The sequence below is a fragment of the Lithobates pipiens genome, unplaced genomic scaffold, assembly GCF_037356315.1.
Source record: "Lithobates pipiens isolate NorthernLeopardFrog02 unplaced genomic scaffold, aLitPip1_a1.2 Scaffold_16, whole genome shotgun sequence".
NCBI classification, from domain to species: Eukaryota; Metazoa; Chordata; class Amphibia; order Anura; family Ranidae; genus Lithobates; species Lithobates pipiens.
Genome location: NW_027507748.1, coordinates 403,259,983 through 403,404,161, shown reverse-complemented (window position 1 = coordinate 403,404,161; position 144,179 = coordinate 403,259,983). Strand labels below are relative to the sequence as shown.

The window sequence follows — 144,179 nt, the reverse complement described above, 5'->3', positions numbered from 1 at the left end:
TCCCTGACCTTCCCTCTCCTCCATTGCCTTCATTAGCTCCATAGTCCTGAATTGTTAGAACAATTTCCCAAATAAAATAAAAATGCTTGTAGTTATCGATCCCAAATTCACCTCATACATGTATTATGTCATTGTCCAGATGGTGGGACTACGTTTTACCCCCTAATAATTACCACGTGGCCGCAAATTCGACATGAAGGTTTGCAAAGTTCGCCTCCCATTGAAGTCAATGGGGCCCGTGGCGAACGTTCGGTTTCGCGAACGTTTGGGTCCGTTCGCATTTCGCTTTCGCGAAACGTCCCGTCGGAAGTTCGTCCATCACTAAGTAGGAGTCATTTGTAAGTCAGATGTTTGAAAATAGGGGACCACCTGTATATACTATACGGCCTGCCCTATATGCTATGCGGAAAATTGGTGGGACCAGAACACTGTAAGCCCTAACAATTACTCTTGGTGGACGCTGGAACGGGCCCTGCTGTGAAATATTATATCAAGAATTGTAATTCCATGCCCCTGTTAAACAGAGGCAGAAAAATTGGGCCTTTGGTGGTGGTGGTGCCACAACACTGTAAGCCCTCACAGATTCTCTTGTTGAGCACAGGAACAAGCCTTGCTGTAAAAAATTTGATCAAAAATTGTAATTACAGGGGTAGAAAAATTGGGCCTTAGGCAGTGGTGGTGATGGTGCTACAACACTGTAACGCCTCACAGATTCTCTTGAGCTCAGGAACAAGCCCTGCTGTGAAATATTACAGCAAAAATTGTAATCACATGTTAAACAGGGGCAGAAAAATTGGGCCTTAGGCGGTGGTGATGGAGGTGGCACAGTACTGTAAACCTCACAGATACTCTTTTTGAGCGCAGGAATAGGCCCTGCTGTGAAATATTAGATCAAAAATTTTAATTACGTTCCCCTTTTAAACAGGAGCAGAAAAATTGGGCCTTGCGAGGTGGTAGTGGTGCCTCAACACTGTAACCCCTCACAGATTCTCTTGTTGATAGCAGGAACAAGCCTGCTGTGAAATACTAGAGTAAAAATTGTAATTACATGCCCCCGGTGGTGATGGTGGCACAACACTGTAAAGCCTCACAGATACTCTAGTTGAGCACAGGAACGGGCCCTGCTGTGAAATATTAGATCAAAAATTGTAACTCCATAGGGAGCCTGTCACATTCCCCTGCTATGCGAATTGGATGCGGGGAAACCCACTGCATATGCGTGAGCCACGCCTCGCGCCGTGACTGGCCGGGCAATCATTTGTGACCTATGATATGCCCCAGATGATTGCCGAGAGGGAGGGGGGAGAGGTGATTTCTTACGTTCGATTCAAACATCAAGCTCATCCCTAGTAAGAGGCTGCAATTAGTGCTGGTGGGGAAATGTTAAGGCTAATTATAGTCCTTGCCCATGGAAAACACAAGACACGATTTAAAAAGATGGTGGAATCCTCCTACACTTAAATACTAAATTTAGGCATAATTTATGTAAGGACCTGAGTCAGTAGTTATGTTTAACAACATAAGAAGAAATAACAAACTCTCTACATGAAGTGACACGTTTGGGATTCAAACCAAGAACCTCAGTGCTGGTAGGCAAAAAGTGCTAACCTGTTAGCCACTGTGCTGCCACATGTGAAACCCTCCTACACATAAATACTACATTTCTTTGGACATATAGGTGGTGGAATGACATTAGTCAGGAGTCATTCTTCTTGATTTACTCTGTAATATTTGGTGGTTCTTGGTGTGAGTGGAGAATAGTGATGTTACCCTCTGATTTTTGGGAATGACATTTTGATGTTGGTACACATATCACATTTTGTGGGCTCTAATTATGATCATTTGGAAATAATACAAAACACATAAAATTGTGACTCATTTTAAATTTGCATCAGCAATGGTATTGTTTGTAAAGACATCTGTGTGAGTTTGGGTAAATATTTTTGTGAAATGGACAGCAACAAGTGAGAGATACAGAGAAAAATTTATTTTACAAAAACATGAAAACATTCCACATTCTAGCATTCTTAAAAAGAAAATAGATGAAGAAGAAGCAACACTGTTGCAAGGACAATTTCTTTGAGAGAAAGAAACATTTAATTTAAACATGAAAAGTATTTATTTGGGGAAGTTACCATTAGAATCAATGGCTGAAAACTTGCACTGGGCTACATAACTCTTATTTTCACTCTTTAACCCAGTGCTCATTTTGATATTTACTATAACTCTTGGTAAAAAAGGCATGAGTTAAAATGAGAGTAATTTGCATGTCTGAGCATGCTCAGTTGTGCTGGCACCTAGTTGTAAAGAGACGGGGAATTTATCTCTTCTCATACTTTTAAAGATATTTCACTGTAATATAACACTTTTTAACAAAGTTTAAAAGCAGATTATCTTTAAACAATATACCACATATCTCAGTACAATTTAGGCGATCATATCATGCTCTAAACATTATTTCCATGTGCAATTCTCCAGGTCCAGCAAGAGTAAGGGTTTGGGCACTATCTGTTGTCTGGGAGCTACAGTAAATTCGTTTTTGTGAGTATTTTTGCCCCAGCACTATTGTGAATTCCATTTGGGCAATAATTACCATGATTGCGGTAATTTGATAGATAATTAGCGTGTTGCGCTATAGTAGATGACCTCCTGTGTCTTGTGCCATGTAGTAAGTAAGGATAGTTAGGTTAATGTACTAGGAGCTGCTACAGTGTCTTGAAAACGTATTCATACCGTGAAATTTTCCACATTTTGTCATGTTACAACCAAAAACGTAAATGTATTTTATTGGGATTTTTTTGTGCTAGAATAACACAAAGTGGCACATAATTGTGAAGTGGAAGGAAGATGATAAATGGTTTTCAAACTTTTTTCCAAATAAATATCTGAAAAGTGTGGCGTGCATATGTATTCAGCCCCTTTTACTCTGAAACCTCTAACTAAAATCTAGTGGAACCAATTGTCTTCAGAAGTCACCTAATTAGTAAATAGAGTCCACCTGTGTGTAATTTAATCTTGGTATAAATACAGCTGTTCTGTGAAGCCCTCTGAGGTTTCTTAGAGAACCTTAGTGAGCAAACAGCATCATAAAGGCCATTGAACACACCAGACAGGTCAGGGATAAAGTTGTAGAAAAGATCCCATACTTTGAACATCTCACGGAGCACTGTTCAATCCATAATCAGAAAATAGAGTATGGCACAACTGCAAACCTACCAACACATGGCCGTCCACCCAAACTGACAGACCGGACGGGGAGAGCATTTATTAGAGAATCAGCCAAGAGGTCTAGGGTAAATATGGAGGAGCTGCAGAGATCCACAACTCAGGTAGGAGAATCTGTCTGGAGGACAACTATTAGTTGTGGATTCCACAAATCTGTCCTTTATGGAAGAGTGGCAAGAAGAAAGCCATTGTTGAAAGAAAGCCATAAGAAGTCCCATTTCCAGTTTGCGAGAAACCATGTGAGGGACACAGCAAGCATGTGGAAGAAGGCACTCTGGTCAGATGAGAACAAAATTTTACTTTGTGGATTAAAAGCAAAACGGAGGAAAACTAACACTGGACATCACCCTGAGCACACCATCCCCACCCTGTGCAACATGGTGGTGGCGGCATCACGTTGTGGGGATGTTTTTCTTCGGCAAGGACAGGGAAGCTGGTCAGAGTTCATGGGAAGATGGAAGGAGCCAAATACAGGGTAATCTTATAAGAAAACCTGTTAGAGTCTGCAAAAGACTTCAGCTTCTTTTACCACCATTCAACCTAGAAGAAGCATGATGTCGCTGCTGCTCCTCCTTCTGAAGCACCTTATGGATCATACGGTCTCCAGTCTCATTCCACATCCCTTGTTGTTTGTGCACATTTGATAGAGCAAGCCACTCACAGAGGCTCTAATCACACGCTGACTCCATCCATGACATAGTCTAACTCTGGTCCTACTGGTCCTCCATCATAGGCGTACCTGGTCCAATATTACCATCTCTGATTCAGACTCAGGGCACCCACTATCTTGTCCTGAAGAAACTGTATTTTTGCAAACTGACTTACAATCTAGTCCTCACGAGACTGTATTATAGCAAATTTACTAATTTATTTGCAAGGAGCTGTTTCTAAAGTGATTGATGCAGTACATTCTTCCATGCGGTTTAAAGATCAGCCTGCTGTTCCATGCATAGGGTCTGTTGATGCTCTTACACCTGCCTGGGACATTGAGAATATGCTAAAGGAATAGCTGATTATATTGCCCTTTAACCACTTTCAGACCGGACCATTTTGCTGGTCAATGACCAGAGGTCTTTTTACAATTTGGCACTGCGCTGCTTTAACTGGTAATTGCGCGATCATGCAATGTTGTACCCAAATAAAATTTGCGTCCTTTTTTTCCCACAAATAGAGCTTTCTTTTAAAGGTATTTGACTGACTCTGCGATTTTTATTTTTTGCGATATAAACGTAAAAAGACCGCAAATTTTGAAAAAAAATGATATTTTCTACTTTTTGTTATTAGAAAAATCCAATAAACTCAATTTTAGTCATACATTTAGGCCAAAATGTATTCAGCCACATGTCTTTGGTAAAAAAAAAAGTCAATAACTGTATATTTATTGGTTTGCGCAAAAGTTGTCACATCTACAAACTAAGGTACGTTTTCTGGAATTTACGCAGCTTTTAGTTTATGACTGCCTATCTCATTTCTTGAGGTGCTAAAATGGCAGGGCAGTACAAAACCCCCCCAAGTGACCCCATTTTGGAAAGTAGACACCCTAAGGAAATTGATAAGAGGCATGTTGAGCCCATTGAATATTTTATTTTTTTGCCTCAAGCGATTGAATAATGACAAAAAACAATGTATTTATTTTTTTTACACAAAGTTGTCACTAAATAATATATTGCTCACACATGTCATGGTTATATGTGCAATTGTACCCCAAAATACATTCTGCTGCTTCTCCTGAGTACGGGGATACCACATGTGGTCGACTTTTTGGAAGCCTAGCCGCGTACGGGGCCCCGAAAACCAAGCACCACCTTCAGGATTTCTAAGGGCATACATTTGTAATTTCACTCCTCACTACCTATCACAGTTTTGAAGGCCATAAAATGCCAAGATGGCACAAAACACCCACAAATTACCTCATTTTAGAAAGTAGACACCCCAAGCTATTTGCTGAGAGGCATGTTGAGTCCATGGAATATTTTATATTTTGCCACAAGTTGCGGGAAAATTACAAACTTTTATTTATTTTTTCTTTTTTTTCCCAAAGTTGTCACTAAATGATATATTGCTCACACATGCTATGGGCATATGTGAAATGACACCCCAAAATAAATTCTGCTGCTTCTCCTGAGTACGGGGATACCACATATGTGGGACTTTTTGGGAGCCTAGCCGCGTACGGGGCCCCGAAAACCAAGCACCGCCTTCAGGCTTTCTAAGGGCGTAAATTTTTGACTTCACTCCTCACTACCTATTACAGTTTTGAAGGCCATAAAATGCCAAGATGGCACAAAACCCCCACAAATGACCCCATTTTAGAAAGTAGACACCCCAAGCTATTTGCTGAGAGGCATGTTGAGTCCATGGATTATTTTATATTTTGCCACAAGTTGCGGGAATATTACAAACTTTTTTTTTTTTTCACAAAGTTGTCATTAAATGATATATTGCTCACACATGCCATGGGCATATGTGAAATGACACCCCAAAATAAATTCTGCTGCTTCTCCTGAGTACGGGGATACCACATATGTGGGACTGTTTGGGAGCCTAGCCGCGTACGGGGCCCCGAAAACCAAGCACTGCCTTCAGGCTTTCTAAGGGCGTAAATTTTTGACTTTACTCCTCACTACCTATTACAGTTTTGAAGGCCATAAAATGCCAAGATGGCACAAACCCCCCCCAAATGACCCCATTTTGGAAAGCAGACACCCCTAAATTTAGGGGTACACTAGTGAGACTCACAGGTAAAAAAGCACCTAGGCTGTCAGCGACTGTATCAAAACGCTACAAAAAAAAACTGTTAGCGATCGCAGGGATCAGGCCTGACTCTGCGAACGCTGCAGTTATGTGTGTTGTGTTTTGTAAGTGACAGTGATCGATCGATACTGCACTTGGGTGGGCTGGGCTGGGCTTGGCGGAGGGGCTAAACGCAGGTGCTAGCAAGTATCTGGGCTGATCCCGCTAACAATGCATTTTGGGAAACCTAAACTGCTGGCGACGCTAATATAGATCTGATCAGATACTATATTACTAAGGGAGGTGTATGCTTTGCGCTTGGGTGTTAGCGGTACTGGCACTAACCTGACGCTGCCTGGGGCGACGCAGACCTTATCTGACCCTCAAACTTATATCACCCGCCGGGTGATCAGGGGGTTAAACCTTTATTAGTTAATAAATGGCGGGTGCCCTGAAACTATAAAAAAATAACTAACCAACCAGCGTCACCTGTAACAGTTATATGGTGATCACTGGTGAAAGGGTTAACTAGGGGGCAATCAGGGGGCTTGATGCGATAGTATATGGGGGTCCCTGGCGCTATAAAAAGCTGCGGCGAACCTAAATACCTACCTGCCTAACTAGCGTCACCTGTGACACTAATACAGCGATCAGAAAAACGATCGCTTATTAGGCTGGGTTCACACTGGAGCGATGCGGGAACGCCACGAATCCGTGGCGGGTTCCCGCATCACACTGCCCTATGCGAACTGCTGGGAGTGTCAGTGAAATGTTAATGACACCCCGAGATCAGTTCGCATATCGCAGTGCGATCTGCAAACTCGGACAGGAATCGGATCGCATGGTGAGAACACCCATGCGATCCGATTCTGCTGCGGCGGTTGCGATGCGAATTCAGCCATACTATCTGTATGGCTGAACTCGAATCGCACAGAGATCGGATGTGATTTGCACTGCAGTTATTACAGTCAGAAATGACACCAATGCAAAAAAAAAAATGCAATTGGTGTCACTGTGACTGGGGGTGCAGGGGTGATTGGGGGGGTGATCGGGGGGTGAAGGGGGGGTGAGAGTGTGCCTGGCATGTTCTACTGTAAGTGTAGTGTGTTGGTGCAACTCACCGATCCTCTCTCCTCGGTGCCGGAACGAAAAATACCGACACGGAGGAGAGATTACATCACTTCCTCTGCCTGTGTTTACATTACAGTAGAGGAAGTGATGTCACGCCTCACTTCCATTCGTCAGGAGCGATCGCGAGGGGGTGGCCATGAACGAATGGCCGCCCCCTCATCCCGGATCGCTGCTGAACGGATACCGACCGCCGCCGGGCCCCCCACCCGCGGGAAGGCAGGGACGTACATGTACGCCCATATGCCTGCCCGTGCCATTCTGTCGACGTACATCGTCGTGCGGCGGTCGGCAAGTGGTTAAGGCTGGATTCACACCTATGCATTTTTAATGCTTTTTGCAGATTTGCACTACAGTCCATTAAACACGGTTTCCTATGGAAGACGATCTGTAGTGCAAATCTGCAAAATGTAAAAAGCAATAAAACTGCATAGGTGTGAATCCAGCCTTAGGGAAGGAATTGGTGCCATTCCCAATACTATTGGTGGTCGCATTGCACACATACTTTACTGCAGGACCCCGACTTTTGTTTATTACTGCAAGAGTAATGCCGTGTACACACGAGCGGAATGTCTGACAGAAAAAGTCTGACGGGAGCTTTTCATCATATATTCCGATCGTGTGTATGCCCCATTGGACTTTTCACATCGAAAATTCTGACGGACCTAGAAAGAGAACATGTTCTAAATTTTTCAGACGGAACCAATTCCTATCGGGAAAACCGCTCGTCTGTATGCTGGCCCGACGTACCAAAAACGACACATGCTCTGTAGCAAATACGAGACGGAAGCTATTGGCTACTGGCTATTGAACTTACTTTTTCTAGTCCCGTCGTACGTGTTGTACATCACAGCGTTCTTGAGGGTCGGACTTTGGTGTGATTGTGTGTACGCAAGACAGTTTCAGTGGAATTCCTTCAGAATTCTGTCAGAAAAACCTTCAGAGTTTATTCCAGGAAAACCAGTCGTGGGTACACGGCATAACACATGCTGAAGCCACAGATCCCAAACCCAGAAGCTCTCTGCCTAATCTGCTTCTGCATGAAGGTGCACCCATACTTTTACAAAAGGGACATGTTTGTTAATTTTACCCTTGCTAATTTACCTCCTTGCAGTTTCAATACTCAGGCTTCATTTTGCAGCTTCCACTCTAAATCTACTAATTTGGTACCTCCTTCATCCTTTTGACATTACTGAATCCCATTGTACATTTTACCAATGTTGTTTGGGTTTTCAGCATATTGAGACCTCTGATTCCTACTGTAGTAGGAAACTATCCTTGAGTATCCCTCTCAAACTCTCCATTCTCCAGAGGAGTCTTTTTCCATCATGAATGATTGTACCCCTTGTAGTGCTTAATGTTTCTCAACCTTATCCCTCTCCTGAGGGACCCCTTGATCTAGAAGTTCCAGTTCTTACTTTTTCTTCCCTAATAAAGACTTAACTTTTCATTGTCCTCCAGTATTTCTGGACCCTGCCAACAGCACTGACTCCTAGTGCCATTTCCTAAGAACCCAATTGTGGAAAACCCAGGAGACCTTGAAGAGTGTCAGTTTCCCATACTTTTGCAGTTCATGCAAAGCTTAGGATCCTATTGTGTAAAATCCTTGCCTAGATATGAATTAACAAATATCTCAAGAAATTCAAGATGCTATTCCCTGGACTGGGGGAGGGGGGGGGGGGGGCGGAATCCTCCTACAATCTTGTGAGAACTCCCCTAATGGATCTATGTTTACTTCAGTCTGATTCTCCAGAACAGACCGTATTCAAGTCAATGTCGCATTCCTTTCTTAGTATGTCTGATCTGACCTCCACTGAACTTCATCTAAAGACAACAGGCTCTTCACCTCCAGAAAGTTTTGAGAACTTCCTCCACAACAGACCGGGTGCCCTACCCTCTACTCTGGACAGTGTCTCTTCTCGCTAAGTCACCTAAGATGCTTTGCCTTATGTCTTGCTTCTCTTGAACCTTGAACTCTTTGCTCCGCCGTGAACTTCCTGATTTAAGCCACGCCTATGCACTTCCTGTTTACCAGATTATTGTGGTCTCTTCAGCCAATATCTCCCTCTTGTCACTCCTGCTGCTATCCTTATTTTTTCTAGCGTTCGTTACTGACCTTTGTCTTGTTCCTCGACTATGTTTCTGCTTGATCCCAACCTGCAACCACGTGTGACTGACCAGTGGCTTGTTTACTACATACACTTCTACTTAATCCCTACCTGCTATATCTGCTACTAGTCCCCAGCTTCCTTACCTCCTGGTGGGGAAATCCTGGGGACAGCTACAGCAAAACCCATCTCCACCAGCAGGAGCTCTTAGTTAGTACTTAGACTCCACACATCGGGCGAGCTCCACATCATCTGCCAGGGTGACTTGCTTGTTCACTTATCCAGCTGATCGGTGGGAGCCTCTCTACTGCTATAGCTACTAGACATGTGCGATTAGTTTCGTATGAATTTCCCTAAATTCGTACGTTCAGGAGGATCCGAAATATGAATTGTCATGCGTCCGAATTTTGTACGAAATACACTCATTATGAGGGGCTTCCACCATTTCTGTGCTGTGCTTATACTGAGCACAGCAGGGGTACAGCCCCAGGAGGAAGTCAGCACAGCACAGGGATGGTGGAAGCCCCTCATAATGAGCACATGGCTGCCATGCACAGCTGCTCCAGTTTTTGCCTGCTCCAGTTTTGATCCCCTGCACTGTACGGGGTCACCGGGGATGTGCGGGGTCACTGGAAATTGTTTGGTGTTACCACGCATGTGCTCTCTGCACATCCCCAGTGACCCCAAACAGTGTGGGGGATCGATCGAAACTGGAGCAGGCGAAAACTGGACCAGTGGTGCATGGCAGACAATCCGCTTCTCTCTTTCGTTTTCAAATCTTAACAGAACGAACTAAAGAGAAGCTGATTGGTTGCCATGGGCAACTGCTCCAGATTCTGTTTGCTTCAATTTTGATCAATTTCTCTAAATGTCTTTTTATCTGTTCTAGCAGTCATATGTGTAAACGAGAAGAATGGTGGGGGCACATCAGGGCACATTAAGGCACATCAGGGCACATTGGAGCACATCAGGGCACATTGGGGCACATTGGGGCACATCAGGGCATATTGGAGCACATCAGGGCACATTGGGTCACATCAGGGCATATTGGAGCACATTGAGGCACATCAGGGCACATTGGGACACATTGGGGAACATCAGAGCACATTGGGGCACATCAGGGCATATTGGAGCACATTGGGGTACATCAGGGCACAAACCATACTTCCATCAGCATCGCCTGTCATATCGAGGTATATATTTTTGCCTTTAAATTCATCGTAAAGAACGTTCGTACAAGTTAACGACAATTCGTATTTTGTATGAATTGAAGTTGAATTTCGGACACAAATTACGAAGTACGAATTAATTCTAATACGAACCGTAACAGAATGAAACAAAACAAATTTATTGACGGCACCCATGTCTAATAGCTACTGGTCTCCAAGCCTGACCCCTGGCCTGTTACAGATTTCCCCTAAGAGGGTTAGAGTAATGCCGCGTACACACGATCGGAATTCCGGCCAGAAAAAGACAGATGAGAGCTTTTTTAATCGGAAAATGCGACCGTGTGTATGCTCCACCGGAATTTAGCTGTCGAATTTCCGCCAGCCAAAAATTGATAGCATGTTCTCAATTTTCCTGATGGAAAAACCTTCTATCGGAAATTCCAATCGTGTGTATGCAATTCTGACACGCCAAAAATCACACATGCTTAGATTCAACTACGAGATAGAAGCTATTGGCTACTGGCTATTGAACTTCCTTTTTCTAGTCACGTTGTACATGTTGTACGTCACCGCCTTATAAATGATCGGAATTTGATGTGACCATGTGTAGGCAAGACAGCTTGAGCTGAATTCCATCGGAATTCTGTCTGGAAAACCATCAGAGCTTTTTCCGACGAGAATTCCAATCGTGTGTTCTAATACTAAAATTCCTATCTCTCACCTTTAAGTAGCGGTATCTGTTACAGAGTTAGGTTGGATGAGTTCTAAATTCATACATTTTCTTACTGGTTAGGCAGGTTTTTTTAGTGTGGCTACCACACCCCTAAAACACCTATGGGTGTTGGTTAGAAGGATTCATTTTCATCCTCTCAGTTCTGATGTTCTTGTACACCAGTCTGTGCTTCTTCTCTGCTTACCCTTACATACAAGTGTTCCCAATCAACATACCTTAAGAAGGATTTGTAGTTAGCGCTTTAAACGTCTGTCAGAGTTCTTTTTCTTCTATCAATTATAATGTTATGCTGTAAGGGCTCTCATATCCATGGATATCTCTTTAAGTTGTCTATTAGATAACATGCTTTCTTATTGTGGATCTCTTTGAAATTAAGGGTTAGGAGTATTCAACTTCTACTGTCTGTCCAAGTTTCCTTTCCCTGAAGAGAAGGGTCAGGTATGTTAGGCTTAAAGCTGAATGCTGGGATAAGCAAACATTTTCTAAATACAAGAGTCATGTATTCTTACTAACATCTCGGTGCATTTTGTGTATTTCCTCTAGATCTGTGCAGTAATCCAGTGTAAAACTTTGCCTCTGTGTAGAACAGGGGTGCCCAACCAGTGGCCCGGGGGCCACATGTGGTCCACAGAGCCCTCTGATGTGGCCTGTGACCTCCTGCTCTGGGATAGAACTGAAAGAATACTGTTATTAAAGGTCAGTTTATTTCTAAAATCACAGTACATATATGGGCATATCTTTTCTGCAGTGGTTACTGGGCTGCTTTCAAACTGATCCGCAGGTGCACTGAGCCATAGACTTCTATTATTACCTGCGAGTTTGGTGAGCTTTCTGAAAGTGCACCAAACCTGCATAATATAATAGAAGTCTATTGCAAACTGCAGGAAAGCCAAAGGTATATTGCGTTGCACAAGTGCAAACCGCAGCGCATCAGTGTGAAAGCAGCCTTGGACCCCTTTCACACGGACAGTCTGACAGTCCGACCAACTGGACACTCCACTCACCGCTAAGTAGTGGCAGACATAAACCGACTTGTGTTCTACCTCCAATACGATCTGCTAAAAAGTATCGTAGGCTGTGTCCGTGTCCACTCTGCAAATGCAGAGCGGACATGGACATGCCATCCACCCGCTCCGCTCATTGTGGCCCGCGACCATTTACCATGTCCCTCAAGTGGCCCTTGCTCTTCAAAAGGTTGGGCACCCCTGGTGTAGGACCTTCCTCTAATACAGACCGGTCATTGATGCTCTCTCTCCTTGTGCAGAGGGACTGATCTTGTCTCTGCCCCCTCCCGTAGTTTTCTGCAGGCAGTCAATAGTAGGTTGAGTCTGCTGGGCCCCTCCAACGGCTCTGCTCTCTCCATAGGCTATGTACAGCACCATCATGGTGTCACTGCTACTTTTACAAAGCAATATCAAAGGCAGTTAGTGCACACAAAGTAGATTTATATCCTTAGTGGTTATTGAGGAACCAAGATTTAAGTCTTTCCTGCTGTTGTTAGAGTTTTTTTTTTATATTGGACACAGTGGGGGTCATTTATTATAGCGCTGGGAAGTACTGGGCGCTATTACATGTAATAGCACCCATTTTAGGCGATTAAGATTTCAGCAGGCGAATGTGCGAATGAAAAAAAGCGCTATTAGCTGCGAACATACGTTAGTAAATTCAGAAATCATCGCTAATTAGCGATTCCACAGATATGCAAATGCAAGTTTCTTTTTTTTTTTATCAAGAGACAAACAGTTTGTATTGGCAAACCAAAGTAGCAAAGACGAGACCGCCATGCCCTTCTTAGGACCAGCCACCGAAACAAACAATGAGTCTGACTTCCGAAAGTAAGCTGTGGCAGACAAGTACACATTCAGAGCCCTAACCACATCTAGAGCGTGAAGGGCCACCTCCTTGGGGTGCTTCGGCTTAGGACACAATGATGGCAATACAATGTCCTCATTGATATGAAAGGCCGAAACCACCTTCGGTAGAAAGGACGGTTGCAGACGCAACACCACCTTATCCCTGTGGATGACCAGATAATACTTGCAGGACAAGGCCGCCAGTTCCAAAACCCTCCTGGCCGATGTGATGACCACTAGAAAGACCACCTTCTGTGAAATGGTCAGCAGAGGAATCTCCCTGATGTTCTCAAACGGTGGCTTTTGCAGCGCCGACAACACCAGGTTGAAATCCCACGGAGGTAACGGAGGACGCACCGGAGGGACTACATGTCGCACTCCCTGCACAAAGGTACTCACTAACGAGTGAGACGCCAGGGGTCTTTGAAAAAAGACAGCCAGAGCTGAAATCTGCCCCTTGATGGTGCTCAACGCCAACCTCTGGTCTACACCTTGCTGAAGAAACAGCAGGATTCTGGATATAGAGAAGGAGTGTGGATGCCACCTTTTCTCCTCACACATGGAGGTGTAGGCCTTCCAAGTATGATGGTATATCTTCCTGGAAGAAGATTTTAGCGTCCTCAGCATAGTTGGAATCACAGAGTCCGACAGACCCCGGTTCCTCAATACCTGGCTTTCAATAGCCAGGCCGTTAAAGCCAGCGGTGGTAAAGCAGGGTGAAGGATTGGACCTTGATATAGAAGGTCCTCTCTCAACGGCAGTCGTCAGGGAGCGTCTGCCACCAGGCGCACCAGGTCTGCATACCAGGCCCGCTGAGGCCAATCTGGGGCAATCAGGATTACTGGAATCCCCTCGGCTTCCACTCTGCGAAGCAGACGTGGCAACAGTTTCAGCGGAGGAAAGGCCTAGATCAGCTGGTACTGATCCCACGGAGCCACCAGCACGTCTGACGCATCTGCCTATGGATCTCTTGTCCTGGAAACGAATCTCGGCACCTTCCGATTGAGCCAGGAGGCCAATAGATCCACATCTGGTGTGCCCCATTTCAGGCACAGCAGCCTGAATATCTCCTGATGCAATGCCCATTCTCCTGGGTCCAGCATCTGTCAACTCAGATAGTCCGCCTGCCAATTTTCCACCCCTGGGGATGTAAATGGCCGACAGGGCCGGAACGTGTCGCTCTGTCCACCGAAGTATGTGAGCAACCTCCTGAGCAGTGGCTGAGCTTCTTGTTCCCCCTTGGTGATTTATGTATGCCACAGCCGTGGCATTGTCTGACTGTATCCTGGTCGGACGCCCTTGAAGACACGTCGACCACGTGTGGAGGCACAGCCTGATCGCTCTCAATTCGAGCAGATTGATCGGCAACTTGGATTCTTCCGTCGACCAGAGGCCCTGAGCGACTGAATCCCTATCACTCCACCCCAGTTGGACAGACTGCCGTCTGTAGTGACCACTGCCAATTTCAGAGGAAGGAACGATTTTCCGCCCTGAAATCACCGGGGACCTCAACCACCAGATCAGACTGGCTGGCTTACCTGGATCTGCCAATCCAGGGACAACAGAGATTTGTCCCATTTTGTCAAGATCTCCTTCTGCAGGACTCTGGTGTGGAACTGGGCATAAGGTACTGCCTCGAAGGAGGCTACCATGAGCCCCAGCACCCGCATGCAAAAGTGGAGTGATGACCACTTGCAGTTCATCAGTAGTTTGACCGCAGATCTGAGAGTCAGCAATTTGTCTGAGGGGAGAAAAACCCTTGCTTCCCTGGAGTCCAATAGTAACCCCAGGTACTCCAGACGCTGAGTCGGTACCACCACCGACTTCTTTAAGTTCAACAGCCACCCAAATGCTTGCAGGAACTGCAAGGTGATCGCCATATCCTCCTCTAATTCTGAGGCGGAAGAAGCTCTTAGGAGGAGATTGTCTAGGTAACCCACGATCGCGATCCTGCGTTGTCTCAACAACGCCAATACTGGAGCCAGTACTTTGGTAAAGACTCGAGGGGCTGATGCCAGGCCAAAAGGAAGAGCCACAAACTGGTAGTAGGCTTCCCCGACTGCCAAACGCCAAAACTTTTGATGCCAAAGGCAGATGGGTATGTGCAGGTAGGCATCCCGAATGTCCAAGGACGCCAGGAAGTCCCCTTGATGGAGTGCAGTGACTACTGAGCGAACTGATTCTATTCTGAACCTCTGCACTTTTACAAAGTGATTTAGGGCTTTTAGGTTCAATATTGGACATACCCCTTCCTTCTTGGGAACCACAAACAGATTTGAGTAGAACTCCTGGAAGCGTGCCAAGTCCAGAACTGGTACAATCACCCCCTGATTCAGCAAGCCCCTCACCACCCCTAACAGGGCCTCCCGGCGAGCCGGGGACACGGGTATGCTGGAGGGAAAGAATCTGTCTGGCGGCCAAGAGAGAAACTCTATCTTGTAACCTGTGGAAATCAGATCTCAGACCCACTGGTCTGATAACCGGGAGGTCCAACGGGCTGCAAACTCCCAAAGACGACCCCCCCCACCCGAGACATGGGTGGGGGCCCTCCTTTTCACTTTTGTTCGCAGGCTTGTTAGGCTTGCGGTTCCAGGGACGCTTCTGACCGTCCGTGGGCATCCTGTCGGGCTGGGGTCGTTTTGCCGAAGCACCGGAGCGGACGAAAAAGCCGCTTGTGGGCAGAAAAGGAGGGCCCTTGCCTGCGGCGTGGCTCCTTAGCCTTCCTGGTCTGTGGGAGTAGTGCACTCTTACCACCCGGGGCATTTTTAATAATGTCATCCAACGAGGCTCCAAAGAGTCGTTCTTGGATGCCTGGTTCAGCAGACCAACATTTCAGCCAAATGAGGCGCCTCAGCACCACGGCTGACACTGAGGCCCTGGATAGCAGAGGGAGAATATCCAGGGTCGCGTCATAAATGTACTTAAGGCCATGCACTAGTTGGTCTGCTAATTCCACGCAGACAGGGGAGGCATTCTGCTCTCCCAATTCGCGGTGCAAAAGTTTTGCCCACTCAGTCATTGTCTGCGACACCAGTGCGGGTCGCACGGCTGAGCCCACAACCGTAAACAAGGAACGAGCCACTGCTTCGGCCTTCCTGTCCGTGGGATCCTTGAATGCAGGAGTCCCCTCAACCGGGATCATGGTTACCTTATTTAACCTAGATGCTGAGGGGTCCACGACCGGAGGAGCCGACTACTTTTTGAGAAGGCTTTCCTCAAAGGGGTAACGCACTGCCAAATTTTTGGGGACCGAAAAGGTCCGTTGCAGGCGACCCCATTCCCCGTAGATTAATTTGTCAAAATAACTCAAATATGGGAACACCTTAGGTGAATGTGCTGGCTTGCGGGACCCAAAAGGGACTGGTACATCAGCAGAGGAAACTGCTGGCTTCTGAATCTTCAGGGTATTACGCACAGCTGTGATAAGTGCTCCAACAAGCGCCTTGTCGCACCCGGACAGGGAATCATCCTCACTGTCTGAACGGTCCTGGTCAGCCACGTCTGATAGGTCAGAACAGGGGTCTCCAGCTGCAGCAGGGCCCGAGTCTGCATCAGAGCTCTCCCCAGAGGGCGGGGGGGCAGGGGCCTCTTACGTGTACCTTTCCTGCCATGTGCCGCCTCTATCTTAGCAACATAGGAGTCAAGGACCGCCGTCAGGGTGTCCATGCGCACCGCGTTAACTGCAGGTGATCCGGTTGCTATAGCCTGGATTTCGGGGGAAGAAACACCAGTTTCTGAAGCCATGCTGACCTTAGCCTGTCTGTCACCTGCAACGGGACTTAGGACAGTGAAGGTCCCACCCTCCTGCTGCCGCCGCGTGGGGGGTTACTTAGCGCTAGACTCCCCACCCTGGGGTGTTCTGTGATAGCCACAGCAGTGCCTGTAGTCCCTAGGAGGTTCCCAGTTGCAGAGAGGAGAAAACAGTGTCAGCAGCAGCAGCTCCCACCAGCGGTGCAACGATCTGCAGAGCAGCTTCAGCGTTCAGCAAAGAGCCATCCAGCATCCTGCACACACACACAGTGGATACGGGAAGCAGCAAGAGAAAGCACATGTAATGCTGCCACAAGAGGCCAGCAGGGAAAAAAGCGCTTAGGCTTTAAGAAAATGTCCGCCAATGTAATCAATAGGAATCCTAAAGAAAATGGCTGCTGAAGCTCACCAGAGGAATTCATAGCTTTCCCAAATTCAAGATGGCCACCGGAACTGCGCCATGCGGTGACAGAGCAAAAAATTAAAATGTGCTGCCTGCAATCAGTCAGAACAACCTCCATAAACATGTTTTGGGACCCCCAGACCTGGACCAGGACCAACGCCAGCCGCACAGACCCCACAGGTGAGAAACAGCGACCCACACACAAACACACCGCCTGCATCGCATGCAGCCACCCCCCTCAGAGGTGATAGGGACTTGAGAGAGAAGATAGGGAGGTGAAGTGGCCCCCGAATCGACTCCCCAGGGAATGCCCAGCTGCTCACCCCACCGAAGCAGGGAGAGCCGTACTTACCAGTCCTGAAGAGCTGGAAGACATTCCATCACAGACCCACTCCTGCGCAGTTACAGGGTGGCTGTTGGCCTTGGTATACTGTGATCCAGACATCAGTAGCCCGGTCATATGTATACCCCGGAGCATTGAAGCTCACGACCACCTCTGGAGCTGAGGCATGTCATGGCCTGCCGATCCGTAGCTGCGGCCTGCTCACGCTCGATGGCCGGACTGGAGAGACTACAAGGATATCATTAAACAGCCTGTCACCCAGCCGGCAGTTGATAGAAGATCTCAGGATCTTTCATCTTGCGCAAAAAGCAGCAAACCTGCAGCAAAAATATGGACCGAGAGGCCGCAGGGTTTCCTAGGTCATTCTCCTTGCTAGGCAAATTAAAAACTGAAGCTGCTAGAAGCAGTGGGAAGGGTTGATAGCACGGGGCCCGCCCCCCTGGTGCGGGATTAAAGTTCTGTATATTGTGTAACAATTTTGCCTAGTTTCTCCTAATGGCAAGCTATACAACCCATTTAGTTACAGAGAGGAGCTGTGTCAGTCGGTGAATATAAGAGAAAGCAGTATTTTTAGTAAAGTTGTTGTTTTCTGTGACAATGGGTGTTATTTACTAAAGGCAAATCCACAAGTGAGGTTTCAGGTGCACTTTTGCAGTGCACTTGTAGTGCATAGTGGATGTGCCTTTAGTAAATAACACCCACAGTGATGTTTAAATTTCCCCAATCACGCCATTTTCATGACCCCACATATTTCTGCCATGGTGCTGAAAATGATCAATATTTTTTTCAGTAATGCACTACATACATTATCAACAAAAACAAGGTGTGTGCGTAGCAGACCCACAACATAGTGTAGTAAGATTATCTGAAGAAGAGACTGTCATCTCATCTCGCTCTGAAATTGAGTTTGCACTGTTGTAGAAAAAGGCCCAAAAAAAAACAAATAAAACCTAGGAGACACCTAAAACCTAATGCAAACATTGTCTGGCATATCAATGGCCCCCCCTACCCACAAAGTACTCCACATATCTGGATCTGACCCGACGGGCAATTTGGGGGGGGGGGGAGCCAGGACGAGCAGCTTCAAGGGCCATGAGGTTGACATTTTCCGGCAAGTCTGCATCAGTCCCAACTGAGGCCACATAGTTTGCTCAGTGTTTTTTCAAAAACATTTGCAGAACGCAGCAGGCAAGCACAATATGATTTCGTTTATATTCCGCCATGTGTATTGGAGTCAAAAATAGGTGGAACCGGATGGCTATTATCCCGAAAGTGTTCTCCACTACTCTTCTGGCTCTGGCCAGCCGCACATTAAAGATCCTCTGATCTGGGGTGAGGGCCCTCATCGGAAAAGGCTGCATAAGATGATTTGCCAGAGAAAACGCCTCATCCATGACGAAAACGAAGGGGAGTCCTTCGACATTCTCCTCTGGAGGTGGCAAGCCCAGACTGCCACTCTGGAGATGCCAGTAGAACTCCGTCCACGCGAACACTCCACCAATCCAACATACGGCAATTTTTCCCCACGTCCACATACAAAAAGTCATACGTCGCTGACACTACCGCCAACATCACGATACTATTATACTCCTTGTAATTATAATAGTAGGACCCCAAGTTGGGGGGTGGGATGATGCGGATGTGTTTCCCATCAATTGTACCTCCACAATTGGGAAAGTCCCAACGGCTGGCAAAGTGGGAGGCCACAGTCTGCCATTCCTGTGGCGTTGAAGGAAACTGTGGAGTCAAACAAGAAAAAAAAAGTAGTCATTTTGCACATCAACATTGCAAGTATATTAGACACAAACATTTTTGGCCAATATCAGTATAACATTTTTGGAAAGGAGTATTTAAAGCCAAAAGTATAAGGTCCCCTTATCAGCTTCCAGCATGCATGAGGACAAAGGGGCATAGCATATCAATTGCAGCATATTGCAATCATGGTAATTAGGGAATGAGGAAAGAAATCCAATACATTAGCAAACATTAAATACATAGAATGTGATGTTAAAGGAGAAAACTTATCTTAATATAGTCCTTCTGCAGGACCTGTATGATGGCAGAACAGGTCTCTGGAATAATGATTCCCAGAGCCTGGGGGGAGATGCTTGTCGAGAACTTGAGGTCCTGTAGACTTCTCCCTGTTGCCAAGTAGTGCAATGTGGCGATGTGCCTCTGCTCCGGAGTGATGGCTTGCCACATGCAAGTATCCTGCCTGCTCATATAAGGGGACAGCAAAGCCAGCAGACGGTGAAAAACAGGGTCCGTCATCCGGAGATAATGCCTGAAATCATCAGGATTATTCTCCCGGATCTCACGAAGCAAAGGCATGTGCGAGAATTGGTCACGCTGGAGCAACCAATTCTTGGTCCACGAACTCCTCCTCGCCCTGTTCATGGACTGGGTGGCAGAAGCCATGAATCAGACTGAGAAAAGAAGTACAATTAAATCACACTTGTTTATTAATAAAAATAAAAAGGTAAATAGAAAAAGCGTAGTCAAGCAAAACCAGCGTCCAGTAACCAGATCGGGTAGTCAGCCAGGCCAGAAGTCAGGGATCCAAGTAGAGCAACAGCAAGCAGGATAAGGAGCCAGATGGGATGTCAGCAAGCCAGTCTTTAAGCAAACAGCAGGAGATGGTTTCTAGTGATGTGACCAAGGCGAAGGCAGAGGTGAAGTGAGCTGGAAGGCTTTAAGTAGCCAGGTCAGACGAGCATCATTAGGAACAGCTGGTAACTGTGGAGAGAGAAGAGAGCTGGCAATTAGCCGACAGCTGAGCGGCCAGCCCAGAGAAGGAAGGGCTAAGCCAGCCCTGACACCGGGCACGGGCATACGACGAGTATGTACACGAAACATAGCTTAAAAGGGTCGGCTGGTTAGAACGGACAACAGAAGGCACAGATAAACAGCAAGGCCTGAAAAAACAAACTGAAAACCAGAAACAAGCGGACAATAAGCACTGAAAATCAAAGCATACTATATACCAAGATATAGTCCACAATGACCAACAAATGCTAACTGACTACACGCACTGATAAGCAGATACGCACCGACAAGCACAAACTGAAGAGCAGTAACGATCTGAAGCACAAATCTGAAAAGCGCAAATAGTCTCTAGCCAAACTTCTAATAACACGCGATAAACACGAGATCAGCAGAAGGTGTCCAAAGTGTTGCCGTGATGCTGAACTTCCCTTTTCTAGCCCCGTCGTACGCGGCTTACGTCCCCGCGTTCTTGGCAACCGGAAATTCCGACAACTTTGTCCAACCATGTGTATGCAACACCACTTCCGGACTAAATCCGTCGGAATTTATCCGACGGATTTTGTTGTCGGAATGTCCGACTGTGTGTACAAGGGCATACAGATGACTGATGACCATCTGGTCACCGGAAATCTCTACCGTCCTCATCCGGCGCCAGCCGATACTTTCTCTGGGCCCCCGATGGCACGGGAGAGCCCAGAGAAGCATCGGATGGCGGCGGGGTGGGGGGGAAACGTCCCCTCCCGTCACCTATAAGAACGATCAAGCGGCAGAACTACCGCTATAATCATTCGTATTGTGGACAGAATCGCCGGCTTGAAAGAATGATATCTGAATGATGCCTGTAGCTGCAGGCATAATTCAGATATCCCCACTCAATGTCAAGGACATCATATGACGTCCTAAGTATTGAAGTGGTTAAAATGTCTATGATCTCTCAGAAAGTTTAACTCGAACCCTATCTCAAACTCAAAACCTTGTAGCAGGAATTTGTAGCAGATACAAATTGGTCTGCTTATCTTCTCTGGCAAATTATTGCTGAATACAGAATTGATGTCATAGCTGTTACAATGCTTATCTTTGTAGCTACAAAACATGAATTTTGCCATAGCCTCAGCAGCTGCACTGTATAACAAAAGTAACTACTGAAGCTTTTCTAGCTCTAAATGCTACAAAAAGTCAAGTAGAGCAAAGTTGCTCATTGATTTAGCTACAGATAACTTGGAATTTCAGTGGCATAGACCCTTCGCTGACTGCAATTTAGTTTTTGTAGCAACAAAAATGCTATGGAGAGAGAGATTCACTAATACACACCAAGCAGCATGGATGGAGGAATCTGCACTGCCAGCTACTGTATTGAAACCTCCACCATTGACTATTATTATGATATAGGATTTATATAGAGCCAACAGTTTGCACAGAGCTTTACAATATAAAGGGGATAGTACAATTACAATAGAGTTCAATACAGAAGGAATAGGAGTGCCCTGCTCATGGAACTTACAATCTAAAGGAATGAGTTTTCTGATAGGATGCAACATTTCCCACCTGGCACAGTAAATTATTATGATTAAGTCTCGGATGTGTGAATTGCATAAAGCCCCATACACACTATCAGTTTTTCTGCTGAGTTTTTCCTTCAGATTTACTAAAAACCATGTAATGCAAGGGCCTGCCTGGTTGCATACACATTGAAACTCCTAAGGTTTGCCCTCATATTATATGGTTTTGGTAAATCTGAAGGAAAAACTCAGCAGAAAAACTGATAGTGTGTATGGGGCTTTAGAGAGCAGACCTAAGTTGGAAGGATGCAGTGTGTGAATGAATGAATGATTGATTTGTATAGCGCTGCAATGCTAACTGAATCGCCAGGCGCTGTATTCGTCCTGTGTTGTCCAGCTTCTTAGAAGAGGTAGGTCTTGAGTTTTTTCCTGAAGGCCTGATGGTTTTCTTCCATGTGGATGTAAGTCATGTGTGTGTGTGCTAGCAATCATTAAACTTGTTGGATTCTTAAATTTGGTGCCAAAGAAACTTGTTTGTTGCAAAATCATTGGTATGCGGCCCATTGTTTTTAAAGACTTACGTGTCCAGCACTGTCCTAACCCAAGCCGATTCTTCAATTGGCTTTGTGTTCAAGAGCCAGCATGTTAACTAAGGGAAACCAGTAGTGAAGTTCTGCTTTGATAGATACCGTATTTATCGGGGTATAACACGCACCGGCGTATAACACGCACCCCAAGTTTAGGAGGGCATTTTAAGGAAAAAAGTTTTAGGAGGGAAGTTTAAGGAAAAAAAAAACTTACATTTAAATGCCCGTCAATGCAGCCTTATCAGTGTGCATCTGCAGCCTTGTCCATCATTGCAGAATAATCAGTGTCATTTGCAGCTTGCCCACCATCATTTACAGCTTGCCCAGCGCTGTTTGCAGCCTTGCAGAGTGTCATTTGCAGCTTGCCAGTGTCATTTGCAGCTTGCCCAGCGCCGTTTGCAGCCTTGCCAGTGTCATTTGCAGCTTGCCCAGCGCCGTTTGCAGCCTTGCCAGTGTCATCTGCAGCTTGCCCAGCGCCGTTTGCAGCCTTGCAGAGTGTCATTTGCAGCTTGCCAGTGTCATTTGCAGCCTTGCCCATGTTTAAATTTCCCGGCGCCAAGACAGACCGAGCGCCGCCGAAAAAGACCGAGCGCCGCCGAAAAAAACAGAGCGCCGCCGAAAAAGACAGAGCCGACTGCTCGGCTCCGCTCGTAGTTCCGCCTCCCTGCTGTCCAGTATGGGCGGGACTGCAAGCCGAGCCGAGCCGAATACACAGTACAGCCGGGCTTGGTCTTTTTCGGCAGCGCTCTCTCCAGAAACAGCAGGGAGGCGGGACTACGAGCAGAGCCAAGCAGTGGGCTCGGTCTTTTTCGGCGGAGCTCTGTCTTTTTCGGCGGCGCTCAGTATTTTGGACTCACAGACAGTGGGGATCAGCGTATAACATGCACCCATGACTTTCCCCTGATTTTAAGGGGGGAAAAGTCCGTGTTATACACCGATAAATACGGTAAATCTTCTCTGATAGTCCAACTGCATAGGCAACATGGCTTTACCATTTAATAATTTCATCTAATTTGTCACACTGTGAGTTTACTAAAGCTGTAACATAAGGCTGTATTGAAACATTAATCACTTCAGCCCCGGAAGATTTGGCTGCTCAACGACCAGGCCATTTTTTGCGATATGGCACTGTGTCTCTGCTTTGGCACTGCGTTTAACTGACAATTGCACGGCCGTGCGACGTTGTACCCAAGCTAAATTGATTTTCTTTTTTTCCCACAAATAGAGCTTTCTTTTGGTGGTATTTGATCATCTCTGCAGTTTTTATTTTTTGAGCTATAAACAAAAAAAAGAGCGACAATTTTGAAAAAAAAACACAGTGAGGTTTATTTACTAAAGGCAAATCCACTTTGCACTACAAGTGTACTTGAAAGTGCACTTGCAAGTGCAGTCGCTGTAGATCGCTGCAGATCTGAGGAGAAGCTCTGAAATGAGGGGAAGCTCTGCTGATTTTATCCTCCAATCATGTGCAAGCAAAAATGCTGTTTTTTATTTTCCTTGCATGACCCCCTCAGATCTACAGCGACTGCACTTCCAAGTGCACTTGTAGTGCAAAGTGGATTTGCCTTTAGTAAATAACCCACAATATTTTGTACTTTTTGCTATAATAAATATCCCTAATTTTTATTTTATTTTTAAAAGCAACTGTTTTCCTCAGTTTAGGCTGATATGTATTCTTCTACATATTGTTGGTAATCGAAATGACAATAAACGCATATTGATTGGTTTGCGCAAAAGTTAAAGCATTTACAACATAAGGTAAAGATTTTTATAATTATTTTTTTTTTTTTTTAACTAGTAATGGCGGAGATCAGCAATTTTTATTGGGACTGTGACATTACGGCAGACAGATCAGACACTTTTGACACAGTTTTGGGACTATTGGCATTTATACAGCAATCAGTGCTATAAAAATTCACTAATTACTGTGTAAATGTCACTGGCAGGGAAGGGGTTAACGCTAGGGGGTGATCAAGGGGTTAGCTGTGTTCCCTAGGGAGTGATTCTAACTGTGGGGGGAGGGAACAGATTGGGTGAGGAGACCAATCGTTGTTCATACTTAGTATGAACAATAGATCGCTCTCCTCACCCCTGACAGCACGGAGATCTGTATGTTTACATTGACAGATCTCCTTTCTGTCTCTGTGTGGAGCAATCACGGGTGCCTGGTGGTCATCACGACCGCTGGGCATGCACATTGGCTCTGGCATCGTGGCATGCACGCGCCTCCTAGTGGTCAAAAGGGGGAGCCAACCTGCCGCAGTTCAACTGTGGCGGCTGATCGGGAAGGGGTCGTAAAGTCTAATTTTAAAAAAAATAACAAACATGTCATGTTTTTTCACAGAGTGGCCCCCGATCCTGCTCTTCTGGGGCCCCCCAGCAGCGCTCCTGGCTTCTTCCCGCATTGGGTGCCCCGACGGAGAAGCGCTTTTCCCTGAGGGCACTCGTGAGGGTGAGCTCCCGTGTCCTGCTGCTGGGTCCATTTACACAGATAGCAGGACTCGGCCCCATCCTCGGCATCATTGGATATGATTGACAGCAGCGAGAGCCAATGGCTGCGCTGCTATAAATCTATCCAGTCAGGACCTGAGACACTGGCTGGAGTTAGTGTGCTTGTCCCCAGTGCTGGAAAGACCAGGTTGAGGTCAGTAAAAGGGGGGCTCCTGCATCACAGGAGGTTTTTCACCTTGATGCAAAGAATTCATTAAGGTGAAAAACCTTGAGGGTTTACAACCCCTTAAACCACCTGCCGTTCAGCTGCTGTACAACAGCAAAAACAGTGCAGCTATGCAGGCAGGGGAGCCCTTTTAAAGTGCCATAGTTTTGGATCGTTTCTGATCACAGCTAGTACACAGCAAAAAATAATAAAAGTATAACCACTACCAGAAACACTGACGACATACACCCCTCTATTGTCATTGCCCCTCTACAGTATATGTCAGCCTCATCCTGCCACCTGCCTTATCCTACACATCTATACAGAAACCCCTTCATCTCCATCCTCCCATTCTATATGACCTGCACATTAACCCCTTACCCTCTGATCCCTCCATGTATGACCTGTAAATGTATATAATGACTCTAATGATGTTTATCCGTTTCTTCAGTCAGTAACAGACAGGATCACTGGGTAAAAATAAAGGAAAAAAGCTTAAATAAAATGTAGCCACAACATCTAAGAAATAGTAAGATGCCATATATTACATTTTTGCTTTTTGGTTTAATACTGCATCATTTTAAGGGGGTTCACAGTACATTTTATTTTAAAGTAGGCTAATGGTAGAAAGACTTTAAAATGGAACAAGTTAATAAAAATTATGTAAACTCAGCTCAGTGTACTCCTGGTGTTATTTGCTTTGGCTCTCACTGAACCAGCTTGTTCATAGCATACTATTTAGATACTTTTAATCTCAGAAAGGGTAGACAAGATCTGCTCTTCTCTTTATCTTAGGCTCTCCAATATTGATACCTCTAGGGCACATGTGTCAAACACGAGGTTCATGGGTCAAAACTGGCTCGCCAGGCCATTTCATGTGGCCCTTGCACCTCTCCTGCAGCTGCAGCACCTCCCAGTCTCTGCCCCCACCTTGTCTCAGCATAACTCCTCCACCATATCCTGTGCTTCTCTGTGCAGCTGGGAGAGTCTCGTCGCTCCCCACCCTGGTCTCAGCAGTTGACAGCAGAGAGGAGGGCAGAACTCCTCCACAAGATCCTGTACCTCTTTGTGCAGCGGCAGCACCTCCTTGTCTCTGCCTCCCCTGGTCTCAGTATTCAGCAAACTCCAGCAGCTGACTCCAGCCCTCCTCTGCTCCTCATCTTCTTACTGGAAACACAACAGGGTAAGGGGGGTACACTGTGATGTAAGGGAGGGTGGGGGACTCTTGACTCCTGCTTACAGTTATTATGAGAATAATACAATTCTATGCCAGTTGAAAAGGAGGGTCGTATACTGTTGGTATCATACATAAGAAATTTTATTGGAGACTGAACAGACAGAACACCATGGCAGATACAACCGGCAAGGGGCAACCATAATGCTGATGTGGCCCGGGATGAAATTTTATTTGATACCTGCTCTAAAGTTTCTCTGATTTTCAGAAGCCGGTGTGGTTTCCAATACTGTCCCCTATCGGATAGTGTCCACCCTGTACTGCGCTTGCGCAGTACGGAAGACAAGCAGATGCCAAAAGTCTCGGCAGATGAATGGCGCCTGTGAGTCCAGGTTCAAGCCCCACCATCCAAGTGGACATAGAGTTAGAATAAAAAATTGCTGAGCGAAGCAAGGCCATGCCCGGAGCGTGGCGAGCAAAGCGAGCCCACGAGGGGCCGTCTTACTAACTGCTGCCGTATATACACTTGGATGGTGGGGCTTCAACCTGGACTCAGTGGGCAGGCGCCGTTCATCTTTGGAGACTTTCGGAGTCTCCTTGTCCTCCGTACTGCACAAGTGCTGCGCCTGCGCAGTATGGGGCGGACTCTATCCAATGGGGGGACAGTTTTTGGCAGAACACCGGCAATAGGCTGGATACACTAGCCTTGACAGATGACGACTGGGATGAGAGAATACAATACCTCCCCCTTATGATATCTGCCAGAGATAGATTTAAAGCGGGACTGTACTGGGGAAAAAAATATTAAAAGCCAGCAGCTATAAATACTACAGCTGCTGACTATTAATAAATGGACACTCACCTGTCCCGGGGTCCAACGATGCCGGCAGCCGAGGCCGATTGATCGCTCGGCTCTCGGCTGCTGCCACCACCATTCTAGGTGAGGGAATCAGGAAGTGAAGCGAATCGGCTTCACTTCCCGGTTCCCTACTGCGCATGCGCGAGTCGCGCAGCGCAATAGGAATTGTCTGTGCTGTCTCTGGGACCCGTGTGTGTCTCAGCAGACAGCGCGGCAGGACAGGAAGAGGCATAGACTCCCACGGGAGTCTATGCCCGGAAGTGGGTGTAAATACCTGTCTTTGACAGGTATCTCCACCCCCCTCCCCCCTGTAAGGTACCAATTGTGACACCGGAGGGGGGGAGGGTTCCGATCAGCGGAAGTTCCACTTTAGGGTGGAACCCCGCTTTTTAATGACAATACTAAAAATCACCTGTGCTATAAGTGTAAATTGAATACAAATAAAACGTATGTGCTCTGTGAAACCCTGTTTAAATATCTGATGCTCCAAACCATGCACAATATGATATACTATATGATATAACTATGACATAAATTCTAAAGAGAGCAGCTCTGTTATCGTGACTAATTTCATACTTGTATGGCTATACAAGTCTAACAGTGGGAGGAATTGGATATTGGCACATTCTGACCTACTTATGAAAAAAATAAGGGTCAATATCTGCTGGTAAATGAGAACCCCGGTGGGGGGTTTGTGGAGGAGTACTGACAGTGGCCAGAGGAACACATAAGAGCACCTGACACTTTATGGACTGTTCAGCATTTTGTAAGCCACTTTTTTTGGGTAGCACTGTTTTAACACAATGTGTTACTAGACCTACTAATTATTAACAATACAGACCTGATCACGAATAAAACGATTCACGATCACGATCTAGAAAAAGAGCCAACTTCCCTAAACTCTGCTCTTTTGCTAGATGACATTAAATGGGATGAAATCCTAAGAACAAAGAACACAGCGGAAAAATGGGAGTGCTTTAACCACTTCAGCCCCGGAAGAATTTACCCCCTTCCTGACTGGGCCATTTTTTGCGATACAGCACTGCGTCGCTTTAACTGACAATTGCACGGTTGTGCGATGCTGTACCCAAACAAAATTTATGTCCCTTTTTTCCAATAAATAGAGCTTTTCTTTGGTGGTATTTGATCGCCTCTTTTTTTTTTTTTGCGCTATAAACAAAAAAAGGCCGACAATTTAAAATACAAAAGACTATTTTTTACTTTTTGCTATAATAAATATCCCCAAATTTAAAAAAAATATATAATTTCCTCCTCAGTTTAGGCCAATATATATTCTTCTACATATTTTTGGCAAAAAAAAAAAAATTGCAATATGCGTATATTGATTGGTTTGCGCAAAAGTTATAGCATCTACAAAAGAGGGGATAGATTTATGGCATTTTCATTATTATTATTATTTTTTTACTAGTACGCGGTCACCGTACAGCAACGGGGATTTGTGCAGGGCAGCCATTCTGCGGCGGGCAGTCGGCAAGAGGTTAAGTGGTAAATAAAGGTATTTGCCAGTGCATTTCAATGGGAAATAAATTTTAAAAAGCTAAAAAAAATCCTGGGTGGCTAAACTCCAACGTAATTCTTTAAGTATATAAATAGTAAGAAAGCAAGGCCAGAATATATTGGCCCCATAAAGGATGATGAAGGGAATTTTGCTACAAAGGACAGAGAGAAGGTGAAGGTTTTGAATATATTCTTCTCCTCAGTCTTCACAAAGGAAATGGGGGATACAGTAAACAAGACTGTAATGTTAATTTTTATAACATGTCACACCAAGCACCATCATGGGTAACAGAAGACAGAATCAGAAATAGACTTGAAAAACGTAACATAAATAAGTCCCCGGGACTAGATTGCTTACACCAGAGGGTCCTTAAGAAACTCAGCCAGGTGATAGCCAGACCATTGTTCCTAATTTTTATGGACAGTTTACTGACTGAAATGGTGCCAGCCGATTGGAGAAAAGCCAACGTTGCACCAATATTTAAAAAAGGGCTGACACATATCCCTGGGAACTACAGCCAATTAGCCTAACATCAATAGCTATTGGAGGGGATAATAAGGGACAATATACAAGATATTAGTAATATACAATATACAAGATTTTAGTAATGAAAACATTATTATTAGCAATAATCAGCATGGATTCACGAAGAATCATTCTTGCCAGACCAATCTACTAACCTTTTATGAAGAAGTGAGCTGCCATCTAGATAAAGGAAGGCTTGTAGATGTGGTGTATCTGGATTTTGCAAAGGCATTTAATACAGTTGCCCACAAGCGTTTACTATACAAACTGAGGTCTGTCAGCATGGACCATAGGGTGAGTACCTGGATTGAAAACTGGCTACAGAGTCCAAAGGGTGGTGATAAATGATGAGTACCTGAAATGGTCAGGTGTGGAAAGTGAGGTCCCCAGGGATCTGTCCTGGGACCAATACTGTTTAATTTACTCATAAACGATCTAGAGCAGGGGTGTCCAAACTTTTTTCAAAGAGGGCCAGATTTGATGAAGTGAACATGCACAAGGGCCGACCATTTTGCCTGACATTCTTTGAACCATTAATTTGGTCTAAGTGTGTTCATTTGAACACTAATACACGGCCCAACAAGAATTCTCTTGCCTTTGTAGCTGTGTGTGTTAAAGAGATGAGCTCGGGCGTGTTATTTGGATATACCGTATTTATTGGCGAATAAGAGGGAAGTTTCAGGAAAAAAACTTAAAATTTTAAATAAAAAAACGTGAAGCAAAATAAGGGTCAGTGCCCATCTGCGCGCCCACCATTCCTGGGAATGCAGCCCCCACCATTGCCAGGAATGCACTCACCATTGCCAGGAATGCAGCCACCATTAGCCAGGAATGCAGCCAACATTAGCCAGGAATGCAGCCACCATTGCCAGGATTTCACTCACTATTGCCAGGAATGCACCCACCATTGCCAGGAATGCAGCCACCATTAGCCAGGAATGCAGCCAACATTAGCTAGGATTTCACTCACTATTAGCCAGGAATGCACCCACCATTGCCAGGAATGCAGCCACCATTAGCCAGGAATGCAGCCACCATTGCCAGGATTTCACTCACTATTGCCAGGAATGCAGCCACCATTGCCACGAATGCACCCACCATTGCCAGGAATGCACCCACCATTGCCAGGAATGCAGCCACCATTAGCCAGGATTTCACTCACTATTAGCCAGGAATGCACCCACCATTGCCAGGAATGCACCCACCATTAGCCAGGAATGCAGCCACCATTGCCAGGATTTCACTCACTATTAGCCTGGAATGCAGCCACCATTGCCAGGATTTCACATACTATTGCCAGGAATGCAGCCACCATTAGCCAGGATTTCACTCACTATTAGCCAGGAATGCAGCCACCATTAGCCAGGAATGTACTTACCATTGCCATCAGTGCAGCCTTGGAGGGGACATGGAGGGGGCTGGACGAGCGCCAAAGAACAGGAGAATCTCCTGTTTACACAGCGGCCTCTTTAAGAGAAAGTCCCGCCTCCTTTGATGGACAGAACAGTCGTCCAATGGCGGAGATGGGACTTCCTATTACAGAGGCTGCCGTGTAAACAGGAAATACTCCTATGTGCACGGCGCTCGTACAGCCTCCTATCTCCAATGCAGCCAGACTATATATCTTTTGTGGCCCCGGCGCTGGGAGATCGTCGGGAGCCACAAAAGATATATATGTTTAGATTACCAGGCGGGCCGTTCTAAACCGGACCGCGGGCTGTGATTGGCCACAGGCAGGACTTTGGACATGCCTGATCTAGAGGATGGGATAAATAGCTCAATCTCAGTATTTTTTCCTTCTATGCAGGATGTGGAAACCTTGCAAGAAGACCTAAGCAAAATAATGGGGTGGGCAACTACATGGCAAATTAAGTTTAATGTTGAAAAATATAAGTTAATGCATTTGGGTGCCAAAAATTCAAACACAAGTTACTGGATAGAGTGGAGAACCTCTGGGGGAATCCAGGATGGAAAAGGACCTGGGGGTCCAAGTAGATGACAGGTTCACCAATGGCATGCAATGCCAGGCTGCTGCAAGCAAAGCCAGCAGAATATTGGCATGCATTAAAAAGGGGATTCACTAAAGAGATAAAACAATCATTTTTCCTCTCTACAAGTCTCTGGTCCAGCCGCATCTTGAATATGCCGTCCAGTTCTGGGCACCATTCCTCTTTAAGGATATGCTCTGGAACTGGGGAGAGTCCAGAGAAGGGCAACAAAACTAATTAAGGAAATAGAGAACCTCAGCTATGGGGAATGACTACAAGCATTGAATTTATTCTCTCTGGTGAGGAGACGCTTGAGAGGGGATATGATATCAATGTACAAATACAATACGGGTGACCTTAGCATAGGAAAAAAACAATTTAGTGAAAGGGAATTTAAAAAAACATGCGACCATTCACTAAAGTTGGAAGAGTAGCGGTTTAACCATAAACTGCGTAGAGGGTTCTTTACTGTCAGAGTGATAAGGATGTGGAATTCTCTTCCACAAGCAGTGTAAAAAAACTATTAGATGGACACCTCAATGACCACAACATACAGCAGTATACAATGTACCATTGACATAAACACATACACACATCATAGGTTGAACTGGATGGACTGATGTCTTTGAACCTCACCAACTAAGTAACCATGTAACACTTAAGCCCCATACACACTATCAGATTTTCTGCTGATTTTTTCCTTCAGATTTACCAAAACCATATAATATGAGGTCAAAACTTAGGAGTTTAAATTTGTATGCAATCAGGCATGCCCTTGCACTACATGGTTTTGGTAAATCTGAAGACAAAAATCAGCAGAAAATCTGATAGTGTGTATGGGGCTTTAAAGTCCTTTATTTCTAAGCACAAATTTTCATGTGAATTCACTTTTGTGTACTTATGATATTTAACGTAAGTATAAGTAAGTCGTATACTAGTCATAACAGCACTGCTCTCTTTTAAATTTATGTCACTGAAATAGATTTATCTAACTTAAATTTCTACATCAGATGTATTATACCCCCCCCCCCTCCCCCCGAGACTCTCTACTATATACCGCAATGTTGATGAGAAATGGCCTAGGTGAGGCTTAGAAATAGGACCATTCCTACATGTAGTCTGGACTTGCCCCAACCCCCCCCCCCCCCCCCCCATGTGTAGACATTCTGGCATGAGGTGGAAGATAAATGTTAATACAGTGGTGGAGGCCCGTTTAGGAGATATTCATTTTACCTACATGTGGTAAGCCTTATTATAGGCTTACCTGTGGGTAAATATCACAAAGCAGGCTTTACTACCACTTTAATTGGCCCTAGTATGTGTATGTATGAATGTGAGTTTGGGGCCTTATATTGAAAGCTCCTTTTGGGCAAGGACTGATGTGAACGTATAATAAATATGTAAAGTGCTGCGTAAATTGATGGTGCTATATAAGTACTTGTAAACAAAGGAAAAATAACTTTACCAGTTAGTAAAAAGAAAAAAATGCAGGCGTAGGGGAACCCCAATTTTAAAGGAGTGTGGACAAGGACATGCCGCAAGTGAGGAAAATCAGGTTGACCCCATCAGGTTGCACTTGGTGGGGCACGGCAATAAGGCTGGAGTGTATGAATTGGACACTCCGTCCTCACCGCAGCTCGATATACACAGAGCAGCATTACTGAGCTGGTTTCTAGCCGCCTGTGCCATAACAACGAATGACGCTATACAGCCCAGCTGCTTGTGCAATAGCAATCAAATAATGCAGAGTAATTGGTTGCTATAACACTGGCAGCTGGGCCGCATGGCATTGGTTGCTGTATCTGCATCCTAGCAACTGAAGTGGAGGGGGCGAAAAAATTGGGTGTGGAATTTGGAGTGTTGGCACCTGCCCCACAACAACAAATGGCAATGTACAGAGCAGCTGCCTGTATCCTAGCAACCAATAATGTATAGTGTCAGTGGTTGCTAGGACAATGGCAGCTGGGCTGTATAGCATTGGTTGCTGTGTGAGCATCCCAGCAACTAAAGTGGGGGGGGCACAAAAATTGGGTGTGGAATCTGGAGTGTTGCCACCTGCCCCATAACAACCTATGACATTGCAGAGGGTAGCTGACTGCAGACAGAAGTACAGTTATATCGCTCAAAAAATAAAAAGTAAATAGAACACACATAGTCAAAACATAGCCAGAGTTTAGGAACCGGTAGGATAATTAGACAAGCCAAATGTCCGGGAGCCAGAGATGAGCATAGTAAAACAGCAAGCAGGATCTGGAGCCAGAAGGGATGTCAGCCAAGCAAGTCTTTTAACAGGAATGCAGGAGAGCATCTCTGTGATGTTGACTAAGGTGAAGACAGAGATTCTCTGGGCTGGACGGCTTAAGTAGGCAGGACTGACGAGCAGCATATCATCAACAGCTGAGTAACTGTGGAGAGATAGGAACTGGCAATTAGCCGACAGATGAGTGGCCAGCTCAGAGAAGGAAGAGCTGAGCCCAGCCCTGACAGTTCCCCCTCCTCAATGATCCTCCCCCTCGGAGGACCACCAGACTTGAGGTGAAAACATCTATAGAAATCACGGAGGAGGACAGGGGCATGTATGTCCAAAGATGAGACCCAAGAGCAGTCCTCCGGACTGTACTCCTTCCAATGCACCAGGTACTGTATGTGCCTACGGGAGTCAACAATGGACTGTACTTCATACTCCTCATGGTTCTCAATCTGTACAGGGTGAGGACGTGGCACTGAGATGGTAAAGCGGTTGCAGACCGGAGACATGAAATACATTCCAAATATGCATGTTAGAAGTAAGGTCTAATGCGTAAGCCACTGGGTTAATCCTGTCAAGAATACTGAAAGGCCCAATAAACCGAGGTGCGAACTTCAGTGAGGGGACACGAAGTTGCAGGTTGTGAGATGACAGCCAGACCCTGTCCCCAACTTGGTAGGAACATGCGGACAGGCCTCTGCGGTCAGCATGGAGTCTGTACCCATCATTAGCATGTCGTAATAGGTCTGACCAGTTGTTATGATGGTCAGAATTATAGCAACATAGGAATTGCTCCAAGAAATTATTGGCTCGTTCTGTGGCCCCATTAGACTGCGGGTGATACGCAGAGGAAATAGCAAGCTGAATTCCCAACTGTGCACAAAAGGTTCGACAGAACTGTGACACAAACTGACTACCCCTGTCCGAGACAATCACCTTGGATAGCCCATGTAAGTGTAAGGCCGCGTACACACGGGCGGATTGTCTGCCCAACTAAGTTCGTCAGACATTCCGACAGACAGTCCGTCCAACATTTCAATGAACGGACTTGACCACACACGATGAACAGACAGTCCGCTGAAAGCTTGCGCGATTACATGTAGAGCAGGTACGACGGGACTAGAAAAACGACGTCCAATACACTGCAATGGAACCTTCGGCCGTGTAAATCCTTTCTGAGCATGCGCCATACTTAGTCCGTCCAACTAGCCTACACACGAGCGGACTGTCCGCTGAAACCAAGTTTGGACGGACAAAACCAAGTTTGGACGGACAAAATTACGGAAATTACGAAAGACTTAGTCCGTCAGACTGTCCGCTGAAAAAGTCAGCTGAAGCCCACACACGAGCGGATTGTCCGCTGAAACACAGTTCAGCGGACTAAGTTGGGCAGACAATCCGCCCTTGTGTACGCGGCCTTAGATCTCCCAAGCAAAAATGGAAGACAGTTCCTTAGAAGTGGACAACTTCTGGAAGTGGAATACAATGAGACATTTTTGAGAACCGATCAACCACCATAAGGATAACTGTGTTGCCCTGGGGGTTGGGTAACACCACAATGAAATCCATAGACAGGTGGGTCCAGGGCCTCTCTCCATTGAGTATGGGTTGTAGGAGGCCCACTGGAAGATGTCGTGGAGTCTTACTCTGAGCACACATGGAACAGGCAGCTACGAAGTTTACATCAGAACGTAGACTAGGCCACCAGAATTGTTGGGAAATGGCCCAAAATAGCAGATTCTTCCCAGGATGGCCAGCAGTCATGGTAAGTCTGGAGCATGGCAGTACGGAGACTCTCTGGGACAAAGCAACAGTCACAAGGTTTCCAGAAGGAGGATGGACGTGAGCAGCAAGAATTTTGTCACCCAAAGGAGAAGTGTGACTGGTGCAAACCATAGCCAGAATACAATCAGGAGGAATCACAGGAACTGAAACCGACTCCAACTTGGAAGTGCAGGAAAATTGTTGTGACAAGGCACCAGCCCTTACATTCTTAGTACCAGGTAAAAATGAGACAATGTAATTGAAACTTGACAAGAAAAGAGCCATTGTGCCATTCTGGCGTTTACCCTCAGACAAGAATGTGAGATTCTTATGGTCAGTAAGAAAGAGAACTGGGACAGTGGTTCCTTCGAGGAGATGTCTCCATTCTTTGAGGGCTAAAATGATCGCCAACAGCTCTCTGTCACCAATATCGTAATTGTACTCCGCAAGTAGGGGTGCAACGGATCAAAAAACTCACGGATCGGATCGTTCCTCGGATCAGAGTCACGGATCGGATCATTTTTCGGATCAGCAAATAATAATTTAATTTGCAAAAACCTGTGAAAATTCCACCACCATATAGTCCCCACTGTAATATCCACAATCTCCCCCACTGTAATATTGGCTGAGTATGGCTGGGTACGGCTGAGCATAGCTGGGTACGGTTGAGTATGGCTGGGTACGGCTGAGCATAGCTGGGTACGGTTGAGTATGGCTGGGTACGGCTGAGTATGGCTGGGTATCGCAGAGTATGGCTGGGTATCGCAGAGTATGGCTGGGTATTGCTAGAGTATTGGCAGGCAGGGTATCGCTGAGTATTGGCAGGCAGGGTATCGCTGAGTATTGGCAGGCAGGGTATTGGCTGAGTATTGGCAGGCAGGATATTGGCTGAGTATTGGCAGGCAGGGTATTGGCTGAGTATTGGCAGGCAGGGTATTGGCAGGGTATTGCAGAGTATTGCTAGAGTATTGGCAGGGTATTGCAGAGTATTGCTAGAGTATAGCCAGGGTATTGCAGAGTATTGCAAGAGTATAAGCAGGGTATTGCAAGAGTATTGGCAGGGTATTGCAGAGTATTGCTAGAGTATAGGCAGGGTATTGCAGAGTATTGCTAGAGTATAGGCAGGGTATTGCAGAGTATTGGCAGGGATGGCTGCTTCCATCTCAGGATCTCCCCCCTCCACTGTACAGATTAGTGCAGAGAGGGGAGAGAGGAACCGGCGTCATGACATGACGCCAGTTTGTTTACAAGTGATCGCTCCGTCGGATCGATCACAGTGTAAACAGCCTGGGTGTAGAAAGATGGCCGCCGCTTCGGAGCTAGGCCGAAGCCGCGGCCTTTCCTAAGGCCGAGACCGCGGAGCGCGGCATGCGGTGATCCGAGCGGGGTGACCCGTTCAGATCACGGATCGGTGACGATCCGTTGCACCCCTATCCGCAAGTGACAATTTCTTCAAAAAGTAGCCACAAGGATGCAAAGCTCTCTCACTCTCAGAGGTAGGGCGTTGAGACAGAAGGGAGCCTACTCCAGTCTCAGAAGCATCAACCTCAAGGATAAAAGGTAACGTAGGATCAGGATGTGCAAACACAGGAGCAGAAACAAAGTCAGCCTTGAGACTCTCAAAGGCCTTATTGGACTCCAGAGACCAACTCTGTGGGTTACCGTCCTTTCTAGTAATATCAGTCAGGGGCTTGACCAGAGATGAGACGTTATGAATAAACCTCCGATAATAGTTGGCAAAGCCCAGGAAACACTGCAGAGGGCATAAACCCACGGGTCGGGGCCAACTGTATGACTTCTGAAAGTTTCTCTGGGTCCAACAAAAAACCAGCAGTGGAAATGACATAACCCAGGAATTTAACCAGTTCACAATAGAACTCGCACTTCTCCAATTATGAATAAACCTCCGATATTTAATTATGAATAAACCTCCGATAATAGTTGGCAAAGCCCAGGAAACACTGCAGAGGGCATAAACCCACGGGTCGGGGCCAACTGTATGACTTCTGAAAGTTTCTCTGGGTCCAACAAAAAACCAGCAGTGGAAATGACATAACCCAGGAATTTAACCAGTTCACAATAGAACTCGCACTTCTCCAATTTACAATAGAGATTGTTCTCTACGTTTCTGAAGCACACGACAGACATCTGTGTGGTGGCTGTCCAGGGACTTGGAAAATATGAGGATATCATCGAGATAAACCACCACACATAACTGCAACAAATCTCAGAGGACATTGTTAACCTCTAGGGATCCTCGTTATAGCCGAATGGCGGCTACAGTGCGGACCTGCATTTCCGGGGCTCTGTGATCAGTAAGTCTATGAGACTCGCTGGATCACAGATCGGAGTAAGGGGTCGATCCCGAACCCTTACCACGTGATCAGCTGTCAGCCAATGACAGCTGATCACGTGATGCCAACACAGCCGGTGATCGCCTATTTTTTTCTTCTCGGGCTGACAGCGCAAGGAGAAAAAAAAAGCTGATCACTGGCGGCAGTAAGCGGGACATCAGTCCCGCTCACTGCGATGTGCCCAGATCCTCGGTGCCCACTAAAAGTGCCACCTACCAGTGCCACCTGTAAGTGCCCACAGTGCCACCTGTCAGTGCCCACAATCAGTGCCTGGACAGTGCTGCACATCAGTGCCACCTATCAGTGCCATCTATCAGTGCCCATCAGTGGTACCTATCAGTGCCCATCTGTGCCACCCATCAGTGAGGAAAAGATGATCCGCACTCCAGTGATTGCTCTTAAAAAATGTAGTATTTATTAACAAACCACAGTGACCAAACACAAATAAGAAAGGTTGACGTGTTTCAGCCTAAAAGGCCTTAGTCATTATGACTAAGGCCTTATAGGCTCAAACACGTCAACCTTTCTTATTTGCATTTGGTCACTGTGGCTTGTTTATAAATACTACATTTTTTAAGAGCAATCACCGGAGTGCGGATCATCTTTTCCTCATTTCCCTACTCAGCCAACGGCTGTGTGTCAGAAACCATGAATCAGACTGAGACAGAAGTACAATTAAATCACACCTGTTTATTAATAAAAAATAAAAAGGTAAATAGAAAAAGCGTAGTCAAGGCATAGCCAGAGTCCAGTAACCAGATAGGGTAGTCAGCCAGGCCAGAGTTCAATAACCAGATCGGGTAGTCAGCCAGACCAGAAGTCAGGGATCCAAGTAAAGCAACAGCAAGCAGGATAAGGAGCCAGAAGGGATGCCAGCAAACCAGTCTTAAAACAGAACTGCAGGAGATGGTTTCTATTGATGTGACCAAGGTGAAGGCAGAGGTGAAGTAAGCTGGATGGCTTTAAGTAGGCAGGTCAGACGAGCATGATCAGGAACAGCTGTTAACTGTGGAGAGAGAGATGAGAGCTGGCAATTAGCCGACAGCTGAGCAGCCAGCCCAGAGAAGGAAGGGCTAAGCCAGCCCTGACACTGTGGATCGAGCACCTGGGAGCTCTGCTATCTATGTGATGTATGGGTAGTAGTACTGACTTTTTTGTTTATATCCAGGGCCCATCAGTGCCATCTTATCAGTGGCCATCAGTGCCATTTTATATGTCCCCATCAGTACCGACTTATCTGTCCCCATCAGTGCCACCTTATCTGTGCCTATCAATGCCACCTTAACTGTGCCTATTAGTGCAGCCTATCAGTGCCCACCAGTGCAGCCTACCAATGCCCACCAGTGCCGCCTCATCAGTGCATATCAATAAAGCAGAAAAATTACCTGTTTGCAAAATTTTATAGCAAACTATTAAAGATGATTTTTTTATTTTTCAAAATTTTCCATCTTTTTTTATTTGTTTAGCAAAAAATAAAAACCCCAGCTGTGATCAAATACCACCAAAAGAAAAATCTATTTGTGGGGAAAAATGTTATTTGGGTACAGTGTTGTATGACCGCGCAATTGTCATTCAAAATGTGTCAGCACCGAAAACTGAAAATTGGTCTGGGCAGGAGGGGGGTTAAGTGCCCAGTAAGCAAGTGGTTAATGACTTTCTGGAAAACTCCTGGGGCATTAAAAAGGCCAAAAGGCATTACGAGTTACTCATAATGGCATGTTCTGGTATTAAACGCAATTTTCCACTTGTCGCACTTCTTAATTCTCACGAGATTGTATGCCCCTCTCAAATGCTGCATGAAAACTGTTGCTCCCTTGAGGCGGTCCAATAACTCTGTAATCAACAGAATCGGACAGGCATTCTTAATCGTGAAATGATTGAGACCCCTATAATCAATACAAGGTCTCAGTTCACCACTCTTCGGGCCCTTTCACATGTGTGGACTGTTCAGATCCGCCTGTCAGTTTTTTCAGTGGATCTGAACAGTCGCTCCATACATCTCTATGGAGTGACGGATGTCAGCGGTGACATGTCCACTGACACCCGATCCACCCCGGAAAATACAGACCGATGGATGTCCTATTTTGCATCTGTCTGGTGGATCAGATCGGATGAGAAAACGGACAGGCGGTCCATAATCATCCAATCCCCCCATAGAGGAGAGAGGTCTCTCTGACAGGTCCGTCCCTGCACAGTGTGCAGAGATGGACTTGTCATCCGCCAGCTCAGTGGAGATCAGCGGAGCGATCCCTGCTGAGCAAGTGGATGGCTGGATACTGATCTGAATGTCTGAAAGAGCCCTTCTTCATGAAGAAGAAACCAGCACCAGCAGGGGACGAGGATTTGCAGATGAAACCTTGAGAAAGTGCGTCTGCAACATACTCCTCCATGGCCTTATCCTCCAAGACCGACAAAGGGAAAACGTTGCCACGAGGGGGAATGGCACCAGGTTGAAGGTCAATTGTGCAATCATAAGGCCGGTGTGGAGGCAAACTACCAGCTTGACCTTTGTCAAAGACATCGCTAAAATCGCGGTACTCCTCCAGCAGGGAGGAGAGTGAAGAGGTGCACAGTACCTTGGCTACCTTCTGGAAGAATGTCTTATTGCATTGTGGCAACCAGGAGAGAACCTCAGCATAGAGCCAATCAGAAGAGGGGTTGTCCCTCTTTAACCAATGATAACCCATAACCAGCAGAAACTCAGGTGAGAAAATAGCTTGGAATTGGATTATCTAATGGCGAAGAGCCCCTACGGCCATGGACTAAGGAACCGTCTCATGAGTCACATGGGCAGGCTGTAGGGGTCTGCCGTCAAGAGCCTCAATGGCAAGTGGAGTGTCACGCAGCTGCAGTGGAATTGAGTGCTTTGATACAAAGGCAGCATCAATGAACAGGCCTGCAGCCCCAGAGTCGATTAGGGTCTGTATCTTGAGGGACGACTCAGCCCCAAGAAAGGGTGACTGAAACCAGGGGCTTATCCTTATGGATAACTGGGGACGAAACAATGCCACCTCAGGTCTGTCCTTGACAGGACCTCAAGTTTCGGGCATTCCCTGGACGGGAAGGAAAAGACTTCAAAAAGTGCCCTGCCTGGCCACAATAAAGGCACAATCTCCTCATAAAGGTGCTTTCGTTCACAGAGAGATGCGTGAAGCCCAAGTGCATGGGTTCATCTTCAATGACTGACTCGGTACCAGGAGGCATGGGAGGTGAAGGAGCCACAGATGGGACTACAAAGCTCAGAGGCAAATGTACAGGAGGTTTCCCCAAGCGCTCCTTAAAAGAGAGTCTTTTGCTGAGTCTGGAGTCAATGAGGATGGCAAACGTGATCAACTTCTCCAGCTAAGTGCGTATATCTCAGGCTGCTATCTCATCATTGATGGAATCCGAGAGACCATGAGAAAAAGCAGCCACGAGGGCCTATTTGTTCCAAGCAACCTCTGCTGCCAGAGTACGGAATTCAATGGTGTAGTCGGCAACAGTTCTCATACTCTGTTTGATGGACATGAGGCACTTTACAGCAGAAGCGGAGCATGCGGGAATGACAGATACCCTTTTAAAGGAGGCCCCAAAAAATTAGGGTAACTCAAGATAATAGATTTTTGCGTCTCCCAAAGAGGGTTTGCTCAGGCCAAGGCTCTCTCAGAAAGCAAAGATATTAGGGGACCTACTTTGCTTCTGTCCATGGGAAACACCTGGGGCAGCATCTCAAAGTATATCTCAACCTGGTTGAGAAACCCTCTGCATTGGACTGGATCACCCCAAATCGCTGGGGAAGCGGAGCGGAATAGAACATACCACTTATAGTGATAATACTCAAGGCAGGTGCCTGCACAGAGACTGGCACAGCAGCAGGGACGGCCTGCAACTCAGGTTATACTGGAGCAGCAACAGTGGGAGATTCCAGGTGAGCTGTGCGACTCAGGAGCGTTTGTAATGCCATGGCAAACTGATCCATGCAGTGATCTTGCTCATCCAATCTGGAAAAAATATTACCAACAAGTGAATTGACTGTATCTTCCATCAGGAACCATGAAATCAGACCGAGACAGAAGTACAGTTAAATCACACTTGTTTAATGATAAAAGTAAATAGAACAAACTTAGTCAAAACAGAGTTCAGGAACCGGAACGGATAATTAGACAAGGCAAATGTCAGGGAGCCGGAGATGAACGTAGTAAAACAGCAAGCAGGATCTGGAGCCAGAAGTCATGTCAGCCAAGCAAGTCTTTTAACAGGAATGCAGTCGAGCGTCTCTGTGATGTTGACTAAGGCAAAGGCAGAGATCCTCTGGGCTGGACGGCTTAAGTAGGCAGGGCTGACGAGCAGGATATCATCAACAGCTGAGTAACTGTGGAGAGATAGGAGCTGGTAATTAGCCGACAGCTGAGTGGCTAGCTCAGAGAAGGAAGGGCTGCGCGCAGCCCTGATAGACACTGGCAGCTGGGCTGCACAACATTGGTTGCTGTATCAGCATTCTAGCACTTGAAGTGGGGAGCACCAAAATTGGGTGTGGAATCTGGAGTGTTGCCATCTGTCCCATAACAACCAATGGCACTGTACAGGGCAGCTGCCTGCATCCTAGCAACCAATAATGTATAGTTTCATTGGTTTCCAGGACAATGGCAGCTGGACCGCACAGCAATGGTTGCTGTGACTGCATCCTAGCAACTGAAGTGGGGGGCACAAAAATTGGGTGTGGCATCTGGAGTGTTGGCATCTGCCCCATAACAAACAATGGCATTATACAGGGCATCTGCCTGCATCCTAGCAACCAATATTGTATAGTGTCATTGGTTGCTAGGACACTGGCAGCTGGGCTGCACAACATTAGTTGCTGTGTCAGCATCCTAGCACCTGAAGGAGAGCACAAAAATTGGGTGTGGTATCTGGAGTGTTTCCATCTGTCCCATAACAATGAATGGCACTGCACAGGGCAGCTGCCTGCATTCTAACAAGCAATAATGTATAGTGTCATTGGTCGCTAGGACATTGGCAGCTGGGTGTGGAATCTGGAGTGTTGCCATCTGTCCCATAACAACCAATGATAGTGTACAGGATAGCTGCCTGAATCCTAGTAACCAATAATGTATAGTTTCATTGGTTACCAGGACAGTGGCAGCTGGACCGCACAACAATGGTTGCTGTGTCAGCATCCTAGCAACTGAAGTGGGGGGCACAAAAATTGGGTGTGGAATCTGAAGTGTTGCCATCTGCCCCATAACAACCTATGGCATTGTACAGGGCAGCTCCTTGCATCCTAGCAACCAATAATGTATAGTGTCATTGGTTGCTAGGACACTGGCAGCTGGGCCACATGCATTGGTTGTTGTGCCTTCATCTTAGTAACTGAAGTGGGGGGAGTCACAAAAACTGGGTGTAGCATCTGGAGTGTTGCCACCTGCCCCGTGACAGCTAATGAAACTGTACAGGGCAGCTGCCTGCATCCTAGCAACCAATAATGTATAGTGTCATTGGCTGCTAGGAATCTGGGCCGCATGCATTATTTGCTGTGTTTGCATCCTAGCAACTGAAGTGGGGGACACAAAAACTAGGTGTGGTAACTGGAGTGTTTCCACTTGCCCCATAACACTGTACAGGTCCACTGTCTGCTTCCTAGCAACCAATAATGTAGGGTGACCAGACATCCCTGGTTTCCAGGGACAGTCCCCGGATTGAGGACACTGTCCCTGGACCAAGTCTGTCCCCGAATTGGATTTGAACAGATGCTGGGGCAATTTCAAAATCTTAAAAAAAATTGAAATAAAAATTCTGAATTACACACCCCCCCGCTCCGCCATTCCTACGAGTTTAGGGGGATGTCACGTTTACCTTACCATCCGATCTAAGACACGATCATGTTACAAAATATTGTGGCACCCCTGGTCTCCCTTTTTTCAAATTTTTCTCATTGCAATCTACTGGCCCTGGCCTCTGGACTTGGGCCATTTTTGGTCAGCCATTCAAGGAAAACCCAGTGCCCGTCCTTCCATTCCAGTCATCATTGGCTTTTCATCAGTGCGCATTTACACATCCATTTTGTCTTTCAACAAATATCCCCGAGGAAGCCCCAGCGGGCGAAACATGTCGGGACACAATTGCTGAAAAACTTCAATACATCTATACTTTACGATGTGTAATTGTACTGCACAATGTTTGGTATAGCCATCTTTATTGGTTTTGAATGTCTGTGTTATTGTTGAATAAAATTTGTTATATCTTTATAAGTTATATGGTTTCTTTATCTGTGTATTTGGCACCCGGAAAGTCCCATTAAACTACCTCCTGAAATCCTTAGGGGGATATATTTTTTCCATTATCTGTGCCTCTTTCTAATGATCTTGTGCTGGTCGGAGCAGAGGGAATATTTTTTCCATTATCGGGTCCACGTTCTTCTGCCTTGGCTCAAGCCGTGGCCAGCCGCCTACCTCCTTCCCTTCCCTGGTGGAGTGATCTTCCTCCGCTACCAACCCAGTAGTAGCCGGGGTCCGGAGAGTAAGACTTGACAGGCTGTGAGGCAGGCATCGGCGGCGACGGGCAGAGAGTCGCCGATTGCTGCTATTATTAGTGAAAAAAATAAAAATAAAATATGTCCCCGGATTTCATTTTAAAAATGTGGTCACCTTACAATAATGTATAGTGTCATCGGTTGCTAGGACACTGGTTACCAGACCATAAACTCATTGGTTTTCGATCAAAGCGTGGGGGGCACAAAAATGGTGTGCCACCCGTGGGAATCAGTATAACATTAGTTTGCGGACAATAACTGAGTGTGCCTAGCTGTGGCATTTGATAAGATCTTGTGTAGATTGTACAGCACCCCTGATAATGTATATACTGATCACTCCAATCACAGTCTCCTCATTCCTACAGAACTGCATGCCCTCACCAGCACTGCACAGCCCAGGCACGAGCCATACCCACGTTCCCCTGACCTTCCTAAAATGTCTACCGTAATCCGACCTCCCCAAGATGGCGCCACGTGATCTCCTTCCCCCCATCGCCCGGTGTATAGGTCACGGTGTTGTGGGGGGGGAGGGCTATATCCGCGCATGCGCGAAGGGTGCTCCGAGCGCAGAGTGAGAGGGACAGAGAGAGTGAAGAGCCGGGGAGGGGGAAAGAGGTGACGGCTCGGACCAGCTGCCTGCTCCCTCCTCTTCTGGGTCGTCCGTGTGTGTTGTCAGCCAGTACTGATCACGTCGGGAGACAGCATGACGGAGCCGCAGTCGGCGCTCCTGCTGCGGAGGCAGCTAGCAGGTAACGTGCCCCCTCCCTGGGTAACAAGGGAAGGAAGGAGGGAGGGTGAGGGGGACAGCGCCGGCGTGTGTGAGGGGAGCCCGGGCACACGGCTGTGCTGTATAGAGAGTGGAGAAGGAGGGGGGGTGTTAGAGGCAGCTGCCTGCCTACCGGCTGTGCGTGAGAGAGCAGCAGGAAGGGCTGACAGGCTCCGGGGGGGGTCACCAGGAGGGGGAATCCGGACGCGGAAAATACGCAGTCGTCATGCGTTAGACCCAGGGAATCCCCTTTGTAATGTACTCCCGTCTATAGGACCGGTCCGTCTTTGTGTTCCTGTCAGGACAGAGGGGAGCGCACCCCCGGGGGGGAAACTTTGTGCCTTCCCTGGCCGGGGCTGCTGTGTTGTGTTCAGCCTGCCTCCCCTCCTCCTCCCCCTTTGTGTGGCAGCCCTCGGCTGCTGCTGTGTGGCCCGGGGCTCCGACTACTGCCAGTGACACACCGCTCTGCGCCTGCGCACTGACCCCCTCACGCCGGGGTCCTCACTCTCTACACTCACATGTGCGAGGAGCTTTAAAGAGACACGAGCCTGTCACTTCTCTGGGGGAAGGGTACTTCTCTCTTGCCTGCTGACAGTCACTGACAACGGCTCGGGTCATAATGGAATTGGCATGGTCAGCAAGGATTCATTTGTAAATATTTATTTTTAATTTTAAAGCGAGGTTCCACCCATAATATCTTTTTACATCTTTGAGCATGAACAACATTTGGGCAACGATTTTTTTTTTTTTTTTTTACTTTGTCTTCATTGTTGCTATGGGGTCCCTTCTAATCTGCCAAGTCTGGGCTGCAGCGATTTATGTCATATCCCACAACGCCTTCGCTCCTGGGAGATGTGCGTCCTGGTTTTCCCAGGAGTCAGTGGGCAGCACCGAAGGTTAGCATCGCATTGTTTTTAAGCTCTCAGCGCTACGCCCGACTTGCAATGCGTGAGATCGGGAGGTGCATGCTGGGTAACCAGCATGCTCTTACTTACCCCGGAAAAGAGTTCTAGTGGGCTTCACATGCCCACAATCAAGATGGAATCGCTCAGTAACACAAACATAAGGTTAAGTAAATTCTAAAAAAAAAAATACACTGGGAATAGGATTTAAATATATACATGTGTTAATATATATTAACACATAGAAGCGGAGGGAAAGCCTAAAGGAGAAAAAAAAAATGTGGGCCAAACTCCGCTTTCTACAAGAAGGGGAGGTAGGATTTCACTATGGGTAATTAGTGAATATTTAATTAAAGGTAAGAGCTGCCTCTACCATATATTTGCAGCCAAAATGGATGGAATAGAGTAATGAGAAAAATGTGGGTAGATGTGGCGCTATACCTCAGTTGATACAGAAAAAAGGGAAATGTAAAACCTAGGAGAGCCTCTCCTTAAATTTATCTAAATATATCTGCTTGTATTGAACTTAAAAGAAACCTTAAAAGCAAGGATGGTACTATGGTGTTTGAACTCTGTTTTAACCAGGTCACCCCGGAAAGATTCACAACCACGCGATAAAGCACTGCATTATTTTAACTGACACTTGTGTGGTCGATCAATGCTGTATCCAAACACAATTTTACAATTCCCGTGCGATGAGTTCATCTGTACATTTGCCGATGTTTTTGGCGCATGCCCACTTTAGAAGGGGGATGCTGTGCCGTTTCTAGCTGGGCTCACGCCGTGACCGGCGGCTCCCAAGCGCGGGAGTGATGTCACGCTGCTCTGGCCAGTCACAGAGTCTGAGTTTCCTGTCAACAGTCAGTGGGTCCCAGCAGACATCATGTCCCCCGGACCTGCTGATTGGGCACAGTGGGAGCCAATCACAACAGGAGCATGTGGCCAGCGCACACACCCCAGACCAGGAAGAAACGGCAACATACATGTACGTTGTTTTGCACAGAAGCAGTTAATATATAAAAATTTTTTTTTTTTTTTTTATATATAAAATGCCTTTATTTCTGGAGATGCTATAGAATTTTTATAGACCTATTCAGAATGCTTTAGTTGAGCTGTGTCGTTCAGCATAGATTGTTTTGGCTGAGCCCAGGCACCAATTTTCTATATTCCTCCTTGGTATCATTACAGTGCCTTGCATAAAAATACAGACCTGCTACCTTTTTTTTATACAACACAGTGCACCTCAATGTCACTGCATCATGGCTCATCTATGTTGCATAGAAATGAATGATATACCATTATGTGATTGGTACGTGTTTGAAATACTTGTGTGCTGCTATGTATATAAATAAAAATTCCCACTATCCTTAACAGCTGCGACCATTAATTAGTGACCGCACACTGAATTATAAATGATAATAGTAAATGGTGTGCTCATTCTAATTTTGTCCTCCATGACTCTTTGACCATAATCAGTGTACCATGCTAAACATAAAATCCTAAAAGAAATTTTATTAATATTCAGAGAAAAAAAATAAATACATGTCCATATAGTGGTGAATAATCCAACCGTGAAAGCAGGTAAACCGGTGTTTCAGCTGCATACAGTTCATCCATGTTCCAATCCATGCCCAAATTTGTGATCTGTTCGTGGAGATATCTCTATCTCTATCCTCCACCTTAATGTGAATTGGCGCCTCATCTTAGGGAGTGACCAGACTTGGTCAAACAGCGCCTTTTTTGTTATAAATGATGTAATCAGTTTCACCACCAATCTCCTGGTAAGGTACGCACTAGATGCACTTCCCATTTTCTTGCAGAGAAACACTGGCAGAATTTTATTCCCTTTCTCCCGTTGTTGATTTCATGTAATAAAAAGGCAAGGTGGCCATGCCAGGTTCAAGTTAGAGCAACTTCAAAGGGAAAAAGAGAGGGGGGGGGGGGTTGGGCTAGCTTTCCACAACCCATGGCTCTACTACTATGGGGGGGGGGGGGGGGGCTATGGCTTCGGACACATGCTGTGAAGAGGCGATTAAGCACTCCATGTTGATTCGTTATGATGCACTTTTGTAGGGCCAGAACATTGGCTGGGGGACTGGAAGAACAACTTTTTTTTTCTAAGTTTTTAATAGGCAATATCCTGCGTACAGGCTTATACACAAAATTTGGCTGAAGGTTAAGCAAATGCAACAGGTTTTGGGATACACCCGTTCTAGTCCCATTTGGAATAATCAGATGTACCCTGAACTGGCAAAAGTAAAAAGTACAGCTCGGAGTGCAGTAGGTTTTGCATCTCAGACACATATTGGAGAATGGCAAATTTATGGCCTTTGCTCCAGCTTCAGACTAGGTATGGGGTTCCACAAAATATGCATTTCAATTACAACAAGCTATTTGGGCTGAACATTCACTGGAGAATATGGTAATGTCCTCAATATTTCATATGATGCATTCCTCAACCAAAGGTTTAATATCAAGATGTTACGCTATGCTCCTGCCTGACTACCTGGAACATTGTCCCAATTCTGTTAAACTAAGATGGGTCATAGGGGATATTTCGAGTGACCACTGGGAGGAAACCGAGGCGGTGCGCTTATGCCGTATGAACATGTCCCAATAGACTGTCAACTATATATTTTACTGAGATTACACTATAACGATACTGGGAGTCAGTATTGAGAACGCTTTATAGCGCTTTTTCCACTGATATACCTTGAGACCCTAAGCCATGCCTTTTTAGGCATTTTAGACCCCTTTCACACTGAGCCACTACAGACCTCGGCGGTAAAGCGGTGCTATTTTTAGCGTCGCTAGCAGGGCGGTTTTAATCCCTTCTAGCGACCGAAAAAGGGTTAAATCTGCCCGCAGAACACTGCTGCGGTGGCTCTTTGCTGGCGGTATGGTGGCGCTGCCCCATTGTTTTAAATGCAAAGAAGGTGCTGGCAGGACTTTTTGTGATGCCCTGCCAGCGCAGTGCCCTAGTGTGAAAGCACTCTCTTTCACACTGGGTTTTCAGAGAAGGCTTTTTTCAGGTGCTATTTTTAGCGCTGTAGTGCCTGAAAAACGCCTGCAGTGTGAAAGGGGTCTTGGAGGTGGTGCTGGATATTTTCCTTAGGGAGGCAGCTGGCAGAGCTCTGTTTCAGGCTTGCAGACTCATTCTACTACATTGGATCTCCCAAAGGTTCCAATGCAGCAGATGTGGATAGACACATGGGTACTGTGCTTGGGTATGAAAAATTGATCTATGCACGTAGAGGTAACCTGCATACGTCTGAAAAAGTATGGGGCAACTGGACGTCAGTGCCGGGCTTGGCACCAGTAGACCCTGATCATAGACAGATTGTTAATGTAAAACACCAGCAGCTAGTGTGGGTAAAGTTAATACCATCAGGAAACTATCTCACAGGGTGATGGAGGGGCAATTGACATGAAAACTCTTTGTAAGTTTCTTTATAGGTGCAGTGCATGTGAGGTAAAAGAATAGAACTACCCTGTCCTAAGTGTGTTAAAGCGGGAGTCCACCGGGACTCCGCGTTTTTTTTTTTTTTTTTTTTTTTTTTTTAAAAGCCAGCAGCTACAAATACTGCAGCTGCTGACTTTCAAAATAGTGACACTTACCTGTCCAGTGCGCCCGCGATGTCGGCACCCGAAGCCGATCTCTAGGTCGACACTCGAGTGCTGCCGCCGCCATCTTGGGTATGGGAATCAGGAAATGGAGCCTTTCGGCTTCATTTCCCGGTTCCCTACTGCGCATGCGCGAGCCGCGCTGCGCAATGAGGACGGTCCCCGCTGCCTCTGGGATCTGTGTGTTTCCCAGCAGGCAGCGGGGCACTTGCGGGAAGGGGCGGGCACTTGCGGAAAGGGGCGTAAGTTATGCCCCTTTCCGCAGAGAGCTATCCCGGAAGTGGGTGCAGTTACCTGGATTATCCAGGTAACTGCACCCCCCTCCCCCCTGAAAGGTGCCGATTGTGGCACCGGAGGAGGGGAGGAATCTGATGAGCGGAAGGTCCACTTTAGGGTGGACCTCCGCTATGGCTATGTACTTTATTTTGGTTGACTCAATGTACATGGACTGTCTGGAACGTTCATTGTTATTGATAGATGGCTTGTTGACGTTATCAAATAAAGTTCTACCGAATTCAAAAAACAGGCAAAGTAGCTTGTCCTCGCTGAATAACTTACTGTGCAGGTTGTGACCTCCTGCCTTTGTGGAGTACTATTGTGCTGAAATAGTATACCTATTTAGCTAGTGAATCAATTTGTGATTATTTTAATAAACCTGGGGTTGTAATAACACAAGGCACCGTCCCTCACTGCTGCTACACAATGGACACGAATCCACAGATGTTAGCATGCAGGCTGGTGTGAACAACCTCCATACCAGTGCAGAAGCAGCAAGTAGATATAAAGCACAATAACTTGATAAACATTTTGATAAAAAAAATGTTCTTTAGCAAGGAACATACATTCCATATTGATGATTATGCTACCAAAATGAGTGTGTGCTGTAAATTGCCTCCAGCATTGCTCCTGTTTGTTCTTGCTGGAGTCTGCCATTTTGCTGAGGCCCAGAGCTCCTCAATAGAAATAAACTTGGGCTGTCAGCAGATCAGCCTCTACATTTTGGCACAGTGCCGAATAATAGAGCAACTGAGCAGGGTGAGAAAATGTATTAGGCCTCATGCACACGAGACACAGGTGAAAACTCTGCTAAAAAAAAGCTGAAATGCGTGTTTAGCTGTGTTTAGCCGCGTTTTGCGTTTATAAGCGTTTATAAAGATAACATCATGTAGACCCTCCCCAAGCTCTCAAAGCATGTATTTTTAACTATTTCTGCTATTTTGATCAGAGTGAGCAGCAGCAGCAGCATAGAGAGCAGTTGTACACTTGCATTTGCCTCTTTCTGTGGTATATATTTTGAAATGGATCCCATATTGAATATATGTCAGGAAATGCTCCTGATGTTGCTCTTGATGAGACAGCAACGTCGTCGCAAATTTCGTTAGAGGTCCAGAGTCAGAGCTCGTCGATATTGGACCCATCTGTTGATGGGACAGCGAATGTCTGTTGGATATTTCACAAACATGACAAGTCGGGTTACAAAATGTCATTCTCTGATGCAGAAAAGTGCATGACATTTTGGGGCCCCCTATCTCAGGGTCACTTGGTGATAGAAACCTCAAATTTGGATATGTTGTAGTGCTAGTTCCAGTGTCTGCATACAGAATTTGGGGTTCCTGGCAATAAGTGGCCCCAAGATATGGGCCCCCAAATTTGGGTCGCAAAATGTCATTCTCAGATCATATTTGAGTTTTCAGGTCCAAAAAATTGTGTTCCCTTAAAAACGCTTATAAATGCAAACGCGGCTAAACGCGGGTGCCGCGTTTGTCTGAAACGTGGAAATTTTTGCGTCTGAACCCATTTTTTTGCTTCTGGAAAAACTAGGTTAAACGCAACTGCATAAAAATGGCAAAAAAAAACGAGACTGTGTGCATGGACACAGGATAACATTGAATGAGTTCAGGGGCAGTTGAAAAAAGTGTCCACCTGCATCTGAACACGCGTTTAACTGCGTCTCGTGTGCATGAAGCCTTACTTGATTTTAAACAGTATAGGCATTCATTTATAACGTTTTACTATAACTGCTAAAGGGGCCCGCTTAAAGTAATTTGGCAGGACTTGCAGGAGCTCCAGCCGTTTTTGGGTTTTATTAAAAGTAGCAGCTACAAAAAGTTTAGTTGCTGACTTTTAACAAACGCTCACCTATCCAGGCATCCAGTGATGTGCTCCCCCAAGTCTTCGCTTCTCTTCCTGGTGCCTGCATTTCAATTGTGGGCACCTGGCTGTGACAGCTTGCGGCTTTATAGCTGGGTGCGCATGCACGAGTCGCGCTGCGCCTGCTGAATGGTCCGGCAATCTTCTGGGACCTGTGACATGTTCCAAAAGACTGCAGGGAGGGGGGAGAGAAGAACTTCTGCTGTCTAGGCAATTCGAGCAGAAGTGGGAGCAGGTACTTGTTAAAACATTGTACCTACTTTAAAGTGGAACTTTTAGTCAGAAAATCCTGCTAGATCACTTTAGGTTGGCCCTCTTTGCAGGTTTAGCTATGTAAAACATTAAAAATGTGTACCATTTAAAATCCAGTAATGCTGTCTCACCCTGTTCTGCTCATACACAGTTGCTCTTAAAGTTTTGGCACTGTGCTGAATTTGTAGAGGCCGATCTACTTGACATCCTTGAAGTGGAATTAAACCCTCCTATCCTTTAGACTGCTTTCACAGCGAGCCATGGGGGGTGTCAGCGGTAATGTTTTTAGCGCTGTTTTAGCGATGCTATTCGGGCGCTAGTGAGGCGGTTATAACCCCCCCGCTAGTGGCCAAAAAACGGGTTAAATCCGCCCATAAAATGCGGTGCGGCGGTTTGCCGGCGGTATCGCAGTGCTGCCCCATTGATTTCAATGTGGAGGAGCAGTGAGTTCACTCCAAAGAAGCTGCTGGCAGGACTTTCACACTGGAGTGAATGGAGCTGCTGTTTTTAGCGCTGTAGCTCGTGAAACACTGGCAGTGTGAGGGGGTCTTACAGCCAAGGAAGCTGCTTCTGTTTTGAACTGCAACTGCCATGGTACTGCACTTGTGATCAGTTAAGACACCAAACTTTTGATGATTTGACAGTTTGGTTGAGGTCACAATCAAATGTGACCATTTGTATTTCCAACATTCCAGGAATGTAACTGTTTTTTTTAAACCGGTAAATAAATTGGGTTTAGTTCTGCTTTATGATTTACTTCTATTCAGGGGCTCATGGCATCAGCAAAATGGCAGTCTCCAGCAAGAATAAACCAGAGCAATGCTGGAGGCAATTTACAACGCACACTAATTTTGATGGCATAATTAACCTGGAATGTATGTTCCTTGCTAAAGAATATTTTTTTTAATCAAGTTGTTATGGGTAAGGTTCCACTTTAACCACTTCAGCCCTGGAAGGATTTACCCCCTTCCTGACCAGAGCACGTTTTACAATTTGGCACTGTGCTGCTTTTAACTGGTAATTGAGCGGTCGTGCAATTCTGTACCCATACAAAATTTGAATTTTTTTTTTACCCACAAATGAGGCTTTCTTTTGGCGGAATTTGATCACCTCAAAAAAATACAATAAACTCAATTTTAGTCATACATTTAGGCCCAAAAGCATTCAGCCACATGTCTCGGGTAAAAAAAAAAAAATTCAATAAGCGTATATTTGTGCAAAAGTTATAGCGTCTATAAACCAGGGTACATTTTCTGGAATTTACGCAGCTTTTAGTATGAATCTCATTTCTTGAGGTGCTAAAATGGCAGGGCAGTACAATACTCCCCCCAAATTACCTAATTTTGGAAAGTACACGCCAAAGAATTTGCTGAAAGGCATGTTGATCACATTGAATATTAGATTTTTTTTTTTTTTTTTTTGCCCCAGGTGAAGTAAAAATGTGTTGGGGGGGGGGGGGGGGGGGGGGGTGTTTGTAATTTTTCAACAAAGTTGTCACTAAATGATTTATTGCTCAAACATGCCACTGGCATATGTGAAATTAAACTCCGAAATACATTCTGCTGCTTCTCCTGAGTACGGGGATACCACATGTGTGGGACTTTTGCAGTCTACCCGCATGCAGGACCCCGAAAACCAATCACCGCCTTCAGGATTTCTAAGGGTGTAAATTCTACATTTCACTCACTACCTATCACACTTTCGGAGGCCATGAAATGCCCAGATGGCACATCCCCCCCCCCCCACCATGACCCCATTGTGGAAAGTAGACACCCCAAGCTATTTGCTGAGGCATGTTGAGTATTTTGCAGATCTTGCCTTTTGTCACAAATTTTGAAAATGTAACCACTTCCCGACCGGCGTACGATGATGTACGTTGGCAGAATGGTGAACAGGTACGTCCATTTGTATTTGCCGCCCTGCCATCGCGTGCACGCGCCGGTCCCCTGTGAGTCTGGTAGCGGGTCCCGCGAACCCGATTGCTGTGGGGATACCCGCGATCGTCTCACGGGGGGATGCCAATATAAACAGCATCTCCCCATTCTGCCTAGCAACAAGTGACACTGATCTCTGCTCCATGTGATTGGAGCAGAGATCAGTGCTCGCTAAGACACAGCCCAGTCCCCCCCTCAGTTAGTAACACGCCCCTAGGACACACTTAACCCCTACATTGCCACCCCCTGGTTAACCCCGTGCTGGTCGGTATCCCCGTGAGTTCGATCGCGGGTCCCACGGACTCGATACCCGCGATTGTCTCACAGGGAGGCTGCACAGGAAGATGCGGAAGTAAATCTCCCCGTTCTGCCTAGCAATGAGTGACGCTGATCTCTGCTCCCTGTGATTGGAGCAGAGATCAGTGTTCACCAACACACAGCCACGCCCCCCACAGTTAGAAAAAAAAAAAAAAACCCTAGGACACACTTAACCCCTACACTTCCACCCCCTGGTTAACCCCTTCACTGCCAGTGTCATTTACACAGGAATCTGCATTTGCATAGCACTGATTGCTGTATAAATGACAATGGTCCCAAAAAATGTGTCAAATATCCAATGTGTCCGCCATATTGTCGCACTCACAATAAAAATCGCTGATTGTCGCCATTACTAGTAAAAAAAAAATAAAAATAATAAAAATGCCATAAAACGATCCCCTATTTTATAAACGCTATAAATTTTGCCAATCAATAATAGCTTATTGTGATATTTTTTGGGGAAAAAAAAAATGTAGAATACGTATCGGTCTAAACTGAGGAGGAAACTTTTTTTTTTTTTTTTTTTTTTTTTTTATATCTTTTTGGGGGATATTTATTATAGCAAAAATTGTCGCTCTATATTTGTTTATAGCGCAAAAAATAAAAACTGCAGGGGTGATCAAATACCACCAATAGAAAGCTCTATTTGTGGGGAAAAAAAGATGTCAATTTTTGTTTGGGAGCCACGTCGCACAACCACACAATTGTCGGAGACGCTGTGCCGAATCGCAAAATGGTCCGTTCTGAAAGTGGTTAAAAAAGAAAAATATTTTTCTTTTCAAAAACAAATGAGAGCATCAGAATACTCACCATGCCTCTTAGCAAATACCTTGGGTGTCTACTTTCAAAATTGAGGTCATATGGGGGGGGTTTGACCTGTCCTGGTATTTTATGCACCACATTAGAAGCTTATGCCACACATCACCCTCTCTTCTTAACCACTTGAAGACCAAGCCCTTTATGACACTTCCCTCCCGCTGCTTATAAATGCAGTCTAATTAGCCACTACTGTTGGCTGAAAACGATACTAAGATGATGCCAAAACCTGCAGGCATCATTCTGGTATAACCACTCAAATTTCAGCAACATACCAGTACGTTACTAGTCCTTGTTTGACATACATTGTTTGTTCGTTCTTGATCATGTAGGCTGAACAAAAAACAAAAAAATGGATCGGTGGGTATGCCCACCATTAGAATACAGCCCTGCATCCACCCATTTCTAATGATGGGCATACATGCACCTTTTTTTTTATTTTATTTTTTATAACTGTGGTGGTGAAATCACGACCTACAGCGCTGGAGTCGCTGATTTACATATCATGAGAGCAAACGCTGTTGCTGTCAAGATAGATAAATCAGTGCTGCAACTGAATGGCATACGTGAAAAGAAAATAATGGTTGATGACAAAACACAGTAAACGGTAAATTACAAAAGAATTGCATACCTGAAAAGCAAACGTGATAAAACAGTAAAAAGAGCAGAGCAATAGAACTATGCAACCATGGCCTTTTATATTTTACCAGAAAATTGCATAATTTTTTTTTTCTTTTTTATGGAACTGAAACATGATGTATTTGCACGTGGAGTTCTTTCCACCAGCTTAAAGAGTAACTCCACTTTTGAGAAATAGATCACCCAGTGTACATTGCAATGATTTAACCAATTCATCTTTGGGTGTACAATGTACATCCAAAGAGTGAAACTTTAATCACAAGCTGATTGCTCCATAGCTGCAGATTTTTGCTATCACTCAGGCAGGAAATTAAATTTCTGGGGGTGTATGCTACACCAACAGTGTACACAACGCCTCCAGGTTGTCATATTACATAGAATTTTACAGAAAATTACAGTACTGCATATTGAAAAGAGTTTTTAATAACCTTCAATTACAATATGACATGGTACCAATTACTGTGTATACAATTTTTTTTTATTTTTTTTCCCCCCTACAAAAAAAATTATATAGTCCTTAAGCAACAAAATTGATGAGCAGCTGGGACAATTACTGAGGAAAATCTTTTCTCTGTTCAAATAGTTTTAGGCTGGGTTCACACTGCTGTGGCTACGAGAACCGGATGTGATTCGCACTGCAGTGCAAATCTCATCCGATCTCTGTGCGATTCGAGTTCAGCCATACAGATAGTATGGCTGAATTCGCATCGCACCCGCCCCAAACTTGCACAGGACCCTTTTTTTGGTCCGCAACAGAATCGGATCGCATGGGTGTTCACACCATGCGATCCTATTCCTGTCCGAGTTTGCAGATCGCACTGCGATATGCGAACTGATCTGGGGGTGTCATTAACGTTTCACTGACACTCCCAGCAGTTCGCAGAGGGCAGTGTGAACTGCCGCCGGGAGGTATGCGATGCGGGAACCCGCCGTGGATTCGTGGCGTTCCCGCATCGCTGTAGTGTGAACTCAGCCTTATAGTGTATGTGGGTCAGTGGGAATATTTTGACTGCCACGCATGCATTTTATAGTCGTATGAGGGAACACTGACAACTCTGTTCCCCAGACAATCTTTAGTTGAGTCCTTATGACGTGGTTTGAAAAAGATAAGCCTAAAGTTGATCCTATATGTTGCAATATGTCCTTTTCGATTTTTTCCAAAAACTTACAGGGTGGAGCCCTCCTGATTAAAGAAGAACTGTTGTCTTCTCACATAATTCCTAATAAAATATTAAAACATCTTTCCAATTCTGATGCTCCTCTCCAACCACTTTGAGATAAAAAATGTACACACACACACACACACACACACACACACACACACACACCCCCCCATCCTAATCGGTGGGATGCTGTATTTGCGGCACCTCGCTGATTTCAAAAAGTTGAAATTTCAATTGACATCTGTGCAGAAACCCACACGGATGTCTGAAATTGGGACTGACATGCAGGAGTGAAATTGTGCAAATTCAGCTTCAGTTCTGTCTGATACTAGTAAAACTACCCTCCACCACAGACTGACAATGCTGCGCCTCCTATGGACAATCCGCTGAGGTTGTCTCACTAATACAGGTGGTGTAGTTGACTGCATCTAGAGACAATGCTTGCTACAGTATACAGCAGGGATATGCAATTATTGGACCTCCCAGCTGTTCCATAATTATGAGTCATAGCAAGACTCTGACAGCCACAAGCATGACACCCAGAGGCATGATGGGACCTGTAGTTTTGCATCAGCTGGAGGTACGCTAATTGCATATCCCTGATATACAGGGTACTCCTATATTTATAAGCTTAAATGATCCCCTATGATAATGAGTGGTGCTCCGCAAAGGGTAGTAGTGACTGGGGCAGATTTCAAACCTTCCTGCAGTTGCCTGCCTTTGCAGGAGTGAGTTGCAGTAGTAAAATGCACATTAAAAACTGAAATCAAAAAGTTGCACTGCGGCTTCAATACAAAATGTAATTGAAAATCAGATCAAAATTATACTACACATATGGGAACCTAGCAGGGGCACTTGCTGTCAGCACTGTATGTAGCAGCAGTTATGTAAAAGTTCAGTCAAAGTTGGAGTTGGGCTTAGGGACTTGTTCGCTCTGCCAGAGTGTGTAACGCATAGCATGGAATGTGTACGATGTGAGCATGCACTATGATTAATTAGGGTTGCACTGATATTGGTGTTGGTACTTGTGCAAATGTTCTGATACCTGAAACGGATACTTTCAGGCTCAGTTCTTTTAGCTGTTGGTGGGATTTCCCCTGCTGACAACTGAAATGTGTTTTAAAAAAAAATAAAAAATGATCGGTTAAAGTGGTTGTAAACCCTTACAAACCACTTTGACCTACAGGTAAGCCTAGATTAAGGCTTACCTGTAGGTCCAAGAAATATCTCCTAAACCTATATGGTTTAGGAGATATTTGCCTGAAAACAGGCACTGCTGTCTACGGCGCATGCGCCATAGACAGCGGCGCACTGAGCGCGGCATTCTCAATGACGGAGCTGCCGCGCGTGTCGGCTCCCGTGCGCGGGAGTGATGTAATCGCGGCTTTGCCAAATGACAGCGGCGGAGCTGCGAGACCCCACCAAGAAGATGGATGCGGCGGACTACAGGGGACAGCGGTGACTTCGCTGGCTCCTGTGTCAGGTAAGTGACACATAATGGGCTACTATGCGATGCATAGTAGTCCATTATGCTTTGCCTTTGCAGGGAATGAAAGAGGAAGTAAACCCATCAGGGTTTACTTCCTCTTGAATGTATCTTAAGTAGAAAACCCATCTTTTAGATATATTTTTACTCCAAAATCATTTTATTATAAAGAAAATAAAAAAAATTTTTTTTAGACCCAAGTACAGGAAAATAACATGGTAGGCTGCAACCTTTAAAACAAAAACCTGCGAGACAATGGCCTAATGTGCTAGTATGCATTGCACACTAGCACATTATGAAATGCTTAACTTGAAATGAAGCCCTCCAGCAGAAAACGGTCACCGCTGACAGGGCTTCTGTCCTTGTAGGTACAAGTTAAAAAAAAGTACTTTTGCTTCCACTTTAAAGTTCCTGTAGTGTGCTGACAAAACAAAGCTTTTTGTAGACTGGAATTACAAGACGTTTTGTCAGCCATCCTCTGATGTACTCTGTGCAGATATCCAAAAGCCCTGAGTCTGCTTGCTGGGCCCAACATTCTGAGGGTGCTGACAGCAGACTCAAAACATTTAATTGACACTATAGAAATTGTGGCCAATTTGAAAATTGTAGAGGGCCTCAAATGCAGCCCCCAATATTTCAAAGGGCCTACCACAGTGGCAAAAAGTTTTGGCCCTGCTGTGCTATTGCGCACACCAAAGAGAAAGTGGCAGTGAAACAAAGCACTTATATTGATGATGGTATTGCCAACACCCAGCATTGGTGTGTCCATGACCACAAAAATACCTCCCCCCCCCCCCCCCCCCCCGCATTATTGGTGTGTGCCACTGACTGCAATACCCCCCCCCCAGCATTGGTGTCACCGACTGTATTATTTACTCCCCAGCAATGGTGCTAGTGACCACAAAAATAAGCCACACCATTGGCGTCAGTGACTGCTATAATAATCCCTCACTTGCCGGTCAGTGGCTCTCATGTTGCACATCCTTTCCTCGTGCTGATAGTGGCATCCTGCAGGCTTATGAGGTGCAGTTCACCATTGCTGGCATATATACAATGTGGTTATGTTAGTTTCCTAGTGTCTATAAGAAGTGTGTTTTTGATTTTTACAGCTTCGTTAGAGATTCATAAAGTCATGCTGTCTTTTCCCTTGTGGTGAGATTTGTACATTACGTGCAATGTAATAAACAACCAGGTTGTACATGGTGAATGGCATCTGATTTCACAGCAGGTTTGTGAATAAATTGGCTTTTATATCAGCAGAGTTCTTACAACGGACAGTTCTGCTTCCGTGATGAGGTATGTGCTGCTGTTTGTACCTTGGAGGGAACTTTTAGACCTTGAGCTTACGAATGTTAAAACAGATGGTGGTACAGTGTGTACATATAATGTGTACATTGAAACAGGGCAACGTTTTTCTTAACAATTGCACAACAGCCCATGTTCTATACACCTCTGTGAGTGTATCGAAACACCATTTCCTTCTGTTAAAGAAAATGAATTCTGTAGTTTTTAATAGCCATTTTCACTGGTTGCCACACTGTATATTGGGGTCTTTTAAGTCCTTTGTTATGTAAGGTCTCCTTCACATGGGGTATCCTATTGTGTTTACCTGCATGGGGAAGCACTGGTGTTAGTGCATCACTGTACTGACAGTCCCATTGACAATTGGGACACACAGGTTCAACGGACACAGCTGCTGCTCCCAATTTGTCATTGTGTGGCTGAGGGTGCGTGTCCTGAATTCAGTGTCTGTGTTCAGAGCTGTGTACCCGTACGGATGTCAAATTAGAGACAGTGGCTGTGTCTCAATTTACATTACACTGCCTACATGGGATGTACAGAACACCTGCACACCTTTGTGCAGGTACACAGACTCACGTGTGTACGTATTAGGATGCACAATTCCTAGTTCCACATAAGTCCCAATTTCTGTCCCTGCTACTGTATAACTGATGCAAAAATTGGTATGTTTTTTTTTTTTATTTTATTGTTTTTTTTTTAAATGGACTTGTCCCTGGCTATAGGTATTTGATGTTGTTGTGTTTTTTTTATTATTTTTTTGTTTTTTTTTAATTTATTTTTTTCACCGGTCATAATTTAATGGGAGGTTGCCTATTTCTTTTCATACTACCACTGTATTTTTTTGTTCTTTTTTGTTTACTATGCTAAACAGTTTGGTAACATTAGTGGTGCCTGCATGCATACATACATTGAAAGTCAGAACTTTCTACCGGGTAGGGTCACACTTGCTCTGGGGCACAATAAGTTGTCACAGGAGGTGAGGGGAAATTGTACAATTGAGTAATCCTGTTCAAGAAAATACTGTCTGAGAGGGAATACTTTTGGGTGTTAAAGAATAATTGTGCCCCCCCCCCCCCATTCACTTCTGGTGCCGTGCTGCCTGGCTTGATGCATTGTGAACAGGGTTGGCAACTTTCAGTTATTTTACAAACAGTTTGTAAATACCATCATTTTTGCATCTCCCGGGTATGGGCAGTCATGGAGAGATGCAAACATTATGGATTTTACATGCTGTTCATAAATGTACTGAAAGTTGGCAACCCTGACTGTGAACACAGTATATTGGCTGATCAGCACAGGTGCCATTCAGAGATTGCTTTGCATTTTCTGAATGAATGCAATGTGTTCTCTGATTAGATGAGGTGATGTCTCTGCCCCGCCTCTCAGCTTTGTCCAATCAGAGCACAAATTTACACCTAGCCCTACTTGCAGTTTCTGGAGTGACAGCATTGCCTCTGTTGCTAAAACTTTCCCACTGTGATCTGCAGTGTCAAGGAGAGGGGGGGTATATGGAATATGAAAATCAAGGAGGATTTGATTCAGTCAGTGAAGGTATTGTTTGTACTTTGAGACTTGTTCATCATAGTACCTGCCATTTTGGACTTGTTTAGACTTTTAAAGAAACTTCTACTCATTAATTATTTAATCAAATTTGTTCAGAGGGGTGTGTGTGTGTGTGTGTGTGTGTGGTGTTTTTTTATTTATTTTTCACATTCAAGGCATGCCTATGGTGATACCTGTCACTCTTGCCAGTGTGCACATGTCAGCTTTCAAGACCTCAAATCGCTGATCAGACATGCAGCTCCATGGCAAATGCAGATTAACTAGACGCTGCAAAAGGAAAGGAGGGTTTACATATGCTTTAAGGATAAGTTCACCTTTGAAAAAAAAGTGCTCATCAGCTCCCATGCAGTTCATTAATAACTACAAACTGCCAACTGCATTGGCCGACTGTACTTGTAGGCATCCGTTCACAGGAAACTGAATGATGCAGCTGTGTGGATGAAGCGTCGTACCCACTGTCAGATTTTAAAAACCATGCAGTGCACTTATCCTTTAGTGATATTAACCACTTCCGGACCGCCTTCCACACATTTTGCTGTGGCAAGGCAGCCTGGCTGTGCGAAACGACCTACCTGTACATCGCTTCATACAGTAGCCTCTGGACACACACACACACACACACACACACACACACACACACACACACACACACACACACACACACACACACACACACGACAGGAGGAGACAATCAGCGGGTCCAGCAGAGGTCATGTCTGCCAGCCACCCACGATTGTTCCCCCAGAGAGGCAGAACGGCAATCTTCCTATGTAAACAAGGCAGATTGTCGTCCTCACAGGGGAGAACATAGAGATCTTGTGTTCCTGCTAAACAGGAACACGGATCTGTGTTCTCCCAGTCAGGGCAATCCCCACACAGTAAGCACCCCCGGTGTTAACCCCTTAACTTGCCACTGTCATTAGTACAGTAACAATGCATATTTTTGGCCCTTTACAACAAGGGGGCAGACAGAAATGTGCTTGCGTCACAAACCAGTACCCAACATGGCAACTCTTCAAATTACGTGCGTCTGTGATATCGCGCAAAAAAAAAATGTATGGTGCTCAAAAATTGCCATAGGCAATGTAAAGCATTGTACCCACAATCGGTAGATCATGGGTGTAATGCCACAATTCTGCAGACTGTGTACCTATTTGCTCATAGCTGTGATACGGGCAGTTACTCTGACAGGAAGTTCAATTAAGTACCTAGAGTACCTATGTCACGTGTGGGGCGACCTCGCTTTGTATATGCGAGCACACCCCGAGCATGCGTTTGCACGTGTGCAAGACAATGGGGGCTACAGCAATTTCATTTTTTTTATTAATTTTCACTTGATTGCCACGCTCCCCCCCCCCCCCCCCCATGTGATGGCATCGGACAGATGACAGGTACTCTTTATGGAGCTATTGGGGGTCTGACGGACCTAGTTTCCCCTGTCTTTAAAGTAGAACTGCAGTGTGCTCACATTTTGTAAAAAAAAATCTTTGCCATTCTGAAGCTTCCCTCCAACCACTTTGCATAATATTTTGTGTGTGTGTACATACATACGTGCATGCATGCATGCATAGTGATTCTGTACTTTCCAAATATGCTGCACAAATCTCCCCCCATTAAATCTGGCTGCATCCATTTTAACTGTGGGCAGCTGAAGCTGCTGCCTTTTCACTTCCTGGATTTGGAGACAGAGGCACACCTCCAGCTCTCATTGGCCTTCTTATGATTCACCCCCTTCCCTTCCTGGCAAACTCTCACCAGAGTGAGAGAGCTGTGCATGATGTCATAAGCCTAGGCTTTTTTCCCAGACAAACAGGAAGTGGGCTGTATTTACTGGCAGAAAAAAAAAGTTTTGCTATCCAAAGTTAAAACAAGAATACAAGGAAAGTTTTAAAAAAATGACTGAAGGTCCGCTTTAACACCATCTAACCAAGCACAGATTGGCTTGCTTAGATCTGTACCGGCCAGGAAATGGTGACTCTGAAACCGGAAGAGACTAAATAATCATCGCTTGCGGTTTCAATGGTTAAATGTGAGATTGAGGCATGGATTTGCCTGCCTCGCATCGCTGTCACCACAGAAGCTGGTGGTTGTGGTCCCAGGCTCCCTTGGATGGTGGGGGGCTGCTGACTCTGAAATTGATCGGCAGCTAAGGAAGGACCATATTACTTTCAGACTGGGAGGCTGCTAAAGAAAATCCATGCAAGCTGGTACTGCTGCCATCTGCTTGCTAATAAAAGTTCACTTTTTGCTCATACATTGTACAAGCAAACATTAAAAGCACTTTAAAATGCCCTCATCCACATCTGTAGCTGCAAGCATTGTGGAGAAATTAACTTTTTAAGTGGTCCATGTCGACAAATTTCTAGGCATTTTATATTCCTAGTGTAAACTTTCTGTTGATGCTTTGGATCAATGATTGCCTGTGAAAAACTTGAAACTTTGTAAAGCACAATACATAAACACATGCTTGGGTAAATGGCTGCCAGGCCTTTTGAAACTTCTTGCAAGTCCCACACACTTCTTGAATTCTGTGCCATTCACTACACCCTATGAATTTGCACTACTGTTGTGGCATGTTTCACAGAGCCTGCCTTCTGAACTACGGAAATGCAAAGAGGAGGAATTTTAGAAGGCACAATCAGTATAAAAATCACTGCATGCAAACCATATAGGATATGTAGTCCTTGGAAATTAAACACAAACCAAAGCAGGGCATCCAGGCGGTTGTTGAAAGTGATGGCCAACAGAGAGATGGTAATCAAAGCCTGAAAGATTTTTCAAGTAAGCTTATTTTGTATTGTTAAAAGTAAGCTTTTATCCTTTCTCTAGGGCAGATTGTTGCTGAGCACAGAAAAATGAAGTCTTTTGGTTCTCTTAGAATGAAGCCCTTTCAACTTCTTGTTCTTTGTTTACATTTTTGTTCCTTTTTTACTTTTATTTATTTATTTTTTATTACTACCAGTAGTCTAGTATTGTGTTGAAGCTATGCATTTTGCTCTATATAGCTTTTTATTTAAATGTATGTATTTTTTCCCCCTTTTCTGTGCTATATACTTGACATTTTGAGATTTGACCTGTTTACTTTCTTGCTTTATGTAACTGGTGTTCCTTTGCAGTATGTTATAACGCTAGTCCATTACTTTGAGCTATGTACTGGCATATGTACAGTATGTAACGTTCTAAAATAGAAATGGCTACTCGTCTATACTCATATTTATAAATGTTGAGCTTTAGTTTCAAGAACCTGCTTTTCAGCGATGAACATTTGTGAGCTGTGCTTATAGGCGGGTGTAGTACTAGGGGTCTGCAGTTAGGAAGTTCCTTTTCCTGTTAGAAATAACTAATCCATGTGGGAAGTAACGCAAGCATAGAGGGGTGACTCAGTGCATCAAAGACACCAGTGTGCTGTGGTTGATAACCTTACTGCTACTAAAGCTTTCAGGGGGAAAAAAAGTGATTTCTTTTGGAAAGTTGTATCAGTTTTCAAACTTTTTTTCCATTTGGCAAACCTGGTAACTTCAATTTTTTTGGCATCTCTCTTAGGTGGTTATCAAATGGCATGTTATTAATTAGACATGGGGAAACAAGGTCAGCCTGTTTGCCACTTTTTAGTCTGACCTCCTTTTTTCTTTCTTTAACCACTTAAGCCCCGGATCAATTTGCAGCTAAAGGACCAGGCCCCTTTTTGCGATTCGGCACTGCGTCGCTTTAACTGACAATTGAGATGTGGCTCTCAAACAAAATTGATGTCCTTTTATTCCCACAAATAGAGCTTTATTTTGGGGGTATTTGATCACCTCTGGTTTTTACTTTTTGCGCTATAAACAAAAATAGGGCAAACATTTTGAAAAAAAAATTCAATATTTTTTACTTTTTGCTATAATATCCCCCAAAAATATTTCTTTATTTTTTTTCCTGTTTTTTTTTTTTTTTTTCTCAGTTTAGGGCGATATGTATTCTTCTACATATTTTTGGTAAAAAAAAAATCGCAATTAGTGATTGGTTTGCGCAAAAGTTATAAGCGTTTAGGGGGATAGTTTTATAGCATTTTTATTAAACATTTTTTTTTTTTTTTTTTTACTAGTAATGGCGGCGATCAGCGATCATTTTTATTTTTTTTATTTTTATTTTTTTGCGTGTGTGTGTGACTGCGACATGGCAGACACATGAGACATTTTTGACACATTTTTGGGACCATTATCATTAGTACAGCAATCAGTGCTATTTAAATGCACTGATTCCTGTGTAAATGACACTGGCAATGAAGGAGTTAACCACTAGAGGGCAGTGTAGGGGTTATGTGTGACACTGTGTGTTTTTTTTTTTTTTTTTGTAGGGGGTGTGGCCTGGCATGTGGCATCACTAATCGTCTTTCCCTATAAAAGGGAACAGGCAATTGGTGACAGCCACACTAGGAAGCACGGGGAGGGGTTTGTTTACACAGACCTCTCCTTGTTCAGCTCTGTGACCTGATCGCGGGCCACCAGCGGTCACGGAGCTCAGGACTGGGTCGGGAGCCGCTCCCGCCCCACGGCTGGGCACTTAAAGAGCCACGTACATTGTGCCCAGCTGTGCCATTCTGCTGAATTATATCGGCGCGAGGCGGTCCTTAAGTGGTTAAGTTTACATTTTTAATTTTTTATATATATATAATATTGAAATACTGTGTTTTATAGTGAACCTCACCAGGACATATATGCATTTACAAGTTATGCTATTGTCTTGCAGTGTTTTATTTTTTTTCTTCAGCAGTCGCAGGTCCCCTGGACTTGATACCTGCGATTGTCTCACAGGGAGGCTAACCATTAAAACTGCCTATGCCATTTGCAGCTCAAAAACGCCTAGGTGGGCATGAAGCCATAGACTAACGTGGACAGGTGTTTTTAAGCCGTAAAAAACGTTTGTGTGCATGATGCCTTGTGTGCAAAATGACCAGTTGACTTGGAGGCCCGCCATTGTACATAGCACTATATTACAGTGCCCCTGTCCTGATTATTTGATCTATCCAAATTCCTTCTGAAGACTACTGCTGCTGGTTAAGTGAACATACATAGCATTAAATAAATGTTTTGTGAGCGGATCTCGGTCCTCTTGCCTGCTACTAGTGATCAACTCCGGATGCAGGCTGGTTCAGCTGATCTTTGCTTGCTCATGGTATTCAGTTACATTGGTGTGCTGAGCATGTATATTTTGCAGAATACCTTTTTGCTACTTGGTAAACATGATACTATGTCAAAAGTACAAAATGCCCAGCTTTTCTATATTCCTGCCTACAGTAATGCTGTTAAAATGTATGTTAATATGGAGCTTTAATGTTCAGTACACTTACTACTTTTTTTTTTTTTTTTTTTTATCAATTAAAACCCAATGATGAAGATTGTATTATGTTTTTTTAAAGTTCCACTTTTTAGAATAAAATCTAATGTACACATACTTTCACTATTGACACTAATGCTCCATACACAGTCGGACATTCCGACCACAAAATGGGTCTTATTAATTTATTTTTGCATACACACGGTCGGAAAAAATCAGATAGTTCGGAACGAGATGAAGTACAAAACGTACAACGGGACTACGTAGAGGCCAGTAGCCATTAGCTTTCGTCTCCAAATTTTTTCTGGGCATGCGTGGCACTTTGTTGGAATTCTCTACACACGATCAGAAAAAGTCTGATCAGATTTTGTTGTTAGAAAGTTTGAGAGCTAGATCTTAAATTTTCCGTCAGAAATTCAGACGGAAAAAGTCCAATAGAGCCCACACACGATAGGATTTTCCGATAACATAATCCAATCTGACTTTTTCCGTCTGAATTTCCGACCGTGTGTATAGGGCATTACACAAATAAGAAAAAATAAAATAAAAAATACTTTATAAAAGTGATGCAAAAAATGTTTAAAGGCGAGCGCGCATCAGTCCCACAGGCACGCAAACAGCGATCGTCCAACACGTGGGGTATCTCCACAAACATCAGATCATGGGCAGTAATTCTGTATAAATCTCTAAAGTGGTAACTTGTAAAGGCTTTTAAACACTTCCCTATTGCAAAATTACTTGTCCTTTTCGGGTGGACGTCATATGATGTCCTCTAGGAACGTGTCTCACATGCGGACACGATCTGTCACTGTGCTCACCACGATAACTGTACCGTTCCACTGCTGGTAACATGTGATCACTGTGACCAATCACACCAAATCATAACAATACTCACTGAAAGAATCAGTTTCATGCAGTAAAAATGGGGACACGTGACAGGTCCCAGATGACTGTGTGGCACGAAGGGAAATGTCACCAGCCCGGGCATTGAAGAAGGCAGACTACCAGGGACCCCCTAGCAACACCTTTTTTTGGTGGCAACAGCACTTTAAGTACCGCCTCATCAGCAAAGGCGAAAAATTTACTGACAATTGGGGGTATTTTAATACTCTCCTCTCCCCAAACTGACAATGCTGCTGTCCAAAGGTGGCTCTATTGTAGAATACCTAAAGCATTGGTTCAGCACTGACTGGCCAAATTTCTGTTGGTGAGTTTCCCTCCCTGCTTGGTAGAAGTTGATCATTTGAAATTCTATGCTTGATTTTTAAAGAGGAAGTAAAGGTAAAGCATAATGGACTACTATGCATCGCATAGTAGCCCATTATGTGTCGCTTACCTGACACAGGAGCCAGTGAAGTCAATGCTGTCCCCTGTAGTCCGGCGCATCCATCTTCTCGGTGGGTCTCGCTCCTGTGCCGATATCTTTCGGCGAAGCCGCGATGACATCACTCCCGCTCATGCGCACGGGAGCCGCCACGCGCGGCATATTGCCGTTGAACGGTGGCGCGCTCAGTGCGCCTGCGTGCTGCTGTCTACGGCGCATGCGCCGTAGACAGCGGTGCCTGTCTTTTGGCAAATATCTCCTAAACCGTGTAGGTTTAGGAGATATTTCTTGAACCTACAGGTAAGCCTTAATCTAGGCTTACCTGTAGGTCAAAGTGTGTTGTAAGGGTTTACAACCACGTTAATGAACCAGGCCAAGCACTGGGGTGGATGTAGTGAAACGAGAGAGTGCAGCTCTGCAAAGAAACCATCAGCTTCCAGGTTTTTTGTTAGTCTGAACTCACACACTGGTGACAGACGTTTTACTGCATTATAAAAAGTCTGTCACCACAAAGACACAGGAAATTGTTTTCTATGTGTCCTATTCACACTGCAATGCAGATATGCTATATTTTATCAGAGCACACCGTGCTGAATTGCATGCCACTCTACAGCAGCACAATGTGCTGCTGTACATTGCCATTAAAGAGGAAGTAAACCCCCGATGGGTTTTACTTCCTCTTTATTCCTCTGCAAAATAAAAGCATGATGCACTTGCCTGCAATCGAAGCCCGCAATGTCCCCAAGGTTGTGCCCATCTTCACCCCTCTCCCTTTTGGGGCTGTGGACTCCAGCTCTGTAACTGGCCGGAGTTGCGTGGTGTCACTCCTGCGCACGCGGGAGCTGGTGGTCACGGCATGGGCTCTATAGAAACGGCGCAACCATGCCCGATCACATCAGCGCAAGCGTATATGGTAAATATCTCCTAAACCGCGCAGGTTTTAGAGGGCTTTCCAGTGCCTACAGGTAAGCCTTATAGGCCAACCTGTAAGTAAAAGTGTGTAAGGGTTTACAAAGTAAATTTTTTCCATACACACAAAGTTTGTACAAATAGAGAGCCACATGATGCGCTGAATTGTGCATCACACTGCCCCCTACTCCAACTAGCGGTGGACATCTGCTGGAGCAATTAAGTGCTTTGGCAGCTGTCTGTTGTATGAACCCAGCCTTATTTAATAAGCTGAAGTTACAAGCTGGCTGGCTACAGTGCATCAGATTTTGCTCTCTCCAGTTTTAACAAATCAACACCATTGTGTTGCTGATAACTGCAATTGTAGTCCTATAGGGTTTTCTGATGTATTGCTTGAAACTTTGAAAAAAGATGTTGGTGTTAAAGGACAGGCACAGCCCTTTCCTGATTTTCAGGCTTGCACAAGGCGTGTTGTATTTCCATCAAGTCAAATGGTTGGCTGGTGACTGTAAGCACAAACTTGGAAACTGTGGATACCGCTCATAGCTTCTGAATTTAGCCAGAAGGTTTTTTTCTGCTTAGTCATATTTAATAGTTGAATTGTTACATCCAGTGACATGCCTGTACAGACAAGAAGCCAGCGAGGGAGCTAGTTGAGCTTCATTTCAGTGTTTAGCAAATGTATTTGCCTGGCATTCTAGAATAATGTAGGCTGCAGTGTTTCTGCTGATCCCTTCAGTTCATTCCAGACAAGTATTGTTGTAGGACTGTGAATGCAGTTATCAGCAACACAATGCCTGCCTGTTCTAATAAAAACAAGCAGAAATTTTCTTAAAGCTTTCACGGGTTCTTAAAACCTACAGTTATAAATGCATTTCATAAAATGTGACTACTTTTAAGTACTTGAATTTATATTTATTTCAGCCTCTTGTAATCCCCTGCGGAGCATCTCTGAGACTGGGAAGAGAGGCAGGGGGCAGCAATGGTAGCTAATCAGGTGAGCTGCATATCAGATAGATGGAATTAAAAAAATTCTCAGAACATTAATTTGATGTTTGAAAGATTTCATTTGCTTTTTAACATTAATTTTGGAATGAATGGACTTAACCTGATGAAAACCACATACCTGTTCCTTTGAATTTTCACATTGCTGCTTTTGAAATCTACTGACAATTTGATAACGAACAGACTTCTATATTATAATTTTTTTTTTTTTTTTTTACATTTTTACCCAAGAATATTTTTGAAATGTTACCCATCCATGGATCGATTTTATTGTAACAGAGAAAGTGGTCTGCTGGCATAGGATTGAATGGCTAGGATACAAATCCTTTGGCAGGTAAAATGGTTACCATAATATGTATTTCCTCTGTATTTATTTGATTGGAGTTATACTTTAGCAACACACAAGCTGCCATGAAATGAAAAAATTCTTTGGCACGTATGTTATGTAGTCTCCTATGCCATTAATGCTACCCATGTTTTTGTCCTGCGTTTTTTAATTTGGTTGGCATTGCGTGTATTCAAAGGCATGTTGTAATCTCTTCCATTAGTCTTTTTCTAGACTTTGTGGGTAGCATTCTGATTTTTTATTTATTTTTTTCTTTATAGGGCTTGTAACATTATGCTTGTTTGTCTGTACATAATCCATCTATGCGTTGAAATAAAATGGTGCCTGAAAATGCCTCCCCTGCAGTTCCCGTGTGAAAGCCTAAGTTCTTTTACGCTGGAGAGCTGTGCTGGCAGGACCTTAAAAGTACTGCAAGCACCATCTTTGGGGCAGTGGAGGAGTGGTGTATACACAACACCGCTCTTGCCCATTGAAATGAATGGGCTTCGGCAGCGGCACTACACGGTCTCATTTAACCCTTTATTTGGCTGCTAGCGGGGGGTTAAAGCGCCCTGCTAGTGGCCGAATATAGTCGTGTTTTACCATCGGCGCCCGCCCCAGTGTGAAAGTGCCCTAAATATAAATTCATAAATTTGAAGTCTAAATACCGGTGTTGAGTTCTTCAATAAAACCGTTTTGAAATGCAAAAAAAAAAAACTTATTTCTTGTTTTCCAGGTTCTCTGCTCCTCTCCTGATAGAAGCCCAATTTGTGGGTGTTGCCGGCTTGTTTAGTGGTTTAAGGTGAGAGGTTTGTCGGCTAGAAGGCTTCCATCCTTGTCCTTGGTTGCTAGGACACAGGTGGCTCCAGCAACCTAGTGTCCTTGGTTGCTAGGAAGCTTGTGGCTCTGGCAACCCAGTTCTGAAAATGTATCAGTTTCCTTAACCACTTAAGCCCTGGACCATTTTGCAGCTAAAGGACCAGGCCCCTTTTTTTTGCGATTCGGCACTGCGTCGCTTTAACTGACAATTGCGCGGTTGTGTGACGTGGCTCCCAAACAAAATTGGCTTTTTTTCCCCCCAGAAATAGAGCTTTCTTTTGGTTGTATTTGATCACCTCTGTTATTTTTTTTTTGCGCTATAAACAAAAATAGAGCGACAATTTTGAAAAAATTCAATTTTGTTTTTACTTTTTGCTATAATTTCCCCCAAATAATATATATTAAAAAAAAATATATTTTTTTTCCTCCGTTTAGCCCAAAACGTATTCTACATATTTTTGGTTAAAAAAAAAAAAAAAATCGCAATAAGCGTTTGGTTTGCGTAAAAGTTATAGCGTCTACTAGGGCTGCAACGAACGATTATTTTCATAATCGATTAGTTGGCCGATTATTGTTTCGATTAATAACATTTAAAAAAAAAAAAGGTAATTTTGCTGCAATTTGCATTCTTTTACATTTTTTTTTTTTTTTGGCAAATTTGTTTGTTGGGCAGATTAAAAAACACAAATTGCTGCAAAAACGCATGATTACATGCTTTTCTGCAGCTTCTCCATATTGAAGTATATCGAACCAAAAAAACAAAATAGCACCGTTTTTGCTTTTAAAAAAAAAAGTGCTTGTCTTTTCCAAATATGCAGCAGATGAAGAAATCATGGATGTGAACATGTCCCATAGGAAACTATGTAAATTAACTGTAGTGTGTTTCTGCAAAAAGCACCAAAAAAGAGACCCAGGCCTGAGATGTTTAGTAACATAATGGGGTTACAAAAAATAAAATTGGTACAAAGAGTAAATAATCGCTACTGAAAGGGGTTAATTTTTTATTATGAGGCAGTGAAAGTAATATTTACAGTAGCGATTTGCTCTTTGTACTATAAAGGGCTAATTTTTTTGATTTATTTTTTAACCCCATTATGTTAGTGGCCGATTAATCGATTATGAAAATGGTAATCGATTCATTTCATTGTCTATTAATCGATTAGTTGTTTCGGCCCTAGCGTCTACAAAATGGGGGATAGTTTTATGGCATTTTTATAAAAGAATAAAAAATAAAATTACTAGTAATGCCGGCGATCAGCGTTTTTTTTTTTTTTTTTTTTTTATTGTGACTGCGACGACACGTCGGACAATTTTGACACATTTTTAGGGGGCAGTGTAAGGGATTAAGTGTGACCTAATGTGCGTGGTGTGTGTGGGGTTTTTTTTTTTCTGTAGGCGGTCGTGGCTTGGCATGTGACATCACTGATAGTCTTTTCTCTGTCATAGGGAACGACTATCAGTGACAAGCTCACTAAGAAGCACGGGGAGAGGTTTGTTTACACTTGCCTCTCCCCGTTCTGCAGCTCTGTGACCCGATCGCGGGACACCGGCAGCGATCGGGTCACAGAGCTCAGGACCGGGAGTCCTGCCATCACGAGTGTGCCACCGCTGGCGTGCGTGACCCACGGCTGGGTTCTTAAAGGGCAACATACCTGTACGTGCTTGTGCCCAGCCTTGCCATTCTTCCGACTTCTATCGGTGTGAGGCGGTCCTTAAGTGGTTAAGGACCACCATATGGACATGTAATGTTTATACACAGCACATATTATTGTTCCCACTTAAAGCAGTAGTAAACCACTGTGTGATGTTTTTTTTACACCTGCAAGGCAATTTTCATAATGTACTAGTATGCATCTCATGCAAGCACAATATGTGAAACTTGCCTTTAGAATGAATCCCTCTAGCAGCATGCTGTTGCTGCTGAAGGCATTTCCATCTTCATCCGGTCTTCCGTCTGGGTTCGGAGCCACATTGGTGTCACTCCCGTACATGAGTGTGGGAGCACAGGACAGGGTATGACGTTACTGACTGCGTCTACAGTAAATATCTCCTAAACAATGCATGTTTACAATACCTATAAGTAGAGCTTCACGGTCAGTTGTTAAAAAAAAAAAAAAAAAAAATATCCTGATCTCGATTCATCTATAAACATAACTTTTCGTTCTGGGATCAAAGGAATGAACCTCAATGTGTAAATGAGGGAAGTTTCACCACTTAAAGGCCAAGGCTCCATGCACACTGAAGCTCAAAAAAGCTTTTTCTGGATGCCAGCTTGCTGGCAGAAAACGATGGTTGAAAAATGTGCTTTTATGAGCGTTTATAATAAAAATACACAGAGGACATTCCAAAAATCCCACAGTGCATTCCAAACTCCCATAATGCATTGAAAAAATAGAATGCCGAACACTAATTGATGCGTGTTAGAGCATTTATGGGCGTTTATCGGCGTTTATAATTTTTTTGGAGGTGAAAAACTGCACTTTGAACGCAAATTTCTGGCGTACAGAAAAAAGCCCATAAACTCCACTGCTCATTAAAGCTAAAAAACGTCCATGTGTGCATTGACACATAGGCTAACAGAGTGGGCTTTAAAAAAAAAAAAAAAAGTCCAAACTCCAGTGTGCATGGAGTCTAAACCTTTTTGACACTTGTTAAAATCAGTATTTTTTTGCTAGAAAATTACTTGGTGTATATCTTTTCTATCTGAGACCCTAGGGAATAAAATGAGTTTTTGCAATATTTTATATTGCACTGTATTTGCACAACGGTCTTTCAGACGCAATTTTTGAAGAAAAAATACACTTCAATTAATAAAAAAACAAAACGGTAAAGTTTGCTCAAACCCCAAACCCCCCCCCCCCCCCCCTTTCAATAAGCAGAGGCACTTTAGGAGTGGTGTATACAGCGCTGCAAAGATGCGGCTTGCTGACCGCACTCTGGCTTTCACACTGGAGAGACTCTTTACAGGCGCTATGCAGGTGCCATTTTTAGCAATGTAGTGCCTCAGTGTGAAAGTAGCCTTTAATGGGGTTGATTTACTAAAGGCAAATCTACTTTGCACTAAAAGTGCTCTTGGAAGTGCAGTCGATCTGACGGGAAGATCTGAAATGAGGGGAAGCTCTGATTTAATCATCTACAAGAAAAAATGCTGTTTATTTTCCTTGCATGTCCCCTCAGATCTACAGCGACTGCTCTTCCAAGTGCACTTATAGTGCAAAGTGGATTTACCTTTAGTAAATCGACCCCACTGTCTTGATAAAATGCCCTGCATAGCTCCTGTTTTAAAGACTAAAAGCTCACAAAGGTGCATAACCATCTCCTCTATTTGGCCTGCTGTGTATGTAGTGGCTTTCCCCTTTTAACACTGTGGGCATTATTTTAACCACTTGGCGCCCAAGGTACGTCATATAACAGCCTTGACTTTCTGGGGTTATATCTGAATGAAGCCTAAGGCTACAGACATCATTCATTCAGATATCGTCATTTTCAGCCAGCGATTCCCTGCACCATAAGAACGATCATAGCGGCTGTTCCGCCGTTTGATTGTTCTTTCTGGCGGCGGGAGGGGATGTTGTCCCTCCCGCTGCCCTCCACTGCTTCTACCGACTCACCGTTTCCATCGGCGAGTCAGAGGACCCCCCCCCCCCATCCCCGGATGGTGATCAGAGATTTCCGGCAGACCAGATGATTGATTTTCCCAGCCTAGAGGTGAGATATGGGGTCTTATTGATCCCATATCTCACTGTAAATAGGTCCGATCATGCCATATTCCTATTACAAGGGATGTTTACATTTCTTGTTATGGGAATAAAAGTAATGATTTTTTTTTTTTTTTTTAATGTGTCAAACTAAAAAAGTTAAATTAACAATAAAAATAAATAAATTTAAAGCGCCCTTGTCCCCGTGAGCTTGTACGCAGAAGCGAACGCATACGTAAGTCCCGCCCACATATGAAAACTGTTCAAACCACACGTGAGGTATTGCCGCCAACGTTGGAGCGCGAGCAATAATTCTAGCCATAGACCTCCTCTGTAACACAAAATGTGTAACCAGTAAAAAAATTTAAACCGTCGCCTATGGGGATTTTTAAATACCAAAGTTTGGCGCCATTCCACGAGCTTGTGCAATTTTAAAGCGTGACACGTTGGATCTATATTTACTAGGCGTATCTTCATCTTTCACATTATGTAAAAAAGTTGGGCTAACTTTACTCTTTTATGCTAAAAAAATAAATAAATAAAAATGTTTTTTCAGAAAAGTGTTCAAAAAATTGCTACGCAAATACTATGCAAGATAAAAAGTTGCAACGACCATCATTGTATTCTCTAGGGTCTCTGCTAAAAAACATATATAATGTTTGGGGGTTCTATGTAATATTCTATCAAAAAAATTATGAATTTTACATGTAGGAGAGAAATGTCAGAATTGGCCTGGATGCGAAGTGGTTAACTACCATTGTGACAAAATAATTGTAAAAGTCAATTTGCAAATATTTTCATAGATGAGGAGAGCAGAGCAGGAAATGCTGCCATATCAGGCATTGGTAATATTTATATATAAGAAAATAAAGGCATTCAATAGCTAAATGATCATTTAAAAAAAAATAAACGTCCAACCAAGATTTGTAGATTGAATGTAGACTTTGGCCTAAAAAAAGTGCTTATTTGCTGAGCCCTCCAGTATGGAAATGCTGCAATGCAATTGAGGGGGAACAAAAAACCCATGGCACCTGGGCAAGGTGGAGATGCTGAGTAGTCCAAACCTCAGAAGATTTTGGATATTCAATATCTTGCTGGAAGGATTGTGATGTCACCACCCACAATTCAGCCTTGAGCAGACAATATTTCTGGTGACTTTAACCACTTCCCACCCGGCCAATGTACATATACGGCCGGGTGGGAGCTCTCTACTTCTGATAGGACGTTCAGGAACGTCCTTCAGAAGGAGGAGGATCGCGCGTGCCTGCACAGCAGCGCGATCCAAATGTGCTCGTGTCACCCGGACACGGCGCATCTCGGATCGGCAGGAGGGCTCTGTGATTGGCCCTCCTGATCACATGATGGCTGTGTCCAATCACGGCCGTCATGTGATGTAAACAAACAGCCGGTTGCTAGGCAATCGGTTCCTCCTCTCATCACACAGAAGTCATCCCTGAGGAGAGCAGATCGCTGCAGCCGGCTGGTGATCAGTGAGTATGAGCCGTTTTTACAGCTTTTTACTAACTGATCACCAGTCTAGTGTAATACACACATCACCACACATCACCACACAGTGTAAACACACATGTCACCATAATACACATGTCACCACACATGTCCCCAAATAAAAAAAACACATGTCCCACTAAAATCACATGTTCCAATGATTATCTGCACACATATGTACATGATCATTTGCGTACATATGTCCGTGATCACACAAACCAATTATTATACACTTAACAGAATTTTTTTTACCAAAAACATGTAGCAGAATACATTTTGGCTTAAATTTATGACAAAATTAGATTTTATTGGATTTCTTTTAAAATAGAAAAAAGAAAATATATATATTTTTTTTTTTTTTCAAAATTTCCGAAATTTTTGCGCATATATCGCAAAAAATAAAAAACGGAGTCGTGAATAAATACCACCAAAATAAAGCTCTATTTGTGCGAACAAAATGATAAAAAATGTCATTTGGGTACTCTGTAGCATGACCGCGCAATTGTCATTGAAAGTGCAAGAGCCATGAAAGCTGAAAATTGGGCTGGGAAGGAAGGGGGCGAAAGTGCCCTGTATTGTAGTGGTTAAAGCATTTGAAAATGGCAATATCTTCAAAAAAAACTTCAAAGTCCTTTTTATCATACTGCAGCAGCGCTTCCCATATACTGTTCAATGTAAATTGTCAGTTAATAATTTCTAACGCTATAGCGCCTGCAAAACGCCCTGGTGTGAAAGGGGTCTTAAAAGAATGGTAATTCCACCTTTCATCAGCTTTGAGACTTTAAAGCATTGTTGGGTGGTTGTGTGTTTTTTAAAAGCTTTGTGCAAGCGGTTTTGCACACGTAACTTTCAGACGTGTGTTTTTTGAGCTGGGCAAGGAGAGCAGTTCAATAGAAATTTTCTTTAGATGCAGAAATGTGCGTCCCACATTTTATATAGGCATTACCATTGAAGTCTGTGGGGCCAAAATAGCCTGATTACCCTAAAAAACAAAAACATTGTGTACTTCTTTGAGCGTGCAGGCGACTGACTGTTGAAATATGAATAACCACACCCATGTATGTGGATGTGGTGTGTGTTGGATTACATTTTTCCCCCTATCCTCTCATTACCTTTTTTAAGAATGACTTGCTGTAAACAAGGTTTTAGCACCACTTGCAGCTTGTTGAAAATCTGCTGATCAGTCAGCACGCTTACATGTTTTCCTGTAGCCCTGTTCTCTAGAGCCGATCAAAGTACACAATCTACAAAGCATTTGTGAGCTTCATGAGGCAGGGGATGTTGCACACTGCACAACCTAGAGCAGGCGCACACCCCCCTTCTGCCCTCCAACATAGTCTTATATGAAAACCTGTACAGTTGAGGCTGTCAATCACCACCTGGAGTGAAAAGGTGGGGCTCAAGACTTTGCCCCAGTAATTCCTGGTGTCGGGTTAAATGATCAAAAGTACCTTTTATGCAGATGGCATTGGGAGATGAGAGCAGCTATAAACTTGACTCGGTACTATGGATTGAGGCTAGTGTACAGTATAGAGGGATATGCTTTGTTAATTTTTCATTTCAGAGGCTTACAACCTCCCTGTTTTTACCATCTGTATACGCAAGCTGAGGTTTTTTCTAAAGGCTTCAACAGAGCTGCTTCAGCACGCATCGTTCAAACCATTAATTGTAAGGCCAAAACATTCGGGGGGCGGGGGGGGGGGAACATAACTATTGAACCCGGTGGCTCGGCAAGCTCTTTAGGTCTTTGTATTCGGCATAGTAGACACCTTGTTGCTGATGCATACTGTGCTCTTACAGCCACAAATATGAAGTGCCAGGTTTCCCACTTCAGCTGTGTCTGCATGCTTTTTCAGTAAAGGTCCTTCTAAAGCAGTTCATGTGTAGTGCTTTTAAATATGTTCGTTTACATGTCATCGTATACTCGTGTCACTAGATGTGCATGACATACTAAAATTAGATACTGCATACTTTGCTATCAAATACTGCTAGTTATTGTACTTGTGATATAAATAGAAACCTGCCTTGGAAATGTGTCTTAATTCAAATCAAGGAGTATGTAGCGTAGAGTTTGATGCACCTGTCGCTCCTTGCTCCTTCCTTGCAGGATGTGTATAATTGCATTTTAGATCCAATTACTGATTGTGTAGAGATCAGTTTACTGTGGCTTCTCGGGTCTAAATGAAAATGTGCAGCATGTGTTGAGATATGGACTCCTGACAGAACCTGCCCTACACAAGGTGGCAGCAGTGCCCTTTTAATTAGTGATTGGTTTAATGTTTTCATGGATTTCCAAGTTGTTGCACATGGATTGTCCTCTGAAAATAAAGGACATTGAACTGTTGATCAGTATTAAAGTGACACTAAACTCATGTTTAACCACTTGAGGACCAGGCCTTTTTCTGACACTTACATGTAAACAGTATTTCTCTTTTGTTCATTGAAGGACACAGCTCCTTTTAATTCTTGACTTTGGGGTTATCACGCCACCTTCAGGAGAGGACTAGGCAGTTTTTGATCCTGTGATCTACCATCAACAGCCGGCTGAGTGACAGGCTCTATAATATAGATCCTTGTAGTCTCCCCAGCCTGGCCATTGAGCGTGAGCAGACCCTAGCTACACACTGGGTCGGCCACGACATACCCCTTCTGCTCCAGGGGCGGCCGGTGAGCTATATGCTCCCGGGCACACATATGACCGGGCTACTGCTGTCCATGTCAGTGTGCCTTGGCCAGCAGCCACCCCGTACTGCTTGGGTGATGGGTCTGTGTTGGAATGCGTCCAGCAATCCTGACAGGAAGGGTAAGGCTCTCCCTGGAGGACAGGAGGGCCCAGGCAGTGGCTCGGTCCATGTTTATGGTAGTGGGGTCAGCGTTAACTTGTGCTAGCCACGGCCTTGATGTCGAAGATGCTTACTGAATGGGCAAAGTTATTGCACTGTGAATTAGAGAAGCAACAGTCTCCCCCGGTCTGCGTAGAGCTGGCAGACCAGTTGGTGCATGGCCTTAAGTAGGTCTGTGATGCGGCATTGAATACGGTCCCCTTGCTTTCTAGAGCATCAGTATAAGCAGTGTTGCTACAGTGCCAGATTTGGCTGAAATGCTGGTCTGTGGACCAGGCATCAAAAAAAAAAAAAAAAAAAAAAAAGCACTGGTGGATTTTCCCTTCCAAGGTGAGAGGCTTTTTGGAGCTGGGTGACTTTATTAAAAACGTTACTGGTGGGAAGAGCACGTTGCTCCCCCAGTCTAGGAAGAGTAAAGAGCCCCGCTGTAGGCAAAGGCCGTCCCCTTTTTTTTTTTTTTTTTTTTTTTTTAACGCTCAAACCTCTTTGCCTGCCCGGGTTGGCAGGTAAGCATTCCCAGTCCGACAAGGCACCTGCTGAAGGACAAAAGCGTCCCTGGTTTCGCAAGCCAAACAAGTCTGAGCAAAAAATGTTACCGCATGAAGGTTTACCCCTGCCCAACTCTCGGGTGGACCTCTCTCCTGTCTGACCAATGGGTCTGCAAACTGGTTTCATCAGGATGCAAGAGTTTTTCGTGTCCACCAAACAGATTATTATTTTTTTATTTTTTTTATTCCAACTGACCTCTACTTCTGGGTCGTCGGGAAGCCCTGTTTTGGGCAGTACAGGATCTGCTACTGCGCAGAGTGATGGTACCTGTACCGACACTGGAAAGGGAGTCTACTCTAATCTGTCTGTAGTCCCCAAAAAGGAAGGGGTATTACCAATCCTGGACTTTAAGATCCTCAACAGCTTTGTGAAAGTGCAAAGGTTCAGGATGGAATCGGTTTGCTCTGTGGTCGCTTCACTCCATCAGGGGGGACTTCTTGGTGTCCCTGGATATCCAGGATGCGTACTTGCATGTACCCATATGCCCCCAGGCATCAGAGGTTTCTGTGAAGAAACAACACTACCAGTTTGTGACTCTCCCTTTTGGCCTGGTGTCAGCACCCCGAGTCTTTACCAAAGTTACATAGTAAGGTTGAATAGACACCAGTCCATCCAGTTTAACCTGAGTGAGTGTCTACAATTGTCCCTATACCTGTACATCGCACACTCACATCAGTCCCTACCCTCAAGGAGCCCAAAATCCATGGTCCCCCAATTTTGGACAGAAGCCAATTAACCTACCTGCATGTCTTTGGAGTGTGGGAGGAAACCGGTGTACCCGGAGCAAACCCACGCAGGCACAGGGAGAACATGCAGACTCCAGGCAGGTAGTGTAGTGGTTGGGATTCGAACCAGTGACCCTTTTTTACTGCTAGGTGAGTGTGCTAACCACTACACCACTGTGCTGCCCAATAAGTGTTAGCTTATAAAGTAAATAAAGTGTTAGCTCCAATTCTGGCACTGTTAAGACAACGTGGGATCGCAATTGTGGGTTACCTAGATGACCTCCTGAGAGCAGCTTCCACCTCAGAATTAAGGGAGGATGTAGCGATCACCATGCAGACTCTCTGGGAGTTTGGTTGGGTGCTGAACCTAAAGAAGTCGGTGTTAGTGCTGATTCAACATCTGGAGTACCTGGGCTTGCTGTTGGACTCGAAACTAGAGTTTTTCTCCGTTCAGACAAGCTGCAGACTCATCAAGCGGCGGTGAAGTTGGTGAACCGCAGGTGGTCGTTACTGCGCTTCTGCATGCGAGTTCTGGGCCTCATGGTAGCCACTTTCGAGGAGGTACTGTGTGCTCAATTTCACACTCTAGTCTTGCAGAAGAACATTGTCAAAATGTAACAAATTTCCATTATCCCTGGATTGTCAAATTCGGAGGAGCCAGTTAGTCAGATGCTGGACCCATGGAAATGCTTGTTGCATCCGGAGGTATTCATGCTCCTTTGTCTAAGGTGGGGCGCACCAGATGTGGACCTCTCGGCTCAATCCAGAAGGTGCAGAGGTTTGTGTCCAGGACAAGAGACCCCTAGGCGCACACGTCAGACGCGTTGGGGGCTCCAAGGGGGCATTATTGGCTTATTTATGCCCCCAGTCAAACTTCTACCAAGTCTGCTGCGCAGAGTGGAGGCCGAGTGGATTCCAGTAATTCTAATTGCCCCAGATTGGCCTCTGCGTCCTTGGTACGCCGACTTAGTATGACTGGTGGATGTTCCTTGGTGGCTACCGCTGTGAGGACCTTCTAGCGCAAGATCCGATACTTCATCCTGCTTTACCGTTGCTGGTTTTAACAGCTTGGCTGTTGAAAACCAGGTGCTAAGGGACAGAGGTCTGTCAGACTCGATACATGGAAGGCTTACATCTCCATGTGTAAGGAGATGGGGTGGCGTCCGGGCAGTTTCCAGGATCCTGTTTTTGCAGCAAGGAGTGGATCAGAAACTTGCCTTAAGCACCATCAAGGGACAGATATCAGCCTTGGCGACTCACTCATTGGTGAGTACTTTTTTGCAAGGGGTTCGACATGTAGTCCCTCCGGTTCGACCAGTGCTACCTCTGTGGGATCTGAATCTGGTGCTATTGGCGCTTCAGAAACTGCCATTTGAGAACATTAGGGAGATTACCTTGTTAACTTTCTCAAAGTAGTCTTTCTAGTGGCTATGACATCTGCCAGAAAGGTTTCAGAGTTGGTGGCCTTGTCATGCAAGTCTCCCTACATGGTCATCCACAAGGATAAGGTGGTGCTACATCCGCAGCCTTTTTTCTTCCAAAGGTGGTTTCGGCATTCCATCTGCATGAGGACATTGTGTTACCATCCTTGTGTCCAAAGCCGACACACCCAAAAGAGGTTGCTTTACATTCCCTGGACATGATCCGGGCTCTACGGGTGTATCTGCCTTCTGCGGCTCCCTTACAGAAGTCAGACTCTCTCCGTCTCTGTGGCTGGTCCGAAAAAAGGTCTAGCGGTCTCGTCTACCATTTTGTCGTGGATCAGACAGATTGTGGTTCAGGTCTATGCCCCCTTTTCCTGTCACGGCTCATTCCACCAGGGCAATTGGATCCTCCTGGGCTTTCCGACATCAAGCGTCTGTCTCCCAGGTGTGTAAGGCTGCAACTTGGTCGTCCGTTCACACGTTCGCAAAATTTTACGAAGTTGAGTAATCGCATCTTCGGATGCTTGCTTTGGCCGCAAGGTTTTGCAGGCGGCTGTGTAAGGTTGCAGTTTGCACTTTGTTACAAGTTTGCTGTAAACACATCTTTTGATGCATAAGTTGGCCGCTGGTTTTGATGGCGGCCGTTTAAGATGGCGATGACTCTGAGGTGTTCCTTTTTGTTGTGGGTGAAGTATTTTGCGGTTTCCACCCCTCATTTTTTGACATTGCTTGGGGACGTCCCTAAGGTCAAGAATTAAAGGAGCTGTGTCAATGAATGAAAGAGAAAATGGGATTTTTGTACTCACTGAAGTTCATTGACTGACGGATACAGCACCCACCCCTCCTATATACGTTTCTACTCCTTTTTGATGACCTGAGCTGCAGGAAGCAGGGTGAGGTGTTATAGCCAGAGGGACCACCCCCTGGGTGGTGCTGTGCAGTCTTTCTGTTTTTACATGTTCTGCCTAGTCCTCCCCTGAAGGTGGTGTGATGACCCTAAGGTCAAGAATTAAAGGAGCTGTGTCCCTCAATGAACTTCAGAGAAAAGGATTTTATGGGGAGTACAAAAATTATTTAATATAAATATATATAAATTATTATTTTTTTCTCATATTTTATTTAAAAGCAGAGGCAATGCTATGGCTTCATTCACTTGTAAGACTCCAAAGTTGCTCCAACTTTGGAGTGCAACTTGGATATGACTTTGGCTTTGACCAGTGATAATGGACAACTGTTACACACAAGTTGCATTGTATAACACTCAAGTATGACATTCATGCAACTTCTGAGGGTTAAAATTTCAAGTCTTTGGCCCGCAAGGTGCATGAACTACTTTGAGGTTACTGCAACTTTAAGTCATGCATATATGAATGGTTATCATAGGAAAACATGGAAAATTACTTTTCGTGCAACTTTGATGTCCAAAGTTGCATGACAAGTAGCACACATGTTAATGGAGCTTTCCAAAGCCTTTACAGTTACCACTTTAGATTTATACAGGACGCCTGGTGCTAAAATCATTGCTCTCGATCTGACGTTCATGGTGATACCTCACGTGTAGTGTGATCTGTTTATGAGCCGATAAAGGACCAACACGTGTTCGCCTTTGCACACAAGCAGAGGGGGATTTGGGCACTTAAATGTATTTTTACACTTTTTTTTTTTTTTTTTAATCGCTTTTATGATCACAGGGAATGTAAACATCCATTGTAATAGCAATAGGCAGTGACGGGTCCTCTTTACTGAGACATCTGGGGGTCTTGACCCCAGATCTCTCCGGGGGAAAAAAAGCTTTGGATCATACCAAGATCGGTATGATCCAATGAGACAGGGGTTGACAAATTTGCTTGGAATCTAGGAGCCAGCTAAAAAAGTTAGGAGCCAGGTCCGTGACGGCGATCTGGACCTGTCCCTGGCCTGACATGGAGACGAGTGAGGGGAAGATAGCCCCCAGCCCCCCACTTGTCTCCAAGTCATTGCCCATAGCTCTTAGAGGGACATTTTTAAATTGCATTTTAGTGTAAATATGAGATGTGAGGTCTCTCTGACCCCAGATCTCATATATAAAAGAGGACCTGTCATGCTTTTTTCTATTACAAGGGATTTTTACATTCCTTGTAATAGGAATAAGTGACACACATTTTTTTTTTTTTTTTTTTTTTTTTTAAAAGAACAGTGAAAAAAATTAAAATAAAAGTTAAAATAAGAAAAAAATATGTTTTAAATGCGCCGTCTCGCCAAGCTTGCGTGCAGAAGCGAACGCATATATGAAAGCGGTGTTCAAACCACACATGTGAGGTATCGCTGCGATCGGTAGAGTAAGAGCAATAATTCTAGCCCCAGACCTCCTCTGTAACTCAAAACGTGCAACCTATAGAATTTTTTAAACGTCGCCTATGGAGATTTTAAAGGGTAAAAGTTTGTCACCATTCCATGAGCGGGCGCAATTTTGAAGCGTGACATGTTGGGTATCGATTTACTCGGCGTAACATTATCTTTCACAATATAAAAAAAAAAAAAATAGGCTAACTTTACTGTTGTTACCCCCAGCTATGCTGCCCCAGGCGCAAGGTCGCTGATTCTAGTCGCCAATGCGACCTGGCGACCGGGTTTTGTCGAGCACTGCAATGAGAGATTATATATATATATATATATATATATATATATATATATATATATATATATATATATATATATATATATATATATATATATCTATCATCATCCAGTAACGGCTATTTAGCCGCTAGGGTTACTTTTACATGGGGTGGGGGGAGTGCTTTGCTGGCCAAAAAAAAATATTGGGATGATGCCTGCAGCAGCCCAATCTACTATAATCCTTCTGTTGGATTGTTCCCGTTCATTTAGCACTGTGGCCAGCAACGGCCTGAAAATAGGCAAGTATATATACATCTTTTTAAGAGAGGCCTAATAAAGATAGTGTGTTTTTTTTTTTTTTTTTTTTTTTTTTTTTTTTTTACCCCTTACAGAACAAATATACTTGCAATTTTAGAGGACAAACGGCTGTGCAAATTTTTCTTTTAATTTACTCCTTGCCATTTTGTGGGAGGGATATATATTATATTAATACATTTATTTTTTATTAGTGTAGGAGATATTGAAAATACACGTGTGTGTGTGTGTGTGTGTGTGTTTGTATAATATATGTGAACACCTCTTTTGTAGATGTTTTGCAAATATGTTTTTAAAGATCCTATTTGTTTGCGACTGTCCAGATTTCTCACTTCAGCCCAATTGCCATAATGGAGTTGGGCCCTTTTTACTATGGATTTTTACAAATGAGGAATGTTAATGATATTGGGGTTGATTTTTACTAAAGCCAAATCGGCTGTTTGCTTTGTGAATAAAGTTGACGTTTGCAAGGGAATTTACCCCCAGCTTGGTAAAGGAGGTGAAGCTCTGCTGACTTCTATCATCCAATCATGTGCAAGCTAAAGTGTGTTTGTTTTCCTTGCACATGACTGGGTAAACTTTGCAAAGTGAAACTTTACCACGTTCACTCGGCTCTAGTGAAAAAATTCCCATGCAGAGTGCTGCTTCATTTGCAAAGTGTATTTACTTTTGGTAAATCATCCCCATTAAATCTGGGGGAAAAAAAACTGTCACCATATCAGTGAGCAACTTGACCCACAGATAGCTATCCAGAGCTAATATCTAAGATTTAATTTAAGTTGGTTGTGTGTGTGCGTTACTTAAGCCGACTTTTAAAGCCGGCTGGTTTAAAATTTGTCCGGTTCAGAAGGGACTGGATCCTTTTTGGTCCCTGTATGGGAAGGGAGGTTGCACTGAAGTCATGCTACCGTCTGCGATCCTACTGTTGGATTGTCTCCACTCAATCGGCACTGTAGGCTGTAGCTGGCAGTGCTAATCTGTGTATACTGACAGTGAAGAAGTCTCCCTGCTTTCAGAATACAATAGTTCAGCCAGGAGGAACCTGCTAGTTGAATGGAGAAAACAGATCAATCTATGGGCTACTTTTATCCAGGTGTGAAAGGGAAAAACGCCTAAGGGGAAAAAAAAAATCAATATAATGTTCATTTAATAACCTCAATATTTGTATGTTCTTTTTGCAGAACTAAATAAAAATCCAGTGGAGGGATTCTCAGCAGGCTTAATAGACGATAATGACCTTTACAGATGGGAAGTGCTAATTATTGGCCCTCCAGATACTTTATAGTAAGTAAAACCTATTTAAAAATACTTTCCAGCAATGTTCAGAGAATAAGTCTCCATCCAGAGTAGCTGGAAATCAAACTTGATTTTGAAGTTTTCTTACTACAAGACTTTTGTGCACAAATTAGTATTTGTAAATTGTAATGCATGTCAATGATGGTAAGAGGAAAGGCTAGAACCCCTTTTAGAATTTCATTGTTTTCACTCTTTGGGAGATTCCTGCTCAATACTGTCCTGAGAACCACATAGAATATCACTCTAATGGGGAGTAAAATGGCAATAAAATCTCATAAAAATTCTACCCTTTGACTGCTCTATTATATACACACGCTGAAAATAAAGAGATAGAATTTCTTATCCATTCAAAGTGTCTTTTAGGCCGAATTGAATGGTACCTGAGCCTTGTGTCTGAAGAAACTAGGTTTTGCCTGTAAATGCTTCTCTTTTTAGAGAGCTGGGATCCAGTACTTTTGGTATTTAAAGCCATAAAGTTTTACTGGCAGAGGTACTATTACAGGTCCAGGATTGTGGGCTCCTGAAGGTCTGCTAACGGAACCCACCGTGAAGATTGGTCTGTTTTTACCACAGAAAGCCCTGTGGCGGTAAAGGTAAGTGGAGTTTTCTAAGAAATTTGGGGATTTTCTTATGAATGTCTCCTTTAAATTAGTAAATGTTGTCATGCCTTTGTGTCACCACTGGGGGGCTGTATGGAGCACATAACTTTCTCATGATTCCTCAAAAGATCACCATGTGTCTGGAGCAGCAGGCTTCCTTTCTCTCCAGCCAGCAGCAGACCTCCGGTAAGTCTGGGGGAATTTTTCCTTCTCACCAGACACCCCCACCTATGCTGTATTCTCCCCCTCTTCACAAGGAAGAGTGTCCGGAGAAAAAAAAAATCGGCACGCCACTCTACTCAGCGGCTTCCAAGCTCTCGTCTTGCCCCCCCCTCTTAAGGCCAATACACACAATCAGAATTTTTGACAACAAACATGCAAATTAGCTGTTTTAAGGCAACATCCAACTGTGTATGCTCCATCGGACAAACTTTTTCGGTTTTCAAAGTTTGTCCATGGCTGTGTGAATGGACAAACTTTCTGGCAACAAAAGTCCAATGGAGCAAAGTCTGATCATGTGTACAGAAAACCATTGGACTTTTGTACAAAGTACAAACATGCATGCTCAGAATCAATGCAAAAGATCAGACAACAATACAGAAGTTGACCAAAGGTGGTGGTAAAGAGGAAAAAAAAAACACGTGATTTGGTGAAAGTTGGCTGATAAAGTCCTGCCGTGTGTATGCAATACAAGTTCATGGCCGACACCCTTTGTACAAACTTTCCTGTGGATTTCTGTACAAAGTCTGATCGTGTGTATGAGGCTTTAGAGTGATCCCGTAGGATCAGAGTGCCGTGCTCGAGCGGGAAAGCTTTTTTTTTTTTTTTTTTTTTTTCCCTTAACTGAGGGGGGCTGAAGGCGACTGAGGGGGTGGGGCTTAGCGCGTCTTTGGCATCCTCCAATGTCCAGCATGAGAATGTATGTTTTAAAGCACAGTTATGGCTGCTGCAAGATGACGCAGGGATGCAAGAGGGGCATGAAAGCGGTTTGGTGACACAGGCATTCCTTTGGACAAATTTACTATTGCATCAAGCTGAGCATTAATGGCAGCGGCAGGGCTGGACTATTGCTCAAGCAGTGGATGTGTTCATTCTGGTAGTACCTCTGCTCTGTGCATCGGGCTATGGTCGGAAGGGGGGTAAAACACCTAAAAAAAAAAAAAAAAAAAAAAAAAAAAAAAAAAAAAGGGCTCTAGAAAGACTTGTACAGCCACTAGGAAGCCTAGGACCATCTCAAAAAAGATGGCATCCTCTCAAGAGTAATATGGCTGGTCAGAGTGAGCCATCAGGGATGTCTGGTGTTGCAGCTGCTTTTAACACTGCAGCCCCTGTATATATTACTTTATAGGTTTTTTCCGCAACCATTTTAGGCTTGGAACAAAGAATTGATGCCTTAATTGCATCCCAGAGTGGGACTAAGCGTAACAGGTCCCTGTCCATTACCCAGGACCCTCAAATTGAGGGACAGGGGGCGAAAGATGACTCTCTTCTCTCAGGGGACCAGGAAGAGGCTGATGACTGCTCCTCTGAAGAGTCTAATACGGCAGGATCGGGTTCACAAGAAAGGTTGTTGGTAGATTCTCTCACTGAATAGGTCCGCTCCACAGTTTATCTGCCAGTAGCGGAGCCAGTCGATGAACCCACTTTTTGTTTGAGTTCGCTAAAGCCTCCCCAACCTATTCATGCTTTTCCTATCCATTCATTACTGAAAAAGCTTATGTATTCTGAGTGGGAGCACCCAGATAAAGTTTCCTATTTTTTTCCTCCAAAAAAGTTTTCAACACTTTTTCCTATGGAGGAAGAGTTTTTAATAAAAAAAATGGGGGATTCCAGCAATTGATGCTGCTATATCCTCTGAACGAAAACTTGACGTGTCCGGTAGACAATGCTAAAGGATCCAACGGATAAGTTGGAATTCCTATTTAAAAACTATTTCTCTGGCAGGTTCAGTGGTTCAGCCTGCACTGACAGCGAGCGGGGTATGTCAGTCCTTAAAAGACCAGTTTTAAAGAGGTGCTCAAAATTATTCCTGATCAGCAGGCCAAAGATTTGGCCAGGATATCAGGTGTTATTTTTCACAGTAGACACTATTCTATTCTGCAGGCCTCAGTTATGCTCAGGTTGGTACATCTGTATAGAGTTCTATGGTTTAAAAACTGGTCAGCTGAAATGCCATGCAAAAAGCTCTTGGCTAGTTTTCCATCTCATGGTGAACGGTTGTTTGGAGACGACCTGGATAAATACATCCAAAGAATTTCTAATGGAAAAGGTTCCCTTTTACCAGTTAAGAAGTTTAATCGTTTCTTTTTAAACAAGCTTCTCCAGTGCCAGGAGCATATGCCTCCAGGCAGTTATGACTGCTTCCATTGTCAAATTCAAGAGGTAAACCTTGGGGTCGACCCCAGGGTCAAAAGAGGCCTTGGGGAGGAAACCCACTAAACACTAAAACCTCCTTTTATGAAGGGGCCCCCACTCGCTCGAGTGGGGGGGATGACTTCTGCCGTTCTCCAGGGTCTGGCAGGAACAGTGCCGAGACAAATGGATGGCTTCCTCAATATCTCTAGGTTACAGACTAGAGTTCCCATCACCTCGCTTTCCCAGAGACCCATAAAGTCTTTCTGGCTTTGGGTCATCTCGTCTCCAAAAAGTGATATCGGTGGTCCCCATGGAAGAGTGAAGGTTATGGTTTTATTCAAACCTTTTTACGGTACCAAAACCAAATGGGGATGTCAGACCTATTTTAGATATCAAAGATCTAAACAGTTTTTTGAATATCCACTCTTTTTGCATGGTGCAAATCCGATTCAGTGGTCTCCCTTCTACAAGGTGGAGAACTGCTAGCGTCAATCGACATCAATGATGCTTATCTACTGATTTTCCCCACCCACCAGAAATGTCTACGCTTCAAGATGGAAAATCTTCATTTTGAGTTTGTAGCTCTGCCTTTTTGGTCTAGCTACTGCACCTCAAGTGTTTACAAAGGTTCCGGCTCCCCTTTAGCCAGATTAAGGGCTCAGGGTAGATCAATTCTACCTTATTTAGATGATAGATCAGTCGGTAGCCCACTTAAACCAGTTTGGTCACCACATTCAGCTACCTGGAATACCTAGGTTGGATTCTTAACCTAGAGAAATCCTCCTTAAAACCATCAAGGAGATTGCAGTACTTTAGTCTGATCATAGATATAGCTCAGAAGAGGGTGTTCTTGACCCAGGCAAAGATCGGTCCCATAAGGCAAACTGATTCAGGTGGTCAAAGCATAGAATCATCCTTCTTTTCAACTTTGCATGAGATTGTTGGGAAAGACGGAAGCTTCATTCAAGGCCGTTCCTTATGCGCAGTTTCATTCGAGACTGCTGCAAAACAGAATTCTGTCAACTTGGAACAAGAAGGTCCAAGCTCTGGACTTCCCAATGTGTTTATCCCCCAAAGTGCGTCAAAGCCTCAGTTGGTTAATATCCAAGAATCTTCAGAAAGGAAACTCCTTCCTACCAGTTACCTGGAAGGTGGTGACAACAGATGCCAGCCTTCTGGGCTGGGGAGCAGTCCTGGAAGAAGCATCTATTCAAGGAAAATGGTCCAAAACAAAAAACCTTGCCCATCAATATTCTATAGATTCAGGCAGCACGCCTGGATGCTCAGATTATGGAATTGTCCTGTCAGGATCCAGTCTGACAATGCCACAACAGTGGCCTATATTAATCACCAAGGGGGCACGAGAAGTCATGCGGCTTGGAGAGAGGTGAACCATATTCTATCCTGGGCATAAGACAACATTCCTTTCCTATTGGCAGTCTTAATTCCGGAAATAGAGAATGGGCAGGCAAACTACTTGAGTCGCCAACAGTTGGCCCCGGGAGAATAGTCTCTTCACCCCAGCATTTTTCTGTCAATATGTCAAAGATGGGGAATTCTGGACGTGGATCTGTTTTGCGTTCAGGTTCATCAAAAAGATCGATCACTTTGTGTCAAGGACACAGGATCCGCTGGCATGCGGAACAGATGCCTTGGTTTTTCCATGGCATCAGTTTTCACTGATCTATGTGTTCCCTCCTGTTCTGCTGCTTCCATGCCTTCTTCGCAGGATCAAGCAGGAAGGGAAGGATTGGATTTTTGAGGCCCAGGAGATCTTGGTATGCAGAGATAAAGATGGCGGTAGGGGACCCGTGAACCCTACCATTGCAGCCAGACCATCTCTCGCAAGGTCCAGTATTCAATCCTACCTTACAAACGCTACATTTAATGGTTTGACTATTGAGACCCACATTCTGAAAGACCGTGGACTGTTGGGCTCAGTAGTTTCTACTTTGGTTAATGCTAGGAAGCCGGCCTCCAGAGTCGTATTATAGAGTCTGAAAGGCATATGTCTCCTGGTTTGAATCCAGGGGTTGCCACCTCAGGAAATATGTCATAGGTAGGATCCTTCAGTTTCTACAGATGGTATTAGTACTCAAGGCCAGCTTAATTTCTATCAAAAGCCAGGTGTCGGCCCTATCCGTGGTGTGTGTGTTTCCCCCCCCCAACGACCACTTGCTTCACACTCTGGTTCATAGCTTTATTCAGAGGGTAACGCAAATTAATCTTCCGGTCAGGTCACCCCCTGCCCCCCCTTTGATCACCCCCCCCCCGCTGAGTGTTTGCAGTGGTGGAAGTTTAAGGGGTGTCGGCTTACTAGGGCACTGGGAAATGGTGTGTGTGTGTTTGTTTTTTTGTTTCCTTAGTTGCACCTGGGTGATAGCTGCATTTTGTTTGCAGAAATAGCGTGGATTGTTTTTTTCCTTGTCTTTCTGTTTAGGCAAAAAGTGCTGCCCAACCCGTTAAGAGGAGATGTCCTGTCTACAAGGAAAAACGTAGTGAAACCTGGACCAAAACGCTTTGTGCGTCTTGTATCGCACTTCTGGTTAGGGAGGAATCTCTGTCCTTGTGCAGTGACTTAATTTCAACCATTAAGGATGAGCTTAAAGTGGAGGGCCACCCTGAAAACAAAAAAAATATTAATTACAAAAAAATATAAAAAAAAAAAAATGAGAATTTTTTTTTTTTTTACTTACCAGAAATGCCTGTTGCTAGGCACTTTCTCCTAATCTTCCTCTTCCACCTCCGCGGAGATCTTCTGTCTTCGTCGCGGCGTCTTCTGGGTAATGAGTCGTGCTGTGTTCTGGGAACTGTGTTCCAGAACACAGCGCATCCCATTCAGAAAGCGCTGCGGGACTCGCGCATGCGCAGTAGCTGTGGGACTCGCGCATGCGCAGTAGGAAACGGGCAGTGAAGCCGTAAGACTCCACTGCCTGTTTCCCTTACAAGGAATGGCAGCACCGGGACCCGAGAGCCGAGGGACGGGTCGGCCTCGGGCGGCCGACATCGCGGGCACCCTGGACAGGTGAGTGTGTTGATTAAGTCAGCAGCTGCAGTGTTTGCAGCTGCTGACTTTTTTTTTTTTTTTTGTATAACCGGCCTTCCTCTTTAAGGCTACTTTTCAGGCGTTCAGGTCTAATCTATCGGACGAGCCTGGAAAGTCGGGAGAGCCTAGAGCCCAGCAATCTTCCTTGGAACCTCAAGGGTGTTCTCACTTGCTGACTGGGGAAGGGCTGTCTCAGGACACCTCGCAGGATTCATTTTCACTGGCCTTAGAGGAGTCAGACTCAGAAGAGGGAGATTCAGAAGCAACTTCCAAGTACAAATTATCCTTGGAAGAAGGAGGAGGCCTCCTTAAAGTGATATATACCACTTTATTGAGGAGAGAAGAAAGAGCTCTCCCTGCATGATCGCATGTATGCTGGGCTAGGGGATTCGATATCGCACCTTCCCGGTGCATTCCCTGGTATCTGACCATGATCAAGAGAGTGGTTAGAGCCTGAGAAGAAACCTTTTCTCCAGAGCACACAGGAGGAGGTTTCCTTTTGACGATTACCCGGATCTGGTTTGGAACAAAGTCCCAAAGTTAGACTCGGCCTTCTCTCAGGTCTCAAAATCGACAGACCTAGCCCTTGAAGATATGGGCACGTTAAAAGAACCCATGGATAAGAAGATGGATCTCCTTCTAAAAAGATCCTGGCAGTCGGTAATGATGAATTTGAAACCAGCCATGGCAACAACCTGTGTGGCAAGAAATCTGGATCATTGGGTTAACCAGTTGAAGTATCATATTTTAGCGGATTCCCCTAAGCAGGCGATTTTGGATTATTTTGCTACTCTCAGCAATTACGTACATTGCTGATGCTTCCACTGAGTCTGTCCGCATGACAGCCAGGTCAGCAGCCCTGACTAACTGTTAGAAGGGCTTTGTGGCTGAAAACCTGGCCAGGGGATGCAGCCTCAAAAGATAGGCTATGCAGCATTCCTTTTGCGGGGGGTTTGTTGTTTGTCTCAGAATTGGAATCTATTCTGGACCGAACGGCGGATAGGAAAAAATCCTTTCCATTAAAGAAAAAAAGGTGCAGAGACTGTTTTTTCGGAGCCCCAAGGGACAAGCCGAGGATAGGAGGCAAAACGGGAGGAAGCCTTGGGCGGTACAAAAGCCCAAGGGTAAAGGAGTTCTCCTCATTCCTCCTGCATATGCCACCAAGCCACAATGATAGCTGTCAGAGTGGGAAGGAGACTCCAAGAGTTTCTCCCTCAGTGGGGGGCTATTACTCAGAATCCGTTAATTTTGAGGATGATTTCCCACGGTTACAAGATTGAGGGAACGCTCTCCGTAAAACTCCAAGGTTCCCGTTCACAAAAACGTTCCCAGAGATCCAGTCAAGGCCCTCGCTATGAAGTCCCTCATTCAGGATCTGATGTTTCAGGGGGTTATTGGGCCGGTCCCAACAGGGGAACTGGGTCAGGGATTTTATTCCCATGTGTTCTTGGTCTGAAAGTCTTCGGGAAGGTTCCCACTCATCTTGAACCTCAAAGGGCTGAACAAGTCTGTGCGGAATGAGAAGTTTCAGATGGACTCTATTTTCTACTGGGAGTAGATGCCTTGGCACACAGTTGGAATTTTCACCTATGCTATGCCTTTCCCCCTTTTTCAGTCGATTCCGTGGGTTTTAAGCAAGATGAGAAGAGAGGAGGCAAGGGTAATTCTGATCACTCCCTTTTGGCCCAAAAGAACTGAGGCTCACGGTCTGGTTTCTGAGGAGCAACTCTTGAAGAGAAAAGGGTTCAGACAGGTTGGTGGCTACCCTGTTGTCCAGTAGGAAGAAAGTCACCAGGGCAATATATTTCAAATATTGGAAGGTGTTCAACTCTTGGTGCAAGACTTCGGCTAGATCACAGACAAATTGCATCAATTTTGGAATTCCTACAAGAAGGGACAGATAAGTTGGCAATCGGCTCCCTCAAGGGGCAGCTCTAGGGGTTTTCTTGGAGAAACCTATAGCATCAGACCCCCTAGTAGTCAGGTTCTTTAGAGCTCTTTTTGATCTAGGCCTGTTGTATCTAAAAGCTGCCCAGGCTGGGACCTGTCTACTGCAGGCCCTGACCAAGGATCCATTCGAACCTATTGTCTCAGCCTCCCTGAGATGGATTACATTTAAAAAAAGGTTGTTTTTTTTTAGTGGCCATTCAGCTCGCAGAGTCGGTAAGTTGCAGGCTTTGTCAATCAGGGAGCCGTTCTTTTGTTTTTCCGGACAGGATAGTCCTTGAAACGGATCCTAATTTTTTGCCCAAAGTGGCGTCAATTCAAAATCGATCCCAGGAGATAATTCTACCTACATTCTGCTCTAATCCATCGGGTAAGAAAGAATTCCATACCTTGGATGTTAAGAGAGCAGTTCTAAGTTATTTAGAAGCCACTAAAGGCTTTAGACGTACGGATGCACCGTTTTATTTTCCGGTACTAAAAAGGGAAAGCAAGCTTCCAAAGGGACCATAGCCGGATGGCAATTTCGGAAGCCTATTCCGGTGCTGGCCAGAGGAGTCTGAGTGTCCGGGCTCATTCCACAAGGGCTAGAGCGGTGAGTTGGGCTGAGAAAGCTGATGCCACCCCTGAACAGATATGCAAGACTGCTACCTGGTCAAGTCTGATGACCTTTGCCCGCCATTATAGATTAGATCTCATGACAGCTGGGCATCAGGCTTTTGGAAGGAAAGTCTTACAGGCTGTTGTCCTGCCCTGAATGGAGTAAGTCTCGGTAATCCTCTCGGGTGGCTGTCCTGAAAGTCGTTTTGGAAAATTCAAGTTAGACTTACTGGTAACTTGTTTTCCAGTAGACTTTCAGGACCGCAGTAACCCGCCCTGTTTTTGTTAATTGCTGTAATACTATGATATAACTGTCACAATGTGTTGCAGCAGGGGTTGGAGAGTCTCTACAAACAACTGAGGAGGCTACCTGGAAGCTTCCCTTAAAAAGCTCTGATGGAGGAGGTGTTTCCTTTGGGAGTTGGAGCCATGATCTCTTGGGTGGATGTCCTGAAAGTCTACTGGAAAACAAGTTACCGGCAAGTCTAACTTGAATTTTTGTTTGTTGCCAGAAGGTCCTAAAGAGGACAAGGAGTGTCGAAACCTACTATTGCTAAATGGATTCGTCAAGTGATTGTTCAAGCTTATGGTTTAAAGAGGAAAATTCCACCTTTTCATATTAAAGAGCACTCCACCAGGGCTGTTAGTACTTCCTGGGCAGTGCATCACCAAGCCTCCATGGCTCAAATCTGCAAGGCCGCAACTTGGTCTTCAGTCCATACGTTTACCAGGTTCTATCAAATGGATGTAAAAGGTCATGAGGATATCTCCTTCGGGCACAGTGTACTGCAGGCAGCAGTATAAGTCCTCTAGTCTTAGTTCCCTTCATTTGGCATTGCTATGGGACATTCCACATAGTAACTAATATGGCTCTGTGTCCCATGATTTACTTCAAGGAAAAGTATTTTACAGGTAAGTGGCTTTAAAAATATGTATGTATGTGTATTAGATTAATTAGTCAATTTTATTTTTTTCCTCTGGGATCATATAACCTCTGTTTCTCAGCTGCATAAGGGGCTTTGAGCGGTGGGGGGCATGTTGGCAGAAGGCAGAGAAATGGTACACTGATCCTTCCAGTGATTAGCTGTGCATGGGGGCGTGTCAGCTCAAGTCTTGGCCATTGGCAGATTGTGCTCCTAACACGGCCAGAAAGCTGGCAACGCTGAGATGGGTGAGCTTCTATGGTTGTTGTGATCATTTTGAAATGGGAAAGCAGTGGGACTGGCAGGATCACCAGGTATTTCACACAAAGGAAGCAATACAAAAAAACATGCTTCTTGACACCAGTGCCTGGTACAGCAGATGTATATCTGGAATATGAAATGTTGGGTAACATACACTACAATCCCATCAAAAGTAATCGTATACAATTGCAGGAAAACAAGGCCCCAATTTTGTATCAGTTGGTAGCAGTATGATATTGTCAAATCCGGTCAACGTGTGTAAACAATTGTGTTTTGTATAAAGAATTTTTTTTTTTTCTTTCCTTTCCAGTGAAGGAGGGGTATTCAAGGCTCATCTTACTTTTCCAAGAGATTATCCCCTGAGGCCGCCAAAAATGAAATTTATTACAGAAATTTGGCATCCAAATGGTGAGTTTCTTTTTCTGTGTGTGGGTTATATAAAGGCTTTATAACTGGCCTGACAGTTTTCAAAATAGAACTCCAAAACTGAGTGAAGAAAACAATCCTCTCCTAGTCGGTGATGCATGTTGCAAGGATTTTAGTAGGCATGATTGCACACTATTGCCTCCTCCTGTTTCTAATGAACCTGACTATATGGATTCCACTCACTTTCTACTTCCTGAATGCATAGGAGTGGCTTTTTCAGAAGTTTAGTCCCAGAAAAGTAACTTTAAAGTATAATTAAAAACACAACTTTTGTGTTTTTTGTTTTGGATAGTGTGGGGAGGGATTAGAACTCCTGCCATGATTTTTATTGCTGTCTGTGCCCCTGTTATGAAATACAGCCCTCCCTATTTGTCCCGTTTACCATTATTATTGAAAGTAAAAAAAGTAATAGATTCCTATTTTGCCTATGAGACAGATGGTGAAGCAAAATCTCTGCACTGGCACACAATAGGTTATAACCCTCCCGAACTGTATCCAAATTGGGGGGGGGGGGGGCAGAGATGGGGGAGAGTTTTGCCTATAGTTTAGTTTAATAGCAGCTAATTACAGAAAAGAGTGGAGTTAACCTTTGTTGCTTAAAGAGGAAGTAAACCCCTTCAAACCACTTTGACCTACAGGTAAGCCTAGATTAAGGCTTACCTGTAGGTCCAAGCAATATCTCCTAAACCTATATGGTTTAGGAGATATTTGCCCGAAAATGGGCACCGCTGTCTACGGCGCATGCGCCGTAGACAGCGGCGCGCAGGCGCACTAAATGCGGCAAATCCAAGAATGGATTTGCCTAATTTGTCGACTCCCGTGCGCATGCGCGGGAGTGACGTCATCGCGGCTTCGCCGAATGGCAGATGCGGAGCTGCAAGACGCGACTCCCGTGCGCATGCGCGGGAGTGACGTCATCGCGGCTTCGCCGCTGTCATTGGTCGGAGCTGCGAGACGCCACCAGCAAGATGGATGCGGCAGACTACAGGGATCAGCGGCGACTTCGCTGGCTCCTGTGTCAGGTAAGTGACACATAATGAGCTACTATGCGATGCATAGTAGTCCATTATGCTTTACCTTTGCAGGGAAAAAAAGAGGAAGTAAACCCATTAGGGTTTACTTCCTCTTTAAGGTTGGAAGGTTTGTGTCCTGTTCACCACTAGCATAGATCTGGTAGAGGGGAGGATTAATCTAAACCTGAACTAACATTGCCATATATGGCCCAGATAGTCATTAGTGATTTGAGCATCCTTTTTGCTGCTTGATATTGTAGCAGGTTGGCAAAAGTTGAAAAAAAAGTTTTATCATACGTTGAGGTACATGGCTGTTAAAGTTTTTGTTTGTCTGTGTAAAAATTAAAGACCAACCCCTGTATAACCACACCCTTATTTGTTATGCTTCTGGTTTTTTTTTTCCCCCTAGGCTTGTAGGCTTTGTTGAAGCTATTTAACTACTTGCTTACTGGGCACTTAAACCCCCCTCCTGGCCAGACCAGCTTTCAGCGTTGTTGCAATTTGACAATTGTGCGGTCATACAACACTGTACCCAAATATAATTTTTATTCCCCCCACACAAATGGAGCTTTCTTTTGGTGGTATTTGATCAACTCTGCGGGTTATTTTTTTTTGTATATATACCTTTTTTTGCGACCGATGTCCCTTGCCGATGAGCCGGTGATCGGCTGCCCCCCCCCCCCCTCTCTAATGCTGTCAGCTTGAGGAGAAAAAAATAATTACCGAGCTCTTGTTTGCATCATCTGCTCAGCTTTCATTGGCTGACAGCTGATCACATGGTAAGGGACCCAGCTCCTTACTCGGATCGGTAGGTAGTGTGCACAGGGGAGGCCATCATATGACGGCCTCTCAGAAATCCAGGTCCACGCTTTTCAGCTATAGCGCGGACATCAAGTGGTTAAAAGCTTTTGTGACTCCAGCTCTGTGAAAGGGATTGGCAGCTAGGAAGCTGCCACATCACTTTCAAGCCCTGAGCCAGCTGGACAAAACCCACACAAGCAGTAGCAGCCATCAGCTTGTAGTTAAGTTGACTTTTTTATGTAAGCAGTATGTCTAAAAAGCTGAAATGGTTAAAGTTCTTCATCATCCCCTTGGGGGCTATTCCTACTTTGGGGAAGGGCGGCTCCAAAATGCCTATGGTTTGAAAGTCTAAAGCCCTCGTACACTTGGTTCAATCAGCCAGTACAGTAGATGCCATGTGTACGGGTCCTTGTTTGACAGAAGCTGCTCTCTCAGCTGGCTTCTGTCAAACAAGCTTGCTGGAAAAACCAGCAGCCAATGGCTGCGAGCGCTGACTAGTGTGTGTTTTGGCAGGGACAGAGGAGCAGAGCTCTCCCTGTAAGAATACAATAGCGGGGAGATTGTTGTATTACAATAGCATAGTTGATGCAGCAACCTCCTCGTGAGCTCCTCACCATGTACCAGGCGTAGGGCTTGGGCTTCTTATCCTTAGGCAAGCTGAGCTGTCGGGGTCTGTTGGGTCACCCCTCAGTTGAACTGCTTTTGGATGTTCCAAATTCATAATAATTGCAAATACCTGTGTCCTTTTAATGTATGACAAAATTGTTTTTCTCTTTCGTTCACGGACTAACACAGCTCCATTAATCTTGACTGTAGGGCTATTGCGCCACCTTCAGGAGAGGACTAGGCAGAACATGTTGTTAATGTGAAAAAACAGAACTTTACAGTTCTGCCCAGGGGGCTGTCCCTCTAGTAATAACCCCTCAGCCTGCTTCCCGCAGCTCCGATTTTTTTTCTGCCTAGTGAAGGAGGTCCTAGGCTTTTGGTCCTGGGATTTTTTTGCTGAATGTTTTGCCTTTTGCGCAAGATGTTAAGATCCTGTGATCTGTTATCAACAGCCAGCTGGGTGACCGGCTGGATAATCTAGATCCTTGTAGCCTTCCCAGCCTGGCCATTGTGCATGTGCAGACCCTAGCTATGCGCTGGGTTGGCCACGACATGCCCCTCAGGCTCCAGGGGCGGCCGGGGAGCGCAACGCTCTGGGGCACACATATGACCGCACTACCGATGTCCTTGTCACAGTGTGCCATGGCCAGCAGCCACCCCGTACTGCTCGGAGAGTGGGTCTGTGATGGGATGTCATCAGCTCGTCCAGATGGTAAGTACAGCTCTCCCTGCCTCGGTGGGATTGAGCAGCTGGGCATTCCCTGGGAGGTCCATTAGGGAGTTCCCCCCCCCGCTGCATGATGGGCTGCTGAGAGGTGTGTGTATCTGTAGCCAGGGGTCCCCTGGGGGGCTCTCGCATTAGATTGGGGGCTGTGCTGGATGTCTGTGGTCTCCCCGCTGGGTATCTGGAGGTCTGCATGTGCTCATCGCCATGCTGCCGTTTTCGCTGTCCTTTCACTGTGTACAGTTGTTTGTCGGCCATTTTTGGTGTACCTCAGTGGAAAGCATGATCAGGGGCCATTTTTCTGTAGCTCGGTGGCAATTTTTTCTGTAATGTCCTTTATACATGGTGGCCATTTTGTTGTAGCCCAGCGTGGTTCTTATGCTCGGTGCTGTTCCCTGCTGCTCAGAACAGCACGGTTTTTCACTCAGGACACCTAAGAGCTGAGACTGGCAGCCCCTGCTCTGTTGCTTCAGATGATGCTGACCAGGACCGATCGCACAGTGAGGATTAGTCCCCGTCCAGGCCCACGCTAGACACAGCGTAAGCCAGCCTGTACACCTCCCATATACAAGGAATGGGGAAGCCCACAACTGACCTTTTCGGTCCCTAAAAGAATGGCAGCGTGCTACCCCTTTGAGGAGAGCCTTCTTAAAAAAAAAAAATGGTCGGCTCCTCCCGGTCGTGGATCCCCCCCCAGTATCAAGGTTAAACAATGTAACTATGATCCAGGTAGAGAGGACTCATGCATTTAAGGACCCTACAGACAGGAAGGCCGAGGCAGTGGCCCATGCCTTGTTTACGGTTGTGGTGTCAGCAATACGACTGATACTGGCCACAGCACTTATGAATGGGCAAAACTTTTGCACTCCGAATTGGAGAAGCAGCAGGCTACTTCCGTCTGCGTGGAACTAGCAGACCAGTTAGTGCATGGCCTTAAGTAAGTTTGTAATGCGCCCCTGGATACGCTTCCTTTACTGTCCAGGGCTTCAGTGTCGGCAGTGGTGCTGCGGCGCCTGATTTGGCTAAAATGCTGGTCTGAGGACTAGACATCCAAAAAAAAAAAGCCTTGACGGATCTACCCTTCCTTGGCGTGTGGCTCTTGGACCCTCGTTGGATGACATTATTAAGAATGTCACATGTGGGAAGAGTACCTGCTCCCACAGGCCAGGAAGACTAAGGAGCCACGCTGCAGGCAATGGCCCTCATCTTCCACCCAAGAGGTTTTTTTGCCTGTCTGGGACATTGGCTAAACGCTCTGTCTGACAGGGCAACATCTGAGGGACGAAAGCATCCCTGGAACCTAAAACGTGAGCAAAAGTGCTACTGCCAGAAGGTTTGCCCCCTGCCTGTCTTGGTGGGGGTCGCCTTTGGGAGTTTGCAGCCCGATGGCCCTATCGGCTGTCCAACCAATGGGTCTACGAACTGAGTTCCTCTTGGCAACCAAACAGATCTTCTCCTCCAGCATACCCTTACTCCCGGCTTGCTGGCAGGCCCTAATGGGGGTGGTAAGGGACCTACTAAGGGTGATAGTGTCTGTTCCGGAGTCGGCAAGGTTCCAGGGGTTCTACTCCAGTCTGTTGTCCCCAAAAAGGAAGGGGTACGTCCAATCTTGGACCTGAAAGCCCTCAATTGCTTTGTAAAAGTACAGAGGTTCAGAATGGAATCGGTTCGCTCAGTATTCGCTGCACTCCATCAAGGGGGACTCCCTGGCATCTTTAGACAGCCAGGATGCGTACCTGCACATACCCATATGCCTCAGGCATCAGAAGTTTCTGCGGTTTGCAGTTGGAGAAGCCCACTACCAGTTTGTGGCTCTCCCTCTGGCTTGGCATCAGCACACCGAGTCTTTACCAAGGTATTTGCTCAGATTTTGGCGTTATTGCGACAACGCAGGATCGCAATCATACATTTCCTAGACTGTCTCCTTCTGAGAGCATCTTCCGCCTCAGAATTAAAGGAGGATGTGGCGATCACCATGCAAACCCTGCAGGAATTTAGCTGGCTGTTGAACCTAAAGTCAGTGCTCTTACTTTACTGCTGGACTCCATGGAAGGTGGGAGTTTTTCTCCTTTCAGACAAACTGCAGACTCTCAGAGCCGCGGTAAAACTATTGATGAACCACAGGTGGTCGTCAATGCTCTTCTGCATGCAAGTCCTGGGCCTCATGGTGGCCTCCTTCAAGGCGGTACCATACACTCAGTTTCTCAGAGTCTTGCAGAAGGAGATATTGACAAAATAGGAAAAATCTGTTATCCCTAGATAGGCAGATTCGGGTGAGCCAGTCAGGGACTCCCTGCTCTGGTGGCTGAGGTCCCCGGCACTTCGGTCTGGGAAGTCCTTTCTACCTCTACATTGGACAGCGATCACCACAGACGCCAGCCTGACCGGCTGGGGTGGAGTACTGGGAGTACAGTCGACGAGGGCCTCTGGTAGGGGGAGGAATCCAAGTTGCCAATCAATTTGCTCAAGCTCCAAGCTATCAGGCTATGTCCCTCCACATGGTCGATGAGACTATGAGGGCGTCCGATCTGGATCCTATCAAACAACGCCAATGCAGTGGCATATGTCAACCATCAAGGAGGAACAAGAAGCTTGGCTGCAGCACGGGAGTTTGCTCACATCCTTCAGTGGGCACAGCGCCATGTACCGGCCTTGTCAGCCATTTACATCACAGGAGTAGAAAACTGGCAGACAGACTACCTAAGTAGCCAGGTGCTGGACCCAGGAGAATGGGCATTACATCCAGAGGTGTTCAGGCTACTGTACCTGCGGTGGGCCACACCAGACGTGGATCTCCTGGCTTCCCGTCTCAATCATAAGGTGCCGAGATTCGTATCCAGGACAAGAGATCCCTGGGCAGACACGCTGGTGGCTCTATGGGATCAGTACCGACTGATCTATGCTTTTCCTCCGCTTAAAACCATTACCATGAGTGCTCCGCTGAGGTGGAGGCCGAGGGGATTCCAGTGATACTGATTGCCCCAGATTGGCCTCGCCGTCTCGGGTACGCTGACCTAGTACACCTGGTTGCGGATGCTCCCTGGTGACTACCGTTCAGAGGCGGCTCTTTAATTAGGCAGATTAGGCGGTCGCCTAAGGCCTCACTCTCACAGGGGCCTCGCGGCCTCCTAATTTGGCTGACTCGCACACGGAACATCGTTTTTTTGGGAAATGTCTCTCTCCCTATGTGGAGATCCTCTCTGTTCCGGTAAATTACCTGTATTGCCAGGACCTTGCCAGGCTGAATCCTGCTGGAGCAGAGCCAAGTGGCTCCAGTGAATTCCCTGGCAGGAGGGGCACTAATGTGGGCACACCCGCCCTCAGCTTGTGTGGGCTGTTTAGCATTCATCGTGCTGTAATCTGAACTCAGGGAGAAATGCTGGCTGCCTTCCTCAGCTCCGATGTCTACAGACCAGAAAAAGAGCTGACAGGAGGAGGATCCCTATTCTGCCTGTCAAGCTTCCCGTGAAATAGTGGGACTCCTGTCATATACCTGATCTTTCTGCTGCCTTTCAAGCCTCTCAGTAGTGGTAACACTCCTGTCCTGGCCCAGACTCACCCCCGACTCTATTGTCTCATCCACCACTGATAACTTGCTTGAATTATTTTTCCCATTATGGGCGTGAGTGGGGCCTCGTGTCTAAGTTTTGCCTAGGGTCTCACAAAACCTAGAGCCGCCTCTGCTACCGTTGCAAGAAGACCTGTGTCAAGGTCCGATTCTCCATCCTGCTTTACCATCGCTGGTTTTAACAGCATGGCTGTTGAGAGCCAGGTGCTAAGGAACCAGGGCCTGTCTGACTCTGTGATTTTCAACTATGTTGTGGGCACGAAAATCTTCTCGGAAGATATACTATTGTACCTGGAAGGCTTGCATCTCCATGTGTGAGAAGGGGTGGCGTCCGCACCTATTCAGTTTCCAGGATACTGCTGTACTTACAGCGAGGAGTAGACCAGAAATTGGCTTTAAGCACCATTAAGGGACAAATATCAGCTTTGGCTGTTTTTTCTTTTTTTTTCCAACGACCCCTGGCATCTCACTCTCTGAGCACTTTTATTCAAGGGGTGTGGCATGTAGTCCATCCGGTGCGTCCACCTTTGCCACCGTGGGATCTGAACCTGGTGCTATCGGCGCTTCAGAAACCTTTTCTTGTCTTGCAAGTTGCCCTATCTGGTTATCCATAAGGATAAGGTGGTGTTGCATCCGCAATCATCTTTTCTGCCGAAGGTGGTTTTGGCGTTTCACATCAATGAAGACATTGCGTTACCATCTGTGTCCTAAACCGACACATCCAAAGGAAGGGGCCCTTCATTCCCTGGACGTGGTCCGGGCTCTAAGGGTATATTTGTCTGCCACGGCTCCCTGTCGGAAGTCACTCTGTTCGTTTCGGTAGCTGGTTCGAAAAAAGGTATTGTCGGCCTCTATTTCCAGGTGAATCAGACAGATTGTGGTACAGGCCTAATGCCTTGAAGGGGCAGGTACCCCCCTTTCTTGTCACGGTCCATTCCACCAGGGCAATCTGAGCCTCTTGGGCTTTCCGACATCAAGCGTCAGTCGATCAAGTTTGTGTAACACCTTTAAGCGTAATACGTTTTTTATGCTATGCTATTTCTGAAATATTTATTTGATTTTTACCACCCGATACCTTTTATTTACTATTAGTGTGGTCGCTGCCACTGGTTACTATTTATTTCTAATTTTCTGTACAGCGCACCACTGCCGCCTTTAGCTTTTTATCTCCTCTGTGGGTTCAGACATTTCCCTCCAGTGCGTGCAGCGGTACGCTAGCTAACATTCTGAAGGTTGGCGCAGGAATACCTTTTTTTATTATTGGTTAGTTAAGATGACTCCCGTGTTAGGGAACATCGTTGTAGGTGAAGTTTTTTTTTTGCTGTTCCCACCCCTTGTTATGACACTGCTTGGGGACGTCCCTATGGTCAAGATTAATGGAGCCATGTCGGTCAGTGAACGAAAGAGAAAATGGGCTTTTTGTATTCCCCTCCTATTGGATTACGTTATACTGCTTGTTGACGTACTGAGCTGCAGGAAGCAGGCTGAGGGGTTACTAGATGTTACTGCCCTTACTACTTGCTTACTATTACTAGAGGGAACTATGAAGTTTTTTTTCACATGTATGACCTGTTCTGCCTAGTCCTCTCCTGACGGTGGTGTAATAACCCTACGGTCAAGATTAATGGAGCTGTGTCAGTCAGTGAACTTCAGAGAAAAGGATTTTACGGCAAGTACAAAAATCGTATTTTTGTGCTTACTGTAAAATTACTACTTTTGAAGTCCATGGAGGGATGCAGACCCCATCCCATGTTTATTGGTCCTATATACTGCTTGCACATAAATTTCAGGCATGATGGTTGGGGGGGGGAAGTTTTATATGAAAACTGTTTTTTGTGTTTTTTGTTTTTGCCAGTATCAAAACCTCCTGTAGTCAGCAGCATAAAACAGAAATGTTAAAGCATTACTGAATTCCTATTTACTTCTATGGACTTCAAGAAAAATGTTAAGCAAAGTATAACCTGCCTATATTTATGAAACTAGAGACATTTTCTGTGAAGGCTTTACCTGTATTATGAAGTTTCATGCAACGGCTCTGCTCATTGAAACTAAAATGAACATCATTAGAATACCATAACACCTCTGCACCACAGATTTTGCTGCTGACAGAACCTTGTACCTGTCGCAGGAAGCAGATGGCACTGAGGTCAGAGCCCGATAAAATTACAGGCTGTGTCCCTAACCCCTCTCCCCAGCCACTGCCTGTCATGCAGACTGGTGCAGCGGCTGGAATGGTTTGTTGGGTTGACGGAGCCTGATTTGGTGGGGGGTGGGAGTTATTAGACTAGTTCCCAATGGTATTTACCTCCATTGTGATTTACAACAGAAAAAGAGGATATATCCTATATTACCAATTGAACAGAGTTTTGGCTATGCAATCCTGCCCACTGCCATATGCTGTCACACAGCTGGCAGAATTGTCAGTGTGCCTTAGTCATTGGTTGATATGCCTCAATCCATTACCAATCTAAGGCCCATCAGCCGACATCCCCGCCCCTTTGTTTACATGGGGATAATGGCTAATCAATAGCAACTTTAAGAAAGAAAAATCCATCCCAACTAGTTTGCTGCAGACATAATGAATAAATGCCAGTAATGGTTATTTTTTGTGTTTTCACCTGAAAAAATAGCTTTAGGCCCCTTTCACATGTTCAGATCCGCCTGTCAGTTGCTCCATACAGCTCTTTGGAGGATGTCAGTGGTGACATGTCTGCTGACATCCGATCAGCTTTGCAAAATCCAGACGGATGGAAACGGACAGGCGGTCCGTAATCAACCGTTCAATGGAGCGACCCCTGCTGAGCAAGTGGAAGAGTAAAAACTGACAGCCCCGTGTGAAAGGGACCTTAAAGAGTATCCAACATAGTTGGTCAGTTTTTTGCTGCAGAAACTGATATAGGGGAGGGGACTGCAGGTGACCCAGATGTCCGAGGATTCCAACGCTCTAGAAGTGTCTATTCTCTGCAATTTCATCCTAGAGGATAACTCGTGAGGAGATGGAAAAGAATGCTACTATAAAGTAGTGTGTGTTTGTGTTTATCCCCCCCTCTTTTCTGGTCTCTAACCATGCATACCAACTCTGGTTTAAGAATTGAAGACACTTGGGGGTTGATTTTCTAAAACTGCAGAGCTCAAAATCTGGTGCTGCTCTGCATAGAAATCAATCAACTTCCAGGTTTTTTGTCAAAGCTTGATTGAACAAGGTGAAGTATGATGCAAGGTTCACACTGCTGCGATGCGGGAACGCTGCGAATCTACTGCGGCAGCAGTTCACATTGCCCTATGCGAACTGCTGGGAGTGTCAGTGAAAAGTTAATGACCCCTCCAAATCAATTTGCATATCGCAGTGTGATCTGCAAACTCGGACAGGAATCGGATCGCATGGTGTGAACACCCATGCGATCCGATTCTGCTGCGGACCAAAAAAAGGGTCCTGTACGAGTTTGGGCCGGATGCAATGCGAATTCAGCCATACTATCTGTATGGCTGAAATCGCATCGCACAGAGATAGCGTGTGATTTTCACTGCAGTGCGGTGCGAATCACATCCGATCTCGTACACTGCAGTGTGAACCCAGGGTGAAGCTGATTGCCTGACTGCCATGCTCACCTGCACCAGATTTGGCACACTCTAGTTTTAGTAAATCAGCCCCATTGTGTCACATAACCAATTGGCTTTACAAGGCAGATTTAAAACGGCACACTTTCATACATTGTTTGTTTAAAATATTTGATTCGCCTTGGATATATTGTTTATTTATATATATTTTTTTTTTTAGTTGATAAAAATGGTGATGTATGCATTTCCATTCTTCATGAGCCGGGAGAGGATAAGTATGGCTATGAAAAACCAGAAGAGCGCTGGCTTCCTATTCATACGGTGGAAACCATTATGATCAGTGTAATTTCTATGCTAGCAGATCCCAATGGAGACTCCCCAGCCAACGTTGATGCAGCAGTATGTCTTTCTATGTGTTGTATTTTTTCTTTTTGTTTTTTTAATCCATTTCTTTCACAAGTCATGATGTTCATGATAATGTCATCATTATTTATAAAACCTTTTGGCAATATTTGTAATGAAGATTTTACTTTTCTCTTGCTGCTGATGAAAGTAGATTTCATTGAATAAATGGACATACACTATATTGTCAGAAGTATTGGGATGCCTGCCTTGGTTTAAAATTAAGTTGGGCCCACCCTTTACAGCTATAACAGCTTCAACTCTTCTGGGAAGGCTGTCTACAAGGTTTAGGAGTGTGTCTATGGGAATATTTGACCATTCTTCCAGAAGCGCATTTGTGAGGTCAGGTACTGATGTTGGATGAGAAGGCCTGGCTAAAAGTCTTCACTCTAATTCAACCCCAAAGGTGTTCTATATGTCTTTATGAACCTTGCTTTGTGTACTGGTCCAAATTATTTGGTTGAACAGGGGGTTTATGGTGTGGCGTTATTTAAGGTGTCTGCATAATAGAGTTGCACGATTCTTAGCAAAATGAGAATCACTTTTTTATTTTTTTATTTTTTTTTTGCTTAGATTACAGATCACGATTCTCTCATGATATAACTTTATCTTTCACATTATACAAAAATTGTGCTAACTTTACTGTTTAGTTTTTTTTTATTAAATTAATTAAAGTGTATTTTTCAAAAAAATTGCATTTGAAAGACCGCTTCGCAAATGCAGCGCGACATAAAATAAAATATTGCAACAACCACCATTCTTCTCTAGGGGAGATATATACTTTTATTTTTTATTTTATTTTTTTGTGATGTTTGGGGGTTTTAAGTAATTTTCTAGCAAAAAATATTGATTTTAACTTGAAACCAACAAGCGTAGTTGGCTCAGCAGCTGGGGAATGTTGTGATACTTGGCAGACTTTTTTTTATTTTATTTTTTGACAGCTGTCGGCTTGAGTAGAGCATTCTCTGCATATAAAGAATCTGGAAAATGTAAGGGTGAGAAAAATCACAATCTCGATTTATTTATTTTTTATTTTTCTATACACTTAATCGTGCAGCTCTACAGCATGTCAAGACATTTTGGACAATTTCATGCTTCCAACTTTGTGGGAACAGTTTGGGGATGGCCCCTTCCTGTTCCAACATGACTGCGCACCAGTGCACAAAGCAAGGTGCATAAAGACATGGATGGGGTGGAGGAACTTGAATGGCCTGCACAGTCCTGACCTCAACCCAATAGAACACCTTTGGGATGAATTGGAGTGGAGAGTGTGAGCCAGGCCTTCTTGACCAACATCATTACCTGACCTCACAAATGTGCTTCTGGAAGAATGGTCAAACATTCCCGTAGACCAGGGATATGCAATTAGTGTACCTCCAGCTGTTGCAAAACTACAAGTCCCATCATGCCTCTGGGTGTCATGCTTGTGACTGTCAGATTCTTGCTATGCCTCATGGGACTTGTAGTTCTGCAACAGCTGGAGGTCCGCTAATTTCATATCCCTGCCTTAGACCCACTCTTAAACCTCCCCAGAAGCGTTGAAGCTGTTCTAGCTAAAAAGAGCAGGTCAACTCAATATTGAACCCTACAGACTAAGACTGGGGTGCCATTCCAAGTTCATGTAAACGAAGGAGTCGCAATACTTTTGACAATATAGTGGATTTACAAAGCTTTTTTTTTTTTTTTTTTTTTTTTAAGACCGTTGTACCAAAAAAAAAAAACCTGCAATGGCATAATGTGCTAGTATACATACACTAGCACATTATGAAATATTCACCCTGGAACAAAGCCTTCCAGAGCTGTAAAGTCACCGCTGAGAAGGCTGACATGTTCCCTGTCTTTCTTCCAGGTTTGTGAGCGCCGGCCAAAGCCGTGATAATGTCCCTCCCACGCATGCCCGTGGGAGCCCTCAGTTCTGGCACAAAGCTCTGGCAAGGTATGCTGGACCTTCAGAGAGCATGTGCCAGTGATGTCACTAGCTGCATGCAGGGTGAATCTCACCTCCTGAACTGTGCACATTTTTAGAAGATATTATTTTTACTTTCAGGTAAGCCTTATTATAGGCTTACTTGTACATAAAAATGACCAAGCGAGTTCTACAACCGCTTTAATCCGTATAGAAGAGAGGAAACCCAAGATGCGCATTTTCTGAAAATCCATTTTGGTTTCATATACCCGCTAGTACACTGCAGAATCTTTAGACTGAAGGTGGTTTTGTAGCAAAAATAAATAAATAAATTCACTGAAGTTTTGCCTTGGCATAGAGTTGGGCCCTGCTTTGGTACCTAAAAGGGTGTTCCCCCAACTTGTTACCACCTGGTAGAAAGTTCACAAATTTTTTAATTGTCTTTGTACTATATGCTGTAGCATTAACAGTACCCTTTACTGGAGCACCTGAACACATATGATTTTTTTTTCCCCTCCAATGTATGTAAAAACAAAGTATTTGATTCCCTGCTGATTTTTGTACGTTTGCCCACTGACAAATCATTCTGTATAATTTTTAATGGTAGGTTTATTTTAACAGTGAGACAGAATAACAAAAATATCCAGAAAAAAAGCATGTAAAAAAAAAAGTTATAAATTTGATTTGCATTTTGAGTGAAATAATTATTTGACAAACCCCCCCCCAAGATTTTTGGCTCCCAGATGTCTTCTATACAGATTAGAGCACTCTCTTAAATGGAGTGCTCCTAATCTCAGTGTGTTGTCTGTATAAGACACCTGTCCACAGAAGCAATCGGATTCCAATCTCTCCACCATGGCCAAGACCAAAGAGCTGTCCAAGGATGTCGGGGACAAGATTATAGACAAGGCTGGAATGGACTACAAGACCATTGCCAAGCAGTTTGGTGAGAGGGTGACAACAGTTGTTGCAATTTATTCTCAAATGGAAGAAACGCAATCTTCCTCGGTCTGAGGCTCCATGCAAGATCTAACCTTGTGGTGTTTCAATGAGGATGGGGAGGAATCGACCCAGAACTACACAGGAGAATCTTGTCAATGATCTAAAAGCAGCTGGGACCATAGTCGCCAAGAAAACAATTGGTAACACAATACACCTTGACAAACTGAAATTCTGTGCCCGCAAGATCCCCCTGCTCAAAACACATGTACAAGCCTGTCTGAAGTTTTCTAATGAACATCTGAATGATTCACAGGAAAACTGGGTGAAAGTGTTGTGGTCAGATGAGACCAAAATCACGCTCTTTGGTATCAACTCGATTCATCATGTTTGGAGGAGGAATGCTGCCTCTGACCCCCAAGAACATCATCCCCACTGTCAAACATGGAGGTTGAAATATGCTTTGGGGGTGTTTTTCTGATAAGGGGACAGGACAACTTAACCACATCAAAAAAACAATGGATAGGGCAATGTACCGTCAAATCTTAGGTGAGAACCTCCTTCCCTCAGAGCAATGAAAATGGGTTGTCGATCGGTATGCCAGCATGACAATGACCCAAAATGCACAGCCAAGGCAACAAAGGAGTTGCTCATGAAGCACATTAAGGTCCTGGAGTGGCCTAGCCAGTCTCCAGACCTTAATCCCTTAGAATGTATGTGGGAAATGAAGGTTTGAGTTGCCAAACGTCAGCCTCAAAACCTTAATGAATTGGAGAGGATCTGCAAAGAGGAGTGGGACAAAATCCCTCCTCAGATGTGTGCAAACCTGGTGGCCAACTACAAGAAATGTCTGACCTTTTTGTGATTGCCAACAAGGGTTTTGCCATCAAGTCATGTTTTTCGAAGGGGTCAAATACTTATTTCACTCATTTAAAATGCAAATCAATTTTTATAGCTTTTTTGAAATGCGTTTTTCTGGATATTTTTTATTCTGTCTGTTTTAAAATAAAATCGCCTATTAAAATTAGACTGCCCACTGAAAAAAAAAAACTATCAAACAATACAAAATCAGCAGGGAATCAAATACTTTTTTCCCTCACTGTATGAGGCATTTTGAGTTTAGTCAATCGAATGATGAAAATGAAAAATGCAGCAGTAAATACAAGTTGCAAAATGTATTTTTTAATTTCTAAAATGGGCCATGTGAATGTAAAATATTTCAAATGTTAAATGTATACCATAACACTTTGGTTCAAGCAAAGCATTATGTACTTTTTGCTTGGTTTATTTTGCTTTTATTTTAATGGAACAGATGACTAAAAGACCATGTTGCCATATACATGGCCTGCAGGGTAAACAAAAAATAATTTAACCAATTTCCTCTATCCACGTTTATACAGGGCGGATAGACAAATATTCTGCTGTGGCTATTGCCTATTGACAGCTGTCTGGGTATCGAAATAGTGGAACAAACAGGATGGGGGTTTTTCTGGGAATTTTTTATTCAATGTATGAAAAGCATAACTGCCAAGTCTCCAAAAGACCAATTTGAGATTGACATTTTTCACATACATAATAAAATCTGCATTTTTAATTTGCAGATTTTTAGGAAAAAAATGCTTTCATACATTTTGGTGCACACAAACACTGCCCAATTTTTTGGTAAAAAATATTTAAAGTTACGCCGGATCTTGCCATCAAAGAATAGGCATATACAAAACGAAACCTGTGTCTTAAGTCCTTTAAATCTAAGCTTTTTGTAAATCTAATTTTTCTTTTACCTTAAGCCAAAAAAATGCAAATATATATGGATTGTTTTTGTCTTTATAGAAAGAGTGGAGAGAAGACCGTAATGGAGAATTTAAAAGGAAAGTTGCACGCTGTGTAAGAAAAAGCCAAGAGACTGCTTTTGAGTGACATTTAAGCAGTAGCTAGTAGCTTCACAATTTCAGGGTAAATTTGTATTCTTTCAACCTCCCTGTTTTCTTTCTCTTTTTGCATGCATTTCTGCTCTGTTGGTAAGATTGCACATGTAGAGCAGTTTCAAGATTGCTCACCTTCTCTTCATATCCTTGGCTTTATTTCCATTTAAAAGGAATCTAAGTGGTAGGGAAACTATACAGAGGCCTGCTATGTGGACCACCTTGTGAAAATGCTAGTTGCCCATTAACCTTTTGGCTTGCATGTTGTAAAAACAACCCAAGACAAGCTTAACAAGCATGCAGATCAGGAAAGTCTGTTAAAGTACTCCCAATCTGTGTACTTGTTTCTGTCTAGTGACTTGGAACATACGGAAGCCATTGTATCATAATGACAGCTGGAGATGGACATTTTCAGAAGTTGTCAGTGTCTATGCTTCCTTGGTACAGCTTTTGTTTAATGCTGAACTAGGGCCCCATAGGTAGGAGTGTGAAAACTGGGTATATAGTGCTTATACCTGCTGAATGCTATGTGACGTCAGAGCACATGTAGTTTATTGAGCCAACAAAATCATTAAACTCAAGTGGTCAGAAAAGCATTTGCTTTTGATGCATCGTGCTAAATTTAATTATGACTACTGCATCTTTCGGCATTGATGCAGCTGCCCTTGTTCGATCTTGTGCTTCTATTAAAAAAAAAAAACTTGCTCTTGAGAGAGGTGAGGTGGAAAGGTGTGTGTGTGTGTTTTTTCTAAAGGTGCCCAATAATGGGATCTTGTGTATGCTATCACATTAATATAGCCATTAAAAATATCTTCTCCTTTGTTCTAAAAATCTGTTCCTTGTTGAAATGTGTCTTTAGAGGCATGCTTTTAAAGAGGGAGAGAGTTTTGCCAGGTACACTAAATGTAAAGCAAATGTTAACATATTTGCACCGCTAAAATTTCTAATGAGGAGCCTGCCTGGTTTCACTGTAGGCCATGTAATGAGATGCATATTGTCAGCGGTGTTTCTGTATCAAAGGGGCCTCAATGATTAAGTGGATTTAATTTGAATGCTTTATTTATATATTGGAATGTTTTGAGAAGAACTCCTCCAAAGTTCTAGTGAATACCCACTCAGACTGTCACCAGAACAGAAATGTCCACAGAACACTTGTTCTGGTGACAAGTCAAAATGGTTAATCTGACTAGGGTCTAATCTGTCCCTATTCTATATTTAAAACAAATGTCTTAATGGGAGTGCTGATGTTCGCTTTTGACAGCTGACAGGATTTCAACAAGTTTCCAGTAGTACTAAGCTTCCTGAACCAGTTACAGTGCCTTGAAAAAGTATTCATACCCCCTTAACTTTCCACATTTTGTCATGTTGCAACCAAAAACTTAAATGCATTTTATTGGGATTTTTGTTATCAGCCAACACCAAGTGGTACATAATTGTGAAAAAGGAAAATGATAAATGGTTTTCAAAATGTTTTACAAATATGTGAAAAGTGTGGCGTGCATTTGTATTCTGCCCCCCTGAGTCAGTACTTTTCAAAACCACCTTTCTCTGCAATTACAGCTTCAAGTCTTTTTTGGGGATGTTTCTACCAGCTTTGCACATCTAGAGTGGAATTTGTGCCCATTCTTTTTTTGCAAAAAAAGCGCAAGCTCTGTCAGATTGGATGGGGAGTGTTTGAACAGCAATTTTCAAGTCTTGCCACAGATTCTCAATTGGATTTAGGTCTGGACTTTTCTTGGGCCTTTCTAAAACATAGTATGCTTTGATCTAAACCATTCCATTGTAGCTCTGGCTGTGTTTAGGGTCATTGTTCTGCTGGGAGGTGAGCTTCTGCTCCAGTCAAGTCTTTTGCAGACTCAAACAGGTTTTCTTCTAAGATTGCCCTGTATTTGGCTCCATCCAGCTTCCCTGTCCCTGTTAAAAAGCATCCCCGCAACATGATGCTGCCACCACCATGTTTCATAGTGGGGATGGAGTGTTCAGGGTGATGTGTAGTGCTAGTTTTCTGCCGCACAACATTTTGATTTGGGCTAAAAAGTTTGTCGTTGGTCTCCTACGTTTGCTGTGTCCCCTACATGGCTTCTTGCAAACTGCAAACGAGACTTCTTATGACTTTCTTTCAACAATGGCTTTCTTCTTGCCACTCTTCCATAAAGGGCAGATTTGTGGAGTGCATGACTAATTGTCCGTTGGACAGATTCTCCCACCTGAGCTGTGGATCTCTGCAGCTCCTCCAGAGTTACCATGGGCCTCTTGGCTGCTTCTCCGATTTAATGCTTTCCTTTCTTGGCCTGTCAGTTCAGGTGGATGGCCATGTCTTGGTAGGCTTGAAGTTGTGCCATACGCTCCTCATTTTTGGATGATGGATTGAACAGTGCTCTGTGAGATGTTCAAAGATTGGGGGCTGAATACAAATGCACTCCACACTTTTCAGATATTTGTAAAAAAATAAAAATTGAAAACCAATAAATTTTTTGCCATCTTACGATTATGTTCCCACTTTGTATTGGTCTATCACATAAAATCCCTATAAAATACATTTAGGTTTTTGTTTGTTTTTTGGGGCGGAGTGTTGTAACATGCCAAAATCTTGAAAATTTCAAGGAGAATGTATACTTTTTCAAGGCACTGTGGGTGCACTCTCGTGAAGATCTGTGTTTAACCTCCATGATGGAGTCAAGGGGTTTGCGAAGGTTGCTAATGGTTGTGCCAAAGCTTTTGTAAAAGCTTGCTGTCCACATTTTTTGCACTTATCTGTGCAATTGCCTTCATAATACAGTGCAGCACCCCCTTAACACCCTGTGATTGCCACATTCATGTCCCAAAAAAACTGACCTGCAGCTTGTCAAGCTGTTGAAATATGAGATATATATATTTATATTTATATTTAAGCTATAAGAGTTCAGGGCTCATTTTTTGTGTTGGGAACAGGCTACATGAGTAAGAATTTGGTGCCTATAGCAATGGCTTTTTAACTTGTGTCTACATCTGAGACACTTCTGAGATCAATCCTAATTCATTGACAAGTGTGCTTGACTTCCTTTTGACCTGTTTTGGACTTCAAGAGGGTTTTGTACTTGCGTAGGAATGACCTAGGATGGAAGCAAATAGCCCTTTGACACAGGCATTAAAAGTAGCTGTGCTGTCAGACTGTACATAGAAAAAAAAAAATCACCAGGCGACTGCTATATAATATATAGAATATCATAAAAATTATATAGTATATAGCCCTCGTGAATCTATTGTCCAATATATACCATATTGACAGCGCTAAAACAACAAAACAATCATTCTTAAGAGGGTAGAAGCCCCATGGTTTACAACAAAAACCACAGTAATGTCCTTAAAAAGTCCCACACATCTGAGGATGGGATTTTAGTTGAAACACCAAAATGATGGAAAACAGAAAGAAAAGTCCATCTCCAAGAAAAGACCACCAGTGCAGAAAGAGCTTGTTAGCCGGTGACACCCCTTATGGTAAAGCACTCACCAGAACCCAATGGGTTAACAGGCACCTCTTTATAAATAGTCTTTCACTGGTATTCCTCTGTACCCAATTCCTGTGTCCTCATAGATTTTTCGGATTTAACACTTCACTCCCAGCAGCAAGTTCACATATAGAAAACAGCAAAAAGAGGTTCCATAGTGCAAACTGCTTTATTCTTTTAAAAAATTTGTGCGCATATACACCATACGTACATAATCAATAAAAATTCATTCACAGAGATGTAACCACTAGAACAACCGGATTTGTCTCACCGCGGCTCCGGGCGTCTTAGATCGAATGCAGGCTCGGCTTCCACGGCGGGTCCCGGGCAATCGTACAAATCGACCGCTCTGTAGTTACGAATAGCTGCTTGGTCACGCCCATACGCGTTTCGTCATCACGTCTTCATCTGTGGGCGTGGCCAAGCAGTGCAGCTAATCCGATTAAATATGAATAGGGGCGGAGAGGTGGCTCATGGGCATTCCCACGTCCAGCCCCCTAGACACACTCACTCCCACCCAATGCGGAAATGAAAAGGCCACGTCGTGCAAGCCATCGCCATGACAACATGCCTAAATGTACACTGTTCGCAAAAAAACTTTCATTTCTCACGAGTACGTCCCTGTGGGTAAAATTTGTTCACACAAACCTTCGTTTCTCATGAGAACAGTATTAATTCATTAAATCACCGAACAGCATACATTAAGTGAGCAGGTTATCTCATTATTCCAGGAAATCACCATTATCATACTAAAATAATAATATAATAATAAATTTACATCATTATTACCTAAAATACCCATTATCATACCAAAATAATAAATATTGTCAATATTGCAGGTATCCATCTTAGAAAAATGCATTAAGATAAAAGGCACATATATCTCAAATCTATATATACCACCAATATGTATGCAGAGCAAAATGCATTACATTCAATAAAATATTAAATAATTCTCCACACTATCTTAATCAATAGTCTTGTCTGATAGATTAATAAAAAATGATAAGATAAAATAAAACCCGAATGTTGAGTACCAGCAAAGCTAGAAACTGCAGACCTCTTGGTCTACTCGACTGCAAAAGTAGGTGTCCCAAAAAATAGAATAGAATAGAACCGACCTATACTCTTTTTTGTATACATGTATGCTGTGTTCACATAAAAAAATATATTAATAAAACAAGGCTAAATATGTTATGCAGAAACTGTTCTAAAATATATTAAGCTCAAATCCTCCTCAATATTTCCCCAGTGTACTGCAATAAAAACTTAGTAGTCACTAATGAAACAGTTAACATCCACCTCTATATTTAAACCGTAGGGACTCAAAGTGTTCATACGGAACAGCCACTCGGTCTCACGTTTAGATATTTCCCGGACTAAATTACTGCCCTTCCAATTCGGAAAGACCCTATCTACACCCCAAAACTTAAGACCTGTTGGGTCCCTGTCGTGTTTAAGTCTGAAATGTAGGGAAACACTATGGTCCTTATAGCCAATGGAAATATTGTAAATATGTTCTGCCACCCTAGTACATAATTTCCTTTTTGTTCGTCCTACATACATCAGCCCACACGGGCACTGAAGTACATATACTACATGTGTGGTCACACATGTGATAAATTGATCGATCTTAAAATTTTGTCCATTACCAGTGGAGGTGAATTGATCAATCCCCCGAATGTGATTGTGAACAGATTTACAGGCTTTGCACCTTCGACAGGCAAAAAAGCCAGCTCGATCCCAGAACATAAGAGGCCTGGAGGGTGGATCCAAAACCTTTTTGACAATTTTATCCCCAAAAGAGAAATTACGTCTGTAAATAAATCTAGGGTTCTCAGGAATTACTCCCTTGAGCGTCCTATCTAATTTGAGGATGTCCCAGTGTTTTCGGATAATCCCCTCTACCTCCTTGTATTGGCCATGGAGGGTGCTAATGAAACCCCATTCATGAGTACTACACATTATCCTTTCTTTCCGTTGTAAACATTGCTCCTGGGGTACACGTAGCACCTGTTGCAATTCCTGATCCAGCATGTCAAAGGAGTAACCCTTTTCCACAAATTTATCCCTGACTAAAGATGCCTGTGTCAAATAATCATCATCAAAGGTACAATTTCTTCTAACACGAAGAAACTGACCTTTCGGTATCCCACGTAGCCAAAGCGGATGATGTCCACTATGAATAGGAATAAAACTATTTCTGTCCGTTGGCTTAAAAAACACTTTTGTGGACAAATTAGTCATTTCTCTCATTACAGTTACATCCAGAAAGTGGATTGACTTTTTATTCCAACTGAAGTCTAATTTTATATTGTTATTATTGTTGTTCAAACCATCAGAAAAGTCCTTCAGAGATTCCTCCGTGCCTTGCCAGATGAAAAACATATCATCTATATACCTATGATAGAAAAGTAATTCCCTTCTCCGGTTCGCAAAAATCCGTATATCCTCCCAATGGCTCATAAATAAATTCGCCAAACTCGGCGCAAATTTTGAACCCATCGCTACCCCTTTCTTTTGGTTATAAAATTTACCATCATACCAAAAGTAGTTGTGCGACAGGCAAAATTCCAGAGCCATTCGCAAAAACTTTTTTTGTATGTAAGGCAGGTCGTCCCTCTGAGAGAATGCCCAATTGAGAGCCAACAGGGCATCCTCGTGCTGTATAATCGTATAGAGAGACGACACATCTGCTGTTACTAAAAAGATTTCAGCGTCTCCAGGAAACTCCACACCACGCAACAAACCTAAAAAGCTTGTGGTGTCCTTTAAATAGGCACGTGTAGTGACCACACTCATCTGCAAGAAATGGTCTAAATATTGACCAATCCTAGCAGTCACTGATTTTATTCCGTTAACGATTGGCCTAGCCGGGGGTTCCGTCTGACTCTTATGGATCTTAGGTAACGTGTAAATATTGGGAATTCTATTATAACTAGGTACCAAAAATAACCGTTCCTTTTTTGTTAGGACCCGCATATAATATCCAAAATCCACCAAATTGCCCAAATCCTCACGATACGATTTCGTAGGGTCTCTATCTAGTAGAGTATATGTTGTTTGGTCTGACAACATATCGCATAGCTGAGTGTGGTAATACTGCTTATCCAACAGTACCACACCTCCCCCTTTATCTGCTGGTCGGACAATAATATCCTTTCTTTCCTCTAGGGCTTTAATCCCTTCTTTAATATATATAGGACAAGGATTTTTCTTTAGTGGAAGGGCATCTAAATCCCTAAGGACTGATTGTTTAAACACCTCCACTTGGTGGTTGGAAGGTAGTGGTGGATTAAATAATGACTTATTCCGGAGATTGCTGTTCACGCCAATTATTCCATTATCCCTATTATTCGTTATCATACTGCTATTAGAAAGCATATATTTCTTAATATTGATCTTCCGTACGTATTTCTGTACTTCAATATAAACATTAAATTTATTCATTGGTTGGCGTACAGAACATTTCAAACCCGCATTTAGAATGTTTTTTTCTTTCTGGGATAAAGTTACTTGAGTCAAATTATAAATCCCTGTCATTCCGTCTCCCTGCGTCTTTTTTTGTTTGAGGCGTTTACCGGCTCTGCAGCCTCTTTTTCCATGGTTTTTTGTTGTTGTCTGACCGGACTGTATGGCATTCCCCAATCCTGGGGATGTCTCCAATCCTGATTGTTCTGGACGGATGGTGGATAAGAGGGTCGACCTCTCCATGGTCGCCCCCCTCTTGGTCTCCCCCTCCAATGTCCCCTCCCGCCTCTCCCTAAAAAAGGGGGTATCTGAGTATTACGGGGTGAGGATGATCTCACTAGAGGAGCAAAACGGTTATGTGTGTCAGGCTGATATATCCCTTGTTGATTATAACCCGGGCGAGTTTCCTTGTATCCCTTATTCTTACCCACAAAATTGGACTGTTTACGTGCCTGACTGTTTTGGGGGTTTTTTTTCCCAAAATTTATTTTTCTTGGTAAGGCCTCCTCAGTTACCTTAGGGATATTATCCAATGCTTTTGGTACGTTAGTTACTGGTTGTGTAGATGTAACCCCAACCCCGGTTTCTTCTTGTGTTGATGGTCTAAATCCTACCTGCCAACTATACATAGTGTGATTCCTAAAATCATTTAAATCCCTTCTAAATTTCTTTATTTTCTTTTTTTGTGTATCCCTATCCACCTTTTCCAATTTTTTCTGAATATCACTATTGAAAGAAGCTAGTTGTGGAGTGCCTCTTATTGGTTCTACTAAGGACTGCAAATCTGTGATTCTTTTTTCCAAAATCACCATTTTTCTCTTTTTACGTGCTAATACCAGTTGCTGTAATTTATAGCCAACTCCATTAAAGAAATCAAGCCACTCTGACATAGAACCTGTGTCATCAAGTCCGTCCTGAGGTGCCACATCCCACCTCAGGCTTCTCATTATTAATTTGTCCTTGAGGTACTGTTCAAACGTACAGATATCCCACCAGGTGCGAACTTGTTTCTCAAGGGTGTTGGCTAGTGCTGTTAGAGTTTCCGTATAATCATTGTCTTCAAGTGTTCCCCCTTCACAGGAAAACACTGCTTCTAAATCAATTTGTCGATCCCTCAAAAAATTGATTGCATCCATGTTCGCTAAGGGTAAATTTAACTATGTAACAAGTACTGATATCACTGGCAAACAATCTAAACAAAAATTGCTAAGAATATTCCCCACCGATCCCAGCGCACACAGAAACAAAAGATGATATAATTTGCAAGCTGCTATCATACAAAAGATAAATCATAAAAATTATATAGTATATAGCCCTCGTGAATCTATTGTCCAATATATACCATATTGACAGCGCTAAAACAACAAAACAATCATTCTTAAGAGGGTAGAAGCCCCATGGTTTACAACAAAAACCACAGTAATGTCCTTAAAAAGTCCCACACATCTGAGGATGGGATTTTAGTTGAAACACCAAAATGATGGAAAACAGAAAGAAAAGTCCATCTCCAAGAAAAGACCACCAGTGCAGAAAGAGCTTGTTAGCCGGTGACACCCCTTATGGTAAAGCACTCACCAGAACCCAATGGGTTAACAGGCACCTCTTTATAAATAGTCTTTCACTGGTATTCCTCTGTACCCAATTCCTGTGTCCTCATAGATTTTTCGGATTTAACACTTCACTCCCAGCAGCAAGTTCACATATAGAAAACAGCAAAAAGAGGTTCCATAGTGCAAACTGCTTTATTCTTTTAAAAAATTTGTGCGCATATACACCATACGTACATAATCAATAAAAATTCATTCACAGAGATGTAACCACTAGAACAACCGGATTTGTCTCACCGCGGCTCCGGGCGTCTTAGATCGAATGCAGGCTCGGCTTCCACGGCGGGTCCCGGGCAATCGTACAAATCGACCGCTCTGTAGTTACGAATAGCTGCTTGGTCACGCCCATACGCGTTTCGTCATCACGTCTTCATCTGTGGGCGTGGCCAAGCAGTGCAGCTAATCCGATTAAATATGAATAGGGGCGGAGAGGTGGCTCATGGGCATTCCCACGTCCAGCCCCCTAGACACACTCACTCCCACCCAATGCGGAAATGAAAAGGCCACGTCGTGCAAGCCATCGCCATGACAACATGCCTAAATGTACACTGTTCGCAAAAAAACTTTCATTTCTCACGAGTACGTCCCTGTGGGTAAAATTTGTTCACACAAACCTTCGTTTCTCATGAGAACAGTATTAATTCATTAAATCACCGAACAGCATACATTAAGTGAGCAGGTTATCTCATTATTCCAGGAAATCACCATTATCATACTAAAATAATAATATAATAATAAATTTACATCATTATTACCTAAAATACCCATTATCATACCAAAATAATAAATATTGTCAATATTGCAGGTATCCATCTTAGAAAAATGCATTAAGATAAAAGGCACATATATCTCAAATCTATATATACCACCAATATGTATGCAGAGCAAAATGCATTACATTCAATAAAATATTAAATAATTCTCCACACTATCTTAATCAATAGTCTTGTCTGATAGATTAATAAAAAATGATAAGATAAAATAAAACCCGAATGTTGAGTACCAGCAAAGCTAGAAACTGCAGACCTCTTGGTCTACTCGACTGCAAAAGTAGGTGTCCCAAAAAATAGAATAGAATAGAACCGACCTATACTCTTTTTTGTATACATGTATGCTGTGTTCACATAAAAAAATATATTAATAAAACAAGGCTAAATATGTTATGCAGAAACTGTTCTAAAATATATTAAGCTCAAATCCTCCTCAATATTTCCCCAGTGTACTGCAATAAAAACTTAGTAGTCACTAATGAAACAGTTAACATCCACCTCTATATTTAAACCGTAGGGACTCAAAGTGTTCATACGGAACAGCCACTCGGTCTCACGTTTAGATATTTCCCGGACTAAATTACTGCCCTTCCAATTCGGAAAGACCCTATCTACACCCCAAAACTTAAGACCTGTTGGGTCCCTGTCGTGTTTAAGTCTGAAATGTAGGGAAACACTATGGTCCTTATAGCCAATGGAAATATTGTAAATATGTTCTGCCACCCTAGTACATAATTTCCTTTTTGTTCGTCCTTAATATATTTTAGAACAGTTTCTGCATAACATATTTAGCCTTGTTTTATTAATATATTTTTTTATGTGAACACAGCATACATGTATACAAAAAAGAGTATAGGTCGGTTCTATTCTATTCTATTTTTTGGGACACCTACTTTTGCAGTCGAGTAGACCAAGAGGTCTGCAGTTTCTAGCTTTGCTGGTACTCAACATTCGGGTTTTATTTTATCTTATCATTTTTTATTAATCTATCAGACAAGACTATTGATTAAGATAGTGTGGAGAATTATTTAATATTTTATTGAATGTAATGCATTTTGCTCTGCATACATATTGGTGGTATATATAGATTTGAGATATATGTGCCTTTTATCTTAATGCATTTTTCTAAGATGGATACCTGCAATATTGACAATATTTATTATTTTGGTATGATAATGGGTATTTTAGGTAATAATGATGTAAATTTATTATTATATTATTATTTTAGTATGATAATGGTGATTTCCTGGAATAATGAGATAACCTGCTCACTTAATGTATGCTGTTCGGTGATTTAATGAATTAATACTGTTCTCATGAGAAACGAAGGTTTGTGTGAACAAATTTTACCCACAGGGACGTACTCGTGAGAAATGAAAGTTTTTTTGCGAACAGTGTACATTTAGGCATGTTGTCATGGCGATGGCTTGCACGACGTGGCCTTTTCATTTCCGCATTGGGTGGGAGTGAGTGTGTCTAGGGGGCTGGACGTGGGAATGCCCATGAGCCACCTCTCCGCCCCTATTCATATTTAATCGGATTAGCTGCACTGCTTGGCCACGCCCACAGATGAAGACGTGATGACGAAACGCGTATGGGCGTGACCAAGCAGCTATTCGTAACTACAGAGCGGTCGATTTGTACGATTGCCCGGGACCCGCCGTGGAAGCCGAGCCTGCATTCGATCTAAGACGCCCGGAGCCGCGGTGAGACAAATCCGGTTGTTCTAGTGGTTACATCTCTGTGAATGAATTTTTATTGATTATGTACGTATGGTGTATATGCGCACAAATTTTTTAAAAGAATAAAGCAGTTTGCACTATGGAACCTCTTTTTGCTGTTTTCTATATGTGAACTTGCTGCTGGGAGTGAAGTGTTAAATCCGAAAAATCTATGAGGACACAGGAATTGGGTACAGAGGAATACCAGTGAAAGACTATTTATAAAGAGGTGCCTGTTAACCCATTGGGTTCTGGTGAGTGCTTTACCATAAGGGGTGTCACCGGCTAACAAGCTCTTTCTGCACTGGTGGTCTTTTCTTGGAGATGGACTTTTCTTTCTGTTTTCCATCATTTTGGTGTTTCAACTAAAATCCCATCCTCAGATGTGTGGGACTTTTTAAGGACATTACTGTGGTTTTTGTTGTAAACCATGGGGCTTCTACCCTCTTAAGAATGATTGTTTTGTTGTTTTAGCGCTGTCAATATGGTATATATTGGACAATAGATTCACGAGGGCTATATACTATATAATTTTTATGATTTATCTTTTGTATGATAGCAGCTTGCAAATTATATCATCTTTTGTTTCTGTGTGCGCTGGGATCGGTGGGGAATATTCTTAGCAATTTTTGTTTAGATTGTTTGCCAGTGATATCAGTACTTGTTACATAGTTAAATTTACCCTTAGCGAACATGGATGCAATCAATTTTTTGAGGGATCGACAAATTGATTTAGAAGCAGTGTTTTCCTGTGAAGGGGGAACACTTGAAGACAATGATTATACGGAAACTCTAACAGCACTAGCCAACACCCTTGAGAAACAAGTTCGCACCTGGTGGGATATCTGTACGTTTGAACAGTACCTCAAGGACAAATTAATAATGAGAAGCCTGAGGTGGGATGTGGCACCTCAGGACGGACTTGATGACACAGGTTCTATGTCAGAGTGGCTTGATTTCTTTAATGGAGTTGGCTATAAATTACAGCAACTGGTATTAGCACGTAAAAAGAGAAAAATGGTGATTTTGGAAAAAAGAATCACAGATTTGCAGTCCTTAGTAGAACCAATAAGAGGCACTCCACAACTAGCTTCTTTCAATAGTGATATTCAGAAAAAATTGGAAAAGGTGGATAGGGATACACAAAAAAAGAAAATAAAGAAATTTAGAAGGGATTTAAATGATTTTAGGAATCACACTATGTATAGTTGGCAGGTAGGATTTAGACCATCAACACAAGAAGAAACCGGGGTTGGGGTTACATCTACACAACCAGTAACTAACGTACCAAAAGCATTGGATAATATCCCTAAGGTAACTGAGGAGGCCTTACCAAGAAAAATAAATTTTGGGAAAAAAAACCCCCAAAACAGTCAGGCACGTAAACAGTCCAATTTTGTGGGTAAGAATAAGGGATACAAGGAAACTCGCCCGGGTTATAATCAACAAGGGATATATCAGCCTGACACACATAACCGTTTTGCTCCTCTAGTGAGATCATCCTCACCCCGTAATACTCAGATACCCCCTTTTTTAGGGAGAGGCGGGAGGGGACATTGGAGGGGGAGACCAAGAGGGGGGCGACCATGGAGAGGTCGACCCTCTTATCCACCATCCGTCCAGAACAATCAGGATTGGAGACATCCCCAGGATTGGGGAATGCCATACAGTCCGGTCAGACAACAACAAAAAACCATGGAAAAAGAGGCTGCAGAGCCGGTAAACGCCTCAAACAAAAAAAGACGCAGGGAGACGGAATGACAGGGATTTATAATTTGACTCAAGTAACTTTATCCCAGAAAGAAAAAAACATTCTAAATGCGGGTTTGAAATGTTCTGTACGCCAACCAATGAATAAATTTAATGTTTATATTGAAGTACAGAAATACGTACGGAAGATCAATATTAAGAAATATATGCTTTCTAATAGCAGTATGATAACGAATAATAGGGATAATGGAATAATTGGCGTGAACAGCAATCTCCGGAATAAGTCATTATTTAATCCACCACTACCTTCCAACCACCAAGTGGAGGTGTTTAAACAATCAGTCCTTAGGGATTTAGATGCCCTTCCACTAAAGAAAAATCCTTGTCCTATATATATTAAAGAAGGGATTAAAGCCCTAGAGGAAAGAAAGGATATTATTGTCCGACCAGCAGATAAAGGGGGAGGTGTGGTACTGTTGGATAAGCAGTATTACCACACTCAGCTATGCGATATGTTGTCAGACCAAACAACATATACTCTACTAGATAGAGACCCTACGAAATCGTATCGTGAGGATTTGGGCAATTTGGTGGATTTTGGATATTATATGCGGGTCCTAACAAAAAAGGAACGGTTATTTTTGGTACCTAGTTATAATAGAATTCCCAATATTTACACGTTACCTAAGATCCATAAGAGTCAGACGGAACCCCCGGCTAGGCCAATCGTTAACGGAATAAAATCAGTGACTGCTAGGATTGGTCAATATTTAGACCATTTCTTGCAGATGAGTGTGGTCACTACACGTGCCTATTTAAAGGACACCACAAGCTTTTTAGGTTTGTTGCGTGGTGTGGAGTTTCCTGGAGACGCTGAAATCTTTTTAGTAACAGCAGATGTGTCGTCTCTCTATACGATTATACAGCACGAGGATGCCCTGTTGGCTCTCAATTGGGCATTCTCTCAGAGGGACGACCTGCCTTACATACAAAAAAAGTTTTTGCGAATGGCTCTGGAATTTTGCCTGTCGCACAACTACTTTTGGTATGATGGTAAATTTTATAACCAAAAGAAAGGGGTAGCGATGGGTTCAAAATTTGCGCCGAGTTTGGCGAATTTATTTATGAGCCATTGGGAGGATATACGGATTTTTGCGAACCGGAGAAGGGAATTACTTTTCTATCATAGGTATATAGATGATATGTTTTTCATCTGGCAAGGCACGGAGGAATCTCTGAAGGACTTTTCTGATGGTTTGAACAACAATAATAACAATATAAAATTAGACTTCAGTTGGAATAAAAAGTCAATCCACTTTCTGGATGTAACTGTAATGAGAGAAATGACTAATTTGTCCACAAAAGTGTTTTTTAAGCCAACGGACAGAAATAGTTTTATTCCTATTCATAGTGGACATCATCCGCTTTGGCTACGTGGGATACCGAAAGGTCAGTTTCTTCGTGTTAGAAGAAATTGTACCTTTGATGATGATTATTTGACACAGGCATCTTTAGTCAGGGATAAATTTGTGGAAAAGGGTTACTCCTTTGACATGCTGGATCAGGAATTGCAACAGGTGCTACGTGTACCCCAGGAGCAATGTTTACAACGGAAAGAAAGGATAATGTGTAGTACTCATGAATGGGGTTTCATTAGCACCCTCCATGGCCAATACAAGGAGGTAGAGGGGATTATCCGAAAACACTGGGACATCCTCAAATTAGATAGGACGCTCAAGGGAGTAATTCCTGAGAACCCTAGATTTATTTACAGACGTAATTTCTCTTTTGGGGATAAAATTGTCAAAAAGGTTTTGGATCCACCCTCCAGGCCTCTTATGTTCTGGGATCGAGCTGGCTTTTTTGCCTGTCGAAGGTGCAAAGCCTGTAAATCTGTTCACAATCACATTCGGGGGATTGATCAATTCACCTCCACTGGTAATGGACAAAATTTTAAGATCGATCAATTTATCACATGTGTGACCACACATGTAGTATATGTACTTCAGTGCCCGTGTGGGCTGATGTATGTAGGACGAACAAAAAGGAAATTATGTACTAGGGTGGCAGAACATATTTACAATATTTCCATTGGCTATAAGGACCATAGTGTTTCCCTACATTTCAGACTTAAACACGACAGGGACCCAACAGGTCTTAAGTTTTGGGGTGTAGATAGGGTCTTTCCGAATTGGAAGGGCAGTAATTTAGTCCGGGAAATATCTAAACGTGAGACCGAGTGGCTGTTCCGTATGAACACTTTGAGTCCCTACGGTTTAAATATAGAGGTGGATGTTAACTGTTTCATTAGTGACTACTAAGTTTTTATTGCAGTACACTGGGGAAATATTGAGGAGGATTTGAGCTTAATATATTTTAGAACAGTTTCTGCATAACATATTTAGCCTTGTTTTATTAATATATTTTTTTATGTGAACACAGCATACATGTATACAAAAAAGAGTATAGGTCGGTTCTATTCTATTCTATTTTTTGGGACACCTACTTTTGCAGTCGAGTAGACCAAGAGGTCTGCAGTTTCTAGCTTTGCTGGTACTCAACATTCGGGTTTTATTTTATCTTATCATTTTTTATTAATCTATCAGACAAGACTATTGATTAAGATAGTGTGGAGAATTATTTAATATTTTATTGAATGTAATGCATTTTGCTCTGCATACATATTGGTGGTATATATAGATTTGAGATATATGTGCCTTTTATCTTAATGCATTTTTCTAAGATGGATACCTGCAATATTGACAATATTTATTATTTTGGTATGATAATGGGTATTTTAGGTAATAATGATGTAAATTTATTATTATATTATTATTTTAGTATGATAATGGTGATTTCCTGGAATAATGAGATAACCTGCTCACTTAATGTATGCTGTTCGGTGATTTAATGAATTAATACTGTTCTCATGAGAAACGAAGGTTTGTGTGAACAAATTTTACCCACAGGGACGTACTCGTGAGAAATGAAAGTTTTTTTGCGAACAGTGTACATTTAGGCATGTTGTCATGGCGATGGCTTGCACGACGTGGCCTTTTCATTTCCGCATTGGGTGGGAGTGAGTGTGTCTAGGGGGCTGGACGTGGGAATGCCCATGAGCCACCTCTCCGCCCCTATTCATATTTAATCGGATTAGCTGCACTGCTTGGCCACGCCCACAGATGAAGACGTGATGACGAAACGCGTATGGGCGTGACCAAGCAGCTATTCGTAACTACAGAGCGGTCGATTTGTACGATTGCCCGGGACCCGCCGTGGAAGCCGAGCCTGCATTCGATCTAAGACGCCCGGAGCCGCGGTGAGACAAATCCGGTTGTTCTAGTGGTTACATCTCTGTGAATGAATTTTTATTGATTATGTACGTATGGTGTATATGCGCACAAATTTTTTAAAAGAATAAAGCAGTTTGCACTATGGAACCTCTTTTTGCTGTTTTCTATATGTGAACTTGCTGCTGGGAGTGAAGTGTTAAATCCGAAAAATCTATGAGGACACAGGAATTGGGTACAGAGGAATACCAGTGAAAGACTATTTATAAAGAGGTGCCTGTTAACCCATTGGGTTCTGGTGAGTGCTTTACCATAAGGGGTGTCACCGGCTAACAAGCTCTTTCTGCACTGGTGGTCTTTTCTTGGAGATGGACTTTTCTTTCTGTTTTCCATCATTTTGGTGTTTCAACTAAAATCCCATCCTCAGATGTGTGGGACTTTTTAAGGACATTACTGTGGTTTTTGTTGTAAACCATGGGGCTTCTACCCTCTTAAGAATGATTGTTTTGTTGTTTTAGCGCTGTCAATATGGTATATATTGGACAATAGATTCACGAGGGCTATATACTATATAATTTTTATGATTTATCTTTTGTATGATAGCAGCTTGCAAATTATATCATCTTTTGTTTCTGTGTGCGCTGGGATCGGTGGGGAATATTCTTAGCAATTTTTGTTTAGATTGTTTGCCAGTGATATCAGTACTTAATATATAGAATATACTAGGGGAAGACAAAACTCCCCAGGTGAAATGAATGTGGCTACCCAGCTCAATTAAAATGTTCAGTTGAATGTTTAACCGTTGGAGCTCCGGCAGATTTTACCCCCTTCCTGACCAGAGCACTTTTTGCAATTCGGCACTGCATCACTTTAAAGCGGGAGTCCACCGGGACTCCGCGTTTTTTTTTTTTTTTTTTTTTTTTTTTTTTTTTGGGAATGGGAATCAGGAAATGGAGCCTTTCGGCTTCATTTCCCGGTTCCCTACTGCGCATGCGCGAGCCGCGCGGCGCAATCCGGACGGTCCCCGCTGCCTCTGGGAGCTGTGTGTTTCCCAGCAGGCAGCGGGGCACTTGCGGAAAGGGGCGTAACGTACGCCCCTTTCCGCAGAGAGCTAGCCCGGAAGTGGGTGCAGTTACCTGGATTATCCAGGTAACTGCACCCCCCTCCCCCCTGAAAGGTGCCGATTGTGGCGCCGGAGGGGGGGGGATTTTCGATGAGCGGAGGTCCATTTTAGGGTGGACCTCCGCTTTAACTGACAATTGCGCAGTTTTATGTTGCACCCAAACAAAATCAACATTCTTTTTTTTTCCCCCACAAATAGAGCTTTCTTTTGGTGGTATTTGATCACTTCTGCAGTTTATTTTTTGCACTATAAACAAAAAAGTGTACATTTTGAAAAAACACTTTTTGCTATAATATCCCCCAAAAATATACACTATTTTATTTTTTTCCCTTAGTTTAGGCCAATATGTATTCTTCTGTGTATTTTTGGTAAAAAAAAAATTGCAATAAGCATACATTTATTGGTTAGCGCAAAAGTTAGTGTCTACAAAATAGGGGATAGTTTTATGGCGCTTCTTAAATTTTTTTTTTATTATTTTTTTTTTTTTTTTTTTTTTTTTTTTACGATACGTGTGGTATCTTAATACTCAGGAGTAGCAGAATTTATTTTGGGTGTCGTTTGTGGTATACATATGCCATGTGAGAAATAACCTATGACAATTTTGTGGGGGAAAAAAAAATCTTCATTTTGCAAAGAATTGTGGGAAAAAATTACATTAAAAACCTCACCATGCCTCTTGCTAAATACCCTGGAATGTCTACTTTCCAAAAAGGGGCCATTTGGGGGGTATTTATACTTTCCTGGCTTGTTCGGGGTCACAAATGATAGGCCACCAGTACATCAGGTGTGATAATTTTTTATGATTTGCACCACAGCTTGTAGACTCACAAAGGCCAAATAACATCCACTAATTTGGGTTGCTTTTACCAAAGATATGTAGCAGTATATATATTGTGGCCAAAATTTATGAAGGAAAAATTTATAATTTGCAAAATTTTATCACAGAAACAAAGAAAATGTGTGTTTGTTTTTTCCCAAAATTTTCGGTCTTTTTTAATTTATAGCGCAAAAAATAAAAAAACAGCGGTAATCAAATACCACCAAATGAAAGCTCTATTTTGTGGGGGGGAAAAAGACAAAAAATTCATTTGGGTACAGTGCTGCATGACTGAGTAATTTTCATTCAAAGTGTGAAAGCACCGAAAGCTGAAAATTGGTCTGGGCAGGAGGGGGCTTTAAGTGCCCTGTAGGCAAGTGTTTAAAGTTGCACTTCTATTTGTCACAGCATTATTATTTGTTTATGAAACTTGGCTTTATTAAGACATTCTATATCACAGCGGCCTTTCACGCGGGACTGAGCCAGCAGATGACAGGTCAGTCTGCTTACTGTGCAGGGACAGACCTGTCAGAGCCCCGCTCTCCTCTATGGCAGATTGGACAAAAAACGGATCCAACTGTCTGTTTTTCATCCGATCCAATGGACAGATGGTGATCTCAGCTAACATCCGCCTGCCCATACAAGTCAATGGGTGGTCCACTCGGATACCCCTGAAAAACGGACAGGTGCACCTGAGCTGGCTTAAAAGGGGCCTAAATCTGTATCTATAGTTCATGTTCAAACCTTATTCCATAAATACATGTCAAATTTTTACTCCAGGTGTATGAGTTTGGAAATTCTAGAGAAATGCTTAAGACTGCTTTGACACTGACAGCGCCAGCCGTTAGTGCTAAAGCGCTGCTCATTTTGGCGGCGATTTAACACTGTTTAAGCCCCGTTTTTCAGCCACTAGCAGGTCGATTTTAACCCCAAAAAAAGAGTCCCAAAACCTCCCCGTTTTTTGCGGCACTTTAAAAGCGCTGCCCATTCATTCCAATGGCCAGGGCGTTTTGGGAGCGCTAAATACAGCGCTCCCAACTCACCCCAAAGGTGCTGCTTGCACGACTTTTCAGTACGTCCCGCAAGTGCATCGCCCGAGTCTGAAAAGTCACATCTGAAATGAATGGAAGGTGGCTTTCTAGCGCTTGGCAGAAGCCATTTCCTGCACTAAAATGCCTGAAAGGGGCCTTAAGAGGAACTGCAGTGTGCTCACATAATTTATAATAAAAACATCTCTGCCATTCTGAAGCTTCTCTCCAACCACTTTGCATATTTTATATCTACTGCGATTCTGTACTTGCCAAATATGCTGCAGAAATCTCCCTCCTCTAAATCTGGCTGCATCTATTTTAACTGTGGGCAGCTGAAGCTGCTGCCTGTTCACTTCCTGGATTTACACAGACACACAGAGGCACACCCTTGGCTCTGCGGCTCTCATTTGCCCTCTTATGACTCATCCCCATCCCTTCCGGGCAAACTCTCACAAGAGAGAGAGCTGTGCATGATGTCATAAGCCTGGGCTAATGACCAGACAAACGGTAAAAGTGCTGTATAAAGTATTGGCAGAAAAACGTTTTACCATCCAAAGTCAAAGCAACAAAGGCAGAAGATTTAATAGATGGGGAAATATGAAAAAATATTGAAGGTCCGCTTTAATACATTACAATTTGATTAAATCCATTCGATTTTAGTAGACTAAAATACGAACCAAAATGGCATTTTATTCGAGACTGACAACTAAATTGAAACTTGCTATCAAAATTAACACTGCCGAGAGCGCCAAGTGATAGGAGTGCAGCTATAAATGGTCACAGAAAAGGCTACCTAAATAATGACCATGGAAACAGTTTGGGGATCATATAAAGACCCCTACATCAGGGTTTAAATGTGTTGTGCTGTATTTTAGAGAGATGTCCTTTTTAGCTTTTAGATGAAAGATGCCGTTTCATGAATTAGACCAGAGACTAGTGAAAGTTGTAATTGTAGTTTGAAAAAAAAAAAAAGCTACAACTACAAGTCTTTCCAGATTCTTCCTCCCCTGACAAAGGGGGCTTTTATATAACCTCACATTGGACTTTCTGTTAAACCTTTGTTGTGACTAAATGTATTTCATCGTAGTTTATGCTTGTAGGTATGTGATTATCCATATTTCTCAATTATGTATGAAATTTTTTGCTTTAATGGCTCTGAATGCTTTAGGCTACTTTCACACTGAGGTGGGAGGGGAGGGGGGCGGCATTCGTGGTAAAACGCCCCTAAATTTTAGTGGCGCTTTACCGCTGTAATAGTTGCACTTTTCGGCCGCTAGCAGGGCACTTTTAACCCCCTGCTAGAGGCCAAACAAAGGGTTAATAGCGCTCGCAAAGTGCTGCTGCTGAAGCGCCTGCAAAGATTACAACGGAAGGGGTAGTGAAGGAGCGGTGTATTCACCGATCCCCAAGTGCACCGCCCCAGTGTGAAAGCACTCACTCTCACACTGGGGCTGCAGGGGGGTGTGTTTCAGGCACTTTTTTTTCTATAAATCATACATTAATTATAAGTTATATTGTAGTCACTATGTTGTGTACTGATGAACTGAAAACCATTTCTTAATCTTTTGTTTTTAAGGTCTCCATTAGAGAAACAAGGCACTGTTTTTCCTGCACTCTACCCACCTTTTTGCTGGACTTTCTGTTGTAATAAGTTGGCAAACGCTGGCTGGCACCGGGGTTGCAATAAAACATGCCAGTTATCAATGCTGACAAGAGCCTAACAAGTGCCAACTTAAAGGTGATTTTCGCATTTCAAAATCTAAAGAACTGCTTTAAACTTCAGGAAGAATTGTACAGACCTGTACATAGCACAACATGATCTGGATTATATATATACTGTTCATGTACATCAAAAAATACACATTGTACCAAATAATGCTTTCTTGATGTTCGGATATGAGTTATGTAAAGTCTTCTGAGAATGCATATAGAGCAGAAAATATGAAGGAAAAGAGCATATGTAGTCGGAATTTCTCAGATCATCTGTTCAGCTTGATCTCCTGGTGATCTTCCTTTTTTTTTTTTTTTTTTTTTTTTTTTTTTTTCTCCTTCTTCTTCTCTCTTCAAACTGTTATGTTGAAGGCATGCAAGACTGGAGTCTGGTGGCTTACATAGCTATTTAGGTTCCACCTTCTCATCTGGCAAGTGCTCAGTGAGGTCTTTAGGATATGTATTTTCCTTCTGCCCCTAAAATGAAACCTGTCTTCTCTATGCAGAAACGGCCACTTATAATGCTAATGAATAAATCATTTTAATTCCATGCAGCAGGATTTTAGATTTTGTTTTTTTTTTCCTATTTAAATATTTCAGTTTTTACTGCAGCTAATCATGTAATTGCTCAGTATGCAATGTCCCTTTGTCAGTTTCTTAGTTTGTCAGCAATTCTACCACTATTAGATGTTTTATGTGGTCACTGCAGGAATTTGGTTACCTTTTTTTTAAAAAAAAATTATCAATATTTTACCCCTAAGGGGAATAAGCTCTGGTAATTAAACTCCTGAAGTGCCTTTATGTATCACAAAGACTTTCCAATATATAGGGTAAATTGTTGGTTTGGGTCGCATGCAAAACCATTTTCCATGAGTTGAGCTAATGTATACTCAACCTGGCTGTAGCAGATCACCAGTGAGCCCCTAAAACCCTGCTGTTTTTATTGAGGCAACCAAGTGACAATTAGTGATTGCATTTCTTGTACAACCCCTTCTCTTTGGCTGCCTGGTTTGAACTTGAAAGAAGGAAAGCATGCATATGTGTAGGTTTATCAATGTATCTTCAGGGTTTGACACAATGTTGCATTTTTGTTTTTGTTTTTTTTCTCTCCTAACACTTCATTGCTTTTTTCCCTTTTTTTTTTTTTTTTTTTTTTTTTTTTTTTTAAATTTTCCTTTTTTTCCATGACTCTCATTCTGTTCATGTTTTTATTCTCCAGCTGTTTTTTTTTTGCTTCACCCAATGTACAAAGAGAAAAAAATGTGATGTATATTTTCATGTAATTTGATTTTGGAATTCTGTCACCTTCTGTAGTGCGTTCTTCCAAAATATAATTTTTTTTCCAATAAGCTGTTGTGATCATTTGCGAGTCTTTGTCATAGTGGTTAGGTTGTTGCTCAATGGTAAATTCACTGCTGAAAAAATAGAGTATATTAGCCCAACAACTTAGGTTAAATTATATACACAATTGAATGATTAGAAGGTGTTGAGCATTTCCCTATCTCTGTGGCCAGACTATGGACATTAAAGTATTTACATATTTTTACCAACAGTCAGGTTTAACCCTTATTGCCACTGACCTATATGCTGGTTGTTTTACACACACTTCCAGAGGCTGCAGAGTGCTTCCACACACCAACGTAACTGTTGGTCCCACCTTCCTGTTTTTGTGGTTAAAAAATGTTTTTAACCCTTAAGATCCCCTCAGAAATTTGAGCCCAGCCCACCCCACAGACACGCAGGTTCAGAGGTAAATGTATGCATCAGGGACACACGCGCACACACAGGCGCACGCAATTGTGCTACACGTTACATATTGCTGGGCATGCTGGAGTTAGAGCAATAATTCTAGGCCCATTATTCACTGTTAACTGATGACCTGTAGGGGTTTTTAAAGCTTCTATGAAAAAAGATTTTTATTATTGTTATTGATATTACCAATTGGGTAATATTGCATTTATGTGCTGTTGAAGGGGTTTAAGTGCTTGGGTGTAACTTTTTATATCTTACTGGTACAGTAGAGGACACCTGCAGAGTGTTTTCAAAAACCTTGGGTTATAGAACTGTTTTGTGCTAGTGAAGATGGACTGTTTTTCTTCTGCACTAGAATCTGGAGTTAAGGTTGGTTTTGTTTTTTCTCTGAAGTTTTTTAAATGGTTCGTTCAAAGCTGGCCCAAACAAACTTCTTGCTTCACTAACAGATGCAGCAGCTGTGTGCACTGTATAAACTGTAGCCTCAGCTACATACAGTATACATTGCTGTTTCAAGTGCTGGACAGGAACTTACCATCCCACTTTTGGAACAAAAAAAGGCCTGCTCAATCATTCACAGGGAGCTCTGTATTCTATGAAGGATTACAAAACTTCTGACTGAGGCAGGGAGGTGGCCAGGTGACCTCATGATCGCTGCCATTCAGCAGAAGCTTTGTATGCAATTGTAGAATATAAAGCTTCTTTAGCTGAGCAGCACTCAGCCCAGCTCAGTTTTGTTCTGGGAGCAGGACAGGAAATTCCCGTCCTGCAGTAACACAGCCCCGCCAGAAGGCTTAGTTACGGGAGGGTTTACAACCCTTCAGAGCACACTTGCCTTATACTGCTCCCTATAGTGTAGGTATCCCACAGGGGGAATACCTTCATTTGTAGCAATGGTAGAGAACGGGCAAAAGGGAGTTGATGCAAAATTTGCAGGTGAACATTTGCTTTGCTGAAGGCCCACACAACACCTAACCTCAGAGCGACGATGCATCATTTGCACCAGAGCAGGAATCTGCTAACACTGGTCTCCTCATCCACTTCTACCTCTCAGGCATGCAAAAAGCGACTAAAGCAGAATTGTCTGCTGTATGAAGGCCATAATCTGTCTAGAGACATGCAACTAGAGGTCGACCGATATATCGGCCGATATTTGCCGTTTTTTAAATAATCGGCATAGGCCGATTGTGCTGATAAAAAGCCGATTTAGAACTACAGCAGGACTTTGAAATGAATTCTGTATAGAAGTCAGTGTAAGTTGCCTGAGTCTCATAGCAACACTTTCCTCCTCTCTGGGCCGACTGCCAAGAAAATAACTAAATGATACAATGTTTACACTTGAATGAATGAAGTAATCTCAGTGTGTAGAGTTCTCAGTTTAACCATTTAAAGACTAAATCTTTTCTGACACTTGTTGCTTACAAGTAAAAATCCTGTATTTTCTGCCAGAAAATCACTTAGACCCCCCAAAAATTATATATATTTTTTTAGCAGAGATCCTAGGGAATAAAATAGCGGTTGTTGCAATATTTTATGTCACACAGCATTAGCACAGAGGTCTTTCAAATGCATTTTTTTGGGAAAAAAATACACTATTTAAAAATAAAATAAAAACAGTAAAGTTAGCCCATTTTTTTTTTTTTCGTCCAAAAGTTTTGACTACCTGTTTTTATTTAATACATAGGTTTTTTTTTTTTTTTTTTTTTTTTAATCTAAATCATACATACAAGTAAACTGATTGGAGGTTTGTTTTGTTTAATAAATGTTTAACTGTAAGAAATTTTCTGTATCAATTATGAAGGCTGCTTTCACACTGGAGCGTTGATGGTAAAACGCAAGTTTTAGCGGCTCTTTACCATCATTTTAGCGGTGCTATTTGGCTGCTAGTGGGGCACGTATAACCTAGCTAGCGGCCAAGGAAGAGGTTAAATGCGCCCATGAAGCACTGCTGCCAAATCGCATTGCATGCGCTTCGGCAGTGGTGCCCATTCATATCAATGGGCAGGAGTGGTGGAGGAGCAGTATACGCCACTCCAAACATGCTTCTTGCAGGACTTTTTTTTAAGATCCTGCCAGCGCATCGCCTCAGTGTGAAAGCACTCTGTCTTTCACACAGACTGCAGGGGAGCCATTTTGCAGGCACTTTACAGGCGCTATTTTTAGCCCAAAAGCGCCTGAAAAACGCCCCAGTGGGAAAGGTGTGTTAGATCAAGGAGGATTAAAAAAATAATAATAAATAAAAAAGGAAATAAATAAATAAAATAAAATCGGCCTAACATATCGGCCCAAAAAAATCGGCATCATATATCGGCTATCGGCCGCCATGATTTCTAAATATCGGCATCGGCCAGAGAAAAACCCATATCGGTCGACCTCTACATGCAACAGATGCAATCCTCACCCAGGGCCCAAAAATGCCTCTCCTTTTCCCTCTCCTTTTCCCTCTCCCTATCTATAAACCAGTCAGATCCTGATATACCAGTCCTGGAGAACTCAGGTCAATGAAAAGGATATTGATGTGGTATTGGCGGAAGCTGCAAGCAGATTTTTCCTCTCAACACAACATGCTTGCTAGCTTTAAAAATCTGCTCCATCTTGCCGGCCCCCTTTGGTATAAAGATGCCTGTAAAAGCCCGCAAAACATAACCTGTTCATGAACAGATAAAATGTGCAGTCACTGCTGAAACCGTATTCATTCCCCCAAAATCTTTGAACTCTATCCAGTGGAAGAAGTTGGCAAAAATGTGGGCCATCTCTGGTTGATTCTGCTGTATCTGTCCTAAACATACATCTCACTGTACCTATTTAAAGATTTTAGTTCTTTCAAAGATTCTGCTGTGTGTGTGTGTGTATATATATATATGTATGTATATGTATGTATATGTATGTATATGTATATGTGTATATATATATATATATATATATATATATATATATATATATATATATATGTATATGTATATATATATATATATATATATATAAAAAAAAATTCTGTGTGTATATGTATGTGACACAAGTAATATTGTAATTACCTTTTCAATCTGCAGCTCTGTAATTTTCTGTAAAATGCAATATGGCTACCTGGGGTGGTTCTGTACACAAAATGTATACATTTCTGCTTGTGTGATTGGCTCACTGATTTTCCCAAAAGTCTATACTAATGCTTGGACATTCCGACGACAAGATCCGTCTTATTTTTTTCAGACGGATTTTGGCCCAAACTTGTCTTGCATACACACTGTCACACAAAGTTGTCAGAAAATCCAATCATTCAGAACGAGGTGACATACAACACGTACGTTGTAACTATGAAGAGGCCAATAGCTTTCATTGTGTAATTTATTCTGAGCATGCGTGGCACTCTGTTCGGAATTGTCTACACACGATCAGAATTTAAACAATCTGATTTTGTTGTCGGAAAATTTTAGATCCAGCTCTCATACTTTGTCGGAGATTCCGACGGAAAAAGTCAGATGGAGTTCTCGCACGATCGGATTTTCCAACAACACAATCTGATCGCACATTTTCCGTCGGAAAGTCTCACCGTGTGTACAGGGCATTAGATACAAGTCAGATTTTTGGCATCCCCTGCAACAAAAAATGTCATTTTTGGTAAGATACTCTTAATAGGAAATCATATCTAAAGGGATGCAGACCCTGCAGTTTTCCACATTAGAGCCCTACAGCTGTAGCAGCTGGTTGAAAATTATGAAACCACTCCTCGCTCGCTCAGCACAGAGGAACAGTCATTTCTTCAGAATAACAAAAGGTAGGAATCTGCAACAAAGTTGGTTAACCTCTTCTTGCCCTTCAAGACTGCTACTGCACGGGCCTAAATTACCTTGAGGTCATCCATGTGCGTCGTCCTGTGCATGCAGGGCACAGGTGGCACGCTCTATGATCAGCGAGTCAATGAGACTCTGCTGCTCACAAATCTGAGTAAGGAGCTGGCCCCTTGCCACATGATCAGCTGTCAGCCAATGACAGTTGATCACGTGATGTAAACAAGCCAGTAATCGGCTTTTATTCCTCCCTCACGCTGACAGTGTAAGGAAAAAGCAGATTTTACTGACTTGTGTAAATGGGACATTGGTCCCGCACATGGAGATCCACTGCTGCCTCATCATTGCCCCCTATTGGTGCCCATAAGTACTGCTAAGCAGTGCCGCCTTTATCAGTGCAGCCTCATCAGAGCACATCAATGAAGGAGAAAAATTATCTGTGAAATTTTATAACAAATGATAAACTTTTTTATTTATTTTTCTTTTTTTCAAAATGTTTGTTTTATTAAATGTGTTTTTTGCTAAAAATAAATTAAAATAAAAAAACCCAGGTGTGATTTAAATACTACCTAAAAAGCTCTATTGTGTGAAAAGATAAAAATTTAATTTGGGTACAGTACAGCAAGACCACGCAATCATCAAAGAGTGACCGCACTGAAAATTGGCCTGCTCAGGAAGAGGGGGTTTAAGTGCCCAGTAAGCAAGTAGTTAAAATTCCCTGTAATGTACATAGATGAGGTGTGAGATGAGGGCAAAGTTGTTCTTCCTCAACAAAAGATTAATTTAACCCATGTAATGAATAGCTACTACCCTGTTTTGCTGGTACATTTATTTAACATTCTGGAAATTGATCTGGCATGTTGTACAGCATCCACACACAAAAAAAAGCAAAAAGGCAATTGTTCTGTAACAGCACGATCCTAGAAACGCAAGGTCATGTGGATTGTTCATTGTCCTAGTCCAGTTTAGCTTCAGTTTGAAATACTGAAATTGAAGCAAGTGCAAGTTGCAGGTCTGAGACGACAAGATTAAAACGATCCTTTAAAGTGCATCTCCACTTTCCTCAACCTTCTCCAGTATGAAGTAACAATAAAATGAGTCCGAGAGAATCAGGACTACTACATCGGTTCTTACATCTGCGAAACATGTTTGGTGGGGCTTGTTGCTGTAACCTCCCTACCGGTTTCTGGAACGCACGTCTTCATTCCACTGGCTGTACCAAGCAAGTTTTTACTCTCTAGCCTAGCTAAAAATTTGTACATGTGCATTTTGGAATATAAATATATATATATATATATATATATATATATATATATATATACACACATATATATTTATATACACACACACCCACATGATTTTGTGGGTTTCCCCATAGCATTTTCTAATACCGGATACAAGGTGGAGGAAAAGAATAGAGACCATGGATAGATTAAAGGAAGTGCTTGCAGAACAATTTTATTAAAGCGGGAGTTCCGACGTTTTTTTTTTTTTTTTTTTTTAAAGCCAGCAGCTACAAATACAGCAGCTGCTGACTTTTAAAATAAGGACACTTACCCGCCCAGCGTGCCTGCGATGTCGGCACCCAAAGCCGATCTCTCGGGTGCTGCGGCCGCCATCTTGTGTATGGGAATTGGGAAGTGGAGCCTTTCGGCTTAATTTCCCGGTTCCCTATTGCGCATGCGCGCGTCGCACTGCGCAATAAGGATGGACCCGCTGCCTCTGGGATCTGTGTGTTTCCCAGCAGGCAGCAGGGGACTTTCGGAAAGGGGCGTAGATCTACGCCCCTTTCCGCAGAGAGCTATCCCGGAAGTGGGTGCAGATACCTGTACTGTACAGGTACCTGCACCCCCCTCCCCCCCTGAAAGGTGCCAATTTTGGCGCCGGAGGGGGGGAGGATTCCAATGAGCGGAAGGTCCACTTTAGGGTGGACCTCCGCTTTAAGGGGTTTTCAGTTCCAGTGATTTTAGACATGGGGGTGGTATAAAGAGCAAAAAGGAGTTGTATCACAGCACTAATATAAGCAAGGGTGGAGAAGATTAAATAACACACAAGGGATATTGCATCACAGAACTATGAATATGGTCTCCATCTGGCCTATTAACAGATGATGCACAAGATCTTTCTGGTTGGAGGTCATATGACTTCCTCCCAGTTGCTTGCCTTCAGTGCACCCTAGCAGCTGTGTGCGACATGATCTGTCACCCACCGTGTCCAAGGGACACAGGGAATTGACAGATCGTTGTACTGGGTTGTGATCAAGCACAATTATCACCTGGCAGTTATACACAACGAATTGTGTACTATTGTGACCATCTCTGTGATTGGTCACAGGGTACAAACAGGGCCAATCATAGTTCATCTGTACCATGTGATAGCTGTGGCCGATTACAGCTCTGGCCATAGTACACCTTATGAATCCCATTCATAAAAATGATTGCTTACAACAGTGATTATTTGGCTTACACTAAAAACAGTAATCGCTTCACTTTTTTTTTTTCTTTTGGCACTGTACTGCTCTGGTGACAGTTTGTGTGGGGAAAAAAAAATTCTAAAAAATTATGACAAAATTACAACTTCAAAAACTCACCATGCCTCTTACTAAAAACTTTTTTGAAGTGTCTGCTTAACCAAAAATGGGTTATTTGGGAGGTATTTGTACTGTCCTGACATTTTAGGGCCTCAAGAAATGAGATGGGCAGTCAGATCAGGATTGAGCAATTTGCAGATATACTGCGTATACCATTGTTTGTGGACTCTACAACTTTCCTACAGACTAAATATTTATACACAGATTGGTTATTTTGACCAAAAAAAGTAGCAGATTACAATTTGGCCTAAATTTTATGAAGAAAGGAATATATTTGCAAAATTTTAGAACAGAAGTAAAAGTGTGTGTGTGTGTGTGTGTGTGTCTATATATCTAAATCTTTATATTTATGTGTGTATATGTGCAGTGTTGCATGCCTGAGTAATTGGCATTTAACAGGTGACGGCACTGAATGCTGAACATTGGCCCGGGAAGGAAGGGGGTGAAAGTGACCTGTGTTAGCGCCTGCAAAATGACCCAGTGTGAAAGGGGTCTATTGCGCTAAAAATAGCACCTGCAAACCGACCTGAAACAGCCGCTGCGGTCTCTCCAGTGTGAAAGCCCCGAGAGCTTTCACACTGGAATGGTGCACTAGCAGGGTGGTAAAAAAAAAAAAAAAGTCCTGCTAAGCAGCATCTTTGGAGCGGTGTATACACAGCTCCTGCCCATTGAAAGCAATGGGGCAGCGTGGCTATACCGCCGGCAAAGCGCTGCTGCAGCAGCGCTTTGCTGTGGTTTTAACCCTTTCTCGGGTTGAATACTGCCGCTAAAACGACAGTAAAGCAGTTCTAAAAACAGCGCAGTTTTACCGCCGACACCGCTCCTGTCCCAGTTTGAAAGGGGCCTTAAAGTGGTTCTAAAGCCTTGAGGTTTTTTTTTGTTTAAACCTTAAGCCTTTGTTCACACTGAATCTGACTTTGAAATTGTGCAACTTCAAGTGAAGTTATACAATTTCAAAGCCACAGGTCAGTGTGAGGTGGCTGACATCTGTGTGACTTCATGCACAGATGTCCATGCAAGTCCCATTTTGAAGTCTTCAAAAATGGCACAGGAACTTTTTTTTTTCCCCAAATGGGTGCAGCACTGCAAAGTTGCAATGGTTTAAACAGTTCCATTGCTGACAATAGGGTGTGACTTATGAGATTTGGACCTGTAAAATTGCATGACAAGTCACACCAGTGCGAACAGAGGCTAAAGTATTCTATGCATTGGCGGCAGCCAGTGGAATAAACCAGGGATATGCAATTAGCGGACCTCCAGCTGTTGCAAAACTACATGTCCCATCATGCCTCTGCCTCTGAGTGTCATGCTTGTGGCTGTCAGTCTTGCTATGCTGCATGGGAATTGTAGTTCTGCAACAGCTGGCGGTCCGCTAATTGCATATCCCTGCCATAAACAATGTGTGCCTCTGAGCTTGTTGGCAAATATGACTCCTTCAGAGTTAGTTCCCTAGCACAGCCCCCCTCTTCCACTTAGCCCAATTCTTCCAGACCGCCTATGAATTCCAATAACAATTGTTAAATCGGGGAGCTTATGGAGGGGTACACACGATAGTGTTGCCCTTTGTCATTTTCCTGAATAGGGGGTGGCAGCAGCGGCCATGGAAAGATTAATGCAATGCAATGCATGAATCTCTCCATTAGACATATAGGGGTGTTATGTGACAGAGGGGCCCTTAATGCAAGCAATGCCACTGCCTTCAACTATTTAGTGCAAGGGCCTGTTTGCATACAAATTGAAAGTGTTTAGGTTTGCACTCATATTATGGGTTTGGTAAATCTGAGGCTAGGTTCACACATGTGCAAAATAGATGTGGATTTTCCCCTGCACCCACTTCACATGACATGCAAGTGTGACTGACTTTCAATGGAGCCGCTTCACAGATGTCCGGGGCAACCTTGATACGGATTGCAAAAGGGTCCTGTGCATGTTTTGTGCCCGATTCAGGCAATCATTTTGGACCTGATTCGCATCTGAACCGGTGAACAGCCACGAACCTTGGGCTGCACATATGTGCCTGAATAAACACTATACAATTTTCTGTAGATTTTTTTTATTTTTTTTCCCTTCAGATTTACCAAAACCATAAAATATTAGGTCAAACCTTAAGCGTTTCAATTTCTATGCAAACAGGCAGGCCCTTGCACTACATGGTGTTGGTAAATCTAAATGAAATCTGACAACAAAAGTTGTATAGTGTGGGTAGGGGTCTTAAGGAAATGTTGTATAATGTATTGTCAGCCTTCGTTTCTCCTGCTAAATGTAGAATTTACTTGGAGTTTTATAAGGTTAAAATAAACCTGATAGGATAACACTATGGGAGCAACTATTGCTGACCTGTTTTTGAAGATGCAGGCCCTGGAGCTGTCATCCTTTTTCTTCCGTTACTGTGTGGCACATCGCTGATACAAATGTTCATATTGGGTGCTGGGGCCAGCATGCTTGTTCTGGATCAGCAATCACTAAATAATAAATCAAAAGAATAAGGACAGCTAATGAGTTTAGCTTCAAAAAGAAGGCGACAAAGGCAACTTCCCTGTTTCTGTTCTAACAGATTTTGTTTTTAAGTCTACAAACTAGGCACTGCAAAGCCACAAGGGCGAGAACATTCAATAAATGTCTGTAAACCTATTAGAGACTGTGTAATGCTAACTCTGTTCCAACTGTTTTGCTTATGTAATGTTACTGTGGTAACGAGTACAACAGAGCCTCTGCAATATTTTCTGCCTGCAAATATATTTGGGTTAAATGTCTTTAATGTCCAAATTAAGTTTGCTACCAAATTGCTTCTCCTTGCAGGTATGCGGTTGTTTAAATCACAAGACATTTTATGCAGTGTTACTGGTAATGTGAAGGTAAAAGCTTTAAATTATGTATGGAAAGGCAACATTGAATCCTACATGTATTACAGTAACAAGGGTTCTACCTCTACTGGAGTTTGTCCAGAACACAAAGTAGCTGCACAAGTACATTTATTTCAATCTACATGTGGACTGATGCTAGTGATAAATATGCTTGCAAGGGGTTAACACACCATCTTTCAGAACAGATGTCCCAGAATCCTAGCGAAAAGTAATACATTCTGTACGCTGCAAAGCTTGCCATCCCTCCTCCTGGCTTATGCTAATTAGATTATTGTTCACATTCTAATTGGTAATAATAACCGTTCTTTGCTTTTTAGGTCATTTGTGCCTTCTTCCCTCCTTTCCCCAATTTCATCATGTATAAACCCCCTAAAATTACTACTCCTTCAAGGATGCTTTAAAGAAGCCAGCAAAATGTGTTGCATGACAGTTGGTTAGTAGCCTGACACAATAGACTTGTCCACACCGAGAATGATGTGTGCTTGGCTTCCAGCTGGGCAAGATTTTTTTTTTTGCAGCAGCAGCCAGCTGGCAACCAATTACCTCACAAAAGATGGTTCTTGTCTTTTCTGTGCTCTGGCAGTACAGTTAAGTATGGGTCATTAGGAAAATGCACAATACCTTCTTTCCATTGCTCTAGCAAATTCCCCCCCCCCCCCTTTTTTTTTTTTTTTTTTTTTTAAATTGTGTAAAACTACAAATTTTTCTGTCTACAGTACTGCATCAGGGACATCTTAAGAAAGAAACCGATTTGAATTGGTGGCTTTGAAGATGAAGACTTTCCTTTTTGTCAAACCCTATTCATAGTCCGTGAGTTATGGATCAGGAAGAGAACATTTATGTCTCCTTGTAAAGCACTGGGTTTCTATTAACACATGAGAATAGACTGTCAGCTGAAAAATCAGCCACGACCATTGCTCCCTCCTTCATTTACTAAAGTCCCCTTTCACATGGGGTTGCTTGTTCAGTAGGGGATTTGTCCACTGAACAGGCGCATGGCAGTTCTATGACAGCTCTGCTTATGCAAATTGCACACGGACACTGCGTGTTCTCCTCTATGGGCAGATGGATGTAAACAAGCCAGCTCTCTCTTTACACCCAAGTGTCATCCATTTCGATCTGACCAGACTGAGGGGAACTAATCCTCCTTTTCCATTTGTTTTTGCTGGATCCAATCAGATTGGAGGTAGGCGGGTGTAAACAAACACATGTACGATTATAACCGCAGATCCATAGCGTAGAATAGAGGTTCTAATCGGGTCCGCCTGAAAAATGGACAGGCAGACCTGATCGGAATGTTCGTGTGAAAGGGGCCAGGCATCTTAAGAATGCACTATGCACTTCCACACCCTCAGCTTTTTAATACAGGAATTACCTTAGTTTCCTGATATTGAGAA

General features: G+C 43.6%; 1 protein-coding gene across 1 annotated transcript; it reads left to right on the top strand.

Annotated features, from left to right (window-relative positions):
- Positions 1–44,442: 44,442 nt before the first annotated feature.
- Positions 44,443–133,140, top strand: UBE2G1 (ubiquitin conjugating enzyme E2 G1). The gene is made up of 6 exons (XM_077482357.1): positions 44,443–44,641; positions 85,346–85,448; positions 95,499–95,596; positions 106,105–106,283; positions 110,962–111,084; positions 131,658–133,140. Exons 1-5 carry the CDS (start codon positions 44,596–44,598, stop codon positions 111,046–111,048), a joined length of 513 nt encoding a protein of 170 aa, XP_077338483.1. The 5' UTR covers positions 44,443–44,595; the 3' UTR covers positions 111,049–111,084; positions 131,658–133,140.
- The last annotated feature ends 11,039 nt before the right edge of the window (positions 133,141–144,179 follow it).

Bases quoted from the DNA above. Each gene is read 5' to 3' on its own strand.
- UBE2G1 (XM_077482357.1), top strand. From the start codon at position 44,596: ATGACGGAGCCGCAGTCGGCGCTCCTGCTGCGGAGGCAGCTAGCAG. The intron at 44,642-85,345 runs GTAACGTGCCCC...TTCTTTTTGCAG, and splicing joins GCTGCGGAGGCAGCTAGCAG to AACTAAATAAAAATCCAGTG. The intron at 85,449-95,498 runs GTAAGTAAAACC...TTTCCTTTCCAG, and splicing joins GGCCCTCCAGATACTTTATA to TGAAGGAGGGGTATTCAAGG.